This window comes from Ochotona princeps, chromosome 1, assembly GCF_030435755.1.
Source record: "Ochotona princeps isolate mOchPri1 chromosome 1, mOchPri1.hap1, whole genome shotgun sequence".
NCBI lineage: Eukaryota > Metazoa > Chordata > Mammalia > Lagomorpha > Ochotonidae > Ochotona > Ochotona princeps.
The window spans coordinates 117713001-117832391 of record NC_080832.1 but is presented as its reverse complement, the minus strand read 5'-3'; the positions used below and the strand labels follow the sequence as shown (position 1 = coordinate 117832391).

At 40.5% G+C, this 119391-nt stretch overlaps 10 protein-coding genes, 1 non-coding gene and 1 pseudogene across 12 annotated transcripts; 7 read left to right on the top strand and 5 right to left on the bottom strand.

Moving 5' to 3' along the window:
- The first annotated feature begins 5347 nt into the window (after positions 1–5347).
- On the top strand, positions 5348–6414 carry LOC101527606 (olfactory receptor 14J1). Of its 2 annotated transcripts, XM_058666731.1 has the most exons (2): positions 5348–6277; positions 6311–6414. In XM_058666731.1, the coding sequence occupies exons 1-2, from the start codon at positions 5375–5377 to the stop codon at positions 6338–6340; spliced, it is 933 nt and encodes a 310-aa protein (XP_058522714.1). In that variant the 5' UTR covers positions 5348–5374; the 3' UTR covers positions 6341–6414. The 2 variants fall into 2 exon arrangements, with proteins under 2 accessions (XP_058522714.1, XP_004598433.1); XM_004598376.2 differs by having other exon boundaries at positions 5348–6340.
- Positions 6415–15066: 8652 nt separating this feature from the next.
- Positions 15067–16023, top strand: LOC101520955 (olfactory receptor 14J1-like). Its single transcript, XM_004598425.2, has one exon. The coding sequence runs from the start codon at positions 15067–15069 to the stop codon at positions 16021–16023; it is 957 nt and encodes a 318-aa protein (XP_004598482.2).
- A 563-nt stretch (positions 16024–16586) lies between these two features.
- LOC118758370 (U6 spliceosomal RNA) lies at positions 16587–16693 on the bottom strand. Its single transcript, XR_004995667.2, has one exon. It is a non-coding gene; the product is annotated as a U6 spliceosomal RNA (small nuclear RNA).
- A 20936-nt stretch (positions 16694–37629) lies between these two features.
- Positions 37630–38580, bottom strand: LOC101527350 (olfactory receptor 12D3). The gene has a single exon (XM_004598375.2). The coding sequence runs from the start codon at positions 38578–38580 to the stop codon at positions 37630–37632; it is 951 nt and encodes a 316-aa protein (XP_004598432.2).
- Positions 38581–47605: 9025 nt separating this feature from the next.
- Positions 47606–48556, bottom strand: LOC101520709 (olfactory receptor 5V1). Its single transcript, XM_004598424.2, has one exon. It carries the CDS (start codon positions 48554–48556, stop codon positions 47606–47608), a length of 951 nt encoding a protein of 316 aa, XP_004598481.1.
- Positions 48557–59955: 11399 nt separating this feature from the next.
- Positions 59956–60882, top strand: LOC101520472 (olfactory receptor 12D1). The gene has a single exon (XM_004598423.2). The coding sequence runs from the start codon at positions 59956–59958 to the stop codon at positions 60880–60882; it is 927 nt and encodes a 308-aa protein (XP_004598480.2).
- Positions 60883–65829: 4947 nt separating this feature from the next.
- LOC101520223 (olfactory receptor 1361-like) lies at positions 65830–66765 on the top strand. The gene has a single exon (XM_004598422.2). It carries the CDS (start codon positions 65830–65832, stop codon positions 66763–66765), a length of 936 nt encoding a protein of 311 aa, XP_004598479.2.
- Positions 66766–70212: 3447 nt separating this feature from the next.
- On the bottom strand, positions 70213–71232 carry LOC101519971 (olfactory receptor 11A1). Its single transcript, XM_004598421.2, has one exon. The coding sequence runs from the start codon at positions 71230–71232 to the stop codon at positions 70213–70215; it is 1020 nt and encodes a 339-aa protein (XP_004598478.2).
- Positions 71233–86378: 15146 nt separating this feature from the next.
- LOC101519726 (olfactory receptor 10C1) lies at positions 86379–87317 on the top strand. Its single transcript, XM_012930681.2, has one exon. The coding sequence runs from the start codon at positions 86379–86381 to the stop codon at positions 87315–87317; it is 939 nt and encodes a 312-aa protein (XP_012786135.2).
- Positions 87318–92492: 5175 nt separating this feature from the next.
- LOC101519476 (putative olfactory receptor 2I1) lies at positions 92493–97633 on the top strand. Its single transcript, XM_058669986.1, has 2 exons — positions 92493–92498; positions 95721–97633. The coding sequence occupies exons 1-2, from the start codon at positions 92493–92495 to the stop codon at positions 96660–96662; spliced, it is 948 nt and encodes a 315-aa protein (XP_058525969.1). The 3' UTR covers positions 96663–97633.
- A 39-nt stretch (positions 97634–97672) lies between these two features.
- Positions 97673–100080, bottom strand: UBD (ubiquitin D). Its single transcript, XM_058666871.1, has 2 exons — positions 100038–100080; positions 97673–98134 (listed from the first exon to the last, which is right to left on the bottom strand). The coding sequence occupies exons 1-2, from the start codon at positions 100062–100064 to the stop codon at positions 97673–97675; spliced, it is 489 nt and encodes a 162-aa protein (XP_058522854.1). The 5' UTR covers positions 100065–100080.
- A 14289-nt stretch (positions 100081–114369) lies between these two features.
- On the top strand, positions 114370–115292 carry LOC101518982 (olfactory receptor 2H1-like; annotated as a pseudogene).
- The last annotated feature ends 4099 nt before the right edge of the window (positions 115293–119391 follow it).

Here is a 119391-nt window from a genome sequence, read left to right as displayed (position 1 = left end):
CAAATTTTTAAAATACCATCGAGTTTCATTGGTTATGCAGCCGCAGGAACCAGATGAAAATGAATGAAGAGATAGTTAAAGGGGAAGGAGAAATCCAGTAGCAGAGAGCCAATGGAGGAGAGTTGTCTTAGAAGAGAACTAAGTAATATTGTCATATATTTGAGGAAGGAAGTATAAAATAATAGCAATGCAACAATAAATTGAATTAAACATTGGGGTAGTTGTGCATTTACTAGATATGTTTGGAGGACTTGTGTAAACATAATAAACACAGTAGGGAGTTATGGAACTGTATCATAAAATGAATTAAAGTTTAAAAGTTTAAAAGATTTAAAAAGAACAGTGAATTAAGTAAAAATAAGGCACATAGACTAATAGTTTCATTCAGATGTACAACAGATATAACAGAGAAAATGCCATAAGATTAATGGGTTTGGAGTGGAGGATTTTCCTTTTTTTAAGACATATGAGAGAAGAATGTATGAATCTACATATATATGAAAATATATATATAAAAGGGAACCAGCACACTGACAAAGTAGCATTTGAGACAGAGCGAGACTGAACAAAGAGGAGTGGTGTGGTGATGAACATGGGGAATGTCTCTGTCTTAAAGGCAAAGCCTAGAATTGGATGGAATTAGAGAGCTACGGTGGCATTTTCGTGTGCATGTATGTAGAAAATTGAAATGTGTAGCACCTAATTATATATTTCCTCTCTTTGAAGTGATTGGAATGTTACCTGACAGAAAATGACAAGAAAACAAAGAGCGGAATCTTGTCGTGCTAAATTTGAAAAGCTATTTGTCGGTAAATTGTTAGCAGTTTGCGGAGAAATATGAACACCTTTCAATAAAACACAGCTTTTCAGTATATGAGTTTGAAAACTGATGGACAATGTCCAAAAACAGTTCACAGGATAAAATAGACGTAGCATATAAGAAATTAATGAAAAAATAAATTATGTGTTTGAGGAGCAGTTAATACTGAAGAAAACTCATTCTCTGCAGCAACTGAATGTTCAGCTTCATTATAAAAAGAATGATTAAATGGATTAAATGCAACTTGGAAGTTTTCTAACAACACTTCCCTTATTTCATATTTTTCCATTGATAAGCATTTGTCCTCCTTCTTAATTGAGAAGTGATGTACTGATAATAAAATCCTCTATAGTTAATCAAGATACTGTCAAAGAGAAAATTAAAATATATAAGAGGTAATGTTAAGAGCAGAACAGATGGGGTAGCTTGCTAAATTATTTTCCTCCTCATAAAAAAAATTTAATTTGGGGCCCGGCACAATGGGGTAGTGGTCAAAGTCTTCGCTTTGAACGCCCTGGGATCCCATATTGGTGCTGGTTTGTATCCCGGCCACCCAGCTTCCCATCCAGCTCCCTGCTTGTGGCCTGGGAAAGCAGTCGAGGACGGCCCAAAGCTTTAGGACCCTGCACCTGCTTGGAATACCCAGAAGAAGCCCCTGGCTCCTGACTTCAGATTGGCGTAGCACCGGCTGTGGCGGCTGCTTGGGGAGTGAATCATCACACAGAAGATATTCCTCTCTGTCTCTCCTCATCACTGTATATCTGACTTTCCAATAAATATAAATAAATCTTTAAAAAATTAATTTGAAAGCTAAAAGATGGAGACTTTTCTTACATTACATTAGTAATGTATATTAGAAGTGAGAAATAACAAGTGATGTTTTCTATTTTCATGCCACTGACAATAGGGTTTAAAACATTCATCTTTTGTTATAACTTAGGATTTAATACATCCAAATTTTGTTACAAATACCCAAGCTATCATCCAGTAAATGAAATAGGTTAAACCAGGCATTAAGACTGGTTTCAAAGAAGTTATACTTAGAAACAAACAAATAAGAAAATGGTAGAACACATAGAATAAATTTGAAAAAAATAAAAAGATGTTTGCCTTTTCCTTTAATTCTCACAGAGGGGGCAGTGGGATCAGAGGTGATGGATTAGGAATCTTGCAACACTCAGACTATTCCTTGTGGCAAAATGGGTTTCCTAAAAACTAGTTTCCAATAGCTCTCCAAATAAATTGTAGCAGAAACAAAAAGATGTTAAAGTTACTTTTATCTTTTTCCTATTGCTTAGGGATTAGCAAATGAAACAAATCACTATATATGATTAAGCAATTAATGTTACTTGATCACTAAGCTGTTGTTTGCATAAAAATAAAATTTGTATGCCAACTTAAATACTTAGTGCCCATATAAGGCATTGCAAAAGATAGAAAAAATGGCCATAGACAAACCAAAGATAGTGTTTGGTCACAAAACCCAGTAAAAATAAGTCCTTGGCCTTTCAAACCTCAACATCCAAAAATATTTTTTGTATTTCATAGATACAATTCTAAGAAAATAACCAGACGTCCCTCTCTCTCCTCTCAATATCCCCTTTTTGATGTCTTCCTTTTTTTGTCTTTAATTTTTGCAATAACATGTTTCCCATTTACTTTATAATCATAAATCTAATACAGCATTAACCATCATGCTCAACAAGTAAAAAGTAAAATCAGTGTTCCGTAGGAGTACAGACAAGGTTTACTTCACTTTAAAAATTTCTCTTTCCAGTCCAAATCAATTAAATCTAATCTTTGGGAAATTGCAAGAATCTTCCAGAAGCAAGAAATATAATCACTCTTTAAGCTAACAGCTCTCCTAGGTTTGCTTCTGAGCTTTCCCAGATCCATGCGTGAAGTAGGATCAGTAACCTCACTTTAGATGGTTAACAAAGCAAACTTTAGTGTATCATTGTAATACCAAGGTACAATGTATAAATGTAATAATTTAGATAGCTGTATCATTTTCACTGACTTTATAGAGGATTAAGACTTCATCAATTCAATTTCTCCAACATTTTTTGAACATTTATTTATTTGAAAAACAGAGGCAAGAACGAGAACGAGAGCCAGAGTGAGTGAAATAGAGCAAGAGAAAGAAAGAGAGAGAGAGAGAGAGAGAACTTCATTCAATGGTTTACTCCCTAAGTTGTCATAACAACCTGGTCTCCTGCATGGTTGTTGTCCCAGTTCACCTCTAATTCTCCAATTCACACCGTTTAAACTCTGCTCCAGCCTATTTGGCTGAATATCTTTTCAACTGAATGCTACCTAACAATAACAGTGATGAATCTGTCTTGATTTCTGTAGATTCATGCCACATATACTGAGTTACTTAGCATATAGATGTTCACATATTGAATTTGGGCAAAAACTACAAAAGGTCGTATTCTGAACATCATAGTTAGAAATGTTGAAATTCTAAAAGATCAAAAATTCCTAAAATCTATCACTTGCAGTCTTTGAAGATATGCATCAGAAGTTTTGGAATTCTGTCACACAGTAGCGTGACTATAAATGATATTAATGTGCTGTGTATTTCTTTATTTAAACCATTAGAAGATAGGAAAAAACAGGGGCCAGTGCAGTGGTCTAGTGGTTAAAGTACTTATCCTTGAATGCGCCAGGATCCCATATGGGCACTGGTTCTAATCCTGGAAGCCCCCTTCCCATTCAGCTCCCTGGGAAAGCAGTCGAGGACAGCCTAAAGCCTTGGGATTCTACAACTGCAAGGGAGACATGGAAGAGGATCCTGGCTCCTGGTTTTGGATCGGCTCAGCTCCAGCCATTGTGATCACTTGGGGAGTGAACCGTTGGACGGAAGATCTTCCTTTCTGTCTGCCCTCCTCTCTGTTTCTGTATATCTGACCTTGCAAAAAAATAAATAAATCTTTTAAAAAATATATATAGGAAAAAATAAATTTAAAATTCATGAAAAGAAATTAGATTGTTTTTGAAAGCATATGTATTTGAGAAGCATGTTAAAACATGGCAAAACACTATAGACAACTTTGCATAATAAAATTGGCAGCAATAAACATTTTTTGCAAAAATAAACATTCAGACATACTATGAAAGTCATGTGGATATGACAAGAACAGCTAGAACATCCTCAAGAACAATTATAGAAAAAAAAAGAAAATGTTTAAAAGCGTATTACTGTGGTTGATAATTGTGCATCCACTTTTATAACAGCAGTCATATGGAATAATACTCTGCCGGCTCTATCTTCAGACCAGAGAAGGTCTCCCCAAAAGCCATTGAACTTATCTGGACAATAAGATGCTGGACTTTATGCTTGGTAGATGCTTGCAATGAAAGAATCTCAACTGAACTTGAACTGTGGTAATGCAACAAGGTGGAGGAATCCACCATGGGGGGAGGGTTTTGGGAGGGGTGGGGGAATCCCAGTGCCTATAAAACTGTGTCACATAATGCAATGTAATTAATTAAAAAAAAGAAAGAAAATTTCCCTGAGATTTCTAGAATTTAAAAAATGTAAGTAAAAATAATGAACATTGGGAAAAAAAAGACAACTTAAGTCTCAAAAAGATGGACTAAAATCCACAATTCACCACTCCACTTGCAGCAGCCTGAAGAGATTGTGAGTCATTTTATTTTACATTGATATAGATGTACTCAAAAGACATATCCTCATTCACTGATATCTCAATGCTTTTATACACATGCACAATGCTTGCACACGAAGTTAAGGTTGTGATAAGCAACTTTTGATTTCCAAAAAATTAAGATGAAAAAATAGAAATGTAAAGATTTTTATGTAATTTGTAATTTCAGTGTTGGAAATATTATGAAACTGAATTTATATTACAGATAATTCTAAAAACACTAACAATAGGAACTAGTGGGAAAAACTAAAGATAAAAGAGGAATGACTACATGAAAAATCTTTGTTGGGGATAGATGACAGGTAATTGTGCACAGCTCATGTGCAACAACTGGTCAACTTTCATACTCATTACCTACATTGTGAAGACTTCTTTGCAGTGATAGCAGCTGTTTTACTCATAGGCTATAAGCCACCTCAAAAAAATTCATGATCATTTTCTCCTGACGTGGTTCTTTTTGAAATCTTCCACAATTTGATATAAACCAGCATGAATATTTCCTCTCAAATGTTGCCCTTTTTGTGAGCTATGCTTCTGTGTTGTCTTTGGTATTGAGAAATCTGTTTTGTGTAGGCTCCGGACAGATCACAGATGTTGCAGAGAGAAGACCGGGACAAATTGGGAACTGTGACTTTGAGGATTTAACTTCTGCAGGATTTCAAATCTGGGATGTGAATTTCTGGGATTGTGATTTTAAGGATGTTTTACTATAGAAATTTTGACATTGGGAGATTTTAATTTAAAAATCACAGGTTTCAAGATTGTGTTTCAGAGTAACAACATTAAAATACACTAGATAATATACATTCTTTCCTGATGCTGACTTTTTTTTTTTTTTTGCTTCCTAGGTAGAGCTAAATTTTATATCTTCAGAGTGACCATGGTCAACGTAACCTCAGTAAGTGGTTTCTTCCTCATGGGATTTTCTGATGACCGTCAACTTCAGATTTTACATGCACTGCTCTTTTTGGTAACATATCTGCTGGCCTTGACAGGCAACCTCCTCATTATCACTATCACTACCTTAGACCACCGTCTCCATTCCCCCATGTACTACTTCTTGAAGCACCTCTCTCTCCTGGACCTCTGTTTCATATCTGTCACAGTCCCCCAGTCCATTGCTAACTCTCTTACGAATAACGGTTACATTTCTCTTGGCCAGTGCATCCTTCAGGTTTTTTTCTTTATAGCTCTGGCCTCATCCGAAGTGGCCATTCTCACGGTGATGTCTTACGACCGTTATGTAGCTATCTGTCAACCACTGAAGTATGAGATGATCATGGATCCTGCTGCCTGTAGGCGTGCAGTGATGGCTGTGTGGACCGCAGGGGGCCTCTCTGGACTCCTGCACACGGCCGTTAACTTCTCCATACCTCTCTGTGGGGAGAAAGTCATTCACCAATTCTTCTGTGATATTCCTCAGATGTTAAAACTAGCCTGTTCTTATGAATTCCTGAATGAGATTGCAGTGGCCACGTTCACAACCTCAACAGCCATTGCCTGCTTGATCTCCATCGTGCTATCATACATTCACATCTTCTCAACAGTGCTGAGAATCCCATCAGCAGAAGGGCGGACCAAGGTTTTCTCCACCTGCCTACCACATCTGTTTGTAGTCACGTTCTTCCTTTCAGCGGCGGGCTTTGAGTTTCTAAGGCCCCCTTCAGATTCCCCATCAGCCATGGACCTCATGTTCTCCATATTCTACACTGTCATACCTCCAACACTCAACCCCGTCATCTACAGCTTGCGGAATGAAGCCATGAAGGCTGCTCTGAGGAAGGTGCTGTCAAAGGAAGAATTTGTTCAGAGAAAGATGCTTTTAAAGGCCATATTCAAAATCTAAGGAAACAGGCAAATAAGGCATTGATAGCATGCTTCACACAGGAAGAGGGACTCTCTTCACAGGCCTCCACCCTCTGAACTTCATAATTGTTATGCGCTTCTCTAAAGTAATTTTGCAAAATGTAAGAAGTCTTGTTATAAGACTTTTTATGCTCCTTCTTTCAATTCTGTAACTTTGAAACATCTTTTAAGAATTCTTATTTAAAAAAAAGGTAGTTAGCTTGAGCATGGGTGACATAACGTAAGGTAGATTGTTTTAATAAATAATTTCCAGACTTCCATCAGATAAACTAACTTTATTTTTGTAATAGTATATGCGGGTAAGAATTTCGCAGTGAAGTACAAGCTATCTTAACAAATATCTTTATTCGGTTTTTCTTCACATTAAATATTATAATCGTTATTTCCACAATTCATCTGGTTCTTAGTTAAAATATGTATACATAAAAATGTATAAAAATATTTATAACACATGTGTACAAAGCATATTTATACTCACTTTTCCTTGAGGATTCTTTTGCAATTCTTATTGTGACTCAGTGTCCTCACTCTATTGAGGACACTAAATTGAGATATTTTCTTGATATTTATAAAATAAAAATAAATGGAGTTGTGATTCCAACTAATATTTCTCTGATTATTTCTCAAATTCAGCTGATTCTGTATCTATTTGTTCAAATTATTTATAGACATAATCTATAAAAGCAATAATGCATGATGACAATTTACTGAGATACTTCTACCCATCAGGCATCTACTTTTCCAGTAGAGGGAATGTTTGTGTTAATTAATTCCTTCTACTTATCCATGGAAGAGTTCGACTAGATGAAATTACACAGTGAAGATGCCTCCGTCACTCATATAAGAGACAAACTGAGAGGGACGTCTCCTATGGGCACGCGTTTTGAATCTGGAGGTCTGGTTCATTTCTGTTAGGTAATACTGAGACATTTTAGAGGACTCAAATCACAGGAGAATGAAGCTGGACCAGTTTTCATACGTGTGGAATAAAGTAAAATAAATGTTCTGATGGCAAGGAAGATGACCAAGTGCTGAGTAACAGGGCTATGCTATAATTTGTATGCCTTTTTGTGATTAACACAAGTAGATAGAAAATGTGTTAAGGGTGATTAGCCCGATTTCTGTTTGTGGACATTAAATACAAACCCAGACTAGGAGACATAACAATATAAAATTTGTTTCCTGCAGTCAGTCTCCCATCAGGAACTTCCAGACTGTTTGCAATTCCCCATTGTCACAAATGATGCTGAAATGTATGTTTTCATCTAAGTGTCTTCATTGATGTCTAAGATTAATTTGAGAAACATACCTGGATCATAACTGTTCAGTTCCAAAGTATAGGAGACTTAACCACACTGCACTATTTGATCAGAGGGCTTACACCAAGGAGATTATTCATAACGAACATTTATCTTTGTTCAAGTGGGTAAAAATCCAAGTACTTGAGGCCAGTCCCGTGTCTCACAGGTTTACATGTCTAACTCCATATTACAGCACCAGACAGCAAGGCCTGGCACAGCTTCCCTGATTCAAACATTACACATGTCACATATCACTGAGGGAGAGAATGAAGCACACTTGTGTGTTTCTGCTGGGGTAGGACATTTGGAAGCATGCACCCAGTCTCTACTGGACTTTCCACAGGTAAATTTTTCATTTGCGAATTTTGAAACCAGAATTTTCAGTGGATTTGTTGGGGGGAAATGGGTGGACACACAGATACACACATACACAAATATTACATCACATCTAAAATAGTTCCTAAAGTTAACATTCTAAAGCATATATCATCATGTAGAAGCACTTGTTTAAATTCCCTGTATCCAAGGTTCTGAATTCTCTCCATAAAGAATGTAAATAAATACTCGCTAGTAGTGATTATAAAAATCCATTTGGATATATACATGTGTCTAACTATGTAATAACATAAACCAAGGGCAATGTAGAGAGGAAGGAGTCATACCTTTTCTTTCCTTCTTTACCTGCCATGAAAGCACCTTGGACTAGATCTCCAGGTAGTCAGGTTTAGGGATTGCTTCTATTTTTTTTTTTTTATCAGAATAACGCATAGGTAGAATCATAAGAAAAAAATAAAGTGAAAATTTAAAACAGAGGAGGACATGAAACAAATGATCAGGTTAACTAGCTGTCAGAAACAAACCAAAACCACGTTGAAGTTCTAGCCAAGTCCAGTGAGATTGGTCTACATTCAGAACTCTACTAGCAATACCTGCTTGCATTAATGTGGGAAGAAGGGTACTCTCCTTCACTGTTGGTGCGAGTGTAGGCTAGTATATCACTATGGAGTCAGTATGGAGAGTGCTAAGACAACTGAAAACAGACTTGCCATATTACCCAGCTATCCTACTGCCAGGATTAGATACAAAGCAAATGAGACACGTATATCTCATATGTATGTATATGTACATGAGAAGGGGAGCTGCACTCCTATATTTACAGAAGCACAATCTACAATACCAAAGACATGGGATAACCCAGATGTCCATCCAAGGAGGAGTGGACAAGGAAACTGTGGTACATCTATTCTGTGGAATACTACTCAGCCACTCATACCTTTTCCATTGTATAAACACTTCTTTATTGAGTGGTTACTGACCATTGAAGTTTCATTTGGACTTTGCCTATTCTCATATGGATCATTTTTTCTCATTGATTTGTAAGAAGTACTTAAATGTTTACAATGTTAAACCATATCATTTTATAAACCATATCATTTCTAAGCTTTTCATTACAAACATACATTGACATGCATAGGCATTTTGTTGTTTCTATTGAAATGATCACAGAGTTTTTTTTTTTTTTTACATTAATTCACTCCATTTCCACCATTCTTTCATTCTATAGCTTCACATTCTGTTTGTCTTTACAATTTCCTTTAAAGTAGTTATCTTAATTTCAGATTTGGGAATTTAATGAAATGAACATTTTCTCTTCTGATCAAGTCTTTTTCTGCTATTATAAAAGAATTTCCTTTCCATCAATCTTTCTGTATTGAATTACAACAGATCATACTAGCCTTTTGTGTTTTATTGCAATTGCCTGTGGAGCAAGACACACCAAGGTTGAAATGCCCACAAAAAACTATTCTTCAAACACACTCCCCTCCAAACTCCACCTCCCTCAGAACATCCCAAGAACCTCAACTTATAAAAGGCCCAGCCTGCTGAAGAACTGGGCCTCTGCCACACACTCCTCCTCTCAGAGCACTGGCCCTTGGCCTCCCTCTTTGGAATTACTTTAATAAGTTCAGTTTGGCTGGGAATCCCTACCCCGTCTCTCTCTTTCCTCTTCTACATGTTACCTACAGGATAGTTTGCTCCTAACAGGAGAGGACAAGCAGGAGACCTCCTGACTGTTCATCACTGCATCAGGACCTCTCTCAAAGCCTTGAATAGGTGCTATTTTCACGCTGTATCCACAGAGAAGCCCTTATCACCATAAGATGCTTCAATTAAAGCATCAAAATGTTTACAGTTGTGTGATTGAAAATTTTGGGTGGTTCAAAGACTTTCTTGGAAACCATTTCCAGAGATAAAAGGATGTAGGAGAAAAATAAAACCACAAAATTCCGGATACCAGTCACAGAGGCCTCTGACCCTTTTCACTAATGGTGCTTTTCTGAAAAATGCAGTTAATCACCGAGTGTTATCTTCTGTGGTTCAAATGATACACTGGCCACAATCCACCCTTCCTTCCTTCCTTCCTGTGAATCTTACCATAGCACAAGACAAATTTCTTGAGGACTGTGGGGAGGGAGATCGCTTGTGGCCTGGTGAATGGCTCAGGCAAGCTAACTCACATGGCCTGAAGTGACACCTGACACAGCAATGAGAGTCTTGCAGAAAGAAAACTCCTGATTTAGCTGGTCCACCTGTCTGCACATTAGCACTATGGTGTAAGACATGCCAACTGCATCAGTGATATGTGCCAGTTGTGTAAAGAGCCCACCTCCTTGATTTTGGAGCCCAGCTGGAATCACATGCAAATATTACTGTTGGCCATGCATTTATTTGTTGCAACTCTTGTTTCCACACATCCAACAAGCCACAATCATGCAGTTCTCACTGAGAGGAGAACTGGAATGCACAAACCCAGGCAAGATCTTCAACTATGACTCTACCCTTTGGGCTCCAGCTGCATCTGCAAATCACAGTGAAAACTCCCACATGCTCACCAAACTAGCCCGTGATCTTGCAGCATGACTGGCAGTCAAGGCCCTGTTAAGCCCCAGTACTTCTTTCATCATCACCCCTATCAGAGCCCAGGTAAGCTATGCCGAAGAAGACAAATAAGTTTTTTTTTCCTTCACTACTGTTGTTATTTTCTTCCACTAGTGGCACAGGCATTATGTTTGGGTGTTTTTAAAAAGTCCTCTCAAGCACCTGTAAAGTCAAAACCACAAGTCTTGGGAACATAGCATCATTAACCTTGAAGTTACTTGTCAGCATTTGTGCATTTGTGTGTGTGGGGGTGTGTGTGGGTGTGAGAGAGAGAGAGAGAGAGAGAGAGAGAGAGAGAGAGAGAGAGAGAGAGAGATTGGGGTAAAAATACATCTCCGATGAGCTTAAAATATTTGCACAAAACTGGCATCCATGGTTAAACTCCCAGTCTAGTAATGATCTGCTTCATACTTTGCTCTTCTCACACAGTGCTAATTCTGTGGATGCCTCACCAAATTTAGCCAGTCCTCTAATGGAAAACAGTCCTTGGCCAAGTGTTTTACAGCCATCTGAATCTCTGCCATCTCAATGATATGGAATGTGTAAGGCTTTCTGTCATCATCTTGTTAACATGTTTTATCTGTGGGCTCACTCTCCAAATTGCTACATTAGTTGTGATGGTCCAGGCCAAAGTCAGAGGACTCTAAGACTATTCCGGCTTTCTACCTGGGAGGCTGAAGTCCAATGAACTGCACCATCATCTGCTGTTTTCCAAGGGACATCATTAGGGAGCTGGATCAAAAGTGGAACAGCTGGGGCCTGGCACAACAGCATAGTGGTTAAGGTCCTCGCCTTACACACCCGGGATTCCATATGGGCACCAGTTCTAATCCCGGCAGCTCTGTTCCCTGTCCAGCTCCCTGCTTGTGGCCTGAAAAGCACTTGAGAATGGCCCAAAGCCTTGGCACCCTGCACCTGCATGGGAGACCCAGCAGACCTGCTGGCTTTGGATTGGCTCAGCTCCAGCCGTTGCCGTCACTTGGGGAGTGAATCATCTAGTGGAAAAACTTCCTCTCTGTCTCTCCTCCTCTCTGTATATCTGACTTTGCAATAAAAATAAATTGGTTTTTTTAAAGATTTATTTATTTTTATTACAAAGTCAGATATACAGAGAGGAGGGGAAACAGAGAAGAAGATCTTCCGTCTGACGATTCACTCCCCAAGTGAGTGCAACAACTGGTGCTGCGCTGATCCGAAGCCGGGAACCGGGAACTTCTTCCAGGTCTCCCACATAGGTGCAGGGTCCCAAAGCTTTGGGCCGTCCTTGACTGCTTTCCCAGGCCACAAGCAGGGAGTTGGATGGGAAGTGGAGCTGCCGGGATTAGAGCCGGTGCCCATATGGGATCCTGGCGTGTTCAAGATGAGGACTTTATCCTCTAGGCCACTACGCCGGGCCCAAAATAAATAAATTTTAAAAATAAAAAAGAGGTGGAATAGCTGGCAGTGGTGTTCTGGTATGGGATGCCAGCAATGCAACTTAATTTGCTGCATAACATCGGCTTCTAGGGCTTCAATTTCTAACAGAAAAATAAAGGTAAGTATTGATTTCTACTTGCTCTGGAGGCCTGGAATTAGGGATTCGTTTAGATATGCTCAAAATACTTAAACTTTCCTGTTTGCCATTCACAACTACATGATTTCGTTAGTAAAGTGATTCACCAAGAGTTGGCACTCAAGCCAACAATGTCAAAACCTGGGAGCTTGTCACCTGACACATTCTGAGTCAAAATTCTTGAGTGTGAGGTACAGGTACTGGTGTTTCACCTGTCCACTAAAGTTGGACAAAAACAAGAACTGTAGAAAACAAAGAGAAACAAAAACCCCACATCTTGCCAAGTCATTCCACCTTTGTGTATAAATTTTAGTGGCTTCAAATCCCAGGTGATGAAAGATGTAATTAATTAATGTCATCATTTAGTTCAGCTTTCCAATATAAAGATGTTGAAACAAAACCAAAAAAACAACCAATTCTGTTTTCAAGGGAAGCATGCTTTTAAACATCTGTGTGATTATAAGTAAGGAACTTCCAGAAGCCACTTGATAGTTACCTACACGTGAAGTACATCTGTGGTGAGTTTTCCAACCTCAAATAAAGACGGAGATGCTTTATGAAAAGCTGATAGAATCATTCGTTCTTCAGATTAAGATTACAAAAGCAAGTTTACAATTCTAACGAGGAAGGAAGTTCATTTTCCAGAAAAAAGAATGAATGAATAAAGTCTATATTTTGAATTCATATAAAGGTGCTACAATAATGACCCACTTCAAGAAAATGAGGGAATTGGGGACAGTTGATGATCATGAGTTTATATAAATAAAATGTCAATAACACATTTTTTGAATAGTGTATGTAATACAATGGAGAACAATATCTTTCATGATTAGAGATTCTATATAACTGTGGCTATCTCATTTCACGTTTTCCAGTAGCATTTTTAAATGTTAGATGTAAGAAAGTGGTATGTATTACAAAGGCCAATGATTCAGGGCTCAGATCTCGATTCTGCCAGCTAGGTACTCTGAGCTTAGATTTTTTCCCTAAAAACAAACAAACAAACAAACAAAATAACAGAGCTTAATATATTTACCTCCTAAGAGAAACCCTTATCCATATGGTTTAATGAGAGTTTTAATGTCAATTAATAAATTTCAGGATATTCTGATTGTATTAAAAAGGTGATTGAAATTCACATGTGAGGAGTGAAGAGGCCTTCAAATGTGGCAATTAAAGCAAAAGTTTAATCAGTTACTTTGACATTCTTTTTAAAATAACAGTCTAAATTTAATTATCCCTGTAAGATAGTAAATAGAAATGTAATTTAGCAAATAAATAAAGTAGATATGGAGAATTAGGATGCCAGTTTCACTGAATTTTTTTTTAATTTGATAGTCATTTTATAAGAGGGGAGGAGAGACAGAGAGGAAGAGCTTCCATCCATTGATTTACTCCCCAAGTGGCTGCAATGGCCAGAGCTGCTCTGATCCAAAACCAGGAGCCTCTTCCGGGTCTCCTACACTGCCTCACGGTACCAATGCTGTCCTAACTGCTTTCCCAAGCCACAAGCAGGGAACTGGATGGGAAATCTGTCCACAGGGATACATCCCGAAGCTTCTATCACACCGGGACCAACCAGTTTCACTCTTCACAGAAGTGAGAGGCAGAGTCAGCTTAGATAGTGAGAGGAGAGACTGGCCTTGGACACTAGAAAAAAGAAGCACGTGAGAGTGGCTACGCAGTGACTAGCTGAAGCCGCTCTAAAGAACAGGGATGCGTCATTGGTATCAAAGTCAAGATTCTCCCAGATGTCAAATTACTAAGAGAGAAAAAGGCGTGGTGATATTTCACTCAGGCTTATTACCATAAAGTTCAAAGGAACTGTTTGATATGGCAGATTTTACAGTTCTTTGATAGAACTATCAGACTGAATGAAAACATTCAAGAACATGAAGCTACAAGACCTTGAAGCATCCTCTGCATCTTCCCGGGCCATTAGTAAGGTACTGAATCGGGAGTGGAGCTGTCAGGACTCGAATCAGCACCCATTTGAGATGCTAGCTCTACATGCAGGAGACTAATGTGCTAAGCCAACAATCTGGCTCCTAGATTTTCTCCTACGTTATACATTGGATATGAATAGTTTACTTTCAGATTTAAAATATTTCATCTCAATCATTGTCTTTCTTTTCATTATACTGAACCACCAAAATGACTCAGTGTCTTCAACTGAAAACACATGATAAGAAAAGTTAAAAATGAAGATTCAGAGAAAGCTGTTACACCAGAATATGTTTAATACCATCAGACTAAACCCTGCATCTGAAAATTACATGTAAGTAAATAATCCCTTTGCAAAAGGGTTTTCTCATCATTGCAATGAAATATCCATCAAAAAAATGTTAATTAGAAAAATAACGTACTGAGTTTGGCCTTTGGCTCCACAGCTTCGGAGGGTGTGCCTGCAACAGCACAGTACTTTTCTGATAACAGCTTTACTTGTTACCTTGCCCAACAGGCCAACTCTTCATCTCACTTTCCAATAGTATCTTTCCTCCAAAACAAAGCAATGTGCTGCTGAAATGCAGCTCCTCCAATTTCCAACCCTCTAATCCAGAGCCTGTCACTGCCTTTCTCTTCATCACAACAGGTTTTTCCTGTTGAGAACATGGAGTTACATGTTTTCCTAGGCAGTAACTATAACTCCATTTTCCTGACAGAACCAGTAACTTGAAAATAGTCTTACTCCACTGTCACTACTGATGCCCTGTGATAACTGTGAGCTCCTTGAGCATAAGAAATGCATAATTTCCTCTTTGGCCCCTTGCTCCCAGCATTAAGAACACAGCCATTAGATACGATAAGCTTAAAATTAGTTGTTGGTAAGGAATAAAGTTAATATTTCTGCACTACATTTCTCATATGCTTCTGTCTTCCAGTCATCACCTAGATTTCATCTTCAGAGTGATTATGACAAATGTGACCACAATGGGCGGATTCCTCCTCATGGGGTTTTCTGATGATCATGAGCTGCAGATCTTCTATGCTCTGCTTTTCTTGGGGATCTATCTATTGGCCCTGATGGGTAACTTCACTATTATCATCATCACGATCCTGGACCAGAGTCTCCAATCCCCAATGTATTACTTCTTGAGGCAACTGTCCCTTCTAGACCTTTCCTTGATTTCTGTCACAGTTCCCCAGTCCATTGACAACTCACTGACACACAATGGCTACATTTCGTATGGTCAGTGTATGTTTCAGATTTTCTTCTTCACATCTTTTGCCTGGATTGAAATGGCCATTCTCACGCTGATGTCGTATGACCGTTACGCAGCAATTTGCCTGCCGCTGCGTTATGAGCTCATCATGTGTCCTGCAAACTGTAAGTGGATTGTGATAGCTGCATGGCTAAGTGGAGGAATCTCTGGAATTTTGTACACAGCAGCTACATTTTCCATTAAATTCTGTCGAGCCAAAATAATTCACCAGTTCTTCTGTGATGTCCCTCAGTTGGCAAAGCTCTCCTGCTCCCATGATTACTTTGGGGTGATTGGAGTATCTGCTTTCATGGCTGTGATGGCATTCGTCTGCTTCATCTTTATCATATTCTCCTATATCCACATCTTCTCCACTGTTTTAAGAATACGCTCTGCTGAGGGCCAGTCAAAGGTCTTCTCTACCTGCCTGCCCCACCTCTTTGTAGTCTGTTTTTATATTTCCACAGGAACCTTTGCATATCTAAAACCAACTTCAGATTCTCCAACTGCTTCTGACCTTGTGACATCTGTCTTTTACACAGCAATACCCCCAGTGCTCAATCCTATTATCTACAGTTTGAGGAATGAGGCCCTAAAGGGAGCTTTACGAAAGTCACTATTGCAAGGAGTCTTTACAAGGAGAAAGGTATTTTTCTCCTGTTGTTGATGGCTGTCCAATGTTATCCACCCACGATTTTTCAAAATTTTGCAATGCAGTTTCATAGAGCCTAAAATTTCCCTTCTCCTCTTCCTAAGTCTCCTCACCCCCACCTGTTCCCCCATATTATTACAGTAGTATAGTCCTTCATAAGCAGTCGTAAGTCTGTCATTCTGCTCTTTAAATGTATCCTGACATTGTAGGTATGGACAATGGCAGAGAGTCTATTAACCTATAGTCAAGATATATTGAACAGTTTCATTGGGAATCCATCTTTGATTTGGAAGTAGAGATGCACACTGCATTTTATTTTCAAATCTGTATATGACAGTCTCTATTATAGTTATTATACATCCTGTTACATGAAAAGCCATAAAGCAAAATCAGCAATGAGGAAAAAAATAGGAAACATACAACAATCTGAAGTTATATAATGATCGATGTATTGCTGAAGAAATGAAAAAGAAATCAAAAACCTTTTTGAAGCAAACAACGCTACTTACTGTATGACCTATGAGTCAGCAAAGAAATTAATAACAAAAACCTTTTTTGAAGAAATGAAAATAAAAACAAAAAATATAGAACACTTCACAAATTTGTGTGTCATCCTTGCACAGAGCTCATGATAATTTCCTCTGTATCGTTCCAACTTTAGTATATGTGCTGCTGAAGCAAGCACCAAGCATTCTTTTAATCATTGGTTTTCTTCAGAATGTAATGTTCATAAAAATAGTCAACAGCCTTTTTGTTAGATACATCAAATAATCTTTTTTTTCTGTTAGAAACACTCCGTCTTATTTTTTCACTTATTTAGTCTGTGAAACTATGTTCACGTTACTTCAGATTGAAGCAAACAGTTATAATCTTGTAATACAGGTTTACTACTTCCTTTTATTTTTCTAATAAACAGACATGTACCCACATATACATACACAGAGTCATCAACAATCATAGCACATGTTATAAAAATAACTGCACAGGGCCCGGCGGCGTGGCCTAGCGGCTAAAATCCTCGCCTTGAAAGCCCCGGGATCCCATATGGGCGCCGGTTCTAATCCCGGCAGCTCCACTTCCCATCCAGCTCCCTGCTTGTGGCCTGGGAAAGCAGTCAAGGACGGCCCAATGCATTGGGACCCTGCACCCGCGTGGGAGACCCAGAAGAGGTTCCAGGTTCCCGGCTTCGGATCGGCGCGCATCGGCCCATTGCGGCTCACTTGGGGAGTGAATCATCGGACAGAAGATCTTCCTCTCTGTCTCTCCTCCTCTCTGTATATCTGACTTTGTAATAAAATAAATAAATCTTTAAAAAAATTTTAAAAAATAATAACTGCACAGAAAATAATTTAACAATAACAGGAATAAAATTAAATAATTCACCTACAGTTCTATCTACCATCAACTATTTTTCAATTCTTTTAGTTTTTATATTTACATATATCTTTTAAAATATTTCTACAAATTTGTATGCCATTACTTTGTATACTTAAATAGTTTTAGTATTATAATTTTCTTAAAAGTACTCTGTTGAATGGAATTCCTAGAAAATACTTTCAATAGAACCAACCTATGACATAGAGGGATAAGCAATATATAGGTTCATATTCAAATCCCGACTGCTTTACTTCCCATCCAGCTAATGCATATAGAAAATCATCAGAGGGCCCGGTGACATAGCATAATGGTTAAGGTGCTAGCCTTGAATGCGCCAGGATCCCAAATGGGCGCCAGTTCTTATCCCGGCTGTTCTACTTCCTGTCCAGCTCCCTACTTGTACCCTGGGAGGGCAGGCGAAGATGGCCCAAAGCCTTGGGACCCTGCACCCATGTGGGAGACCCAGAAAAAAGTTCCTGGCTCCTGGCTTTGGATTGGCACGGCACCAGCCATTGCGGTCACTTGGGGAGTGATTCATCAAACAGAAGATCTTCCTCTCTGTCTCTCCTCCTTTCTGTACATCCTCCTTTCCAATAAAATAAATAAATCTTTAAAAAAAATCATCAGAAAATGGCTCAAGTACTTGGAACCCTGCACCCATGTGAGAGACAAAAAAAAAAGAAAAAGAAAGAAACTCCTGGATCCCAGCTTAGGCCTGGCCCAATTTAGCCATTATAGCCATTTATGGAGTCTACCAACAGATGGAAGATTTTTCTTTCTCCCTGCCTCTCCCTCTCCTTCCAGGTAACTCTGCCTTTCAAGCAAACAAATAAAATTTGGGGGGTGGGGGTGGAAGAGCCAGCCTAATGGCTCAACAGGCTAATTCTCCGCATCACAAGCACTGGCATTCCATATGAATGCTGCTCCACTTCCATTCCAGCTCCCTGCTTGTGGCCTGGGAAGGCAGCAGAGCATGGTCCAGAGCCTTGAGAACATGCACCCACATGGGAGATGCAGAAGCTCCTAGATCCTGGCTTCAGATTGGCTCAACTCTAGCAGCTATGGTCATTTAGGGAATGAACCAGTGGATGGAATATCTGTCTCTCCTTCTCTATGTAAATACACTTTTGCAATAAAAATAAATACATCTTTAAAGAAATAAGTAAATCTTTTTTTTAAAGATTTATTATTATTGGAAAGCCGGATATACAGAGAGGAGGAGAGACAGAGAGGAAGATCTTCCGTCCGATGTTTCACTCCCCAAGTGAGCCGCAACGGGCCAGTGCTGCGCTGATCCAAAGCCGGGAACCAGGAACCTCTTCCGGGTCTCCCACGCGGGTGCAGGGTCCCAAAGCTTTGGGCCGTCCTCGACTGCTTTCCCAGGCCACAAGCAGGGAGCTGGATGGGAAGTGGAGCTGCCGGGATTAGAACCGGCACCCATATGGGATCCCGGCGCATTCAAGGCGAGGACTTTAGCCACTAGGCCACGCCGCCGGGCCCAGAAATAAATAAATCTTTTTAAAAATATATTTAACGATTCATCTGTTTTATGTGGACTATTTCTAGTCTTCAAATTCTTTTAAAAGGAGTTATTTATTTATTTATTTATTTATATTTGAAAGGCAGAGTTATAGAGAGAAAGAGGGAGACAAAGAGCAATATTTCATCTGCTGATTCATCCCCAAATGGATGCAAAAGCCAGAACTGGGCTGGTCAGAAGCCAGGAGTCAGAGGTTCTTCTCGGTTTCCCACGTGGGTGCAAGATCCTAAGTACTTAGTTATCCCCTGCTGTTTTCCCAGGCGATAAGCAGAGAGCTGAATCACAAGTAGAACACCTGGAACTCTAATGCTGGTGCCAGAGGTGACAGCTTTACCCACCATGCCACAGTGCCAACCTCTAATTTTTCATTCTTGTTTTAAAATATTTATATATTTTTATTGCAAAGTAGATATATAGAGAGGAGGAGAGACACAGAGGAAGATCCTCCACCAGAAAATTCACTCCTCAAGTGGCCACAACAGCCAGAGCAAAGAGCCAGGAGCTTCTTCTGGGTGTTCCACACAGGTGCAGGATCCCAAGGCTTCGGGCGTTCTCAACTGCTTTCCCAGGCCACAGCAGGGAGCTGGATGGGAAGTGGAGCTGCCGGGATTAGAACCAGTGCCCATATGGGATCCCGGGGCATTCAAGGTGAAGACTTTAGCCACTAGGCCACTACACCGGGCCCTAATTTTTTATTCTTATAAGTAAAGCTAAAACACTGAAGTTCTGTTCTTCATAATACAAAAGCTTAAGTTATTAAATCAAGATGTATATAATGTTTATACTGTATTCCAAAAAATTAAAGTATTTTAGATATCCATTAGCAATGAACAATTATATCACATCTTTTTAAATTCATGAAACACATATTAAGAAAAATGATTACCTAACTGAAATTATAGGATATGCCTGGAACACACCAGATACCCAAGATACATGTGGCATTGGAAATAACAGATATTTTTATTTTTTCAGTAGCACTATTCCAAAATTCTAAAATATGTGATAATTCAAGAGATTAGACATTTTAACACTTAATTACTTCTTTTCCATAGCATTCACAAGTATTTTAACAAATATTTGTCTTATATCTAACAAAAAACCTACTAAGTATTACAATTCCATGTATTATAATGGCAAAACCACTTTATCTCTTCAATTTCAATTTTTCAGACCAATTTTTCCCATGCAAACCTTATATTAATCTAGTTGAATGTTAGTTTTTAACTGTTGCATCATCAAATCTTAACTAGTGCAGGTTTTGAAGACATAACCTTCAAAGACAAATAGTTGAATCTCTCCCTCCTTATTAGACTGTTCATTCCTTTTGTAATAACAATTAAATTAATTTCTAAGTTACACTCCAAATATGCTAAAATAGATTCTGAAAGTTTTGCATTGGTCTATTACTTCAATGAACTTACTGAATCACCCAGAGATTCTCTCACTTTCTGTTTTCATTTCTTTGCCTTCAGCTCCTTTTTGTTGTTGTTTTTGTTGTTGTTAATCTGCTTGAGGATCTTTTTGCTACTTTAATGGTATTGTACTGTTTGTTGCATGATTTGGGTAAAAATAATCACGCAACGTATTTTCATTTTCTTTAATTTTTTTCTTTTTAATATTATTTACAAAGTTGAGAAGGATGCATTCTTGTGGGCTTCTGGTTAGGGTGGGAAGGTCAGGTACAGGTGAAGGTGAGGGAACCAAAAATTTGTTTTGCTTTCCTTCTATGTCTGCAAGAGATGAGAAGGAGGTGGCCTCTTTTTGCTGTCAAACTACAGCAGCACCCAGGGATGGAGGCAGTCCTTTCATGTCTTAGCTAACCCAAGGTAGGGAACAGGTTCCAAGGGTGTTGCTTGAGTAGTTTTGATAGCTTTGAGATGTTGGTTTCGTTGCTCCAAGTAAATTTTTCCAAGATCTATTGGCTGACAAAGTCCACAGACCCAGGAACATGTTGCAAAGCTTGGCCTGGAGAATTGTCCAATCTGTTCTGCTTCCCATCCTCTCACAAGGCAGTTGACATCCTCTGAGGGCCTAGAAGAGCTAGCCATTATGTGCCCTATGTGCATCTGGACATGCTATCTACTGCACATACATTAGCACCTGAGGAGGTCCAGTCTCAATACATGCACTCCAAAATCGGACCATACATTCTGTGATTTTTCCTGTGGCCTAGGTTGAATACAGCAATCTAGTCAGGGAGTCCCCCAAGAATCCTTGCATGAAGTGGCCCAGATTCAACTCTTGTGTGCAGCAGCCAGGGTCAGGTTCAATCTGTCACCTGCACCAGCCAATACGCCTGTGGATGCAGCTGCCTAGTCAGTTTCCACCCATCCCAGAATCTCACATGAACCAAATGGTTGTTGCAAACCAGCCTAGCCAGCCTGCCATAGATCCAGTCCTCACACATACCAGCAGCTGGAATTGCCTAGTTAAGACAAACCCCAATAACCCTCACCAGGCTCACCTCCAGCCCTGGTTTTTACACACACCAGCTCTTTTGTGGCCTAGTCTGACCCGACCCATATCCCATCTGACTCTCATGAACATCCATAGGTACTGTGACTTGGCTCAAGCCAACTTGTTACGAGACCCAACCCAATATATACCAACAGGTGATGCCACCTTGTCTATCCTGGCACACCCCCAACCCTGGTTCTCATGTTCACCCTGCAGGCATGCTCCCTGCCACAGACGCTGTACCTGCCAGGGGTTTCTGCGGTCCAGCCTGACATGACTTGCACTGAGCCCTGGCACTTGCTAGCTGGTCCTGCAGACTAACCTAGCTGGCCCACATCCATTCTGGCTCTTATGTGCATTAGCAGTGCAGCAACCCAATACAGCCTGAACTGCCCCAGTCCCAGATCTCATGCTCACCAGTGGAAGCAGCAGCCTAGCAAGGGAGTCTCTGAAGTTCTCCTAGCAGGTCTGCCCCCGGCCCCAGGTCTTGAATGTGCCATCAGGTGCTGGGGCCCAGTTTGAGATGGCCTACTCCAGCCCACTCCCAGTTCCAACTTTCACCAGCAGATGCAGCAGCCTCATTCAACCTGGTGGCATTTTTTTGTTGTTGTTATTTCCATGAATACATTTGGGGGCCCGGTGCAGTAGCCTAGTGGCTAAAATTCTCTCCTTGAACACACCAGAATCCCATAAGGGCGCCGGTTCTAATCCCGGCAGCTTCACTTCCCATCCAGCTCCCTGCTTGTGGCCTGGGAGGGCAGTCAAGGACGGCCCAAGACCTTGGGACCCTGCAGCTGTGTGGGAGACCCGGAAGAGTTCCTGTCTCCCAGCTTTGGATTGGTGCAGCACCAGCCATTGCGGTCACTTGGGGAGTGAGTCATTGGACAGAAGTTCTTCCTCTGTGTCTCTCCTCCTCTCTGTATATCTGACTTTGCAATAAAAAAATAGATATATCTTTAAAAATAAATAAATAAAATACATTTGGGACTTCATTCATTTCATTATTTATTTGTCCTTGACATCAATAATCTTCAAATTATATAGATTAACTTTAGATAAAATTAAATTGCTAATGCTATCAAATTGTTTGTCTATAAAATTAAATTGTTTATGCTTATCAACTGATATTAAAAGTCCTTTTATAGTTTGTTCCAAATAAAAAATTTTGATGATTTTCTTTAGAAATACACTTCTCATAGACTTCTGTGATTCTGTATGTCATTTATACAAATATGACTTCATATTTACATTAAACATGGAACGCAGCTCTCAGAGATCGCTAAACAGTATTATAAACTGTTACGCTACACATGTTATTGTTTTTACCTAATAAGCCAGAAAAAAATAAAGAAGCATGTCATTTTCTGTGTTTTCCTTAACCCTTAGAATGCAGGTAGACAGAGCACTTGTGTTATAAGCTAGACCAAAGCAAAGATAGGCGTTATACAACATTCGTTAAAGGCTTGGAAAGAGAGATGCTCGGCCCAAGGCGGACACCAGCATATTGCTGGAGCGCACTACCCTAAGAGGAAAGATGGACTGCAGGGAGTGGCCCCATGTCCGCAGGAGCAGGCATCCAGTTTCCAAGTCTTGAAAGTAGGACCCACCCTGCTGTGCCAAACCACCTCCCGTGTAGCACTGAACACTGGAAAAAAGTAATGGCATCCTTGTTATTAGTGGGTCTACTTGAGTTATTGAGGCATCAAACCTTCTGTGCTGATGTGATGAAATGTCTCTGAGATCTCATGGATGGGATTACCCCAGCACTGAAGCCTTCAATGGGAGTGAGGATTTTTACAGTGGTCTCTGTCTCAAAGTAACATCACACTCCTGCAGCCTGTGCTCCAGAAGTTGATGGGAGGAGACAATGTGAATTTTTCCTTCGTATCAAATGTCTCTGTATACTCCAGGTAGCTTCCCTTGTTGGGACTCAAATCTAGGATGTCAGTGAATCCTTCTTATAGCTCGACTGCCAATGTCAAATTCACTGGAGATTGAGTCTAATGGGTCTTATCCCCTTGTTCTTCCCTCTGCAATGGGGCTTTGCCCCAGCCGTGGAGCCAGGGTCCTGGTTGCCAATGCACGTGTGGCCTCTGTTTATGTTACACCATATCTGTGTGTCTAATGAGATCCTCATGTCTTCTTTGCTAAGTTCCTATGTTCTTCCTTGGGTACTCACCTCAAAACGCATTTTCTCATTCCAGTTCTCTGTAGAAAGACCATAACAGTGATATGTCTGTTTGGCCATCTTCAGCTCTCACAAGAGCTTTACTTTATCATGAAAGGGTATAGAATTTTATCAAATACCTTTTCTGCATTTATTAAAATGTGTAGTTTGTGATGTGGGAGTATTAGTGTGATAATTCTAGTTTCAAGAAGTATCACAGTATCAGGCCTGTACTGATGAAATTTCCTCATCCATACACTATAGGGTACACACTTGTGAGCAGCTTTTGTAGCCATTTGCTTTCTAGGTGCTTAACGACCAGTACTTGTATGGGCAGTCTGCTTCATCAAAGCCATGTCATGGAGCCCACCCTACTTTTCCTTCCCACTCCTTCCACTGAAGCTCACGGAGCTAGAGTGGTGCTGGTGTTAGAGAGTGGTAGCTGTGAGCAAAAGGGAATATGAATTCTAATAAAATTTTTAAAGAAGAATTAATACCATAATCCACCTCAAAATTTACCAAAAACAAAACTTGAATAGAGGAATACTTAAAAGTCATAACCAATCTTCTTATGAGAACCAACATCTGAGTCATCTCCTTACCACCACCCCCCCGCAATGCTCCAAAGATGTCTCCCCCAGACCCACCTCTCAGACACCAGTATTAGCTCAAGTTTCAATCTTTAATCCAGCAATCATTAACATTAAAGACGTAAGAGTCTGGGCCATCTGTGCGATAGCTCAGTGGCTAAATCCTTGCCTTGCACATGCTGGGACCCCATACGGGTGCCAGTTCATGTCCCAACTACTCCACTTCCCATCCAGCTCCTTGCTTGTGTTCTGTAGAAGTAGTAGAGGAGAGCCTAACAGCTTGGGACCCGGCACCCTTGTGGAGACCCGTAAGAAGCTCCTGGTTCCCGGCTTCGGATCTACTCAGTACCCGCCATTGTGGCCACTTGGGGATTGAACCAGCAGATGGAGGATCTTTATCTCCTCTCTATAAATTTGGCTTTCCAAGAAAAATAAAGTATTTTTTTAAAGACATAAGAGTTTAAACTTCTTGCATCAGTTTTGAGACATCTTCAACTCATAAGACATAAATAATCCTTCCCTCCCGTTGTGTGAAGGAGGAAACTGAAATACTGAGAAATTGAGTTGCATGCCAAAAGTCACACACTTCATAATTAATGGAACTTACCCTTAACTACATGCTTATTTTGAGATCAAAATTTGGGCTTTCTTCTCAGGGGTTTAAATACAAGAAAAATAATTTGTCCTGCACCTCCTCTGATGTAGATAAGTATGTATAGGAAATTTCTGTTTTCTTTAAAATTAGGCAATACAGAATATGTGTGAAGAATTAAGAGACACTCATCACAGGTGCCGCTAGTTCTCCTACACTCATTTCCAGGACACAGCACATAGGAAGTAGTAAGTGTCAAAACTTCTAGTATGTTGATCAAATATTTGAGTGTAAATGTTCCTTTGGAGAGTAGCTGTGAACCCAGAAGTCAGAACAATGAATACATGAATTACAACACTTGGATAGTCTAAAAGTCATACCAGATAGAGCTGTGTTTTCAATCGGAGACAATTTTCTCCACAGGGATGTTTGGCAATGATTGCGTATATAATCAATTATCAACCAGTAAGGTCTGGGGGCATCCTGACATCTAGTGGACAGAAGTTAGCGTGCAGCTAAGTACTACAAAGCTAAGAAGCCCCGCACAAAGAAATACTCAGTTCATAATGATAACAGTATTTGCAGATTCTTCGTCTAACAAAGGATTAATATCCAGAATACATAATCAACTGAGAAACTTCAACAGAATAACCATGCCAATTTGTAAATGGGCAAAGGATCTGAATATATATTTCTCAAAAGAATACAAACTCAACAGCAAACAGAAAACAAATACAAATGGGTAAAAACAGGAGAACATACAAGTTTAATGATCAGTAATTTAAAAGAGAGCAACAAATAATTAAATTGAAGAGGTCTGAGGTGGTTATTCTACCTGATGTGTATGTTAGCATGTCAATCACGGTGAAAGCTGGATTACATACACAGAAGCCTAACACAGTTGCCCAGTTATTAGAAGTATGCCTGAAAAACAAAGTCAGAAAACCAAAAACAAAATGTACATTGTTTTCTTAGAAGAAGGGAAAGAATATTTTTATGGTGAGAAAAAAATGATAGTCCAGAAAAAAAAATAAGAGATGTAGAGAAGCCAGACCTGACCCTCTTCTACAATTCCAACATATGAAAGTGGAGCAGCCTTGAGCTGAAAACTGATAAAAGAAAGTTTCTGAGAGAAAAACTTCCTCTGCCAAAGGAAGGAAAAAATTAGCGTGAATAACTAGAGAATGGCTCACATCACTGGGTTTTAAGGAGTTTCATTAGTGAAGAAATGATTCAAAAAGGTACATACTAAAATAAGTTAGCAGTGACAGTATGGTATATGAAAAATAATATTGCCTGAGAAAGCAAGTAACATGTTATATTGCTTGATTTAATTTTCTGCTTATAAAACTTCCTCCAATGAAAATCTTCCTAACCGACTAGATGCGTACATTCTGATTCCGGAGAAGAAAAAAAATGACATTGCTCACACTGACAGTAAGCATTTGGGTTAAATAATATGCAATAATTGCTATTTACATGTGGAGAAGACTTGTGGAATATGAAATAGTTCAGAATTATTTGTATAAGTTAAAGAAACAGTCAATCTTGCTTTATTTTAAATAAGTCTTTGAAAAATAGTGTCTAAATTACTTAAAATTATAATTCTGACTTCCATGTGCTACCATGATGCCGTTTTTTAAATACAAATCTTACATAAGTCATTTTGTAAAATATTTGTACAATGGACCTTCAAAAATTCATTGAAATACATATTGCAAGAAAGCTCTGCATGGACTTCAAAAATGCTAGAAACAAAATAACTCTATATTTTAATTCTACTTTCCATGAGCTCTTTGAAGTCCCTCTTACTTGATGTTTCCACAGAGAAAAAGAAAAGAGAATCATTTGTCCCCCACTAGATATTTCTGACATTATTGAAAAAGTCATCTTCGCATGAGAAGTACTGTAAGATCTAGCTTTCAAAGCTAGAGGAAAGGAATTTAGAGCCCATCTTGCACACCCCACAGCTAACTGCACTTAGCTTGTACAAGGATAAACCATAATTCACGGATAGCAGTGGATTATAGAAAACCCTCATGTTCTTGACATTCCCCCAAGGATTTATAATCTTAATTCACAGAGACCGTCATGGAAGAAAATGCCTCCTGTATGTTTTTTTTACAGAAATATGTTGTTTATTTATTTTGACTTGAAATCCAACTTAAAGAGTAAGTGTATGTATCTCATGTTACAGTAGGAAATTGTCTCAGTTTATAAATATTACAAAATTAGCTGCACATGTAGTTATTTATTCCATGGGACATATTCTCACACAATATATATTTGAGTACATTTTAAATCAGAAATTGGACAATACTTTTATTTCCTTTCCATATTCATAATTTCTAATTTAGTCTTTTTTTTTTATTCGTTGATTACATTGTATTATGTGATACAGTTTCATAGGTACTGGGATTCTCCCCACCCCTCCCCAAACCCTCCCCCCTAATTGAATCTTTTATTAAAATAAGAATCACACTCATACATTAAAAGGAAGAGTGTTTTTGAAAATACGTATTTATTATTGGAAAGGCAGATTTACAGAAATGAGAGACCAACAGACAAAAATCTCTAGCTACTTGTTCACTTCCCAAATGGCTGCAATGGCTAGAGCTGAGCCAATCCAAAGTCAAGAGCGAGGACTTTTGAGTCTCCCATGGGGGGGTCTTGTTTTATGCAATAGTATCTGACTGCTGTAAATACCTTGTTCTGTGTATAAGTGCAACAAGCCAATTTTTGCTCTTCCAAAAAGAAGAGGGCAGTGATGTTGCATTATAAAAGTTAGAAAATTATTTAAAATATTACAATATAAATATCAAGGGAAATAAAGCTGCCACGGTTACAAGATAAGGTACACTCTTTTTAGTTCTGTGGGACATAAACTACTCAATTTGCAATTGTTTTAAAAGATCCAGTTATTATAACAATAAACAATAACTAATGAATAAAATAAGTGAATAAGTAATTGAATGACTATATTTATATATACACATGCCTGAATGAGAAAGAATTGTAATCAGCTGAAATCTTGATTCTCTGCATATGTATACCCGTGTCTATGTATATGTGTATCATTATGTGTGTGTGTGAAGTATTAATGAGGTTCCAGGGCTCATTCATTTGTGGTCAGTGGTTATTAGAGCAAAATCAAAACGCTGAGGCTTCCTGAGGCGTCCTGCTATTGCTCTTGGGATTGACTCTGCTTGCATAGCTGACTGGAACTTTGCGAGCAGTCACCTCTTTTCTCCCTGAGGATGCCTTAAACTTTGGAGAAAGTTTATGTCAATACTCTGTGTTATGTGGTTTGCCCCAAAAGACCTCTTCCAGGGCATGCTGTTAAAGGCATGAGGCAACATTGAGATAGAGTCACCAGTGACTGCCTAACAAACTGTTGCCTCTGGAGACAGCCTTGACTACACAAGTGCATAGCCGGATGCATGCTCCACCTTGCTCTTCAGAGAAAAGAGTTTCTGTGCACCTGAACAATTACATCCTTAATGACTTTATGGAAACACTTGTAGCACTTTAATAATGCAATTGCCTATGAGCTTTCTAATGAGCCCCTCTGTGACCTACTGGTGGAACCAAAACTTTTTGACAAAAGCAAATTTCATGGAGACACTGGTTAATTACACTAACGACTTCGGAATGATGGCTTTAATCAGCTATTGCTTGTTCTGTGCATGTTGAATATTTGCCGGTACGAGTTTAGAGTTTCGGACAGTACATGTTTTCAATACAGATCAGGTGCTGTGCAATCTGCAGTCACAGAGAAAAATAAATACTACAGGGGCCTCCAAAGTTTCTAGCTATCTATTCCCTAATTTGGGAGAAGTAACTCAAACTCCAAACTCCAAGATGTTAAAGTCTTCTCTGTTTTGCGGTCACATGGGCTAATAAAAGGAAATGCTCCCAAAAAAATTGATTTGATTTCTCATACTTTTAAAATGTTACAAAAATTAATTCTGATAATCTTTAATATTGTTAGAGTCCAGTTAAGGAAACAATTTTTTCTTCCAACAGCAGGAACCAGAATGGGTTGAAGACAAGTTAACAAAGGCCGCTGCTCCTGCTGGGGCAAGAGATGAAATGAGTGGTGCTGGCCCATGGACCTGCTGGTATGCGCGAAACATGACACCAGGAGGGGTCTGATGAAGGAACCTGAACAGTTCCTCTGACAGGACACTGACCCTACAAATAAGCGCTAGAAGCATGGAGGTAAACAACCCAGAAGAGGCTATGGGAAGTGTCCCACTGGCATACATCTGGCTCGGGTTGAGGGCGGACCAGGCTGAGTCAGTTCACGTCATCCACTGGCAAGTCCGAGCGCTGGAGCTGGGTGGGGGTCGGGCCAGGTTCGGTTGTGATAAAAACAGTACACAACACAAAATGCCAAGGCGAGGCTGCCTGTGCCTGTTAGGAAAGCAGCGCCCAACCAGCACACTTCCCACTGGTTTAGGTGAGGGACAAGTGTGTGATGGGCAGAGCCGGGATGGACTGCAATACTCATTGGTTCCGGTGGAGGTCGGGGCTGAGAATAGAACCAACCCAGCGGTTGCAACCACCAGCTGATGGGGTAATGGACTGAGGCGGGCACTGTGCTTGCTAATACATATAGGAACCTGATCTGGGAACCACTCAAAGTTTCTTTGGGGATCCCTTCAATCAAAATGGAGGAATTAGAGCATTAACCAAGAAAAGATAGAAGATGGAGTAGATCAACCAACCACCTCAGCTATATGTTGACAGCGAAATACTGGACAAGGGGAGACTCTATGATGGAGTATGTCAATCAGTGGACTCTGCACCAGCCTCATTGTACCTGGATTGTTGCTGATGGTATGTTGGAGCTTTTAACTGAGCGGGATGATACTCTGCTGGCTCTGCCTTCAGACCAGAGGGGGTCTCCCTAAGAAGGTGTTGAACTTGACTGGACAATAGGACGCTGGACTATATGTTTGTTATATGCTTGCAATGAGGGAATCCCAAATGAACTTGAGCTGTGGTTATGCAACAAGGTGGAGGAATCCACCATGGGGGAGGGTTTGGGGAGGGGTGGGGAGAATCCAAATACCTATGAAACTGTCACGTAATACAATGTAATTAATGAATAAGTTAATTTAAAAAAAACAGTTTTTTGAATTAGATTGTGCAAGTTTGAATCATGTCATCTAAGGGAAACTAGTTAATTTTGTGCGTTGACTACTTACCTATTAAAAAGATATTAGTACCTTTCTCATGTGGCTGTTCTAAATGTCAAATAGATTAATATATTAACTGTGTTAAATATTGCCACACTATTATGTGTCTTCCAGGATAACATTAGCAAAATGAACCCAGCAAGACTTCAAAAAGGTTATTCAGAGGTGGGTATTTGGCGTAACAATAAAAACAACACTTATGCTGTTTACACTCAATACTGGAGTGCCCGCGGTTTGAGTCCCAGCAATGCTCTCAATTCCAGCTTCTTACAAATGCACATGCTGAGAAGCAATCCTGTGGCTCAAGTAACTGAGTTCATATCACCCATGCATGAGATCCAGATTTAATTTCTGATTCTACCCTAAACCTGGTCCATCCCAAACTTCTGTAGGTATTTGGGGAATGAGCCAAGGGAAGGAATTTCAATGTATTTCTCTCTCTCTCTCCCTTTTTCTGCCCTTCCAAAACAATTCAGTAAGTATTTTAAACAAAGTTATGACTAATTCATAAAAGTTGTTTGTCATGATCATAAGGTATTTATTCCAGAAACAGGGAGATGATTCACTATTCATAAATCAATAAGCATAATGCGTAACATCAAAAGAATAAAGACTAAAAATCACACAACCATCACAATAAATACAGAGAAAGCACTTGATAAAATCGCATATCCATTATGATAGAAACCTTCAGTGAAATATATACAGAAGAAGCACATCTCAACAAAACAAAAACTATATATGACAAGTTCACATCAAATATTACATTGGATAGAGAAAACTAAAATTGTTTTAAGATCTGGAACAAAGAGGCTTTAGCCAAGTAATGAGACAAATAACTAAAATGTATATGAAGAAGTCAAATTATCCATATTTTCAGATTATATTATTCCTTAGAGAAAAAGGCCTAAAAACCTGATTAATAGGCTATTAGATATAAGAAATATGGGTGAGTCTTGTAATGGGTTAAATCATCACTTGTGACTTCTGTTTTGGGATTTGAGTTCTTAGAAGAATCTCACTTCCTCTCTGTCCCAGCTCCCTGCTGATGCCCAGTCCAGCAGGCAGCAGATAGCAACTCAAATACTTAAATTCCTGCCAGTCATGTGGCAGACCTGGATGGAGTTTCTGGCTCCTGGCTGTTTTGATTATAACTGCCCCATAGTATGTCTTGAAAATTGCTATTGTGATGCCTCCAACTTTGCTTTTGTAGTTTGAGACTGCGTGTTTCCTGCAGGCAGCAAACAGTGGGGCCCTGTTTTTAAATCTATCCTGCCAGTGTTTGTCTCTTAACTGGGAGAATTTGGGCTATTTACATCCAAGGGTACTATTAATAAGTAAATCTTGGTCCTTTCATTTTTCCATAATTCATTCTAGTGTTTGTTTTGGATTTCCTTTGTACTTTAGTTAGATTTTTGCCAGTACATTCTTTCATGATAATGACTATCTTTTTCTGTTTCTGAGTAAAATACATCCATGTATATACAAGTACCACTTGTAAGGCTTGACAAATGGTGATACATTAAATTTCTATTTTGGAAAGTCTATTTTACTTTCATTTATAAATGGCAGCTTTGCTGAGTAAAGTTTTTCGGGCTGGCCATTTTGTTTGTTTGTTTTTGCTAATTTATTTGTTTATTTGGAAGTAGGACTATATCTTTCCATTGTCTCCTAGCTTATGGGGTTTCTGATAAGAAATCAGATGTCAGTCCAAATGGAAATCACTTGAAAGTAATTGCATGCACATTTAGTTTTCTGTTTTCATTTACTTCGCTATTAACACACACACACACACACACACACACAGTCCCGCACAATGGTGACTCAATGGTTAAATCCTAATCTTGCAAGAACCAGGATCCCATATGGTCACCAATTCGTGTCCTGGCTATTCCACTTTCCATCCAGCTCCCTGCCTGTGGTCTGGGAAAGCAGTAATGATGGCCCAAAACCACATGGGAGACCCAGAAGATTGGCTCACTTCTGGCCTTTGTAGCCATTTGGGGAGTTAATCAGCAAATGAAAGATCTTGTTCTCTGTAAATCTCACCTGCCTTTCCAATAAACGTAAGCAAAGATTTAAAGCACACACACACCCCAATACAGTAGCCAAAATTGTGTGACAGTGTCATTGCCATACAAATTAATGGCTCAGGTTAGAGAACCTTGAAAGCACTTAATAGCATTAGGAAAAATCCAGAAATTGTACTTAGCTAAAGAAAAGTAGGCAAATGGGATATATAAATGAAATAACAGTAACTTCTGATAACTGCTCTCAAGGGGAGAATAAAGAGTGGAGTTATCTGGACTAAGAAGGACAGAATATATACTTTAAATTGAATTTCATGGGAATTTTATCACTTCATGTATATCATGTGATTTAAAGGAAATATTTCTGGGTAGAATGATAAAAAAATAAGGTGTACTTGAAATTAAATTATAAACAAAAGGAAGAAAATTTTAACCAAAAATGTGAAGTCATGAACTCCAAATTAAGAGAATGGTTATAATGGTGGTACAAAGTTGGAAAACTCCATCTTGGGAAATATTGTTTGGGGGTCCCATGGGAGATGAGTTACAAGACTGATAATACTCAGAAATCTGAATACTCAGATTATAAATACAACTAAATGGAGAAGTTTCTTTTTAAGTGGAAACTGGATGGGCATTGTGGCACAGTAGGTTAAGATACGGCTTTCCAGTGGGTGATGATAGCCCAAGTATTTGGGTCATTGCCATTCACACAGGAGAAGTTCCAAGTTCCTGGCTTAGCCTAACCCAGCCATGACAGTTGCATACATTCGAAGTGTGAACCTGTGTATGGGAGAATTCTGTCTCTGTCTCTCCCTCACTTTCTGTCACTCAACCTTTCAACTAAATGAATAAACACATTTTGAAGAAGCCATAAAAATGTTTTAAAGTAGCTGCTAACTTCCTCCATGTCTGGTAATAAATGAACACTCACATACAGAAAGCCAATACAACCCCAAATAGACATGACCATAAAGTTTTCACTGGGTCAGCAAGGTGGCATATCAGGTTAATTCTCCTCCTGCAGCACCAGTATCCCATATGGATGTCAGTTCATGTCCCAGCTGGTCCTTTTCCGGTCCACCTGTGATCTGCTTGGGAGATAAAGAGGAAGCTACTGGTTCCAGGCTTTCAATCAGCTCAGCTCTGGCCATTATGGAGAGAAGGAGATCTTCCTGTCACTGGGTCACTACCCAAATGGCTTCAATAGCTGCTGCCACTGAAACAGTCTTTTGCCGCTCCCAGCTTTGGACCAGTCTAGCTCTGGTCATTTGGGAAGTGAACCAGCAGATGGAAGTTCTCTCTGCCCGCCCTCTCTGTAATTCTGATTTTCAAGTATAACACATATTTTCTTTAAAAAAAGATATGTTAAAGATTTTGAGTTTTTATACATAAGAATCTTATTATACATATTATTATGTACATTATTCTAAGTAGGATTAAATATAACATGTATCTAACTCTAGATTAATAAACATAGGATAGATTCATTTTTAATAATGGTTGGATACTAATATATCACAATATTAATATATCAAAATATATTTAATCACCTCTGTGTTAAAGGACATTCAGGTTGATTCCAAGTTTCTGTTTCTAAAAATAATGAATGATTAGACTTCTTAAATACATACATAATGTACATACAAAAAATGAAGATCCTCAATCAAAAATATCTATTTAACCCACTTCTCTCAAATATTATAGCAAGTTGTAGCCCTACTAGGGAAAAATAAGCACCTTTTCTCTCATTGGCTACTGTTATTTATTTATTTTAACAATAATTATTATTTAAGAATAATTAATGATTATTATTACTTGATAATAATTATTAACAATTATTATTCCTATTTATTGGCTATGTTGCTAAATTTCAATCCATATGTATATAAAATATATATCATCAGTCAGGGTAATTGACATCTCCCTGTCTTCAACAATACTTTGTGATTATAGACTAGGAGCTGCTTTTATTATATCATAAAACATACATTAATCATTGTGAACTATAACCTTCTTACTGTACTGTGCACCACCAGTAACTTATTCTTCCTCTCTCACCCTAATTTAGGGCTCATTTTCTAAAATTCCGTCTATTTCTTCTACCTCTTTGAGTCCCTACTAATCATTATTTTTTTTCTTCCACTTGTAAAGGAAAACTTGCAGTTATATCTTTATGTGTCTGACTTATTTCCTTAACATATCCTCCAGTTCCAGCCATTCTGCTGCAAATGACAGGGAAGTCATTATTTGTATGACTCAGATTTCCTACTTCATATATAAGCTACAGTTTCTTTATTCATTCACCTGATAGTGGACACCTTGGTTGATTCCATATCAAATTGTGAGCGGTGCTGCAAAAAACATGGTGGATCAGGTTTAGGAGCATAGTGAGAAACTCTAGGCTTTATTCAACACAGTTTGTCTTACAAGTATCCAGGGACTGGGTCCAAATATGTCCTACACTGCCTCAAAAGTCCAAAAATGCCTACCAACAGTAGTACATCTTAGTCACAGAAAGTACAATCATCTAACACATTTTTCACTAAATGGAATATACCACCTTCTCCAAGCCATGGAGCATCTTTAAAAAATGTATCAGAAAGTCTATGAATCTATGAATCTTGGGGCGTTTACTTTTCTGTCTTTGAAACACATTTTAGAAAAGATTTATTCATTTATTTCAAAATAAAAATTTTTATCTGTTAGATCACTACTCAGATTGGTTGCAACAGTCAGGGCTATGCCAACCCAAAGTCAGGAGCCAAGAGCTTCATTAAGGTCTCATGAGGATGGCAAGGGCTCAAACACTGAGCCACCTTCACCTGCTTTTTCCAGGCTATGAGCAGGTTGCTAGATCAGAAGTACAACAGCCAGGGCACAGACTGGTGCCCATACGGGATGCTGGTATTGCAGACAGTGACTTTACTTGCTGTGCCACACTGCAGGCCCCTGGAGCACATATTTCGTATCAGAGTATCCACCCTTTCTTACTCAATAGAGACAGTTCTCATAATGTGAATAATAGAGTAAATTAAAATTTTTCCCTGCATAATTTTTACATGATCAGGAAGCCTTCAGATAATTTAGTGGCAGAGAGCTAGAAAATTATAGTCCTGATGCAAGGCTGTGAATATTCATCTCAAATAAATGCAAAGTATTTTGGATCTTAATAATCAGTGCTGAAATTAATGCACTCATCAAATTGCTATCCACAGCTGCTAAACGCAGCCAATTCAGTTATGCAATCAGACTGTGATCATGACTGGTGAGCAGTCCTATGCAAATAGTGAATCTATTGTGATTGAATGTAGGCAAATAATCTTTTCAAGTAACATTCAAACAGCAACACCTGTCCCAAAGTCTAGCGAGGCCACAACATTTTGGATTATCTCTTGCCATATGAGCTTTAAGAATATCTATTTCCTTTTCCAATGTGTACAGCTATTTGATTTGAAGGTCATATATGCCCTTTGGGTACGAACCAGGAAAACATTCTACCATACACACTGTAAAATTGCAGGCGCTTCCTCAAGAGTTCTGTATCCCCTGAATTGATGAGCTATGATAACTGATGCAGGTCCGGAAACTGAATGAAAAAATAATATGTTGAGGTGGCTGATGCCAACCTTTTGCTTATCGATTCTAAAATATAGTGAACAATCAGACTTTGTTGTTTTACATAGAGTGTTCGGGTCATGATCCTTGAATAGCATTCCAAACTTGCTGACTGTTGCACTGATTTAACCAATTTGGTTCTGACCGATACACTGTAAATTACATCTCCAAAAGACTTTCATGTTTCTCTCCATCAGTGATTCATTTATAAAGGAAATTATGAAATTTGGGCATAGTTTTTCATATATGGGTTTTTTTCTAAAACTTTTGAAGAATGCTTATTATATAATTTCAGTGTTGTTTATTAAGAATGAACCTATCTTTTTATTTCATTTGGCATAAACTTTTTTAAATACCTTCATATTATCAGAATCACTTAAGGGCCTCAAGCAATGGCTCAATCCTCCTGTTGCAAGCTCCAGGATCCCATATGGGTTCTGGATCGTATCCCGGATGCTCTACTTCCCGCCCAGTTCTCTACTAGTGGCATGGGAAAACCACAGAGGATGGCCCAAAGCCTTAGGACCCTGCACCCATGTGGAAGGCCTAGAAGCTCCTGGCTGCTTGTTCCTGGCTTGGTGTCTGCTCAGCTCTGGCATTTGGGGAGTGAGCCTGTGGATGAGAGAGCTTTCTCTCCGTCTCCCCTTCTCTCTGAAAAATCTGCCTTTACAATAAAAATAAAATTAATCTTAAGAATCACTTAAGATCATGATTATAAAACAATTTATATAATGTTAGCATTTGTTTTTGTGTGGGGGTAGGAGCATATGAGACAGAGATTAAAGATACAATATTATGGAACTAGACCAAACATCATAAGTTAAGGGCATAGTCCTGCAAAATTGTGCCCTTACTACAGATGGCATGTGTATGTTTGGAAACTGGAAATGGTCAGTTCACTTCTAATCAACTGGCTATCAATTTAGAGGCTCCAACCACAGTCTCATATTTGATTATTTACTAGAATGACTCATAGAACTCAGGAACCACTATACTCATATTAAAGTTTTATTATAGTAAAGTACACACATCAGAGCCAACTAAAGGGTGCAGTCAAGGGGAAAGTTCTGCTAAGGTTGCCAAGCAAAGCTTCCCTGTTCTTAAGATGAGATGTCTTTCCCAATTCATTGATATTCAAAAGAACAGAGAGTATTGATATCCAATGAAGTTCACTTGAATTTTTCATTTGTTAATGCATAATAAGGGTGTGTATTTATGATAACAACTAGGCCTCAGTGATGAGTTGTTATTTAGTCTCATTCCATAGCCACAGATGATTGAATCATTGAGACATGTAACTGAACTCGGTCTCCAGCCACATAATAATTCCAAAATAATTTCAAACACCTAGACCTAAGCTCATGGTTGGTCCTTCTGGTACAACCAGGCTCAATACAGCCATTCTGGGGCCCACCATGATTCATCTCACAAGTATAAACTCAGTTATGATCCAGGCTGATGTATAATAAAGACATGTCTCAATGGGTAGCTGGACTCTATGCTTGGTATAAGTTTGCAAGGGGAGAATCTTGATTGAATTTGAACTGTGGTACTGCATCAAGGTGGAGGAATCCACCAGGGGGGAGGGGCGTGGGGATGGGTGGGGGGATTCCCAGAGCCTATGAAACTGTCACATAATGCAAAATAATTAATAATAAATAAATAAATAAATAAAGACATGTCTCTCATATCACTGGGAAAACTCTTAGGGTTTAGCAGCCCTGGGCCAATAACCCAAAGCAAAAGCCAACAAAGCCTTCAATATACACCAAGTGCCTACCCTGTCTGTTTCTATCCTTCCTACACTCATTCATTCCTCCATAGCCATTAATTACCCCTATAAACTTATTTATTGGGTGCCCCAGTGCACCAAACTTTAACTGGTACAAGATTATAGAGCTTATTTTGGCTTATTCCCAAGTTTCTTGTTCTTCCCATGTTACTTTATTCCCTGATATAAAATATACTCAAAATTTATGAGAAGAAACTAGAAATCAAGTAAGTCGATTATTTGTTACAGTGAGGCAATGAGTCATATTAGTCCTAATGGTATTTCTGGCGGTCTTTAAACCACTTGCTTCCAAAGATTTTCTTCAAAGCCAATAGCACTTCTTTATTCCTCAAGGTGTATATCAGTGGATTCAGGACTGGGGTGACCGCGCTGTAAATGATAGCCACCACCCGATCCTGACTCATGGAGGTGGCTGAGGCAGGACGAATATATGTGAACCCCACGGGTCCGTAGAAGAGACATACAACCATAAAATGTGACACACAGGTGGACAGAGCCTTGTGAAGGATCCTGCAGGACCGATTCTTGAGTAGAAGGAAGCCAATGATGTAGAAGTAGGAGAGGAGAGTAAGGAAAAAAGCTCCCATGGATATGCTGCCTGTGACAACAGAGAGCAGCCACTGGTTAAGGAAGGTGCTACTACAGGCCAGTTCCAGGAGAGGCTTGACATCACAGAAGAAGTGATTGAGTTTCTGAGCATGGCAAAAACTCAGGCGTGCTGTCATGACAGAATGCATCAGAGCATAGAAGAAGCTGGTAACCCAGGCCACCGCTGCCAGCAGAATACACACCTGGGGGTTCATGGCAACAGCATAGCGAAGCGGGTTACAAATGGCCACAAACCGGTCCAAGGCCATCACAGCCAGCAACATGGCCTCTGTACTTCCCAAAAAGTGAAAGAAGTGCAACTGTGTCATACAACCTAGGAAAGAAATGGCCCTGCGAGTGGAGAACAGGTTCATGAGGACCTTGGGAAGTGTCACTGAAGAATAGCAAATATCCAGGCAAGAAAGATTTCCCAGGAAAAAATACATAGGGCAGTGCAATTTGGGTTCCAAGATAACAATCGCTAATATAGCTCCATTTCCGATCAAGTTTATTAGGTAGATGATCAAGAAAATCACAAAGAAGACAGGTTTCAGCTCCTCAGCACTGGTCAGGCCAAGTAGAAGAAACTCATTCACGGTCGTGACATTCTCCATCGCTTTGGGGAGCAAAAATCACAGCAACAATCGTCATGTTTTTCTTAAATTTCACTCTTGTACTTTGGGAGTTAATGGGGGCAAGTTTATCCTTTGTGTACACCCAAGAGTGAGCTATTATGTGACTACTATGTGGGAATACTAAAGATAAACCTACTTAAAACAAAATTAAAGAAGATGATATATCCTAGATAAGTCCTGAATCCATAAAATGGCATTTGATTGATAACACTAGGATATTATTAATCAATTTTATATAGGTAAAAGGTACTTAACAGAGGGAGTAACTATAAGACCTGAACTCACATGTGGCACTGAAATTTGGATTCATAAAAGTTAAAACAGACTGATTGTTTATAATTACCTGAGATGATCAATGTCCCTTTTTATCATTGTTACTGCTATTGCCCATAAATAACAAAGATCTGCTCCTCACTGTACCTTCGTTAGGGCCCTGGGATACAAGAATGAACTCACTATGAAACGACTGACAGTCTCCTACATTGTGGGGAGACACTCCAGTGGCAGTATGATGGACGTGTGAAAATTCACAAAAGACACCCAATGTGAGACTGAGGGGAGCACAAAGGGGAAGGAAGGGAACTTGGGGGAGGGAGAAAGGAGACCCCTGCATCAACTAAACTGTATCAAGAAACAATTTTGAAAATTAAAAAAAAATGAAAACACTTGTGGAAGACTTGTTCCCAACATGTGATTCTAGAACTTGCGGAAATTCCCCACCTCTTCTTCGATGCCTCAGAGTTACAAGAGATTAATATTTGTCTGTGAACAACCTAAACCTTCAGCAAAACTTAGACATTGAAAATCTACGTGCTTCAAATGTTATGGTAAACAGAAGGAGTGAAATCATGTAATTGTATGTATCATAAGCCACAACATTGTAAAATGGCAGCTGCATCATGGGTGCAGCTAAGAACTCTTTGAAATAATGAGAGATTCATATTCAGTGCTCCAGAGGAGTAAATTCAAGCTCTACCTACAGTGCTGACATCCCATAGGGGTGCCAATGTGAGTCCTACTGTTCCATTTCTGATTCAGCTCCCTGCTCATATGCCTGGGAAAGCAGTGGAGGATAGCCAAAGCGCCTGGACCCCTGCACCCACCTAGGAGAGCTGGAGGAAGTGCAAAGCTCCTGGTTTCAGACCAGCCCAGCTCCAGCCATTGCAGCTATTTTGAGAGTTATCCAGAAGTTAGTTTCTCTTTCAGTAATTATTTTTTAAAAGACTGGGAGATATAAAAGTTGGAAATCTCGTAAGAAAAAAACTGTTCAGTGCAGAAGAAATGCCTCACAGCAAATGGTGTATCTATGGTGGGGAGGTGGCTGGAAGAAACAGAGCAAGATGCAGTGCAAGCACAGAGGAAGAGGTAAATGTAACATAAACAAAGGAAGCTTTGCCATATATTAAAGAAAACAGTCACTACAGATCAACAGAAAGCAGAGCCCTGGAACTGAGAATTTTTTAAAGCTACTGCATTAGGAGTCTTTCTTTTATTCAAGAGTATAACGGTTGCAAGGAAAGAATCTTGATTGAATTTGAACTGTGGTACTGCATCAAGGTGGAGGAATCCACCAGGGGGGAGGGGCGTGGGGAGGGGTGGGGGGATTCCCAGAGCCTATGAAACTGTCACATAATGCAAAATAATTAATAAAAAAAGAGTATAGATGCATACTGCAATGTAGCTTCACTTTTCGGCATGCTAGTCTCCATTATACAGTTCCACTGGATGGATATATCTTGTATTTTGCATAAATGTTGCCTTTTACGGCAACATATGATATGTGTCCTTTTGAGATTGGCTTCTTTCACTGAATAGAATGGCATAATGATGAATTTGTGACTGTTACTGAAGAACTATACAAATTGTAATAATATAGGGGAAATAGAAGGGGGGCAGTCAGTGGTCTATGTCCTATATAGACTCCAAAGAAAATAGCTTTAGAAATTGACAGGAATAAAGAAGAGTCACAATGAGAAGTCTAAACACTTTTCTATCTATGTCTGATGGAAAAATCAACTAAAAAGTAAGAATACAAAAACAAGAACAGCATAATTACTAACTTTGATTCATATATACAGAACACTGAATCAGTAAGAACGTAAGTCATATTTTAAGTGCACATTAGACATGTACAAAGCAAGAATAGGCTGTTTTTTAAAAATATTGAAACCAGAGATGTTGTTTTACCATGGTAAAATTAAAATATACTAGTATATCTAGAAACATTATATGCTTCAGAGTAAGGAATACATATCTAAATAACTAATGAATGAAAAGAAAATACAAATCAGAGAATATTTTGAATTGGTTAGGAGAATAAGACATATGCAAGGTTTCGGCATGCAAGCACATAGGTAAATAAAATCTTTATCTTAAATGCCTATGTTTGAAAAACTACAAATAAATGCATATTTTAATAGCTTTTATTATCTCATATGCTAATTTGTACAAGCTAGAATCATCACTCATTTAAAATACAGTGATGATCTTATTTCTACTTTTCTCCATCTAACCATAGACTTTTGTTAAATGTACACATTTATTTGAAAGTCAGTTCCAACGAGAGAGGGAGAAGCAGACAGAGATCTGCTGCTTCATTCCCCAGTTGGCTGCAACAGTTGGGAAAAAAACAGACCAAAACCAGAAGCTACTTCTGGGTCTCCCGCATGGGCTTAGGGGTCCAAGCACTTAGATCCTCTTCCATTGTTTTCCCAGGCACATTAGCAGGGAGCTGGGTAGGAAGTGGAGTAGCCGGATTTCCAACCAGCACACATGGGATACAAGTGTCACAAGTGGTAGCCTTACTGCAATACCACAACACCAGCCCTCCCATATCCTACTTTTTCTGTAAGATTTACTTATTTATTTGTTTATTCATGTATTTTAAAAACATGGTTACAGAGAGAACAGAGAATCTAACAGCATCCTAAAGATAACATTTATGATTTATCTATCAACCATGGATCTAATTATATAATATTTTCAAGGTTTAAATATTATTCAGAATAAAATTTAGTCAGTACAGTGATCTACAATACCCTATATAATCTTACCCTTTCTTTATTTTTGGCTTCTGCTTCTACTATATGACTTGATCACTCAGTCATTTTTACCTCTATCTGTTCCTAGAAATCTCTAGTCAGAATCCCATCTCAAGGTCTGGGCTTGCTCTCGAATCTCCTTCACATCTGTGCCTTAAACGGTGGATTTATCTAAGAGCTTTGTGTTAAGCTACAAACACACAAACATGTCATCCTTTACTATTTTGCTATCAATGACACTTGTCTTGATCTGAATTTTATTATGTATCTTCAATTTAAGTGAAAATTCAAGAAAGGAATATTTCATTCGCTACTGTACCCTCAACATCTTAAAAAATACCACATTTCTGAGTGCTATCTATATATTTACTGAATTAACTAATGATTTTGGGTTTCCTGTTTAGTGTTTTTTCATATTTCAAAACAACCTTCAGCTATATTTTATCTTTTTTTCAACATCCAAATCTACAATGTATTCACAATGTTCCCCTGATTGTGAAAGTAAATATAATAAAGACTTCACTTACTTTTATCATAGCACCTGGCAGCAAAGAAAATAGAGATGGACACTTATAGATCAACTACATTAATTTTAAGCATATAAACACATCTATGTGAAAGACTCACTTTTGGCAGGACCTGCTCACAATGACAATAATTATTCTGAGCAATTAACTTTCATAAAAATTGAATTATGTGGATTGAATAAATTAACAAAGAGCCACATTTTGAGTACTACATACAGAATAAATTTACTAAATGGAATTATATAGGTGAATGACATTGAAATTAATGTATATAACCAAGTATTTGGTATGTGAACACTTCAAGTTATATCAATAATCTGTATCCCATAAATGATTTTCTCTATTTCCTGGATAATATCACTACCACTTTTCTCCTAAAAATAACACTATGGCATGTTATATAACCGCTTAACACTAAATAGAACCTAGCTGCAAGTGGAACCTACCACTCATAGAATTTCTGAATTTTGATACACAGCACAAAATCACAAACCTAATTAGTTTCTTGCTCTCACTTTCCTTGTCCCCTCATCTTCTTTCTCTTTGTAACACACCCAGAGACACACAGACACACATTACTACACACATTACCTCCACTAAACAGTAACACATGCTGAGACATGTAATTATGATGCACACCTATGCACACATGGGCTACCTACATAGAAACCAAGTGGGAGGAGGGCAATAATGTTTAAACATATTGGGAAGTTCATAGTTATCCAGGTGCACCTGTTGTTTCACCGTAACACTCACATCCTACATTCAAAGAGAATCACCAGTTATCTTCACTCATCGCAATGGTCTCAATCTGCTTTCATAATAAAGATGTCCCTCTGTTCTAATATCATTTTTTCTACTTAGTCTAATCCAGTTTGTATTGTGTTTCCCCCTAGACATACCTCAGAATGAATAAAGCATTTTTTGTCTTAATAGATTTATCCCAAAATCAGAGATTGGATGTATTTTTATCTCCTTGAATAAAATTAGCACAGAGTTCTGGCTGCTCAAAACCTCTTAAATATACTTTCATTTCAAACACCTAATATCTGAGTGTAAGTCAGAATCTCAGCAAATCCTCTTTGTTATGATGTCCAAACGGGGAGAAAAAAGATGGGATAATCCCTCTGTAAAATTCCTTAGTGGCATCATAGGCATTAATGTCTTGGGATTTCTCTCTCAGCGGATTTTTCTCTCTCCATATGTCTCTTCTCACAAAGATCTTTTTATTCCCTTCTAGTAAGTCATCATAGTGATTTAAGTATTTAGAGGTCATAATAGAATAACAGAAAGGGATGTTGAGGATAGAAAAAAATAGAAGATATAAGCTGATATTCCAGAGAACTTGACATCTAATAAATATAAGAAATACGATCACCTGGAGCCATATATTGAAAACTAAATTTGGTGAACTTTTAAATTGAGTTCCACGCACATAGAAAAGTAAACTGTTTGGAAAAACTACACTCAAACATAACTTACATCATAGTCATATTGTTATTGGTTCTGCTAAATAAAGAGTTTAATAAATAAAAAGTGGACAGTATAGTCTCACCAGAAAATAGACAAGGTCTATAAAAATAATCAAGCAAAAAATGTTCAATTTCACTCATACAAATAAAATTATTAAAATTATAGTAGTATATAAGTCTTATAAATTTGGTAAATATTTACAACAAAATTAAACAAAACACTGTATTTGCAGCAAAACTGATACACCTAGAAATTCTTTATTTTATTTTAATTTAAGTCCCACAAATAAGGAAGAACATGTGATATTTGTCTTTCTGTTTCTGGCCTATTTCACTTAACATGATTTCCTCTAGTTTCAATCATTATTATTGCAACTTTGTACAGGAACAACTTTATATTCGCGGCCCATTGAAATGACATAAAACTTTAATTAAAGTCATTATTTGTACTATCATGATAAGTATTTATTTTTAATATTTATTTTTATTGGAGAAACAGATTTACAGAGAGAAGGAAATATACATGGAGAAAAAGCTTCCTTCCATTGGTTCACTCCCAAAATGGCATCAATAGCTGGAGCCGATGTATCCAAAATCAGGATCCAGGAGCTTCTTCCACATCTCCCATGAGGATGCAGGGTGCAAGGTTTTCCCATGACATAAGCAGGGAGCTAGATACAGAGGGAAACAGCTGGGACCCAAATCTGCATTCATATGTGATGGAGGATTAGCCAGCTGAGCCATCGTACCAGTCCCAATCAGTAGTATTTCTGAGAGTAAACATAAAATGAACTTCCTGGGTCCTATGTCAATTCATCACTAAAAACATATAATCAAGTTAATGATTTATTAAGTTGTTCGATTTTGTTCTCCCATTATCATTGTTACCTTAGGGTAACAGCCAAAGACAAATTAGAATAACCCAAATTGAGTGCAATATCAGATTTGATTGAATAGCACCTAGGAAACTATTGTTAAGTCATTTAACTCTTTATAATCATAATATTCCTTGCCAAAAAATGAGGAGTTACTATGCCAATACAACTACATAAACTCCTACTCCATTCATCTACTTATAAATGGACAAACTATGAAATCGAATAAAAACGGAACTTTCTAGAAAGTGCTCCAAAGCAAGCCAATTTAGGGATGGAACCAAGATTAGTAAAAGAGAAAATGAACCAGGTGTTTTTCTAACTTTTACTGCTTATAAAAAGAAAAAAGGCCTCAACTGACATCACTGTCTATAAAACCTACAGACTTTCTAGCTTAGAAATGCAAACAGTTTGAGCCAATAACATCCATTGGAAGTAAAAGTTAGATATGGGGACCCGGCACTGTAACCTCATAGCTGAAATCCTCACCTAAAATGCACAGGGATCCCATATGGGCGTAGGTTCTAATCCTGGCAGCCCCACTTCCCATCCAGATCCCTGCTTGTGGCCTGGGAAAGCCTTAAAGACAGCCCAAAGCCTTATGATCCTGCACCCGCATGGGAGACCTGGAAGAAGCTCCTAGGTCCTGGCTTCGGATCAGCTCAGTTCCAACCATTGCGGTCACTTGGGGAGTGAATCATCAGCAAGAAGATCTTCCTGTCTTTCCTCCTCTCTGTATATCTGACTTTGCAATAAAAATAAATAAATCTTTTTTTTTAAGTTAGATATGGGAAATAAGACGGGAAGCCTAAATTCTTTACTTTTATTTATTTGTATTTTATTGGAAAGGAAGCTAGAGAGAGGGACAGCAAGAGAGATAGAGAAATTTTCCATCCACTGTGCACTACCCCAAAAGCCCGCAGCAGCCAAGGCAGGCCGAGGCCAGGATAAACCAAGTCTAGAACTCAATCTGGATGGCAGAGACAAGAATTTTGAGCCACCCTTTGCAGGCCACCAGCAGGAAGCCAGATTAGAAGTGAAATAGCAAAACTGCAACCACACACTCTGATGTGTGATGCAGGAGTCTGTCTTAACTCCTGTACCAAATGCCCAATACCTTTAAAAATGTTTGTATATTGGGGCTGGCACAGTGGCTCAACAGGCTCATCCTCTGTGTAGGCTCCAGTTCTAGTCCTGGCTACCCATTTCCCATCCATTTCCTGGATTATGGCATAGAAAAAAGTAGGGGAGGATGACCCAGGTTCTTGGGACTCTGCATTCATGTGGGAGAACTGAAAAAAGCTCCTGCTTCCTGGCTTCAGATTAGATCAACTCAGCTCCAGCCATTACAGCCATCTGAGGAATAAAACAGATCTTTCCAATGAAAATAAGCAAGTCTTTAAAAAAAATAAAAGGATAAAAGAGTTAAAATGGATCAGGACAAGGTCACTAATCTCAGGCCCTCTAAAAATCTTAAAATGATGCTATAAATCATCTTCAATCCCATTCAGCACTGTCTGATATCAAACCTCCTTCCCTGAAGATCTGCCAGAATAGGTACCCATCTGTAACAAAGCAGCAGATTTGTAGACACTGTGTTGACTATGGAAACCGAAGCAACCCTCTGAATCAGCTGCCGCCACAGTTGGTGGCAATCTGAGGTCAGAACTACCTATCCAGGTACCCATGCACTGTGCCAGCATGAATCCTATAAGAAATACAGGAAAAATCCACTGCCATCCATGAATTCTGGTATAAGCCCATTGTTGATAAAGTGTGAAGCATACCCTTATCCCAGTGTCTGACCTCCTCACAATCTGCTACAGATTGTCCAATGCATCACAAACCACGCAAGACACACACAGCCACCTGATAACCAGACCACCAACCTTGGACCCCATTGCAGCTCCTATAGCAGTCAGGCAATACAGCTCCAAGTTCACTCAACTTCAATCCTAGAGGCATTTTGATCAGGCTGGAGATCCTTTGTCTTCTGTCTTTTTATTCCCTTACTTTTCCCCATTTTGTTCTTTCATTTTTCATCCCTATTATATCTAGATTTGTCTTACTTAGCCTGTTGATTTTTTTTTGTAGGGAAGAGGAGCCTGGAAATGTAAGTTTTGTGTATTTTTATAAATGTGAATCAACTTGTCTGTTCTAAATTTGAACAGCATGTGAATATTTTTTACTTTAGATGCATGTGAATATTTTATCCTTCAAAACAAAAATGTTTTCATTCTTCTGTGTCTCACTGTACATACAAACAGATTTCTGTTATTAAAGTGTAGTGGATTTCTCAAATAAAATGTGGTCTTTGTCACATATTTAAAGACATGAAAATAAAAGAGAGAATTTAAAGATTATGATGTTGTTTTTTCAAGAGAAATTAAATTAACTTTAGTCCATGAATCTGGTAAAATAAATAAATAAAATTTGACATGAAAGAACCCAGGTTATTAGCATCTCCATTGAAATTCATATTTCTCAAAGCATAATGTAAAATTGGCAGAGCTTGTTACAGTTCTTTGAAAAAATTGGTGTACACTGAGTATTCCTTTAAAATCAAATTAAGGCAAATTAAGATAAACATTATTTGAGCATTTACAATTGAAAAATGTGTTGGCAAAATATGGGAACAGGTTCAAGTATTTATGGCTCCCTTAAATAAAAGCTTTTTAAGTTCTTGGAAAGACAATAAATGTAAAAGAAGATGACAAAAGAAAGCAACTCTTAAACAAATGATGTGCAAGTCAGTGGAGAGTCCACTACAGGAGAAAAGTATCATAATGCTCATCATAATATCCATAATTATTGCATTTGTAAGTTTCAAGTTATCTTTTTAAATGTTTTATTTGGATACAATTTCAAACATACAAAAACATATCAACAGTAAGAGTACAAAACAATCCCACATTCATCCTTTTCTGAAATCCATCTATTGTACATATGTCATTTCATGATCTTATAGCTCAAAGTTTCAGTTCTTAGAGCTTTATTACCAATGTTGGCAAGAAGCAATCACATCGTGTCAGTAGGATTAGTGATTTTCTAAGATTAGCTGTCCAAACAAGGGAAAACCATGTTATATTTCACGGGAAAGGAAATTTAAAAGTCATTACTTTTCCTCCTACAGTTCTCAGAGCCTTTCTTATGTCCTTATTCCTCAAAGTATAAATTACGGGGTTTAGCATGGGGGTAACAATGCTATACAGTACTGAGATTAGCCTGTCTTTTGTCAACGAGTAGGATGAAATGGGCCGTACATAGGTGAAAATGGAACTTCCATAGTAGAGAAGCACAATGAGCAGGTGGGAGGCACAGGTCGAAAAAGCCTTTTGCCTCCCTTCTGAAGAGCGAATTTTCAGGATGGCAGAAATAATAAAGAGATAGGAAAGAATGATACCCAGGAAAGGAGCCCAACCGATGAAGACCCCAACGCAAAGCAAAACCAACTCATTGACAGAAGTGTCCCCACAAGACAAGATCAGCAAAGGGGGAATGTCACAAAAGAAATAATTAATCTGGTTGTTGCCACAGAAGGGCAGGCGGAAGGTCAATACTGTGTGCACCACTGAGTTGAGGAAACCACTGACCCAGCATGAGGCTGCTAACTTGCTGCAGAGGGCCTTGTTCATGATGACTGAATACCGTAAGGGCTTACAGATGGCAGTGTAACGATCATATGCCATTGCCGCCAGCAGAAGACACTCCACCCCCACAAAGAAAAGAAAAGCGAAGAGCTGGGTTATGCAGCCCCCATAGGAGATGCTTTTCTTCTCTGACAAGAGATGCACCAACATCTGGGGGACATTGGTGGTGGTGTAACAGATGTCAAGGAAGGCCAGATTTCTCAGAAAAAAATACATAGGGGTACGTAGTCGAGTATCAACCCATGTCACCAGGATAATGAAGAGATTCCCTCCCAGGGTGCAGAGATAGATCATAAGGAAGACCATAAACAGTAACAGTTGCAAATCATTTAGGTTGGAGAACCCTAGGATGATGAACTCCGACAGAGCTGTTTGGTTTTCTCCTTCCATGATGTTCTTTCTTGGGAACGAAAGGAAAAGCAGGATAAATTGCAGTATTCATGGGCTGTTACAGCAATAATCTGCAAGGCAAGAAAATACAGCTGCTATGAATAAAATAATCATTCTCTGTATCATGATAAATACTAGGTCATTTATGATCCGTGACAGATTATGAAGTAAAGATCACATTTTTTAAAAATAATCCATGTCTTTGTGGGACATAACTCTTACAGAATACCAGCTGCTATAAGAATGAAATGAACAGCTTGTGGTATAATTCTCGTAGTTAGCCCTTATTTATGCTTCCCTGGAACTGTGGTCTTCCTGCTTTTTATTTGTTGAATATTCTATCTTGGAGTTAACTAAACCAGTGAATACAGAATGGATTGAAATTACGTCCTGCAGAAATTTAGGGGGGAAAAGAAGGATGGTGATTGAAGGCTGGAGGGATCAAGGGATGAAGGTAGAGCGACCTTTTTTAGGAATATATCTATGAAATACATTATTGTATTTATACTCTTTATATTAATAAAATAAAATAGGAAATGGTGGTTCCTTTATAGGAAAAAGTCAGTATTAAAAGTCCATATGCAGTGTTAGGGCTATTTCTACAGGTGTGGAGTGACAAGCCCCTCGTTCTTTTGTTTGTTTGTTTGTTTGTTTGTTTGATTAAGGATTTATTTAAGAGAGCTTATTTAGAAGGGCTCATTCTTAAGCCCACTGTGTCTTGGAGCTGGCTGTTGGGATCATAATCTGGTGGTTAAGAACCGTGGAGTTACGTGAGTCTCTCCTTGTGCTCCTTTCCTCTCTTGAAGGTGGTTTTCTTTATATCATTTTGCTTTCAAACAGCAAGATGTTTATTTTCTTTGTTAAAGTTCTAAAATATTTTAATACTTACAAATTTTACTTAACACACACATTCAACATCACATTCAACAACTACATAATACAGAATCTTTTTTAGTAAACCACACATGAAAAGCTTATACAAATATAAGAATACATACTCAACTGTCAATCAATCTTCAGTAATCACAAAGAATTGAGGCCATACAAGTTGGTTTCTGATCACAGTGCAAATAAACTAGATATGAGCAACAAATGCAGAAAAAAAATTTACCATACTTAGAAATTAAGCAATGCATTTCTAAATGTTCTATAGGTCCAGGAAAAATCATAATGGAAATTCAGAAAATATTCTAGCTTTTTGGTAGTAAAATACCATATATCAAAATTTGTGACATGCAGCTACAAATATTATCTACACAGAAGCTCAGAAGGAGCCAGTATTTGGTGCAGTGACTAAGCCATTGTTGGGGATTCTCTCATCCCATAGCAGAGTATCTGGATTTGAATTCTGGCTCCACTCTCTTTTCCAACTTCAGTCTAAGTGTACCCTGGCAGGCAGCAGGTGCTGGCTCAGGTATTTAGGTTTCTGCTACCGTATAAGAGACTTGCACCGAGTTCCCACCTCTTGGCTTTGATCTGGTCCAGTCCTATCTATTGCTGTCACTTGAGGAGTTAACCAGGAAATAGGAAATCTCTCTCCCTCCATCCCTCCCTCGCTTTCTTGCTTTCATTCTTATTTCTTTATTCCTTTCCCCTTCTCCATTGAAGAAAGAAAGGGATGGAGGGAAGAAGAAAAGAAAGGAAAGAAAGGATGGAAGGAAGAGAGAGAGAACAAAAGGAAAGAAAGAAAGAAGGAAAGTTTAGAAAGTAACATTAGAGGACCTGGCACAATAGCGTAGCAGCTAAAGTCCTTGCCTTGAGTGAGCCAGGATCCCATATGGGTGCCGGTTCTAAACCTGGCAGCCCTGCTTCCCATCCAGTTGCCTGCTTGTGGCCTGGGAAAATAATCAAGGACGGTCGAAGGCCTTGGGACCTTGCACCTGCGGGGGAGACCTGGAGGAGGCTACTGGTTTCGGATTGGCTCAGCTCCAGCCATTGCCGCCACTTGGGGAGTGAACCATCGCCTGGAAGATCTTCCTCTCTGTCTCTTCTCTCTGTATATCTGCCTTTCCAATAAATATAAATAAATCTTTGAAAAAGAAAGTAATATTAGAAGACAAGGCGAATAAGTAGGACGAATGAACCACTCAAAAAGCAGCTGGGGTGGGTGTTTATCCTATCAGTTAAAATAATTATGTACCATACTGGAGCACCTGGTTTTGATTCCAAGTTCAAGTTCAAGTTTCTGACTCTAGCTTCCTGCCTATGGCAACTCTGGGAAGCAGGATCGTCCATGTGACTAAGATAGACCTCAGCTTTAGCTGGAATCCAGAAATGCAGTCAAATCGTCTATTGCTGGTAGTTTTCTCTGGTTCCTAAATTGTTAGAATTCTTACAATCCTTGCAGACTTGATTTTCAGCTTGTAGAATGCTGAAAAAGGAGGATTTTAAAAAATTAAATCTTTAGATAGAAGGTAATATCATTGCTAAAGAAGTTTTCCACTTTTCTTTTATGAAAACTCACCAAGATTTATAATCATTTCCATTCTTATTTTTGGTTTGTATATTTTTAAAAACAGCACAATTTTACCCAAACATTTGTGTTGATAGCCAGGATGTTGACAAAATAAGTCGAAATTGTATATTATATATATATATTATATTGTTTATATAAAACTATTTTGATCAAAGACTTTGGCTTGAAGAAGTTTGTTACTGTCTGAATAATTTTTAGAAGATTGTGAATATAGAATATATTAGTGCCTTATTCAGTTTTGTTGACTAATGCAACGATAGCTTACATTTAAAGTAAGAATGAAGTAAGAATATAGACTTATGAAACTGAATTATAAAATAATAATTAAGAAAAACAATAAAAATTATTCCACCGTGCAAAACAAAACAAAAAAGAATACAAACTGAAGTAGAACTGCAAATGGTTCAGAATTCATTACTCCAGTAAATAGATCTTACGAGTCATAAAAACTAAACACAATATCATTGAATTATTGAAACTTTAGCACAGCATACTACAGAAAATACTTTACCTATATTTTAAGACTTTGAAGGAATAGTAAAATGATGATATTTTCTGTTTATAAAATAATTATTTTATAGAATAATTGAGATAAATAAAATCATAAAGAAATAGGATGAAAATAACCCTTGAGTACTAATTTTGTATATGTCCTTACATTAAATTTCCAATGTATATATATTCAAACTAGAGATAAACTTGTGCATTTTTATTTTGTTACATATTATATTTCTTTGAATTAGAAATATTTTTGTTTGACATTATTTTAGTGATTATAAGTTCATCATATGAATGCACCAAATTTCATAAAACCCAAACCTTGACAATAAACATTCTGCTGCTATAAATTAACATTTAAGTGCACAAATGTTTCCTGAATATCTTTTATTGTGTGCTAATACTGTTTTCCTAGAAAAGGTCAATGGGTAGAAATATAGTTGAATCTTTAAAACAATCTCCCAAACTGATATTTTAGCAGTATATTCTGAATGAGTAACTATATCATAAAGCAAGCTGCCATCAATGACCAGTGACAATACGACACACAGTGAAAGATACCTCTCATGGCAAGCATTGGAAGACCTTGACCTTGCCTCAGTGTCAGTGCCCACTAGTTGTGTGAATCTAAGAAGGACACTTCAATTGTCTACTTCTTAATTTATTCATATGTGATATTATAAGGTTTCACAAAATTCCAGAAAAATATTTAGAACTAATAACAAATAGCACCAAAGTAACAAACTGAACACATAAAAATAAAAAATAAACATAATCAATATCTCACTAGTGATTTTGACAATAAGATGTTACAGTTAATGACCCTGCTAGATGACATTACATACCCTAAAATGATCACAGCATATGAAGCTTACAGGGTAATGTGGAATAAAATACTAAGTCAATAACTCTTGGGACAACCCTGGCTCAGATGAGGCTTCGGTTTTTCTCCCACGATTTATCTCATTTCTAAACTTCTCCAGGTGAATAGAGATTTCAAAGGTTCTGTAATTAGGATGTTTTTTAAGGTAAGAATTTATAAATATTCACACACAAGCTAAAGAGGAATTTTAAAACCTGTATCTTTGGAATCTGGGATGAAATTTTGTCTATATTCTCTACTTGTAGTTGTTAAGCTTAAAAACTTACCAAAAAAGGTAAAATCTATGTTTGCCTTCAAGAAAAGTAGCATAGAAAATAAGATAAAAATTGTTAATCAAGAGTCAAATATTAAATTACATTTGGCTTTTTAATTTATAATTACATAGCATTGATTTTTCTAAAATGACCAAATTGTTTGCTGGTTTCCATAGCACCCATACAGAGTCAGGGATCTGGAAATGGTTAAAGAAAGAATGAATAGTATGGAAAATAATACTAAAATTTAGATTTATAGTGAAAATCTTATTTTTAAGCATTAAGAAACAGCTAAATATTTAACCAACAAAAATAGATCTTTTTCTACCTAATTTCATGGAAACCAACACAAGCTTTTTAGAATTTTTTTTGCTTTTAGGATGTCATGTTTTCAATTTATATTCTGATCAATGGCCTAATGCTCCACCAAATAAAGATTTCAACAAACAGAATGTAGTTCAACAGAAACATGGGCTAGAGCCATAGTGTTTGATTAAGGAAATCCCTTCCAAGTTAGCTAGTCTATCTGGGGTGGTATTTGACTGAATTCCATCTCAGTACAGAACTGAATGAAAAACAAAGAAAATCTAAACTATCAGATCAGAAGCTAAGAAGATACGTCAACTGGAAACTAATCAGAATGTATTTATATAACAAACCTTCTTGTACATCATATGAATGCTTTGTTCTGTATAAAAATACCAAGGTCTGTTGTGTAATTCTCTAGGTGTTTTCAGAAGTGTTCAAACAGACCCGGAAAAAGTGAGAATTTACAACTCTGCATGCATCAATTAGAAATTCACAAATAAGACAGAAATCCTGAAAGTCTGCCCTCTAACCTTCATCTGCTCCACCATTAGTCTTCATCTGTCCTCTCATATTGAAGTGTATCTCTGGCAGTGACAATAGCTGTTTAAGTAAATAGTGAGCATATATAAAGTTTGGTGTTGAGAACTCAATGGTATACTTTGAACTATCTTTTCCAAGAGTTTATGTAATGGAAAGCCTGTGATTACAATTTAGAAAAAGTCAGTAAAAATCATCTAGTCAACCTCACATAATTCTTTTGGTAACTTATAATCCAGCCTATAAATAAACACTGCATTGAAGAGACATCTGAAACTTGTAAAATCAGTCTATTCCCTCCTTAGAAAAATTCTAGTCCAAATTTGTTTTTCATGATGCTCTAATCTTTACAACTGATGGAAGAGCCAAGGTGGAGGCTCTTCCACCTTGCTAACTATGTGACCATTGACAAACTACGAAACTTTAACTTCAAAACTTGGAAGAGCAACATTTTCGTCTTAGTGAAATATTGAGGATTAAATAAGGCTATGCATTAGGACTTAACGTTTGTTTTGTTTATAATAAGAAGCTTTTGTCATCCTACATTATAGGCAAAGTTTACTCCCACTTCCATATAAGAGAATTCTTAATTGAAATTTTTACTTTTCAGACTAAAGGAATCCATATACATTTCTTATATGATACTCACTTGTTAAGTTATTTAGGCCAAAACATGTCAATATTCCTATCAAATGCTAAGGTTTCTAACTTTCAATTACTATAGGCTGAAAGATTTGTCCTTAGTTAAAAGAACTCAAACCACCAAAAGGACAGTTTAAACAAATATTTTGAGGAGAGAACACTCTTTCTGGAACTAAAAAGTAACACACATATTTCACAAGCCACATATTTTACAATACTTAACTGTCTCACATAATCAGTGCCCAGACAGGCATCTTGAACACATCCTTTATAAAGGGCCCCATACCTAAATACCTTTCTTCCAACCATCCCCTGTTGCTGTCCAAAGAATATAACTGAATAACATTATAAGTCCAAAAGGCAAACTGAAACAATAAAGGAAAGAAGGAGAGCAGGAATGAGAGGAGAGAAAATGACAACTTGCCTGCTGTAGAAAAGAGAGCTTAAAAGTAGATGCTAAATTTCAAATACTCAACAGCTGCTTTTATGGACTTTAAAAATGACAGCATTGCCATCCCTAGAGTTACGACACTTTTGGAAACATTAATGAGAGCCAGGCGTCCCCAGTTCTAGTTTTAATTGTTAGTGCTGTAAGACTTAGAGAGGACATGTTGCTTTGGGGAGCTGACATAGTCTCAAATGACTCCTATAATCTTTCAAAATTAATTAATCAAAATCTTCTTTGAAGCATTTTTAACCCTTTAAGCATTTCTATTCCATTTATATTCATTTGATATGACCATACAAATACCAATAGAAACAAAATGAGGCCTTAATAAATTTGAACATTTTCAGGAACACAATATAGAAGTTTAAGACTCAACACCTTCAATCAGGTATATGGCCTAATATCATTAAAAATCTCTTCCTCGTCAGCAAACCAAATTGGGCAACAGCACAACACACACACACACACACACACACACACACACGTATAATATTTTATAGAATCTTTATTATGTATGTATACATAATATATGTTAAATATACATATAACATTATTTATGTATAATAATTAAGTGGGATTTATCCCAAGATGATAAGGATGATTAAACCTATTCAAACTAATAAATGTGATAAATAATGTCAGCAGAACAAATGACAAAGTAATATGAGCATCTCAACAGATATAGAAAAAGTGTTTAATAGGAGCCAGCAAGGTGACATAGCAAACTAATCCTCCACCTGTGGTGCCAACATCCCATATGTGTATCAGTTCCTGTCTCAGTTGCTCTAATTTTGGTCAAGTGTTCCTGCTAATGGAAATAGTGGAGAACAGCCCAAGTCCGTGGACTCGGAAACTCAGAAGCTCCTGGCTCCCAGCTTCCCACCAAAACAGCTCTAGCTACAGCAGCCATTTGGGTGACTTTCAAATAAAATAAGTAAATAAAACTTGAATTATAAAAAAAGAAAAGGCTGGCCCGGTGCAGGTGCCTAGTGGCTAACCTCCTCGCCTTGAACAACCCAGGATCCCATATGGGTGCCGGTTCTAATCCCGGCAGCTCCACTTCCCATCCAGCTCGCTGCTTGTGGCCTGGGAAAGCAGTTGAGGACAGCCCACAGCCTTGGGACCCTGCACATGCGTGGGAGACCTGGAGGAGGTTCCTGGCTCCTGGTTTCGGATCGACTCAGCACCGGCCATTGTGGTCACTTGCAGAGTGAATCATTGGATGAAAGATCTTCCTGTCTCTCCCCCTCTCTTTACACATCTTATTTTCCAATAAAAATAAATCTTTTTAAAAGGCTTTTGATGAAAGTCAACACTTTTTTATGCTAAAATCTCTTACAAAATGAACTAAGGTGTGTATATTGACAAACCCATAGGTCATTGAGGAAAATGTGAAGATAGCTCTAACCTCTAGAACAAGACATGGACTTCTATTTCCAACACTATGATTCAACATAGCAATATAATCCCTACCCAGAGCAATTGGGCAAGAGAAAGAAATAAAGATAATTGAAAAGGAATAAATCAAATTGTTCTCTTTGCAGATGACATAATATTATACACAGAAAATCCTAAAGTCTCAACCAAAAGCTTGTAAAACTGAAAAACAATCTCAGAAAAGTTACAGTATATCCTATGAACACAGAAAAACCAGTAATGTGTCTATGTATTCAGTGGCTAAATGAACTGAAAAAGTCATGAAGAAAACAACCTAATTCCTAATAGCTATCAAATAGGAAAATAAAAATAATCACGAAGATCAAAACTCTCAACAATGAAACCTATAGGCACTAAGTTACAAAATGAACACAAAATGTAAAGATATCCCATGTTCATGTGTGAAAAATTAATATTGTTAACATTTCCATACTACCTAAGGTGATCTACTAATTCAATATGCAATGACATCCAATCAAACTTCCTGATAAATAGACATTCTGGGAAATTAAATAAAAAGAAGTAGATCTATAATAGTGATTACCAGAAGCTCAGGAAGGCTAAGGAACTGATGACACCATTTCTTTTTCATTTCTAATTTTAACTTCCACATATAAAACATGGTATTTGCCTTTCTGTAACCAGCTTAATTTACTCAACACGAAATCCTCTAGTAGTATCCGTTTTGATACAAATGATAGCATTTCTCTTTGTGTACTAGAATAATATTCTAAAATTAATAAAATTGGAAGTAAAAAAGGAGACGACACAACTAACACTTCTAAAATACAATGGATAAGATGAAACTACGATGAAAAATAAGCTAACAATTAGAAAATCTCAAAGAAATGAACAAATTTCTGGATACATACAAGTTACCAAGATCAAATCAAGAAGATACTACCTAAATAGACCCATAGCAGGCAACAAGAATAAAGCAGTAATTAAAAATTCTCCATCAAGGAAAAGTCCAGGGGTTTATGACTTTACTACCAAACCTACTTCAATGCTTTTCAAAAATGCTCCTAAATATTCAACAGGATGAACCTCAGCCAGCATTACACTTATACCAAAACTGAACAAAGACAGTATGAAAACTGCACACCTATATCCCTCAAAAACACAGACACAAAAGTTCTCAGCAAAATGTTGGCAAGCCAAATCCAAACTCACATCAGGGAGATCATATATCATGCTCAAGCCAAGCATGTGCCACTATTGTCAATAGTGAAGACTCGACTGCAGAACAAAAGCAACGCAACTTCTGTAGGATCATTTTTTCCCCTTCTTCTCCATAAAACCACAATAATTAGAGAGTAGATTAAAGACTGACACTTAGTGACTTGATAGGATGTGACTGATTTCATGTCCTAATTTTCCTTATCAATTATTTTTTATTTTAAAAAATTTTTTATTAACAGGAAATAATTAAAACATCTTTGTGGATTAGAACATGTCAATTGAATCCATGTATACGTATATAGTGTGTAATGATCAAATCAGGCTGGTTAACATCTCTACCTCACTAAGAATCTAACATTTCTTTATATTGAAAACTTTCAAACTTCTCTTTTCTCATGTTTTTTTGGGGATACATAATAAAACATTGTAAACTATAGTCCTCTAATAATTGCCAACTTTCTTTACACTTTCTACTCCAAAATATTTTCTAAGAGAGCTTCTTGAGAAATAAAAAGTGAACCTATGCCCCTGGCTCAAGAAATGAAGGGAATTTTTGCAATCCTGATAATATGTGAGGCTTAACATTAGTGTAAATGTCTGTTTTAACGAACGTATGCTGATTCCGTAACCTGCTAGCCTTAGGGGAACCTGAGCGATGGGTATTTGGCTAAGAATATGTTGTTCTAAAGCTAAAGAAGCTAGTAAGAAAAACAGAAAAAAAGAAAAAACAAGAGTAGCAAAAATATATATATGTGTGTATGTGAAGCTTCATGGAAGAATTTCACAAAACAGCTGCCATATTTTTGCTAATTCAGAGAGTTATGCTGTTTATTCATACAAAAACTGTCCTCTGTACCAGGGGATACGGTCTCTCTCAGGAATTACATGCCTAGAGATTCCTGAATCATTAAAAATCCAAGCAAAGATTCAGGAACGAGAGAGAGAGAGATTTGAAGATGAGTTTATGTTCTAATTCTGACATGAACTATCTCTTCAAATATTTTTATTATTTACAATCACTGAAAACCTGAAAAGTTCTCTTACCTATGACCTTTCCCACAAAATCAGGTAAGATGACAGAACAGGAGATGAAGATATTTTCTGTCAGTTAGCCTGTGTCTTTCTGTTGAAATTAAAGCTGAGTGCCCAGGATTTAAAGCTGATTTGTTTAATGTCTACCTCTTCACTGTCCTTATAGTTTAGGAGAAATTTTTACTTCTTTAATTTTCATTGCCATATCACATTCCAAATTCAAGAAGGGCACTTCTTCAGATGTTCTCTAAAGCAAATGTGTAAGCTCTAGATAGCAGAATTGCTGTGAAAAAACCATGTCCTACAGAGGAGTGTGAGATCTAATTTTCTTGAAAAGCGAAAAAAAAATTTGTGAATTTTATGCAAATCTACTTTGTATATTTGGGGTGGTAACCTTTTCTATAAATACAGACTATACATGACTGCCAAACTGACTTGTAGGCACCACTCTACGGAGGTGTGTTAGACAAACTTTGCAAAATTTCCTCTTTTTTGGAAAGCTTCTCCTTTGTCTTCAGATACTCTTAAAATTCTGATTCTCTCAGTGCCTTGTATTTCTTCATTTCTCACACATCCTTGCTTCTTCCTTCCTAATATAAGTACAAAAGCTAATTCACCACATCCAGGAACAAAGAGGAAGCTATTTCAACAAGTATGTCTACTTTGGTTAGCATCTCAAAAAGAGATCATGTCAGATTCTTTACAAATAATACAGGAAAAAGAAATTGGCCTTTCGGTATACAGTGCAAATTTGGTCCAATATTAAACCTTATTAAAACAAACATTTACAATCCTTCCAGTGTTTATTGATTGTTCATTGACAAACAATGAAAGAGAAATATTAAAAATATTACTAATAAGGGTAATATCTCTGGGTTGGCTCTATGACATAATTAGTAATGCTTCTGCCTACAGCACTGGTATCCAACATGAGCACCTGTTCAAGTCCCAGGTTTTCCCCATCCAATCCAGCTCCCTGCTAATGTGCCTGAAAAAGCAGAGAAGATGGGCCCCTGCACCCATGTGGCAGACCATGCAGTTCCTGGCTCCTGACATCAGACCAGCCCAGCTCCAGCTGCTGTGGCCATTTGAGGAGTGAGCCAGCAGATGGAAGATCTCTATCTGTTTCTCTCCTTCTCTTGCTGTAACTCTGACTTTATTGCAAAGTCAGATATACACAGAGTGGAGGAGAGTCAGAGAGAAAGATCTTCCGTCTGATGATTCACAACAAGAGGCTGCAAAGGCCAGAACTGAGCCGATCCAAAGCCAAAAGCCTGGAGCTTCTTCTGGGTCTCCTACATGGGTGCAGGGTCCCAAGGTATTGAGCTGTCCACGACTGCTTCCCCAGACCACAAGCCGAGAGTTCGATGGGAAGGAAGGCCACCAGGATTAGAACTGGCGCCCATATGGGTTCCTGGGTTGCACAAGGTGAGGACTTTAGCTACTAGGCTACTGTGCTGGGCCCAAAATAAATACATCTTTAAAAATAATAACTTTTTAAAGTTACATTCCATAGCAAACTTGCAGCCTTCTTTAACAATCTGAAGGCCCAAATGTTACACAAGTCTTAAAGTTGGTTTCATGGAAAACAACAGCACATACTCTCAAGACATTTTTGTACTGGTAAATCAGTCCTAAGCTGGAAAGATGTATTGACATGAAGGATACTGTTCAGTGTTATTTTGTCTTTTGTTTTCAGTGATGCTGAATCAAACTTCGGTCAGTGAATTTCTCCTGCTGGGGATAACAGACATCCAGGAACCAGAGCCTTTTCTCTTTGTGGTTTTCCTCATCATCTACCTTGCCAATGTTGCTGGGAATGGAGCCATCCTTACAGTCGTCATCTCTGATCCAAGACTCCACTCGCCCATGTACTTCTTCCTGGGAAACCTGTCATGCCTAGATATCTGTTACTCTACAGTGACGCTACCCAAGCTGCTGGAGAATTTCCTCTCTACATACAGAACCATTTCTTTCTGGGGATGCATAATCCAGCTTCATTTCTTCCACTTCCTGGGCAGCACTGAGTCCCTGTTGTTGGCTGTGATGGCCTTTGACCGCTTCGTGGCTATCTGCAAGCCCCTCCATTACACTGTCATCATGAATCAGCAGTTCTGTACCCAGATGGCTGCCACAGTCTGGAGTATTGCTTTTTTCCATGCCCTACTGCACTCCATTATGACTTCTCGTTTGGACTTCTGCAGATCTAACCAAATCCATCACTTCTTCTGTGATATTAAGCCACTGCTGGACCTGGCCTGTGGGAACACTGAACTCAACCAGTGGCTGCTCAGTATTGTCACAGGAACCATTGCCATGAGCCCTTTCTTTCTGACCCTTCTCTCTTATTTCTACATTATTGTCTATCTCTTCTTCAAGACTCATTCTTGGAGAATGCTTCATAAAACTCTGTCCACATGTGCTTCCCACTTCATGGTAGTTATTCTTTTCTTTGTACCTGTTCTCTTCACCTACACTAGACCTGCCTCGGGGAGCTCCCTGGACCAGGACCGGATCATTGCCATCATGTACAGTGTGGTCACCCCTGTACTCAATCCACTCATCTATACTTTGAGAAACAAGGAAGTGAAGAGTGCCTTGAGCAGGGCGATCAGAAAGAGACTCTGATTTGAAGCGGCATAAGAAAAAAAACTCTGAAACACAACAGGCAATTAGGAAGCTGAATGTGACACTGTAACTGCTTCTCCAGCTGTTAGCATGCTAAAACAGAGACCTGGATGAACTATATATGAGCCTGTTTAATACAGTTTTATTAAAAACATTCCCAAGTAATAAAAAGAAATTCCAGCAGTTGGGACACTTGCAATACTGATTTCTTTGTGCAATACCAATTGATAAAATTCATTTGCTAAATATTTCAATATGTTCTTCTTTACAGTTGGATCTAGAAATATGACTAAATTACCTAAGTGTTACATAAATGGATAGCATATGAGTTGTAGATCTCTAGGACCCCTCTAGGTTTTTACATTTTAGTAGGATCAATGAAAATATTATGCTTTTATATTTTGAGAATTGTAATTTTAAGACTGTTTATTCAAATTGGAAAAGTAAATGACAACTTGAATATGAATTAATGGAATTTTATAAAGCATGTCCTAATTCTTCTTTCTCTGGTTGTTCTATTATTTTTTTTTAAAGATTTATTTATTTTTATTGGAAAGTCAGATATACAGAGAGGAGGAGAGACAGAGAAAAATATCTTCTGTCCAATGATTCACTCCCCAAGTGACCACAATGGCTGGTGCTGAGCCAATCCAAAGCCAGCAGCCAGGAGCCTCTTCCAGTCTCCCACGCATGTGCAGGGTCCCAAGGCTTTGGGCCGTCCTCGACTGCTTTCCCAGGCCACAAGCAGGGAGCTGGATGGGAAGTGGGGCTCAGGGGATTAGAACTGGCGCCTATATGGGATCCTGGGTTGTGCAAAGCTAGGATTTGGCCGCTAGGCCACCGCACTGGAGCCTGTTTTATTATTTTAATGCATAGTGATTCAAAATCCAAAGCTTATTGAATACTGACAAGCTTTTTCCCTACATCTCTGTCCCTGTCACTCTTTTACCCTTCATGGGCAACTACTATTAGCATTTGTTTGTCTTTGCAAAGATTCTTCAGGAATATACATGTTTATTTTTTTAAAAAATGGAGTACAAAATTGTAGTGCTATTTGCAATATCCAAAATATGTAATTAACCTACATATTTATTAATGGATAAATGCACAAAGAAAATTTCATATGTGTGTGTGTGTGTTCAGCTATCAAAAAAATAAAATCCTTATAATTTCAACAGAATGAACAAAACTAGAGGACATATGTTTAGTGAAATAAGCCAAACTCAGAGAAACAAAAAAAATGCTAACTGGACAAATCAAGATGTAGGAATAAAATATAAACCTTCCTTATCCTGTTTTAATCTACATGCTAAATGCCACATTGTATATTTAGAATTATGACAACCATTTCTCCACATCCCTGCCTCCAGCCACCTTTCACCACTCATGGGCAAATAATATCACTGTTTGCTATCTGTCCTTTAATCTTTCATGCACCAGTGGAAAAGATACATATTTTTACAAATATATCTATGTTCAAATTTTTGCTGCAATGCATAATCACACATGCATCACTTCTACAAGTCTGTTTATAAACTCTTACACATGAAAATTAGACCAAAGGACACAAGTATTATAATTATGACAGATAATATTAAATTTTCCAACATAGAGGCCATGTAAAAAAGCACAGAGTTTATACTGTGCTGAATATCAGCAATTTTTTTTCTTTCTAGATGCTTCCCTGAAAATATTTTACTCACTTTGTGACTTAATTTTAATCACTTTGTGACTTAACAAATAATATCTAAAGTCAATTCTATAATATGGAAATATACATCATTTTGCCATTCTGTAATTTTTTTCAGGAGGCCAACACAATGGCCTAGTGGCTAAATCCTAGCCTTGCATCCATCCAGGATCCCTTGCGGGCACCGGTCCATGTCCTGGCTGCTCCAATTCACATCCAGCTCTCTGTTTGTGGCCTGCGAAAGCAGTAGAGGATAGCCCAGGGCCTTGGGACCCTGAACTCACATGGGAAACCAGGAAGAAGCTCCTGGCTCCTGGCTTCGGATCAGCTCAGCTCAAGCCATTTCAGCCACTTGGAAAATGAACCAAGGGACAGAAGATCTTTCTCCCTGTCTCTCCTTCTCTTGGTAAACTGAATTTCCAATAAAAATAAGTAAATCTAAGAAAAAATTCAGAATACTGGAAGTCCCAAAAAGAGTAAAATTGGAAGGAGAAGGTAAGATTTCGGCAATTCTAAGAGACATGCGTGCAAACTGAAATATTCCCTATTGGAGCATAAGATACGCACCATTTTCCAGTTAGTATACCAACTGCTATTTATATGAAAACATAAGCAGTTGGTATTTTTATTATTTAGTCAGCAATATCTCTGTGCATATTACACTTATCAAAGTTACACAGGAAGAATTTTAAATCGACATGATGAACTTACAGAGACCAACTCCATAGTAAAAAAGAATCTCGTAAGAATTCTGAAGAAACAATGACCCTGAAAAGAACAACTGGAATGCTTCATCATTATTAAAGCATACCGAAAATCTAGGATTGAAAATAGATTGATGTATTTTAACTAAACAAGTTGATGTTTATTATTCCCTTTTTATTGCTTATAATTTTATTTGAAGCACTCAAGCATTCAACTAAAGGATTTCACTTACAATCTTTCCTATAAATTGGTTGTGTTTATGTGACTAAGTTCCAGTCTATCAGCTATGGAAAAATTTATGACATTTCTTAAAAAACATCTGAAAATGGGTCAGAGATTTGGGAGAGTCTTACACATACACACTTGCACAATACATTTTATGCCTGAGAAACAGCATAATTACCAAAATGAATACAATTATATAGCACTGACCTGGACAATACAGGCCATCTAGAGAAGAAAACCTTAGACGTCCCCCAATACATGGAACTGATATTTTAGGAAAACAGAAGGAACTCTAGTTTCTTACTACCCCGGAAATCAACCAAATCAAACCAAATCAACGATCACAGGTATCAACCATACCCTCCCAATGCTACCAACATCTGATCCTCTTTTTTATGAGAGAAAAATAAAATAAGCTTTTACATTATTTAAAACTTTGCCTCTTGATAGTCTCAAACACCTGATGTGACTCTTAGCTTACTTCAACAAAGGATGTTCCACAAAGCCATTTATTAATATGTGAGTGTAGAGTGAGACACAAGGAGGAGGAAAGGGTTATAACAAAATTTTATACTTGGATGGAAGTAAGTTTGATAGGCCTATTATGTGGCACATAAGTAGCCTAAATATTTCAATATGTTTAGGAAAGGACAACTCGTGTGTGTGTGTATGCGTGTGTGAGTGTGAGAGTGCATTTGGGGTAACTCAAATATTCATAACTATTATTTTCTTAAAGGCTATGAAATAGTATAGCTGTATGTCCTTCCTTAAAGCTGTTCTATCTTAAGGAAGCATGGTAATGACTACAGAGAAGTTGTGACCTTTCTGATTTTATTTCCAAATTATTTTTAATAGCATACTTCTGCTTAATTAGTGTTTTTTTTCTCCCCAATGCCATCTATAGACAATTTTCTCGCTGAGAAACTCCTTCATAATGCCACTAATGAGTAACTCTGGGAACCAGGCCTCAAAAGGCCAACAAATATTCCTTCTCCAGCCAAATGTCTTCAGCTCTCAAGAGAGGGAAATGTTGAAGATGCTCAGCTACAGAGTTATCTCGGCTCTGCCTGCAGACGTGAGCTCAGTGATGCAAGCAAAAGAAGTGAACTCTGGTATGTCAAGAACATTAGATAGAATGGATGTTACCAAGGTCATCACTCATGAGGTAAAAATTAAGGAAACCAGTGAGTGAGGAAGATGAATGCTTCATAATTTTCACTACAGAAGTCTTTCAGTTTAACACACAGCATTTTAATATTTTGTAGCTATTATGCATGGAAATGCTCCCATACGTTCTTTCTCAGCAAGATTACTGTTGGTGTGTAAAATTTCTCCTAAGGTTTGTGTATTGATTCCTTACTCTGCAACTTCGCTGAATTTTCCTCAGTTTAATAGTCTCTTGGTAAAGTTTTTGTTCCCCATGCCATCAAACAATATCAAACAATAATTTGATATCCTCCTTTATGCTTTGAATGCCTTCTATTTTTCTCTTGGCTAATAGCTGCAGCATTGCTAGAATTGTATTTAATAAGAGTGGACATCATCACCCTCTGGTCCAGATTTTTAATGGAAATGACTTGAGCTTTTCCCCATTTCATATTATGCCAACTGTATGCTTGTCATATATGGCTTTTATTACATTGAAATATGTTGCTTCTATAATATATAATTTAAGACTTGCTGGAATAAAGAATGTTGTATTTTTTCTGCATCTGCTGAAATAATTCTATAATCTTTCATTCCATTGACATGATGAATCACTTTTGTTGATTACATGTATGGAAATATACCTGCATCTTTTGGAAAAACTCAAGTTAGTCTATGTGGGTTTCTTTCTTCCTTTTTTTTTAAAACTAATTTTGCAGCACTCAATTTGCTAGTATTTTATTGAGAATTTTTGCACCTGTTTTCATCAGGAGGCGGTCAGTAGTGCTCTACTCTATCAGAGGCAGCTTAAACTAGGGCAGTTACTAAACAGATGGATAAAAACAGCTCCTGAGCTCCTACTACATGCCAACCACTAAGCTCAGGAGTGAGATGCAGCCTCTGCCTTCAGAGGAATTGTCAGATGCAGCTCGTACCAAGTAATAACAGCATCACGCAAAATAAAGTTGGATTGACCTAGTTCTTTCACAGAGAAAGTCTCACCTCCCCTGCTTTCATATTTGTGCCTCCTCTTTTGAAGATCCCTTATGAATTTAACCCTTGTCTCTGCTACTGCTGTTTTCATTTCTCTTCTCCATTTCCCAGATTGGTAATGGAAGGAGACCACATTCAGGAGATAGGACCCATACACTAGAGACTTCTTGCAGCACAAGAACACCGGAATGAATTGCAGCCAGACTCCCGACCTGGTCCTCTCGGGGATGTCTAGTGGCCCAGAGAAACGGCAGTTCCTCTTTCTTCTGTTTCTGACTCTCTACTTGCTGGGCCTCCTGGGGAATTTGCTGCTTCTGCTGGTTATTACCACTGACATCCACCTCCATACACCTATGTACTTCTTCCTCAGCCAGCTCTCCTTTGTGGATCTCTGCTTCACTACTACCACAACCCCCAAAATGCTGGGGAACTTGTGGACCAGTAACGGCTTCATCTCTTTCTCTGGATGTCTGACCCAGTTATACTTCTTTGCTGTTTTTGCTGACATGGACAACCTGCTTCTGATGATCATGGCCATTGACCGCTATGCTGCTATTTGCCATCCTCTGCGCTATCCAATCCTCATGACTCCTTGTAGATGTGGGGTGCTGGTGGGTGGGTCATGGGGAGTGGCCCACTCGGTATCTCTCATCCATACTCTGTTGTTATCCCAGTTGTCTTTCTATACCAATCAAGAAATTCCTCATTTTTTCTGTGATTTTGGCCCGCTCTTGTGGCTGTCCTGTTCTGATGCCCACCTCAATGAGGATCTGATGATGGCTTTGGCTGGGTTGTTAGGAATTGTTCCTCTGCTCTGCATCGTAGGTTCTTATGCTCGTATTTTCTGTGCTGTGGCTAGGGTTCCATCCGCACAGGGGAAGCAGAAGGCCCTGGCCACGTGTGGCTCCCACATCTCCATGGTCATCCTCTTCTACAGCACAGTGTTCGCCACATACCTGAAGCCCCCATCACCTTCTCACTCCTCTGGGGAGCTGGTTGCTGCTGTCATGTACACCTTGGTAACTCCCACTCTAAACCCTTTCATTTACAGCCTGAGAAATAAGGATGTGAAAAGTTCACTGAAAAAACTTCTGGGCTGGGAGGACTTTCAGGATTGGAATTAACCAAGCACTTGAGGAAACATCACTCAGTTCATACCACTCTAGCAAAGCTAGACACATAATCCCCTGGCTATCATACGGTACTATGTCATCTACTGGAAACAATACTGGGTTGTTTGAATTGCCTTCCAACATTAATATCACAAATACTTGATTACCTCCATCACTACAATCACTTGGTAACTCTCGGCATTTCCATCAGTGGTTTAATGAGGATCCTCAGCCAGCACCTTGACTGCAGTCCATGTCATCTCTGCTGTCATCAACATCACTGTGAAAGTTACCCTCTTCAGTTCTATCTCCCTCAATGCCATTAAGACCATCCTTGTTAATAAGAAGAGGGTTTTTGAGATTCTCCCTGTTTAATTGCTCACTTTTCAGGGCACTTTGGGTATTCCTGTGCTTGTCCTGTGCATGAGTCATTCTGAGAGTTTCTGACTCTGTAAATGGGAATTGAAGGCTTCATTAGGGGCATTGCTTTTACACTCCTTGTTTTGTAGTAGAACAAAAGAATATTCTCTATATGATTTTGTTCTGAAAAATAAAGTGCATCACTAGAAGAAACTTCTTTCAGATACAGATAGGGAAAAGACAATTCAAAGAAAATATTGGATACATATTATAAATAGAATGTGCACTGTTTCAGTCACTGTGATGCATTCAGCCCCTTTATCTATATGTACCATGTATTACATCACAGCAGATGCTATGTGCACATTGTTTTGATTTGCACCACACCATGCAGTTAATGTTATTGTGCATTAAGAGTTACAGGATTTAAACTCAATTGAGAAGGAAAAAAAGATTGTGGAAATAACGGTCTCACCCACCTTCCTGTAGCCCTTGAACCTTTGCAACCTAATTACCTATATAAAAGTCATCAAAAAAATAAATAAATAAACATGACTTGAATTAAACTCTCTCTCTCTCTCTCTCTCTCTCTCTCTCTCTCTCTCTCACACACACACACACACAGACACACACTTGCAAAACTGTGGCCCAGCGCAGTAGCTTAGCAGCAAAGTACTCAGCTTGCATACGCCATATGGGCACCAGTTCATGTCTCACTTCCCCACTTCCCATCAAACTCCCTACTTGTGCCCTGGAAAAGCAGTCAAAGATGGCCCAAGACCTTGGGATCCTGAACCCATGTTGAGACCGGGAAGAGGCTCTTGGCTTCAGATCAGCTCAGCTCTGGCTGTTGCAGCCACTTGGGGAGTGAATCAGTGGAGAAAAGATCTTCCTCTCCGTATATCTAACTTTCCAATAAAAATAAATAATTTTGAATGTTGAATTGATCTGGACAATAAGATGCTGGACTCTATGCATGGTACATGCTTGCAATGAAAGAAACAAGACTGGATTTGAACTGTAATACTGCAATAAGGTGGAGTAATCCACCATGGGGGGAGGGTACATGGAGGGGTTGGGGGAATCTCAGAGCCTATGAAACAATGTCATGAAATGAAATGCAACAAAAAAAAAGAGAAAAAAACACAGGTGATGTTCAGTTTTATTCAGAACAACTCAGTGTGTGAACTACATACAACTGTCTTAGGAGGCATATCCCAGAGATTATCCGACTGAGTTTTCTTTATACTGCCTGTATCTGATCCACATCTAGCCAAGACTTTCTTCCTGTATCACCTATAATTAAATACCTCCTTTCAAATACTACTGTAATAGCTTATCACAGCCTGTATTCAGAAAGTATTTTCAAATGAATGATTACTAAATGGATAACTTAAGTTGGTAATTCATCTGGCCTTACAAAGTCTTTCCTGTTCTCCAGGATCTGGTGAATGAATATAAACATTTTTCTCTCTATCAGAATATCCGTTATTTACTCAGACATCAGATGCCACTGGAAAAAATAGGGGTGTGTGTGTGTGTGTGTGTGTGTGTGTGTGTTTGTACACAAAGAGAATCCAAACTCTGGATAATGCGGACATTAACTAAAGAAGTAACAACCACTGATGATAAACCCAATTTAGAACATGGGACATCTTACCAGACTGATAAGTCAGTTTCTCCGTGGCATGAACCAAAGGAGAAGAAAGATCTACAATGGTGTAAGGGAACTATCAGCAAAACAACTAAATGTTTTATGCAAGCCTCAGATCTCCATTTTAAGAAATCTCTTGGAAATCAATAAAGAAATTGAAATATACTATGTGCTAGATGATATTAAGGAAATGTTTATAATTATGTTAAGTGCTCTAATGGTATACAGTAGGCATGTAAAATGTGTGCCAGTCAGAAATCTATTAAGCATTTACTTGTAGAATACATGCATACAAAATTTGCACAGCACAATTCTACAACATTGAGAATTTGCCACAAAATTTTCCAACAAAGCAAATACATTAAGAAAAAGAACTGAGCCTAATGTGGTAGCTTAGTGACTAAAGTTCTCGCCTTGCAAGCACTGGGATCCCATATGGGTGTCAGTCCCTGCTGCTCCATCTCCCATCCAGCTCTCTGCTTGTGGCCTGGGAAAGCAGTTGAGGATGACCCAAGGCCTTGGGACCTGCATCCCTGTGGGAGACCTGGAAGAAGCTCCTTTGTCCTGGCTCCTGGCTCGTAATTTTGGATCAGCTCAGCTTCAGTCTGCGGCCACTTGGGGAGTGAACTATCAGACAGAAGATCTTTTTCTCTCCTTTTCTCTGTAAAACTTCCTTTCCAATAAAAGTAAATAAATATTTTTTTAAAAAGGAAAAGAACTAAAGTTAATTAAGACATGATTAACAAGATGTTGATGCTGAGCCTAGTTAATGATAGATGAGGATAAAACTATGAGATTTTCTAAAAAAAAAGTTAAATTAATAAATGCAATGAATTCAGATTTACTTTTTAAATATACATGTCATTAGATCTTGAAAGTTGAGCCTTATAATTTGATTATAAATCTTATGTGACAGCTATAGGAATCTACAAGCAAAGATTTCACAACATCTGCTTCCAGATACATTCTAAGCATCTAAGCAAAATGCATCCAAAGAACTAAATCACTATAAACCATAATAATCTGAATGTAATCTAAACATAAGCAATGCATGTTTAGTAAAAAGCTTGAATGCAACTAAAAATTTCTGAACAATAGACTAAATAAATCATGGTTAGCCACATTATGAAGCCCAGAGGAATAAAGAAGCAAATATTTCAGTACAGGTAAGTTATTCATGACATATTGTCAACAGAAAATCAGATAACAAAATATATGACCCAACCCAATAGGAAGAAAATTTCAAATATCATACAGCAATGATATTCATAAACAGTGGCTTGTTTTAGCATTTTTTATTTTTCTATACTAAATATGGCATATTTCATCTAAAAAACACGGAAATTTAAACCAATTTTAATACTACAATGCAAATTGCTTTGCTATCATCCTAATTTTTAGCATAATTGCAAGCGTGTGAAAGGAAGTGTTGAAACAGGGTAAAGTTAGTCTTCAGTTAATTCTGGAAGACTTCCCAATGGAGGCAGAGAAAATCCAAATAAAATCTTCATTCCCCTCCTTCTGGAATCTAGAGTTGCAGTTTGCTTGGCGTGGAGAAGCCTCCATAGCACCTGATGGACCTCTTTGTTCCTCAGGGTGTAGACCACAGGATTGAAGATTGGAGTGACAATAGTGTAGAGCAGGGCAAAGACCTTGGCAAGGAGCTGGGAGTGGATGGCAGAGGGTGCAGCGTACAAGACCATCAAGGTTCCGTAAAATGTGGACACTACAGCGAGGTGGGAGGAGCAGGTGGAAAAAGCCTTTCTCCTGCCAGTCCCAGTAGGAACCCTCAGAACAGCCACCACGATCTGAGCATATGATGTCAGAATCAGTCCAAAGGGCACAGTGAGGCAGACCATGGAGAGAACAAATGTTGTCATCTGGGCCACCATGGGATCTGAGCAAGCTAGGCCCACCAGAGGCGTGAAGTCACAGTAGAAGTGGTCAATGTACTTGGAGCCACAGAATCTCAGCTGGGCCATCAGAGCTACAACCAACCCATCCACCATGAAGCCAGACAGCCAGGCTGTGAGCACCAGCCCCAAACACCACCTGGGTCCCATCAGGAGTGGGTAGCGGAGTGGGTAGCAGATTGCCAGATAGCGATCATACGCCATGACAGCCAGCAAGAAGCATTCGACTGTGGCCAGCGAGCCGAAGGTGAAGAACTGAAGCAAACAACCAGTCACAGAGATGGCTGCCTCCTGCAGGAACCCCTGCAGCATTTTTGGCACCACTGTGGAGGTGTAGAGGATTTCCAAGAAGGACAAATTAGCCAGAAAGAAATACATGGGTGTGTGGAGCCTGTGTGAGCACACAACGGCCACAACAATCAGCATGTTCCCCATGAGGATAGAGGCATAGACGGCAGTGAATACAGTGAAAAAAAGAGGGTGCAGCTCGGGGATGTCATAGAAGCCAAGCAGAACAAACTCAGTAATAGTTTGGTTTGAGAGAACTTCCATGTGGATTATGTAAGTTTCAACATGGCAGTAATTCAGAGAGAAACTTCACATGCTGTATCTTCCACACCAAGGATAAAATTCATAGGGCTGAAACAAAGATAAAAATGAGTTTCCAAGTCAAGACCCACTTACACAGATCCTGCTCTGTCTCCCTTTTTTCACTCTTGGCACTGGCATAGTGGCATAGTAAGCTAATCCTCTACCTGAAGTTCCAATAACCCATATGGACTACTTTACTTCCCATCCATCTTTCTCCTAATGGCCTCGAAAAGCAGCAGTGGATGATTCAAGACCTTGGGACCCTTCACCCACATGGTAGACAAGGGCAAAGCTCCTCATCCCCAGCTTCAGTCCAAGCCAGCTCTGGCTGTTGCAACCATTTGGGAAGTGGAACAGCAGATAGAAGATCTCCATGTAACTCTAACTTTCAAGTAAAACACACAACATGTTATTAAAAAGTTGCTACCACTTCCTCAAATCCTGTTCTTCCCTACATTTTTAATTGTGGGGATTCTATATGACTTAAGGGACCTCATCTAAATTTGTAATTTCAGTCTTCCCAAACCCTCTAACCTATTCATTCGATCTGCTACTGCTATTATATAATGAATCCTAGCATCCTAATCTGTATAAAAGTGTCAAACCTCCTCCATGTGTACCAATGTTAGCCTGCACATACTGCTGGCATCTCCCCTCATCAGCTCAACGTCATCATGTTCAACTACAAAACCTTCTGTCTTTCCCAATCACAATCCGCTTCTCTGCGAGTGGATGAAACATCTTATTTGCTTCTCCAGATCACTATTTCATAGTCATGTCCATCTCAGCCACTTCTTTTGTTCCCGCCTCCCAATCAGTGAAATCTCCTTAACTGCTGTGGCAAAGTCTTACAGATGTCCTCGCTTATCTCATGCCTAAATAAACACAATGCTTCCGAGTGCGTTATTCTTACTCCAAGTTTTTTTTTTTTTTTACTGTAACAAAAGTCTTAAGATATTAACTTTACCAAGCTACTCATGAGCTTATAGGGCAGAGTGGGTGAGAATCAAGGTCAGGAAAGGCTTTCTCAAGGTGATGGCACAAGGGCTAAGTTTGGAAGGACAGGCAAGAGTTGCTCATGTAAATGATGAAACAAGGCAGATTATTCACAGTAAAAAAGATCTCTGTGAAAACAAAGTTGTAGCTGATAATGACCCTTATGAAAATGGGCCTGAATGCTGGAGGAAGGACTTATTTCCTCTCCAGAGGCTGGTTTTTCTTCTCCTCAAAATAATCAGAGAATAATAATACAATGACAAAGAATATTAAGGAGAATACTAAGTAGAGAGAGAGTTAAAAAAAAAAGATAAGATGGGCCCGGCACGGTAGCCTAGTGGCTAAAGCCCTCACCTTGCACATGCCAGGATCCCATGTGGGCGCCAGTCCATGTCCCAGTGGCCCTGCTTCCCATCCAGCTCCCTGCTTGTGGCCTGGGAAGCAGGTGAGGACGGCCCAAAGCCTTGGGACCCTGCACCTGTGTGGGAGACCTGGAAGAAGTTCCTGACTCCTGGCTTAGGACCGGCTCAGCTTCACCCATTGCAGCTGCTTGGGGAGTGAATCAATGGATGGAAGATCTCCCCCTCTGTCTCTCCTCCTCTCTGTATGTATGATTTTCCAATAAAAAGAAACAAATCTCAAAAAAAATTAGCTTATTTTGACACAAACAAAATTGAAATCTGTGCTAGAAGTTTATGGAGAAAATACATCATTAAAAAAAACTATGTATGGATTTCAAAGTTTTTTGAACCACAAGAAAATTAATTCCATTTTCACAACCTCTTTGAAAGCACCCTTATAATTATAGGGCTACATATATACTTTTAACAGCACTGCTTCTAGGCTATGGGATTAATAAGCATATATCACACTCATTAAACATAAAATGCAAATTGTCTGTAGTGCAAACAGTCTAGAACATAAATTGTGCAATGGACAGTCAGAGCAAGTGGTGGAAGGTTTCCTGGCATACTCTTATACTTCTGTCAGAAACCAAATTTCCCTTTCCCATAGAACTTCATTAATGTCAATAGTTAACATTAAATCCTGACAAACCCACCCTAAGTTTCATGTTCCCTGTGAAGCCTCCTTGACTAATGAAGCTCTTCATTTCCTGATCAATCCTATGCTAAGTGCCTGAGGTGTGGAAGATATTATTTGCTTGTGACACTAGGTCAAATCAAATGAATTAATTCCCTTTAAAGTTTACAAAGTTGTGTGGCAGATGGTCATGCAAACATATCATTGTAATGCTGAAAGAGCTAAAGAATTAACCTCAAAGGAAAAGTTCTAGGGAAAGGGATGTTGATTATATAGAAAAAGGAAATAATGGAGGTGAGGGCATTTCAGGTAACAGGCAAACTTAGATACCAAGGTAAAAAAAATAGAATATGAGGAGGAGAAGGCGGTGTCAGGGTGGGTAGCCAGGATAACTCAACGGAAGCCACTTCTGAAAGAGAATCACCCACAGGTGCCAATTGAGGAGATGCGTGCTGCCTTGGTTCATCATTTTATTATAGATGCTTCTCTTTCCCAGAAGATGACAACCTAATTTAGCATGGAGGCCCATTTTTCTGTTATTATATCCATCAAAATGTGATGCCTCAATAAATACCTAATGTTGAAAATTACTTATCCCTAACCAAAACCCATGTGAATCATGAGAAGGTATGTACTCCATAGACCATAAAATTCCACAAATTCTGTTACTATTCTTGAACCCCTCCACTCTGCTCCCCATCTATATCTCCTTGTGAAGTGAATTTGGGACTGTCTCCGTGGACCTCCCTTAAAGCAACTCAGTTTACCTGTGCCAGGTGCAAGCCAAATCCAAAGCTGAGATCCTTTCTTCAACATTTCATGCAAATCAGGCTGGAACACTTCAAGTAATATATAATCCACTACCCACAGATCCCTCAGGAAATCAACAGTGTCAGTGAGTCGTACTGACTTTCCACGATTTGGGCCTACAGTGAACCAAGATATGCCTTCCTACAGCCTTCACTCATTCATTCTCCAGTTCACAAGTAAACAAAACCCTGGTTTTTTTTTTTTTTTTTTGGATGGTCCATGAAATAAAGAAGACATGGAATAGAGGAAAGCATAATACAAACACAATGTATAATTTATGGTCAAAGTGGCACATGCCAATTTCAGTCCATTTCATGACTGTTCAAAGGGAACATTTCTTTATTCCTCTCATTGCAACCACCCTGCAGGGTTTGTTTCAGTAATGCTGAATACGAACAAAAAGAATTTAGAGGAGTCACAGGAGAGGAGCTCCTATAGACTTGTTAATGCAAGTGGCATTGCTCTGAGAAGCAATCTATAGGGATTGAAAATTGAAAATTGAAAATTGAAAATTGCCGCCACCTTCCAATATGAGAAGGGAGCAAAAAATTTACAGTGTCCCACAGAACTGTACATCTTTGTCATGTCATTGAGCAAATGCTAAACAATGCTGATTTGTCCAGGGATGTGGCTGGAGCTAATAGCTTCGACAGGAATGAAAGCCAAGTATGTAATAAAAGTGTTATGAGCATGTTAGGATTTTCAGATATTTCCAAGTGAAGCCAAGGTATGTAATCCACCTGCTCATGATCTAGTTGACTTCATGGGGAAAAAAAAAAATCTTTCACTACCTCTGCAAATTCAACTCCTATTTTAACTCTGTGTGTGTGTGTGTGTGTGTGTGTGTGTGTGTGTTTTCATACATCTGCAGAGTATGCAAACATTCAGGTGTATTCTTCCATAATGAGTATTTATTGAAATGTTTAAGCATTTCCCCATATGAAAGCTTTTCAGATTAAAAAAAAAAAGAAGCATCATCCTTCTCTTTGGAATTTTGGATTGTCAGAACAGCATGTCCCCAGCCCTTGTTCTAGTAAGGAAACAGAGATGGAGGAAATGAAGAGAAAGCAGAGGGAAATGAGGATGAGAGAAATGAAGCACACAGCAACAGCAGGGTGAGGAGAGGCCACAAGTCACTCAGAAACGGGGAGAGGTCACAGAATGGTGACAATGGCTGAATGTGGAGCTGGAAACTGCCAAAGAGTTGAACTGAGCTTGACGTTTAAACATTTAAAAAAATGCAGAAAGATGACTTCCCCACGGTAACTGGTAAAGAAACAGGAAGCGTTCAGGTCGCCTGTCTAGTCTGGTGGTCATTCATCCCGTCAGCCTCGTTCCTAAGCGACAGCTCAAGTAGAAACCAACCCAGACTCCGAAACCACAAAGCCCTTATGTAAAACTATCACCAATTCTGCTGTCTCGCCTTCCCTCCCCATAAAATCTGCCTTTCAAATAAAAATAAATAAATTCTAAAAAATTAGGGGTAATAACGTTGACAGCTAAGCCCCACCTGAGGCACCTGCACCCCATATTAGTGTCACTTTATGTCCCTGTTGCTCCATCTCTGATGCAGTGCCCTGCTCATCACCTGGAAAGCAGTGAAGGATGGCTAACGTTCTTGGGCCCCTGAACCCACCTGCAAGACCAGCAGAGATTCCCAACTCCTGGTTTCAGATCAGCTCAGCTCCAGCAGGTGTAGCAGGTACAGGAATGAGCCAGCAGCTGGCAGATCTTCTCTCTGTCTCTCCTCTGGAATTCTGCCTTTGCAATAAAAATAAATTCTTTTTTAAAAATTAAGAGAGTCATAAAGAAATATACCAAACTAAATCCCATATTCAAGAAATATGAAAATTTATTTTTGTACATGTTACACTGTCTTGTAATTATGCTGTTTTTTAAACAAAAAGTATATATATTTTAATCGATTTTTTAATTTGATAATTATTCAAATACCTTAAGCAATTACTCAACAATAAAGCAAGAAAATATGAAGGATTTTTAAAATTTTTTTGGATGATTTACAAAGTAGAGAAACAGAGAGAAAGATCTTCCATCCTTTGCTTCACTTTCCAAATGACTGCAATAGCCAGAGCTGAGCTGATCGAAAACCAGGAGCCAGGAGCTTCCTCTGGGTCTCCCACATGGGTGGGTGCAGGCTTCCAAGGCTTTGGGCTGTCCTTGACTGCTTTCCCAGGCCACAAGCAGGGAGCTGGATGGGAAGTGGAGCAGCCAAGACACAAACTGGGATCTATATAGAATCCCAGCGCTTGCAAGGGCAGGATCAGCCAATGAGCCATTCTGCCAGACCCAGTTTTCAAATTTTCATGTAAAATGCACATTGGAGAAAACATATGCAGAGATCTCAAAAGGTTTTGAGATCTCTTTAATTTAATATCCTTTAATTCCACTTCCAATAAACTTTTTTAAAATCCCCTCTAATATTAAAGTTTTTTTTTTAATTACTCAGGGTTTTTTTGATGAGAAAATACCAGGACAAAGTTCCAATCTGGAGAAATTGGTCTAAGGGTGTCCTATTCTTCCTTGTCAGTAAAGAACTCCTCACAGCATGGATAATAGCACTGTCAACTGTTCCCCAACTCCCAGGACAGAAGAAATACAACAGAGGCAGAAACACAGCACAGAGTATGAGAAATAAGGTTTTAAAGGGTCCAATCGGTGAGATGACATGCTAGGATTCTAGTGGACAAGTGTGGGGCTTCCCAAAATACCACTTGAAAAGAAAATTTGGGGGCCCAGTGCAGTAGCCCAGCGGCTAAAGCCCTCACCTTGCACACACCAGGATCCCATATGGGCACCAGTTCTAATGCCGGTGGCCCCACTTCCCATATTTGTGGCCTGGAAAAGCAGTCGAAGAAGGCCCAAAACCTTGGGACCTTGCACCCACATGGGAGACCTGAAAAAACCTCCTGGCTCCTGGCTTTGGATCGGCTCAAGTCTAGCTGTTGCGGCTCTGTATATCTGATTTTACAATAAAAATAAATAAATCTTTTAAAAAAAAAGAAAATATTCATCTCTCCAGGTTAATCATGCATCTGCTTAGAAGAGAAACGACTATACAAAGAGAGAAACGCTTTAGACTCTTTTAAAGGATATTTTTAGCTTAAGTGTGAAGAATAATACCAAAATAGGAAATATCTGAAACAGTGATCCTACTCTCCAGAAGTAAGGATACACAAAGGCAAGTATAGGCTGACTTTACTGAAAGTTTCAGGGTGGCTTCAGCTTCCTACCTGCCACTCTGTCTCTCTCTTCGAGCAGGACATGAAGTCACAGAGGCCCTGGATCAGAAGTGTTCCCCTTGTCACCCTGCACTCGTGTACTGTTCTCTGCTCCTCCATTCCCAGGGGTAGCTCCAAGACGATTGGCCCTTCATTGTAGGCCATTCCTTTTATCACAAGGGAAGGAAGACAAGTGCCAAGAAGGAAGAGGCCCCCGAGAACCAATTACGGATACAGCGAGGAGCAGCCACCTCAAAGAAGCAAGCCGTACATCAGGTCCCCAAGGAACTTGTATTTTTTCAGAGAGAGTTCCTAAACTTCCTCTTCAACCAAAAATGAAACTAGCCAGAAGAGGCTAAGGAAATCCACATCTCCATTTCCTTCTGAACAAATACTCTGCCCCGGGCATCTCATCGCCCTGGTGCCTATTGCAACATCCCTCAATACTCCATCACCAGCAACACTGTTCTTCTAACTAAAAGGTCTGATCTCAATTTTCATTCCCTAATCTACAGTCTCCAGGCCCTCTCACTACCCCAGACAGCTGTTTCAATAGAGACCAATATTCTGCATAAATCATCCACGCCTCATCAAATGTTGAGTCTCTTCTAAGGAGAAAGAAGCGGCTACAGTGTTAGGAAGTGGTTTTCAAACGGTTTTGTGATGTTTCAGTATCCTCTAAGCCCTAATGTTAGCCTGATAAAATCAGACTCTTCTCATTCTCATCCTTGGATGAGGGTTACAGACCCTTCTGTGTCATTGATCAGGTACACAGAGTTACAGTAGCTTAGCTTAATGATGCCAATGTTCCATGTCACTCAGAGTGCCTGGGTTCGAGTCCTGACTTCGCTCTTGATTCCTGATTTTGTAAATATGCACCCTGGAGGCAGTAGATGATGGGTCAAATATCTGAGTCCCTGTCATTCACAAACGGGGTTCAGACTGAGTTCAGATTTCTGGCTTCAACCTTATTCAGTCCTGGTTATCGTGGGCATTTGGGACATGAACTTGTGGCTAGGCGGTCCCTGTCCCACTTGTCTCACTTTTGCTCTCTCACTCTCTCCTCTTTCTTTCAAATAATAGATGAAAATAAGTAATAAAATTATTATCTCTCAGTTCTACTTTCTCCCTGACCAGCAAATTAATAGATAAAATTTGCCTAACAAGAAAAGTCACCTCTCTTAATTATAAAAAAAAAATGGAGCCTAATTCACAGTAGCCAAATTTCCGTAATTCTCCTGAATGACATCCTGTAGAGGGCTAAGTTCAGACACCCCTGCTCTTCCTGGGAGGAGCTCACTGCCACCTCCTTCAAGGTGAGCAATCGCTGGATGATAGGAGAACCCAAAACCAGATGAGTTAGAGACACCAAGTCAAGACAAAACATGGAACAAGAGGAAAGGGGGGGTGAGGGAAACACCATCAGACAAAAGAAGAATGAGGAGCCAGCATTGTGCTGCAGTGGGTTCAGCTTCCACTTACGATACCAATGTCTATACTGGGAAGTCAGTTCAAATCTCAGTTATTCCACCTTTTGTCCAGCTTCCTGCTAATGCACAAGAGAAGGCAGCAGAAGATAAACTTAGTACTTAGGTCCTGCCACCTGTGTGCGAGACCTGGACAGAGTTCCAGGGTCCCGGCTTCAGCCTAGACCAGACCAGGCCGTTGCAGTCTTGTGAAAAGTAATCCAGCAGATGCAAGATTCTCTCCCTCTTTCTCTCCATCTCTCTCAGTCTCACTCAACCTTATTCTGTTTGCAAAATAAATCAATAGTCAATTACAATTCTTTTTTGAAAAGAAGTGGGCAAAGGATCTAAACGTAAAAGAAGAACTACAAATGACCCACAACACATGAAAAAAAAATGCTCAGAATCACAAGCCATCAGGGAAATGTACATCCAAACCACAACGGGATATCAACTCACTTAGTAAAATTGTTAGAATAGTTATTATCAAGAAGTCAAAAATAATAAAAACTGATGAGAAGTTGGAGAAAAAAGAACCCAAATATACTCTCCATGTGATTGAAACTTATACAACTGAAAACAGTCTGGAGATTCCTCACAAGACTGCAACTGGGTCCACCGTATGACCCAGCTATCCCACGTCTGAGTCGGGATGTTAAAGAGGTATCTGCACTTCCGTGCTTGTCGCAGCACTGTCCACCAAAGCAAACGCTGAATCTACTCCATGTCTGTGGGTGGGTGAATGGATAAAGGAAATGTGGTCTTTACACACTCAGACGGGAGGTGAGCCTGATACACCACTGATACACCCCCAAATTCTAAAAGATGGTTAAAAGACAAGAGATTTTTACTGCTGCTTTATAATTCTAACCTACATAAAAAGTATTTATTCCAAAGCACTCCAATCATGAAATTCCCATTGATAATATTACACTTGTTCTGAAAGTCAGACAAATCCTATATGATATATAAGCATTTTATATTTTTTTAAAGATTTATTTATTTTATTACAGTCAGATATACAGAGAGGAGGAGAGACAGAGAGGAAGATTTTCCGTCCAATGATTCACTCCCCAAGTGAGCCGCAACGGGCCGATGCGCACCGATCAGAAGCCGGGAACCAGGAACCTCTTCCGGGTCTCCCACACGGGTGCAGGATCCCAATGCATTGGGCTGTCCTCGACTGCTTTCCCAGGCCACAAGCAGGGAGCTGGATGGGAAGTGGAGCTGCCGGGATTAGAACCGGCGCCCATATGGGATCCCGAGGCGTTCAAGGCGAGGACTTTAGCCGCTAGGCCACACCGCCGGGCCCAAGCATTTTATATTTTTAAATCCTTTCCTGGCTTACATTAGAGTTAGAACCAGGTTAGCTCGGATACAGTAACTAAAAAGTGACCCACCTGAAACTCAGTGTTACTGCACATGCTGCGTAATGGGTTTTGTATCTTTCTGTAAATAATGGTTTTCATTTATTACTTTGCTCTCCAATTTTTTATTAATTTACTTTTGAATAGACAAAAATTCTATTAAATAATAATGCAAGAACACACCTTGTGCTGGCGGTGTCTCAGCCTAGCTGTCTGTCAGTAGATGAAGAGAGTAAGGAAATGTGCTATACACACAATGGGACAGCAGGCAGTCATCAGAAAGAATGAAATCCTGACATTTGCTACGAAATGAATGAGATCAGAGATTTTGTTTTGTGAAGTAGGCCAGACATGGAAAGACAAACACCTTATGTTCTCACTCATGTGTGAAAGCTTTGAAATGTTTGATTTAAACTTAGAATGCTGATGGCTAGAGACTGAGAATGTCATGGGAGAGGGAGTGCAGAGGAACGTTGGATAACAGATTTCTAAACACAGACAGAAGCAGCAAGTTGGCAGCTCCACAGCCAAGTGGGTGACCATCAATGTAATATACAACACTGTACAAAGAACTGAGGGGGACTGGTACTGCAGCCTATCAGGCAAAGCTGCCACCTGCAATATCAGCATCCCACGCTGGAATTCCTGTCTGAGTCCTGGCTGCTCCACTTCCTACCCAGCTCCCTGCTAATGTCATGGGAAAGCAGTACAGCATCACCCAAGTGCCTGGGCCATGCTCCCGATGTGGGAGACCTGGGAGAAGCGCCTGGCTCCTGGCTTTGGACCAGCCCAGCTCCAGCCATTGCGGCCATTTGGGGAATGAACCAGTGGATGGAAAACCTCTACATTTGTTTCTCCTCTTCTAACCCTTCCTCCGAATAAATAAATAAATCTTTTTTTTAAAAAGCAAGCAAATAAACAACAAAAATGAAGGAAAGACTGGTAGGTTCCTATAACAGCCCAAACAATAGCAACAGTAAGTCCAGGTCTTCTGAAACATTTTTGGAACATATCCATAACCTGACCTTTGCCATGACATTGGGCTCTTGGAAAGTCCCAGAGGGGAGTGAGAGTGCTTATCACACGAAAGCATCACATTCTGGGATGGGATCCTGCTTTTCTTTGTCCAACAGCTCACACGGTAAGCTGATTGTTTCCAACTGGCTTGTGCATGCAGACGGATGTAGTGCTTACTGACTGATAGTTTAAAGTGCACAATGCTTAAACTGATTTGGGTGTCTGTGTTTCACGCCACTTCAGCTGATCGGGTACTTTGTATTACGCACTAGTGTAAGCTTGGTTGATTGAATGATCTGTATCATGTGCCAGTACTCCCTTAGTTGGTTGGATAATCATTGCTTAAAAACTTCTTCAAAACCTCTGAACATGGCTAGTTGGGGCTATTCCCATCTTCCAAGTGCGATGAAACTGAACAGTCCTCTAGCCTCATTTCTGGAATGGATTTGGTCAATTTGCAATACCTGCAAACACAGGAAAAGGATAAGGAGTTCAAAAGACCGGCTGCCTGACTTGGTTGTTTTGTATTGTGCATATGTTAACGTATCACACTATACTCCCTAACATTGTACAAGATTTGCATGTTAATCAAAACTTAAATTAAAAAGCAACAATAATGATATAGTGATAGGAAGACAAAATCAAAAATAAATAAATAAATAGCTTGATTTATTTCAATTCCACCTTCTGATGTCCTTTGGAGTTTTCATTTGTGATTAAACTTGAATTTGTGAAACAGTGTGAATTGTGAGGTATGATGTATTATGTTTCATAAGTTTAAATTAGAGCTCATATGTAGATATTTTAATTGAGTAATACTGAATCATAGACTATATGCTACCTCCGATGTAGAGGTTAAGTTGAAATTTATTCAATAATTTTTTGCGGTCGCTATTAAATTGAAATAGTAAAAACAAACCAAAATGTAGATCCAAGTCTTCCCCGTCAAAAAAAAAAAAAATACTAGTATGATTTTCTTATTAAAAATAAAGGTTTATTTATCTGAAAGGCAGAGAAACAAAGGACGGAATAAATAAAGAAAAAGATCATTCACTCACTGATTCACTTCCCAAACGGCCACAAAGGCAAGGGCTGGGACAGGCCAGAGAACCAGAATTTCATCTGTGTCAGATGAACGGCAGAAACTCAGATACCGGGGCCATCAACGTGCCTTCCCAGTTGCTTTAGCAGGAAGCTGGATTGGAAGTGAAGCAGTTGAACTCAGACAGGTATTCCAGCATGAGACGCTGATGCTGTCACAAACAGCGGCTTAACTTGTTGTGCCACAGCACAGGCATAATAAAATATTAAACATCATCTTTTCACTTTTTATTGTTATTGTTTGCTATGAATACGTATTCAGAGCTTAAAGACTATCTCAATGCCTTCACTTCCTTTCATTTTTATTCATTTGAACTCATGATTGTGACCGAAAGACACAAAAAGGAGCTGTAAAACTGATCCATTCTGGTCAAATAGGGCAACCACATCATCAGTTAGCTCAACCAACTGTCCACCATAAGTACACATACCTTAACTTCCTCATTTGAAAATGGAGCTCCAGGGTCAGTGCTGGTGCAGCAGTCAACCTGGACATCTGCATTCCATCTCAGAGGGCCAGAGTTTAAACCCCACCTAAGCTTTAGATCCAGCTTCCAGCCTCTGCACACCCTGGGAGGCAGCAGGCGCTGGCTCAAATGCCTGGGGTCCCTGCCACTCCTGTGAGAGAGCCAAGTGGAGTGCTACACTCCTGCCGTTGTCCTGGCCTGGCAAAGAGTAAATCAGCAAAATAAGAAGATCTCTCTCTCTCTGCCTTTCAAATAAATATAAAATCAATGGTAATTACCTATAATCCTGAAAAATGGTAACAAAACTTATAAAGTCCATAATTCTGTCACATAGAATCATTCAAATGGTCACTACAATAAGAGCTTTAGTTTGAAATTAACCAGTGAAAAGTCATCGAAAAAGTTTTGAAAGAAGCCCATGTAAGTTCAGTCGAAAGCAAAACATAACAAAAAATGACAACGCGCTGCAGGTGCTGAGCCTAAGGCTTGAGAGGCAGATGCAGCTCGTTGCTGCCATCATGTGGTAGAAAGGCCGCAGTATTTCAGTTTCTTCGTGAAGGAATGTGCTTTGTTATGTTTTATTTTTAACTTGTTGCACTTTTGCGTAGCGAAAAGAAAAATTGAGTAATCAAGATAGAACTTGCTTTAATTCATCCCGATAGAAATTCTAAAGCTAATATGCATATAATAACAACTAACCCTGGGAAGGCAAAACAAACAAAACAAAAACATTAGAGTTCACCATATATACTCATATAGCTCTTTTTAATTCCACAAACAGTATTACAAATGAAAATTGATTTTCCGGAATTAAGAATACTAAGTAGCTAATGTTAACTGAGCATGTACTTTGGGTTCTTTTTTAAAGATCATTTGCTTATAGGGTAGGCTCAGTGGAATAGCAAGCTAGTCCTCCACCTGCAGAATCACCATCCCATATAAATCCTGGTTCAAGTCACAGCTGATCCAGCTCTCCGTCTGTGGACTGGGAAAGCAGCAAAGGGTAACTCAACCCTTGGAAACCACCTCCAAGTGGGAAACCCAGAATAAGCCCCTGGCTCCTGCTCCTGGCTCCTGCCTTCAGTCCAGCCCAGCTCTGGCCATTGTGACCATTTAGGGAGTGAACCAGCAGATGAAAGATGTCTTTCTCTCCTTCTCTCTCTCTTTCAAGTGAAAAAAAAAATCTTTTGTTTAAAAGGATTAGTTATTTATTTGAAAGAGTAGCAGAGAGAGAAGGAGTGACAGAGAAAAACCATTCTTCCACTGGCTTACTCCGTAAATAACTACAATGGCCCAGATGAAGCCAGGAGCCAGGCACTCTATCAGGGTCTCCTATGTGAGTGCTGGTGGCCAAGCACTGATGCCACCTTCCCAGCAGCATTGGCGGGGAACTCAATGGGAAGTGGAGCAGCCAGGATTCCCCCAGGTCTTAACGCCACAGGCAGTGAGTTTCAGTAACTGATTTTGGATTCCTGAGGATTTTTGGATCTGAGGAAAGCTACTGTAGATGATTACAAAAGCTTTAAAATGTACATGACAGCTAAAGTTCCATCTTTTTTTTTTTTGAGCTGCTGATATTTCCATACAATTTAATATGCTTTAAATTGAATCTAATAAAAGAGGTAAATATGAGGGAATTAGAAGTGACTTCATAGAAGATTTGGTATAAATAAACCTACAACCTCTTGATTTATGAACCAGTAAGTGGGTTTATTGTTTAAACAGGTTGGGTTGAAAGTTTTCTGTTGTAATGGTTACTTATTATAGCCAATAAAATGTGTTAGAACACAGAAGAAGCAAATCAAATAATATATTCAAACGATGATTATTTTAAAAAGGGTCTTTATAATAAATTAAAATTCAAAGTAAGAAAAGCTAAAGGCTTTTTTTTTTAAGAAAAATTGTTATGTTGGGGCTTTTAAGTGGTTGGGATGATATTCTGCCAGCTCTGCCTTCAGACCAGAGATGGTCTCCCCAAGAAACTGTTGAATGTATCTGGACAATTAGATGCTGGACTCTATGCATGGCACATGCTTGTAATAAAAGAATCTTGACTGGATTTGAACTGAAATACTGCAACAAGGTGGAGGAATCCACCATGGGGGGAGGGTACGGGAAAGGGTTGGGGGAATCCCAGAGCCTATGAAACTGTGTAACAAAATGAAATGTAATCAATAAAAAAATAAAAAGTAAAAGAAAACAATATTTTAATTCACTGAGTTCCAAAATACATTTATTTTTCATTTGTAAACTTTGTTCTATTGAGAATAATTAAAATGTAATTACTTATGAATGGTTACCAAGGAAATTAATTACTTATGTAAATATCCATAAGATAGGCAAAATTACATTATTATCTTCAACAGATGTACTGGGATAACTACGACAATGGAAACAAGAGCGTTAGAAGAAAGGACAAATCAAAGGATTGCATTGTGAGCTAAAGGAAACCATTGAGCCCAGACATTTTCTCCAGACTGCTCCTGAAGGTCCTCTGATGCTTTTTGTGATCGAGTAAACAGTCTCCAAATAGCAGGTTAATTGTTGAGGTGAAGGGTTCTCCCCATTGGAGAGACAAAGACGCTGGGAGACTGTGGTCTTCAGAGACCTGGAAGAGACATCAGACATAGCATGCCTTCCTCCCTTCCTCCCCGGCGGGAGCCACCGGGAGAGGAAGGCGCCAACAGGCAGGTGCTCCAAGGCCATCTGCCCGAGCCGCTGCTGACTTCTCTAACGAAGGAAGCTTTTCAGACACAAGCTGCTGGAAAAGGCACCCGAGGTGGACTGGACCACAGTTCCGGCAGCTGTACAAGGAGGCTCGCGTTTCTGTTACACAGTTTCCTATGCTTCTGTTTTGGTACAGAATTTATCTATCCATTGAAATGCGTCTTCAGGCGTGTGTGTTTCAAAGTACTTTGACTTTCCCGATTATTGCTAGATGCTTGTATGGATTTAGTCAATGATATCTTTGTAAACTTAGATAAACCGGGCACTTCAGAATACTGTTTTCTGTGCTTGATTTCGAAATTCAGTGCATTAGCCAGTGTGTAGATGTAGATGTGGGGGGGGGGGGGGGGGGGTTGGGATTTGACTCTGTTGTGAGGTAAGAAGATGTGGTCTGAGAGGCCGCTCTTGTCACCTGCCTTCCAAGTGTTTCCTAAAACTAGAGCGCTCCTCATTGTTATAACGTAACCGAGTTGTTTAAAGGAGAGCATCACTCGGACATCTTTCCTCTCCCTTATCCGGTGGTAAGATGGTGGTGAGGGCTGGGTAGATCTGAAGCAAGAGCCCAACAAGGACCACCAAAAACAAAGAGGGGAAAACTGAGCCGCAGAGGGGACGGGAGCTAGGGGGTGTACCTGTGGACAGGCAGGCTCGATCCGGGCGCCTGCCCAGGGCTGGGGGACAAGCCCTCCCTCGGGGCACCTTGGCACCAGCGATCCGGTGAGGTTGGAGGACAAGCCCTCCCTCAGGGCACCTTGGCACCAGAGATCCGGTGAGGTTGGAGGACAAGCCCTCCCTCGGGGCACCTTGGCACAGGCGTCCGGGTTCCCCCCGGTGGCTTGGACCTCGCTGGTCTCAGGTTCCCATCTCAGGTCGAGGATGGGGACCAACGCATCTACAGTGACCGAGTTCGTCCTCGTGGGCTTCTCGCGCCTGCCCGGCCTGCAGGGCGCACTCTTCTCGCTCTTTCTGGCCGTCTACCTGCTCACGGTGACCGGCAACCTGCTCATCGTGGCGCTGGTGTCAGCCGACGCCGCCCTGCAGTCGCCCATGTACTTCTTCCTGCGGGTCCTGTCGGCGCTGGAGATCTGCTACACGTCGGTCACGGTGCCCCTGCTGCTCCACCATCTCCTCACGGGCCGGCGCCGCATCCCTCGCTCCGGCTGCGCCCTGCAGATGTTCTTCTTCCTCTTCTTCGGGGCCACCGAGTGCTGCCTGCTGGCGGCCATGGCCTACGATCGCTACGCCGCCATCTGCCACCCGCTCCGCTACCCGGTGCTGCTGAGCCGCCGCGTGTGTCTGCGGCTGGCAGGCTCCGCTTGGGGCTGCGGGGCGATGGTGGGGCTGGGCCACACCTCCTTCATCTTCTCCTTGCCCTTCTGCGGTCCCAATGCCATCCCTCACTTCTTCTGCGAGATCCAGCCGGTCCTGCAGTTGGTGTGCGGGGACACGTCGCTCAATGAGTTGCAGATCATCCTGGCGGCCGCCCTCATCATCCTCTGCCCCTTTGGACTCATCCTGAGCTCCTACGGGCGTATCCTGGCCACCATCTTCCGGATCCCATCCTCCGCAGGCCGTCGCAAGGCCTTCTCCACCTGCTCCTCCCACCTGCTCGTCGTTTCCCTCTTCTATGGCACAGCCATCTTTATCTACATCCGCCCAAAGGCCAGCTATGACCCCACCACTGACCCTCTGCTGTCCCTCTTCTATGCCGTGGTCACTCCCATCCTCAATCCTATCATCTACAGCTTACGGAACGCTGATGTCAAGGCTGCCCTGAAGAGAACTCTCCAGAAAATGAAGCCTTCAGATTTCTGACAAGGGAGCAATTAGGGTGGCTGTTGGCTGGCTGTTGGGAAAGTTTCCTGGTTGGACCCAAGTGACCAAGGGTCAGAGGGAGAGGAAGCCCAGGCTGACCAGGGGGAGGGATGACCCTGAAGGCCTCCAGGAGTCAAACGCCCTACTCAGGATTCTGCAGCACACACATGCACTGTTCTGCTGTCTGTTGCAAGAAACCAGAAACTCAGGCTGGAGAATTAATTTTGGCAAGCAGGGCAAGTGGTCAATTAAGGGGAAAGTTATAAACTATCATTCCCCACCAGACTGCCACAGTCATAAAATGTTCACCCACAGTAATGGACTTGAAGTCATCTGATAGCTGTGCTATCTAGATGAGGCATGCTTCCTAGGCAGTGCTACTGTTCAGCACAGGTAATTGTACCCTAACTGACCTTACTGCCAGGGGAAAGATACCTGCAGAAGTCAGGAGCGGCCAAAGATGCACCCAGGAAGGTGAGTTGTTATGGAAAACAGTGGGACATGGTAAGTGAGATTCCTGATATCAGAGAGACTTCAAGTACTAATTCCTCCAGCTAATTAACTATGTGACCACAAGAGAATGGTGTAGGCTCTGAGCTTTCGTGTCCTTATCCATGCTATTGGAGTAACAAGTACAGTATATTTCTTTTGAGTTTTTCACAGGATTCAGATTTGCATATCACCAAATTTGGTGTCTGGCACAAAATAATACATCAAGAAATGTTTTTATTAGTGGGTAAGGCCAGCAGAGAAAATAACGCCCAGCTCACATTGAATACTTTTTCTGAAGGAAATGTCAGTAGTGTTAGGGGAGAAAAAAAGAGGGGGAAGGGAGGTAGAAGATGAGATTCCACAGGACGCTGTTAGAGGAAACTATCTCCCAGCACGGGCAACATCCAAGGAATCAGGATGCTAAAGAACAAGGAGCAATGGCATGCAGGAGAGTCAGTGAGCGACCTGAACAACAAATACATGAGAGAAGCTTGGAGGGCTCATCCAAGACCTATAATCCACAGTTTTTATTGCTTCCAATATTGTATTTTTAATTACACTAGCATCCATTGAGGCTACTCTATGCCCAGTTCTCCATTTGCTGTTATTGTAGACACCATGCAAAATACAGGGTGGTGATTTTGTGAAGAGTGCTTGCTTCTGGTCAGAGAGAGAGAAAAAACATTCATCCCCACAGAACCTTCAGAGAATGATGTAAAGAAAGAAAACATTCAAAACACTACAGTGAAGAGATGTAAGTGGCTACTCCCCCATCCCACCTCCCAAAGGGGCATTACAGCTTCCCTGTGTTAATTTTATTAATAAACAAAAACTCAAAGCCATTGCTCTTCAATTCTCAAAACTTCAGTATAGAAGAACACCATTCAGGAAGGGCTAAAGGGTTTTTCCTGTAAGAATCTAAACTACTGGGGAGCCCACGGTGTGGGTTAAGCTGCCTGCTGCGGTGCCAGCATCCATTATCGGCACTGGTTTGGGTCCCAGCTGCTCTGCTTCTGATACAGTTCCCTTTTCATGCACCTGTAAAAGCAGCAGAAGATGGCACAGCTGTTTGGGCCTCAACATCGAAGTGGCAGACCTGGCTCTTGGCTTTGGCCTGGTTTGGGCCTGGCCATTGTGGTCATTTGAGGATGAATGACCTTTCTCTCTTCTTCTTTCTCTCTCTTTCTCCTTTCCTCCCTCCCTTCCTCCTTCAATTCAGTAAATTAAATCTTTTTTTAAAAGATGTGTTTATTTTTATTGGAAATTCAGATATACAGAGAGAAGGAGAGACAAAGAGGAAGATATTCCATCCTCTGATTCAATCCCCAAGTGGCCGCAATGGCCGGAGCTAAGCTGATCCAAAGCCAGCAGCCTGGAGCTTCTTCTGAGTCTCCCACATGGGTGCAGGGTCCGAAGGCTTTGTGCCATCTTCTATAGCTTTGCCAGGCCACAAGCAGGGAGCTGGATGGGAAGTGGAGCTGCCGGGATTAGAACCTGTGCCTATATGGGATCCTGGCACGTTTAAGGCAAGGACTTTAGCTGCTAGGCCACCGCACCGGGCCATCGTCCACTCTCTTGGACAGTCTTATGTATCTAGACAAACTTTCTGGTCTTTTCTCAAATCTATAGCTAATAAATTTACTCATCTTTTAAAAAAGACTTATTTATTTTTATTTGAAAGGCAGATTTTATAGAGAAAGGAGAGACAGAGAGAGAAGTCTTCCATCTTTCGGTTTACTCCCTCATGGCTGCAATGGCCGAAGCTGAGCCATGAGCTTTATTTGTTCTCCCATGTAGTTTCAAGGGTTCAAAAAAATTGGGCCACCCTACACTAATTTTCCGGGCTAAAAGTAGGGAGCTGGACAGGAATCAGTAGCCAACACATGAATCAGCACCCATATGGGAGGCTGGCACCACAGGTGGCAGATTTTAGTGTGCTGGTCCCATGATTTTATTCCTTATTTCACTGAAAAAAAAGGCTTAAAGAAATTGTAGGAGAATTTCTATAAGCTCTCATCAACCCGTCTGCCCTCCTACTTGTATCTGTGTTCATACACTAACTTTTCTTGCAATACTGCTAGCAGTGTGCTATTTGTGTGTGAGGACAAGCCGTTGGTCTGCTGCGTTCCACCATTTCCACTTAGCCAAGGCATGACCCCAGCAGTTCCCTCTCTCTGCAGCACTTGTGTTCTGCTGTAGCATCCTCACCAATGTGTGCACGTATGTTTATTATTTTCATGAAAAAAATCTTTTCCTCCCATTTCCCTGAGTTACCACTCCCAGTTTTATCTTTTATGACATTTTTCTGATTTCAATCTCTTTTGAATTGACTCCATAAGGCTTTACCACTAAAATTATTTTTAACAAATATTACAAATGATCTCTGCTTTGCCACAGCCAGTACTCAGCTTTCAATTCACGTATTAGCCAGGCCAACTGGATTCTCTTTATCCTACCTGTTATGTAGTAGTGAAACCTACTGTATACTATTCTATTGCTGTATTCTATCCATACCTGTGCTGTGTTACAGGCAATGCAAAGCCTTGGGACACTGTACCCATGTGGGAGACCCGGAGGAGATTCCTGGCTCCTGGCTTAGGATCGGCACAGCACCAGCCATTGCAACCACTTGGAGAGTGAATCATCAGATGGAAGATCTTCCTCTCTGTCTCTCCTCCTCTCGGTATTTCTGACTTTGTAATAAAAATAAAGAAATCTTTTTAAAAAAGAGATAGAGAGTGGATGTGGACGAGGGCAGCCTAAGACAGTTATCAAGTGTTTGCAGACCCTGCCTGTGGGGCTTAGTAGTCGTGAATGTAAAATGAAGCCTCTCGGGCCCGGCGGTGTGGCCTAGCGGCTAAAGTCCTCACCTTGAACGCCCCGGGATCCCATATGGACGCCGGTTCTAATCCCGGCAGCTCCACTTCCCATCCAGCTCCCTGCTTGTGGCCTGGGAAAGCAGTCGAGGATGGCCCAAAGATTTGGGACACTGCACCCGCGTGGGAGACCCAAAAGAGGTTCCATGTTCCCGGCTTCGGATCGGCGCGCACCGGCCCGTTGCGGCTCACTTGGGGAGTGAATCATCGGACGGAAGATCTTCCTCTCTGTCTCTCCTCTCTGTGTATCTGGCTGCAATAAAATAAATAAATCTTTAAAAAAAAAATGAAGCCTCTCAGCATGGTGCTGGATCTTTCTGCAGTCTATTAGTTCAACAAATAAAGAAAACAAACGGGATTATAGTTGAGTTTAAATAAGAGCAATTTAGTCAAGTGAGTATAATAAAATGAAGCAGAGAGTGTGCAGAGGACTGACTGTAATGGTTGTGCCAAGCTAGATAAGAGACGTGAAAGCACAAAGGAAATGAAGAGCAGTAACACATCTCCAGACCCCTAACTGGAAGGAACTGACTGGAGATAGTGTGGATACAGTCTACAGGATGCCAAATTCACCAAGGTTTATGACAGGACTTGGTAATGACTCCAGCACAAGAGCCTTTAAATAATGCCTGCAGCATCAGAATCTCTATGGGAACCGCTGTATGTCTCAGCTGTTTATGTCTCAGTTCTTGTCTCCACTTCCTGTCCAGCTTCCTGCTAATGCACTGGGGAAAGCAAGAAGATGGCCCAAGCATGTGGCCTCTACCCCCACTTAGGAGACCAAGAAGGAGTTTCAGGCTCCTGGCTTCTGCCTGGCTCACCTCTGGCTGCTACAGCCATTTGGGAAGAGAATCAGCAGATAGAAGATCTCTCTCTTCTCTTCTCTGGGTCTTTCCCCTCTCTGTAGTTCACCCTTTCAAATAAATTTTAAAATATATTTATTAAAGCATCTTCAAAGAATTAGAAGAAATAAAGGGGATGAAGAGAGAGATGATATCAAAAAGGGATGGTCAGCAAAAGCGAATGACGTCAGTCGGAACTGCATTCAAGAATGACAACAGCAAATCTGCATCTCAGCCAAAGCAAGTATTTTCTTGCAAATTTGCAGGTAATAATCCTGAGAATCACTGAGGCTAAATGACCAATTGAAAGTTGTTCAACTAAAGAATGAAATTCCAGTGGAAACGCAGATGAGCGGGTCTATCCTGTGGCCAACCTCCACACACTACAGGGACACACACTACGCTCCACACACCACACTCCCTCCCCTTGAGGGACTCCTCTCTGGACACATCCATACAAGGTTCTAATTATGGGAGTGGGACGTGGATTCCCCAGAGCTCCAGTCTGTCCTCTAATAGCAGAGGAAGACAATTCCCCAGTCTCCACTCCAGCGAGAGGACTCATCAATGTAGCCCTTCCTTCTCTCCAAGTGCGAGGAAGGTATTGTTTTGTTACCTCCAAGGCTCAAGTCCTTGCCTTGCCTGTGAACATCACAGAACTCTCCAGCCACAGATGTCTCTGCTTAGGCCTAGATCCCAGTGTTTCTGAGACTTAAAACACCTCCTTGTGCAAGCATTCTGCTCATTCCTCTGCTGAGAGTAAGATGGTACCTACCACCTCACTTCTTCTGGGACCCCTGACTCTGACCTAAGGCACCCATTTCACCGATTTCAGGAATCAGTAGAATCATGCAACTGAGTCTTCTAATAATCTCTCCCTTCTGCCATCTCAAACCTAGAAAATCCAGAGCAGGAGCAAGGGGCCAACTGATCACCTGAATATCCAAGGTCTATTAATGTCAGACATGAAGGTGAGTTTGTTGCTAGTGTTGCCAAGGAAAAACTGGTTTTATCACTGAGGAGCACATTCTAGAACATCAAGTAAGGTTTGCAAATATAGAAGACAAAATATTTACAAAGGATATACACTGTGGGTACATGATAGTGTGATGGGATGATTGTGCAGGTGCACACATGTGTCTAAGCTATATGTTGGGGACTTGTTCATATGTTCAGTGTATTTTATATGTGCAGTTTATCAGTGCATGCGTATGGTCATGGTTTAGAGGGATGGTTTAGGGCTTGTCTAGCTGACCTGCTGTTCATTGTCACTGAAGAATCTGATATTTTATAACTCAACTTCTCAAGCAATCACTGGATCATAAGCATAAAGGTCACCTCTTGTACTTAATTCATGTCCAATGTAATTTCAAATTATCTAGAAATTCACTTCCTTTCACTTTCTTCGCCCATGATATCTTTCAAATAGATCAGTTGTTTTCTAACTACAAGTCAGACTTTAGACATCTCTGGTGCAACACAGCCTTGTTTATAAAACGGGAGGGTGGGGCAAAGACCTTGAGCTTGATCAGATTAGAGTAAAATTCCCGTTAAGCATTTACAATGTGACCCAAGACAAATTATTGAATTCAAATTAAACTCCTGTCCTGTATCATGAAATAAGATTATTGTCTAATTTTGAGGTGAGTAAAGATCAGAGCTGATATATGAAAAGGAATATGAATGTTTACACCAGTTCTGACACCAAACAGAGGAGAAATTCTTTTACATAGAAGTGTTTTCTGTTTTGGGAAAACTCATTCAGCACCTACTGTGTGCCAGGAAGTGCTGTGTATTTAGCCCTCTTCACCTACTTCCGTCTTCTTGTGAGAAAACTGGTGCACACACAGGCTCAGCAGTATGTCCAAACTGGCCTAGCCAGCAAGCCCCAGAGCGAAGACACAACCCAGGAGGTCTCACTCCCCCGCACTGATTCAGAATCACATGGTAAGATTTGTTCTTCCCAATGAGAACAAAATTAGAGAAGCATATAGACAAAATATTTATTGCACAAAAGGGCTTTTCTCTCCCTAAGGACTAAAAACGTAGGGATTCTAATTTACAAATCCAGAACAATGAGCAATATTTCAGATAAGGTATCCACGTAAGAGTACCAGTCAGAAAACATGCAGTAGAAATGTTTCTATGAAACTTACGTATCACACCCATCAGTATGGCTTCTGAAGCATCAGAATATTTGTTCAACACTATTCAAGGATCAAAAGACCATGAAACATGATTTCCCCTTTGTTCCCTTTCATTTCCTTGCGAACTATTTGCTATTGAAGCCAGAGGAAACGTAGATCATCTAGTCCCAAGCTTTTGACTTAGACACGAAAAACAGAGCGAGGCAAAGGGAAGTGAATTGATTTATCCATATCAATTGACAGCTGTGCTAGGTAGAACTATTTCTGATTTCTGGTTTACCAGAGAGTGTTTACTACTTTACACAGCTAACTCTTGAAGTGTGCATTTGCATGCTTTTGCTGACCACAATCATTGCATTAGACCCTACATCAACAAGAGCACGCACATTAGGATCAGCCTCTGATCACATCAGAGCAGCAGTCAATAGGCAGCAGTATGATGAAAGTGTTTAAAAGGGGCAGGCGCTGGTGAATGACAGTGCCTGGGATACCAGCACCCCATATGACAGCCGGGATTTGAGTCGCAGCTCTGTTCCTGACTCCAGCTTCCTGCTAGAGTACACCCTGGAAGAAAGCAATAATGGCTCCAGTACTTGAGTCTCTGACATTTATGTGGAAGACCCAAACTGAGATCCAGGTGCCTGGCTTCAGCTGTTGCAGGTATTTGGGGAATAAACCAACAGACGGAGTATCTATGTCTCTGTCTCTCTAGCTCCGCCTTTCTGCCTTTCAAGTAAGAATTTTTTTTTTAATTTCTGAGTAAACTGAGGCACAAGAACTACTTAAAGTTTTTGCAAGATTTAGTTATTTTTATTTGAAGGTCAGAGTTACGCAGAGAGAGGTTTTCTGTCCTGTAGTTTGCTCTCCAAATGGCTACAATGGCAGGGGCTGAGCTGGTCCAGAGCTGGGAGTTTCTTCCAGGTCTCCTGCATGGGTCCAGGATCCCAAACACCTAGGCCATCCTCCGCGGCTTTCCAAGGCCATAGGCAGAGAGCCGGGGAATTGGAGCAGTCAGGACATGAACTGGTGCCCATATAGGGTCACTGGCATCACAAGTGGAAGCCTCATGCTATGCTATGAGCACCAGTTCAAAGTTTAAAGTTTATTTGAGGAAACAGCAATTCATGTTGCAGGCAGGAGTTCAAAATGTTTGGCCGGTTAGATAGTAGCCGGGTCTGGCTAGTTATGTAACTTTGTTCATTGGCTGCTTCTGACTGAGCTGAAGTCCTAGCTTCCTGTATACAGGCATTTGCTGGGCATAGGTCAAGCTTTGCTTTTGTTTACAAGGTTGAGATCACTCAGGAGACTTAATTGGCTTTGTCTGTCCCGGGACTTTTCTGATTCAGTCTCTACTTCAATTAAGCAGCTGGGTTGATCCAAAGCAGAGCATCTGAAAGAAAGAAGGCTGTAAGCGGATCTACCCAGGCGGGTTAGCCAGCCTTTGGAGATTGCCCTGATGTTTAGGCACTGTAGATTTTCAAAGAGCAGCAGAAGCTTAGAGTGAAGTTAGTCTTCAAAGATAGCTCAAGTGCTGTCCTGGAGAGAGCTATTAGAGTTTTTCTTTGGCTCCTAAGAAGTACAAACAGAACCAGGGAGCCGGATGAAAGAGCATGGATTGGGAAATCAGGCCAGAGTTCTCCTATAGGGTCACTGACAGCTCAAGTAACTTTTCCCTGTGCCTCGGGTCGATCCTACACGAAAACAAAAGTTTTTTCTCCCTCATAGGAGCTTATACATCTGAAGGTATCTTCCAAAAGCCCGTGGTAAATGCATAGAGCGAAAAAATTATGCAGATTTCAAGCATTTTTGCACCAACAGAAATCCCATTTATAAATTCCATTTTCCAGAAACTTTTTAAAGTGTTCCAGTACCAAAGAATGCCAGCAGATGATTTATTAAATTAAGTGTTCAAATCTGTCAGTGAGACCACGGTGGATAAATAAACAATGCACTTGTTTCTTGCCACGCCCCTCCACCGCCCCCCAGTGTCTTCCCACATTCTGGTGTTCCCACTTTGCAAACATTCTGGCAGTTTCCCTCCTTTAGGGCAACCATAGCACAGAGCAGCGCTTCCTCCTGCTGGGTTTCTCCGACTGGCCCTCGCTGCAGCAGATCCTCTTCGTCCTCATCCTCCTCTGCTACCTCCTGACTCTGGCGGGCAATTCGGCGCTGGTGCTGCTGGCCGTGCGCGACCCGCGCCTGCATACGCCCATGTACTACTTCCTCTGTCACCTGGCCCTAGTGGACGCAGGCTTCACGACAAGCGTGGTGCCGCCGCTGCTGGTCAACTTGCAAGGTCCACCACTCTGGCTGCCGCGCGGCGGCTGCATCGCCCAGCTGTACGCCTCGCTGGCTCTGGGTTCAACAGAATGCGTGCTCCTGGCCGTGATGGCGCTGGACCGCGCGGCCGCCGTGTGCCACCCGTTACGATACCCCGCACTCGCTTCCCCGCGCCTCTGCAGTGCGCTGGCAGGCGCCTCGTGGCTGGGAGGCCTCACCAACTCTGCCGCGCAGACGGCTCTCCTGGCTGCTCGGCCGCTATGCGCGCCCCACCGGCTGGATCACTTCATCTGCGAGCTGCCTGCGCTGCTCCAGTTGGCATGCGGAGGCGCCAGAGAAAACGTGGAGCGCCAGATGTTTGCCGCCCGCGTGGTCATCCTGCTGGTGCCGTCCAGCGTCATCCTGGCCTCATATGGAGCGGTGGGCCGCGCCGTATGGGGTATGCGCTCCGGAGGAGGCTGGCGAAAGGCCGCGGGCACCTGCGGCTCCCACCTGACCGCCGTCTGCCTATTTTATGGTTCCGCCATCTACACCTACCTGCAGCCCACGCACAGCTACAACCAGGGGCGGGGCAAGTTCGTTTCTCTCTTCTACACGGTGGTCACGCCCGCCCTTAATCCACTTATCTACACACTCAGAAATAAGGAGGTGAAGGGGGCCGCGAGGAGGCTCCTGGGGAGCCTGGGGAGAGAGCGCACCCGACAGTGAGAGGGTTGGGAGCCTGGAAGAATTCTGCAGGGCACAAGGAAAGAAACGCCCATTGGCTAGTCTGTCCACTCGGCCCCCTGTGCGCTTTGATTATTTACTCAATAGGAATATAAAATTTGTCTTCAGGGAGTCCAAGATTGTTGGAGGAGATGATTTCCCCGCAGCAGATAATGTTTGGATTCTTGAGAGACAATCCCATGTTTACTGGTTTAAGCAGGGAGAAACAGCCCCCGAACTTTTCTCTAAGCTCATCAGGAAAGGCAATATGACTTGAGGAACAGGTTCCTTGTCCTCAGACTGGTCAACAGCGACCACCTTTCAGGAAGTCCATTCCTTTGGGAGGAACATCCACCCACAAGGGGCTCATTAGAGACATCAGATCTCTAGGTCCCTATGAAAGATACCTTTCCATGGCCACCACCATTCAGCGAAAGAACAGTTGGAGCTAAATGTGTGACACAGAGGGTAAGAGTGGACATGATCCCAGATTTCATTTTATACCAACAGCTGGTAACAGGGGGAAAAAGGCAAAAGGCAGTCATTTAATTGAATTTCTGAATACTTTATTAATCAGATTAGTATCAGTAATTAATTCGTTTCATAATGTTATTCTCTATAAAGACAAATTCAATTTGGGTGACATTATGAATGAAGCAATGGGTTTAATATAGAAACACAGAAATGAATAGAACATGAAACCCAACTTAAAATTTGCGATCTGGTTACAAAGGGAAAGAAATAGGCATTTTTCTATAAATCAGAATGGATCAAATTTTCAAGCTAACTGTTGAATGCTATTTCTAGGTTGCGTTAAAAATGTATTTCCTATCCTCAGTAATATGTTAGAAATGATTCGGGCACTTTGTCAGCTATGTCAGACCGAAGAGTTACAGGGTTGGAAATGACACTTTATCCTACCCACTTAACCCCAAATCTTACTCTATTTCATTATCATTCATTTTGGGAAGTCGTCAGAATACATGGTTAAAGAAAAAACATCCCCTGAGTGGTCACCCTCCAATGCAAGGAGTTGTCATAAAGAATTCAGTGCCCTTTTTGATTTGATAATCTGCCATGGTCTTCCCAGCTTCCAGCTTCTTTCCATTGCAAGTCACATTCTCAGGAGTCATCCCAGTCAGGGTCTTGATCATTTCCTTCACCTGGGCCACAGAGTTGGACCTTCGCACGAGCAGTTGGTACCTCTGCCCCTGGTCTCCTAAATCCACCAGAGCCACGGGTAGCTCTTCATCACTGGGCTTCACCACCTTCAGGGTCAGGTGGATGGTGGTCTCCATGTCGATGCCGTAAGATGACAGTCTCCTCTGGGGCTTTAGAGTCTTGGAGCCCAGCAGAAGGACTTGATCCGGCACATGAACTTTGGTCTTAGCACGGACATGCTCGTTGATCTTCCTCACTCTGTCATATTTCTTGGCCTCAAAAGTCATTAATTCCTGGTTATAACTGACGTTCACCTGGGCAATGAAAGCCACAGAGAGAGAAGGAGTCAGTTGTCTGAAAGGCCTGTCACTCATGATTCTCCTATGCATGGATTTCAAGCATTTCTGCACCAAAATACTTTTATCTTTTCATTTTTTTTTCTGATGACCTTTCTGATGTACTGTTGTACCCCTGGCTTTCCCAGATCAATTGTTCTTACCCTTCCACAGTCTTTCTCATCTTTTAGCTTATCTCGAGCAGTTCACATCCTTCCCTTTTTTGTAATTTTTCTTCCAAAATTCCACAGTTGTAGCACGATGAAGAATATTAGTCTCATTACCTTGTTACCACATATTTTATCTATCTCAAGACATATTCATGATTTAACACTTTACTTACCTCTCCTGTCCAGATAAAACTTGTCAAATTTCAAAAAGTAAACTCAACCACAAGGTTTCAAAAGTTTTATATAATATTTTAAAAACAACCTACCAAGAATTTTCAAGACTGGGTAACTTCATAGGATAGTTAAGATTTCTGGCCATACAATACCCTCCATGACTACCTTACAAGAAAATCCAGATAACAACATATCATTTCTGTACTGTTACTTTCTTTTTTAATGCTCCGTTGTTTATAACAGCTTACATATTGTAGTGCCACTATGTTCAGTGTTATTGCTAATCCATAGTTCCTATACTTCCTTTTTATATCCACCTGTTGTAGAATATGATCCTTTCCCTAAATTACATCTGATTTAGGAAAAGATAAAAGATATAGACTGTATCTCCATCTTACTTCAACAACTTTACTTCAATAATCCTGAAAGTGAATTTCATCTATGTGTTAACTCTTTTTTTAAGGTTTATTTAATATTTATTGGAAAGTCAGATGTACAGAGAGGAGGAGATACAGAGAGGAAGAGTTTCCATCCGTTGATAAACTCCCCAAGCAGCCACAATGACTGGAGCTGAGCTGATCTGAAGCCAGCAGCCAGGAGCCTCTTCTGGGTTTCCTAAGCAGGTGCAGGGTCCCAAGGCTTTGGGCCATCCTTGACTGCTTTCCCAGGCCACAAGCAGGGAGCTGGATGGGAAGCGGGGCCACCAGGATTAGAACCAGCACCCAAATGGGATCCTAGTATGTACAAGGAAAGGATTTAGCCACGAGGCCACCACACAAGGCCCTCTGTGTTAACCCTTAAAAGCTTAGGAGATTGGGTCCGGCAGTGTGGCCTACCGAGCGGCTAAAGTCCTCGTCTTGAAAGCCCTGGGATCCCATATGGGCACCGGTTCTAATCCCGGCAGCTCCACTTCCCATCCAGCTCCCTGCCTGTGGCCTGGGAAAGCAGTGGAGGACGGCCCAATGCATTGGGACCCTGCACCCGCGTGGGAGACCTGGAAGAGGTTCCAGGTTCCCGGCTTCGGATCGGCACGCACCGGCCGTTGCGGCTCACTTGGGGAGTGAATCATCGGACGGAAGATCTTCTCTGTCTCTCCTCCTCTGTGTATATCTGGCTGTAATAAAATGAATAAATCTTTAAAAAAAAAAAAAGCTTAGGAGATTGTCTTAGAACATAAATCATTTAAACAAACCTTGCGTACCTGTTCGTTTGGAAGAACCAAGAAGCTTAGCTTTAAAACACTGGAAATACTTCCATAATTCTAACTCTCAACAACATTGAGCAGTAAGTTCAGCCTGACTTCCTGCCATTTACCCTGAACAGTAGTCGATTCACAAGAGAACTCAAGCTTGTCTTCAGAGAGCCCTCCTTCCCATTCTGCAGCGACTTATGCCTGCTTCGTCTTCTTCCCATCAGCTTCCCAGCCAACCAACTTTCGGAGCCCCTTTTTCTGCCAGAACACTATCCATTCCGGAGATATCTCCCCAACTCTAGGAAAAGCTTTCCTTCCCCTTATCCATTATTAAATTAGAACTTACTAAGATGCTGGAAGCATTGGGAGCCATCCTTTCGATAGCAGGGACAGACCCCAGGGACAGACTTCAGGGACAGACGAGACCGAGTGAAAGGACCTTGCATCCAGCTTATATACTGATGGCTGAGTTGGAAATCCCCTGCCTGCACAGCTATGTTGTCCAGCTTGACTCTGCCCTTTGTTCTTGCATGTCCTCATCCACTTTCTTTCACTTTTGCCATCAGGCAGTTAATAAACATTGCTTTATGCTCAAGTACTTTGCCACTGAAAAGGGCTGCCCTGCATTCACTGTCCAATAGGATGTAGTGACTCTGAAACAATCACCAGGTAAGGGCAGAAGATGCTAGATCAGGTTGAGTGAGGGTGACAAACAAAAATACCTGCAGCATGTTAGGAATGGGGGAAGGGACTAGGCAAAGAGAAAGGAAAAGCTGTTTGAACGCAGACCTATATTTAAATTGCTTTCATTTTTCAAGCCTTGTTTGTATTGCTTTCTGAGATCTTCATGTCATTTCTCAGAAGGCAAGAAGGAGAGTGGGTGGTTAAATGCTGCTTAAAAACAGACTCCCTTTTCCTCAGATCATTCGCTTTTCCTCTCCTTTCCCTCTCTGTCCATCTCAGCCCAGGGCCATGCACTAGCTTAGAGCCAATGACTACATTACCAGGGTATGCAAGGATAGCCTGGCCAGAGAAATGACAGTTCTGAGGAAATACTTTATCTGCTCATGCCCCTTGAGTCTATACCCACAGCCCTAAACTGAGTTGCATTCGTAATAGGTTTGGCTTATTCACGCAGCTTCCTGAAGTCCACGTATATCCTTGACCATGCTAAGTTCTCGATTGCCTCCATGTCAGTGAATGTACCTTTCCCTCCACCTGTATCCCCAACACCATGAGTTCTAAGAATACACAGCATAAACAGCATATGTCATTCAAGAAATTTCTCCTACCTCTCTTCTTCCCTACCAGGGCCAATCTGACCTCCCATCCTTCCTCTCAAAATCTCTCAAAGAATGTTTCCCCATCAATAGGACCATTGACCTTTCAGTTTCAGTAAACAGAAGGATCTTGAGGGTCATGATTGTGTCCTACTTAACAACCAGAGAGCCTTGGTCCAGCATGCCTTCTGACACAGAAACACTTCAAATACATTAAGTGTTTAAATTAATTAGTAAAAGAATAAATAAGTAAGTAAATAGCAACAAAAGGAAAATAATGTTTAGTGAGTCCTGGCCACCTGCACTGGCATCCCGTGTTGGCACATAGCTCCCTGCTGATGTGCCCTGGAATGTAGTAGAAGACAGTCCAAGTGCTTGGGCCCCTACACCTACATGGGAGACCCAGGGAGATCCAGAGGAAGCTCATAGCTCCCAGCTCCTGATCGCTCGCTCTCTCTCTCTCTCTCACTCTCTCTCTTGCTTTCAAACAAATATTTTAAAACATATTCAGTGAGTCCTTGAAACTGCACCAGAAATTATTAAATGATAACTCATTTGCATTTGGCATTCTAATTAACTAGTATTCTTTGGCATTTTAAGGACTGTGACACATTGTCATGTAAGCAGAAGAAGAAAAGGTCCAAATTAAAGTGTCTATTATTTGTTTTCTTATTATGCTGCTTCAATGAAAAAAAAAAAAAAGGAGGCAGAAAAGCCTCTACTGGAATAGGGGATTTCCAACACGGGTTTATAATGAGAACAAGCCTGGGATGATGCCAAGAAAAACGAATTCAGAAGTGGACTGTGCTTCTGAGAAACGGTACCCTTTAAAGGAAAGCGAACAAACTTGGACTCTGATCTCTTTCCCTTGCTTTCCCTTCCCTTCCATTTCCTCCCCCCATGAAAGTCCTCCCCCGCCCAAGTCCAGACGATCTGTGCCAGATGCCTTGGTGCCAGTGTGCAGACCTCATCAGAATTTCTCCTTGGAACGTGATTGCCTTCATACCGCATTACTTCAGCCTCTTACTCAGTCCTTCTTACTTCATTCTTACTTCAGCTTTTTGCCTCAGTGTCAATCTGATATTTTTTCATTAACACAACATAGTTTCTTTTTTAAGATTTATTTAATTCTATTGGAAAGGCCAACTTGCAGAGAGAAGGAGAGACAGAGAAAAAGATCCCCCATCCATGCTTCACTCCCCAAGTGACCCCAACAGCCAGGGATGAGACAATCCAAAGCCAGGAGCTTCTTCCAGGTCTCCCATGTGAGTGCTGGGTCCCAAGGCTTTGTGCCGTCCTCTACTGCTTTCTCAGGCCGCAAGCAGGGAGCTGGATGGGAATTGGAGCAGCAGGGACACAAACCCGAACTAGCACCCACATAAGATCCCAGAACATATATCCTGCTGGTGCAAGCATAAATTAGAGTGGGTGAGGGAGCCGCAGAAGCTGGCACTGGGAACTAATTCTGTCAAGTCAAATCACAGAACCACATAAAGAGTGCATAAACCGGGACAGAGAGACCTGGGAGGGAAAAAGTGGGTTCCCCCTTCTTGGGTCACTATTCCCGTGGGAGGGCATGAAAACTAGGACGGGAGCTGGGATGGCTAGATAGAGAGGCACTCAACAACACCCGTGAGGGCTGGATGGTTGAGTTGGTTAGATAGAACCAAGCTTTAATACCCATTGACAAGTACAAGAGCCAAATGGGAGGGGGGACAGACTGGTCTTCTGCTACACATACTGGCAAACCAGGGTAGGGGGCGGGCCTGGTGGGGGTTATTGTGGGTCGCCCCGACTAGGCTGCAGCTCCCACTGGTTGATGTAAGGGCCGAACCAGACTGGACTGCAACACCCATTGGTTCCAGTGTAACTCAGGACCGAAAACAGAACCAACCTAGCAATTGCAACCACCAGCTGATCGGGGTGATGGACTGTGCCAGGTCCTGTGCTTGCTAGAACATAGAAGAAACTAGTCTGGGAATACCTCAAAGTTTCTTTGGAGATCTCCCCAATCGAACTGCGGGACTCAGAACTCTAATCAAGAAAAGACAGAAGACAGAGCAGATCAATCATTCATCTCAGCTATATGTTGGCAGCGAAATATGAGGCAAATGGAGACTTTATAATGGACCATATCAATCAGTGGATGACCTCATCGAGCGAAACTGGCAGCGATTCATAACTGGAGAACTATTAACACCACTTGAACACATATCTCAGAGCATGCCCCACATCCGGGACTCGGGGTGGGTGGGAAACCGGGTGGGGCTTCTCCCTCAATATCCCCCTTTACCTCAGATACATGATGGAAACAATATGGACATAATAGTATTACCCACTTCCCTATCCCCCTGAACCTTTTTTTTTTCTTTTTCTTTCTTTAACTGTAATTAACTATGTAAATATTATCAGCAACAATACAATAAAATAGATTAAAAAAAAATCCCAGAACATATAAGACAAGGATTTAGCCAATCGGCTATCATGCCAGGCCCGCCGCAATATTTTCTTTCAGCAGCAAAAATCTCTTTTCATTTGTCCCTCTAACATATTCAGAAACCCAGCCAAGGTGAAAGACCATGTTGGGAGATCCTTGCAGATTTTAAAATATCTCAAACATCTCCAAATTTCCCAGTTTGGTCCAGTCTTATGAGATGGTCTTAGGCTTATCACTGAATTCCCCATTGAGGTCCCCTTGAAATACAGGTCTCTTACCAGTCTGTTTAAAAGGCCCATGAATTTATAAAACTTGTAATCTGAAATACTGGTTCAGAAATGCCAAGATCAGGTTTAAAAAGTTAGGAATTACTGTGTATTATAATAAATTTGTTTTATTTTTTATGGCATTTAGATAATTGAAAAGGACCATGTGGACCACTGATTAGAGTGGGAGAATTCGAGGTATCGGGGAAAGTAGATGAACAATTGTTTTCAATCTTTTTTTTTTCTTTCTGAATCAAGGAGTATGGGGGAAGGGGAGGACTGCTCTCAGCAGTCTAACTGCATCATACCTGAGGATGAGGGATGTCCACTCAATATCATCCTGGGGTCCCTAATATGGAACCTGTTCAGAGGGTACTGCCTAAGTGGTTTCAATAGTTCTGAGATGCTGTTGATTTCATTGCTGCAAGGTTGAGGAAATCCTTCCAAGGTCCATTGGCTGACATAGTCCACCCTAGAGTCTCCACTCTCCCAAATACTTACTGTCAGAGGAATTATTTATCAGCAGTTAGACAAAAAGAAAAAGTCCATCTTCAAAGATGAATAATTTGGACATGCTAATCAAATTAAAAAATGAACATGCCAGGGGCCAGCACAGCTAAACTTCAACCTGTGGTACTGGCACCCCATAAGGGCACTGTCAAGTCCCAGCTGCTCTACTTCCTAATCAGCTTCCTGCTTGTACTGGAAGGCAGTGGAGGATGGCTCAAGTCCTTGGGCCCTGTTGCAGCTATTTGGGGAGTGGACCATCAGATGAAAGAATTCGCTCTCTCTGCCTCAACTTCTCTGTAACTCTTTAAAAGAAAAATTTTAAAAAATCTTTCCTAAAAATGGATATGCCAGACCAAAACAATCCAAATGCCTTTTAGTAACTGAAAATACATACATTAATTGTGAAATATCAACAGCAGCATCAATGGATGGATTATTTCTGCAATCAACCACATAAGCGAATTGCTACAAACTTATTACATAAAAAAGCAAGGGCAGGAAGATTTTAAAATATGCTACTCTTTACAAACAAGTAAAATACAGAGCTGGAGAAACTACTTTGAAATTCTGAAACTACTTTGAAATTTGCTTCTTAACAGGCATGGATCCCAATTTAATTGCTGATATGAGTTATTTGAAGAGATGCTCAATGGGTAATAAAGATCCCTCTGACACTATCTCATTGTCAAAGTCAGAGCCCAAGGAATTGACGCCATGGCACAGCGGGCTCAAGTCAAAGCTGCCTTTAAGCTATGTACCAAGGGGAGCCAGTTTACTTCCTCTCCACCATTTGCCAAACAAACGGTCTATTGTGATTCCCTAATCCCTTTCACCAATATTTTGATAACATATCCCATAATATTATCTGAAAGCAAAGCAATCTAAAATTAGCTACAGAGGTCACATTTAACAACAAAGACATCAAAAATGATTCAGGGATCCTCACTGAGCCTGGTCCTCATTATTGTCAACATACTGAAATCATGTAAGACACAGTAACTGGAATAGTTGATGTAGTCCTCAGTGTAAGATGGTTTGTAGGCAAGTGCCTGGCCTTCCTGGAGGAAATCTAAGTTCCGCCTGCTATCTATCTCCCAAGCCAGTTACGTAATGACTCTGAAAGCTTAGTCTTTTCTATGATAAGCTAGAGCTTTCATGTAAGCTTGAGCCCTATAGCCAATGATAGGGACCTGAAAATAATGTGGTCTTTCAATAATCAAAAGTATGAAATATGTCAAAACCTGAATGTAAGAGTGAGTGTTTGATTTGGTGGTCAAGATGCCCACATTCCATGTCAAGTGCCTATGTTGATACCCAGGTCTCCTCCTGACTCAAACTTTTTGTCAGTGAGGACCCTTGGAGGAAGCAGTTATGGTTCGAGTTGCTGAGTTCCTGTCGCACAAGTATCAGACATGGGTGGAGTGCCTACCTCCAGTTAGAGAACACTGGTTAGTGCCCTCGTCCCTGCTGCAACAGTCCCAGAAAAAACATGGCAGAAGCCATAGAGGAAAGGGACCAGAGAAGCTTTACTTGTACTCAGAGATTTTGGGGGAGACAGAGCAAAATGGCAGCTGGCTAAGGTACTCAAAAAATCATCTCCACACAACCAGTACTATTTAAACTATTAACCATAGAGCAAATTACCTTTACAAACTATAGGAATCAGATGAAAGACCACAGTACCTGCTTTTAATAATTTTTAAAATACTTATTTATTTGTATTGGAAAGGCACATCAAGTTTTTTAAATAATGAATTCAATTTTATTTTTTATTATGTTTACTTGGTTGAGAGGGATGCATGTCCCTGTAGACCACTAATTAGAGTGAGGAAGGTCAAGGATTGGAGGAAAGTGGATGAGACAAACACCTGCGATCTTTTTTCTTCTGGTATCTGGGGAAAGTGGAGAGAGAAGGGGAGAGGGCTGCTCCTAGCACTCAATTGCATCATTGCCAGGAATGGGGGAAGGCTGCCCGATGTCATCCCAGGGTCCTCAATGTGGAGCATGTTCTGAAGATGCTGTTTAAGTGGTTTTTATAGTTCTAAGATGCTCTTGATTCCATTGCTCCAAGGTTGAGGAAATCTTTCCAAGGTCTATTGGCTGGCATAGTCCACCTTACAGTCATACTTTGTCCAGATACTCACTATCAAAGCTTGACCAGGGAGCAGTCCAACTTGTGCTGCTCTCCATAGTACTAGATGTTCTCTGCAGGCCTCATTGAACTCCTAATCATGTCTCCCATGAGCACCTGAGTATACCACCCACCACACAGGCCTCAGCAACCATGGAAACCCATTCTAACACATGCAAATCACGGTCAGACCATATATCCTGTGATTTTCACAGTGGTTGAAATTCTGAGTCCAATGGTCCAGTTGAAGGGTCCCCAAAGAGACCTCCCCAGAGGTAACTTCAGACCTGAACCCTTTGTGTGCTGGCCAGGACAGGATCTGGCTCAGTCCATCACTCACATCAGCCTACACACACACTGGTGGTTGCAGTCACCTGGTCAATTCTGTTTCCAGCCCCATCTCATATGCAAACCAGTGGATGCTGTGACCCAGCCTAACCCTGCCCACCACTCACTCTGTCCTCATGCATACCAGCAGGAACTGTAACATAGGTAGAGTGACCCACAATAACCTTCCACTAGGCCCACCTTCAACCTTAGTTCCTGTGCTTGCCAGTATGTATAACAGACTGATCCAGCCTGTCCAAAAATTCATTCAGCTCTCATACACATCAATGGGTGTTAGAGCCTAGTTTGGCCCAACAAACCCAGGTATCCAGCCCACACTCATGCCAGCAGGTTCTCATGCTCATTGGTGGCAGCTGCAGTCCATCAGAGAGATGTCCACAGTTTCCCTACTGGACCCACTCCCAGCACTGCAGTCTAGTCTGACAAGACTTAGCACTACTCCCAGCACTTGGCAGCTGACACTGTGGCAATATCCAACCTGCCTGCACCTACTTTGGTTCATGCATGCAACTATGGACACTTAGCCCAGCCTGGCTCTCCCCCAATCCAGCTCACATGCAGGTCAATGTTTGTTGTAGCCCTGCCCAGCCTGGTCTGCCCCCCAGTTCCAGCTCTCACACTCACCAGCAGAACAATGACACAGCAGGGGAGCTCCTGCTGCTGAGCTTACCCCCATACTGAGTCTTACATGTGTTGGTGGGTGCTGCAACCCAGAATGGCATGATTTGCCTTACCTCAATGTCTACCAGCAGCTGCTGCAGCCTGACTTGGGTCTGTGTATCCCCAGTTCCAGCCCATGTTGGTGGGTGGTATAACCTAACCCAGCCCAGCCAACCACCAATCCTGGCCCTAATGTGAACTGGCTACTATTGTGGCCCAACCTAGCCTGCCTTATAGTTTATTCTGACTCTCAGATCTTTCAGTGAGTGCTATGAATTGGCCCAGCTGTGGGCATGGACACCTGACTTAGTCTGGGCTGCTCCAAGCCTTGGTTCTTGCACTCACCTGTAGGCACTGTGTCCTGGCAGAAGAACTCCCCAAGCTCCTCTATCAGGTCACCTTCCTGCCGTAGATCTTGTGCATACTGGCGGATCTTTGGTCCAGTTTGACTTGGCCCACCTCCTGTCCTGGCAGGAATAACAGCTTTGCTTGACCAGCCCACACCCATTCTGGCTGTTACTATTGGGTACTACAGACCAATCACGCCTTGTCCACCCCTAGATAAATTTCTTGCATGGTTCTAGTACAGAGACCTAGCCCAGACTGTCCTATACGTACCCTAGCATTTGTGAGCATCAGCAGGTGCTAGAGCCTAGTCCAGTCTGGCACACCCCAGACTTAGCCTACATCCATTGAGTGAGATACTGCAGCCATGTCCTACCCAGTTGGTCACCCCCATTCCAGCTCTTACACTTACTATTGGGAACCACAGCTCAGCAGGGGCCTCCCATTAGCATGTCAGTCAAGCTCACTCCAGCCATGGATCTTGCACATGCCAGTGGTTGCTCTGAACAAGCCCGACATAGCCCTTTACTTTTGGCATAACCCATTTGCCATCAGATGCTACAGCCTGGCCTGGCCTGGCCCAACCCCAGTTCCAACTCTCAGTGGTGGGTGCTGTAGTTTATCCCTGCCTAACCTGCCCTCATTCCTGACTTTCATGCTAACCAGTAGGTGTGATAGTTCAGCCTGGCTCAGAGTGGCTCACAACACATCCTGGCTCTTGTGCATGCCTGTGTGCTGTGGTTTGGCCTGATCCCACCCAGTATGCCCCCCAGTACCAACACATACATCTGCTGACAAATGAAGCAGCCCTTCCAAGCCTGACTAACACCCAACACTGATGCACATGCTCACCATCAGGAGCTACATCCCACCAGGGAAGTTCCCCAGCCAGGCCCACTCACAGAACCAGATTTCACGCATGCCAGCAGGTGCTAGGCGTTTAGCTGGCACAATGTGCCCTCAAGTGTTGGCCTTTGTGTGTGTGCTGGTAGATGCTGCAGCTCAGCCCATCCCACACCCAATTCTTGGGTGTGCCTGCAGGTGCTACAACCTTGACCAACCTGGCCTGTTCTCAACTCCAGTACCCATGAGTATTGTTGAGTTCCATGGTCATGCCTAGTTCAGCCTGTCACCACCCCACCCCTCAAACAAAGCCACTAGTATCGCAGTCCCATTGAGATAAACCTACAATCCCCCACAGAATCTACCCCCAGACCCAGTTCTCACATGTTGGTTAGTGTCATGGCCCATCCTAACATGATTCACACTCTCTCTCTCTCAGACTCACTGCTGGGTACTTTGGTCGGGTTCTGTCATGCAAGCCACACAGCCATGGTTTTATGTGTGCCAATAGATGGTTGTTGATACCAATAATCCAAGCTCAGGTCTCCCATGTGGGCAAATGTATTGGTTCGGCCTTAAAAGATCCTCCAATTTCTCTTGTCTAAACCACCTGGTCTCAGCTGCCTCATTGAACTTTAAGTACAGTAACCAGGTTGCTGGAAGTCCCCAAGAAATCACTCCTCACCTGTCATGTTCTCCCTCAGCAGTCCTCCCTCCCACAAATCTCCAGATCTGCTTCCCTGAGCAATCCACAGTCCCCCATGCCTGGTCTTTGGTGGTTTGCCATGGCACCTTAGGGCCCAGCCTACCCAGGGTCAAAACACACTGGCTCGTGGGTCAGTAGACCCTGCCTGTATTTATACATCAAAATATCTATTTTAAGGAAACTGAGTGGATTTTAAGAGAGGAAAAAGTTAACACTTAAGGGCCCGGCGGCATGGCCTAGCGGCTAAAGTCCTCACCTTGAACGCCCTGGGATCCCACATGAGCACCGGTTCTAATCCCAGCAGCTCCACTTCCCATCCAGCTCTCTGCTTGTGGCCTGGGAAAGCAGTCGAGGATGGCCCAATGCTTTGGGACCCTTCACCCGCGTGGGAGACCCAAAAGAGGTTGCAGGTTCCCAGCTTCGGATCGGCACAGCACCGGCCTGTTGCGGCCACTTGGGGAGTGAATCAGTGGACGGAAGATCTTCCTCCCTGTCTCTCCTCTCTGTATATCTGACTTTGTAATAAAAAAAAAAAAGTTAACACTTAAAAAAAACTATAAATGTGATACAAGGTAACAATAATAGACTAGATCATATAGAAGAGTGAGTTCAAGGACAAGCTCTTTGAAAATACACACAATAGGAGAAGACAGAAAGGGGAAATTCAAGAAGAATGAAGAATGCTAGTGGGAACTTTGAAGCATCACTAAAAGAACAAATATCCAACTTATTTGGATCCCAGGTGGTTTTGAAAATGTCACAGGGTAGAAGTGGCTGTAGGGTAACCTAGTGGCTGATGTCCTCATCTTGCATGCATTGGGACCCCATATGGACACAGGTTCATGCCCCGAGTGCTCTGCTTCCCGCTCAACTCCATGCTTGTGGCCTGGGAAAATAGTTTAGAAGGGCCCAAAGCCTTGGTACCCTGTGTCCATGTGGGAGACCCTGAGAAAGCTTCTGGCTCCTGGCTTTGGATTAGCTCAGCTTCAACCATTGTGGCCAAGTGGGAGTAAACCAACAGATGGACGATTTTTCTCTCTGTCTCTCCTCCTCTCTGTAAACCTGAACTTCCAAGAAAAATAAATAAATCTTTTTTTTTAAAAAGTCACATGGAAGAAGGCATATAAGAGAGGTAATAATAGAGGCAAGTAGTTTGGCACTCTGGCTAAGCCACCACTTGGGATAACCTGTGATTGATTACTACCGCCACTTCTGATCTAGTTCCTTGTTAATACACTTGGGAAAGCAGTAGAGGCGACCCACGTGCTTGGACCCCTGAACCCATCTGGAGATCCAGAAGCAGCTCCTGGCCTCTGGCTTTAGACTGGCCCAATCAAGGGCCATTGCAGTCATTTGAGGAGCAAACCAGAGGATGGAAGAGTCTCTCTCTCTCTCTTTCTCTCTCTCTCTCTCTCTCAAATAAATAAATCATTTTGAAACAAGAGAGGGAAAGAGACAGATATTTCCAGAAAAACAAAAGCTGAAAGAATTCATCTCCATCAGACCTGTTTTACAGGAAATCTTAAAGGGATTTCATCAAGCTGAAAGAAGGTTGCTAATGAATAAGAAGAAAGTAACAGAAGGCAGAAAACTCACTGGTAAGAGTAACTGTGCAAACTCATAATATGCTCTGATGCTAGAAACTGACTTAGTATTTCATTTGTGTCTATAATATTAAGACTAAAATGAAGATTCAAAGATAAAACATTTCAAAAATAGCAATAATTAAAATGTATAAATATTTTAAAGAGAACATCAAAATTTAAAATGTGGAGACAAATGAAGTGCAAATGTAGAGTACTTAATATGGATTTTTTAGCTTTCTCTTTTTCACTTTCTTTCCCTGTGTAATCAGTGTTAAATTGCTTTCAGTCCGAAATAGCAAAAGGTGATTTGGTAAGCCTCATGGTAACTGTAAAGCAAAATGTGTAATAGAACTACCAAAGACAAAAAGAAAAAAAAAAAAAAACATACTAGAAAATATCACCAGAGCACAAATGAAGAGTGCAAGAAAGAAACTATGATTTCTGGGGTAGGAGGGATGGTAATAATGTGTATCAACAATAACCTTAAATGTAAATGGACTAAATTTTCCAATTAAATGATATAAATCGATTGAATGAATTAAAAAAAAACAAGACTAACTATGTTTGACCTATAGGAAACTCACATTAAAATAAGATATTCTTTGCAGGGTTGGCACTTGTTTGCAGCAGTTAAAAAGCTGCTTGGGGTGTCTACCTCACATACCAGAGTGCCTGAGTTGAATCCTGGGCCACTTCCAATACCAATCTTTTGCAAATATACTTGCTGAGAGACAGCAAGCTTAGTGGTTGGATCCCTGCAACCTATATGAGAGACCCAAACTGAGTTCTGGGATCCCAGACCCAGCTGGTGCCCTGTCCTGGCTGATGTGTCCCAGTAGCTGGAAGATATCCCTCTCCCGGACTGTGTGTGTATGTCATTCAAATAAATAAAAATTAATACATTAGAAATGTTGTAAAGATTAACATCATTTGAAAACATAGTTTATGCAAAGCAACACAAAATAAAGCAAAAGGAGCTATACTTCTACCAAATCAAAACATTTTAAATCAAAAAATAGTACAAAGCAACAAGAAAACCATTCATTTCTACCCAGTAGGAGGAAATTAAAATTATATATATATATATATCCAATATCAAAGCATCCCAAATACATAAATAGTAACACACATAAATGAAGAGGCAAATTCAAAAAAATAATTTTTTATTTACTTATTTGCTTGAAGGGCAGAGTTACAGAGAAAAGAGAGGGATTGTCAGGGAGAAAGAAGACGTCCATGCATGCGTTCAGTCCCCAAAAGGCCACAACCACCAGTCCAATGCTGAGAATCAGGAGCTTTATCCAGATCTCACCCATGGGTGCAGAGGCCCACGGGGTTGGGCCATCCTCCATTGCTTTCCCAGGTCATAAGCAAGGAGATGGATGAGAAGTGGAGCAGCTAAAACATATGGGATACCGGTAACCAACACCAAAGGCTTTACTATGCCACAACACCAGCACCAATAGTTGGGAAATTTAATGCTGTATCTTCATAAATTACAGATCATCCAGACAGAAGATCTGCAAAGTAGCAGACTTACATGCACTGTAAACATTAGACTTAGCAGACACCTACAGAACTATCCACCCAACAACTACAGAATACAAGTTCCTCTAAATAACAAACATAACATTCTTGATCAAGATCATGATGATGTTTCATAAAATCACTCTCAACAAATTTTTAAAAATAGATACCATACCAAGTATCTTTTTTGACCACAATGCAGTAAGAAGTAGAAGTTAATAAGAAGAAAACTTAAGAAATTGCATAAACAGATGCAAATTAAACACTTTATTTCTGTTTGAACAGACAATGGATCATGGGAGAAGGAAATTTTAAGATTTCTTGAAATAGAATCCAGCATTGTAGTGTGCAGATTTAAACCACCACCTGCAATGCAGGCATCCCATCAGAGTGCCAATTCAAGCTTCCTGAAACTCCCCAAAGACACACAGGAGCAGAGGGAGACTTGGTTTTAAAGCCAAAGGGAGCCCTGTTGCTGGCAAATTTCCTCTGAATACGCCCATCCTTTCTTAACATCATTAGAGGCAGTGGGTAATTGTCTGTGGGCTATGGGGCACCTTGCGTTCACAGAGATGATGAGCTGTTTCTCCCCTGGGGTGGGAGTCTTGGGATCCCTCCCTCCATATCTCTTCCCTCTACACCTCTGGTACTTCTAAAGTAAGGTTAATTCACTATACTGAAGAAAGGAGGTTGTAAGTAAAGAGCTCCTGGAAAAGGCTTCTTCTGGTTCACACACCTGGTGAGTAATTTTAGGACGTAGCTAGAACATAGGCTCGTCAGCCATCCCACCTGAGCTCAAGTCTCAGCTCTGGCACATACTGCCCACACTTTGCCAAACAAGTCGCTCCTCCTCTGTGTGCCTCCATTTCTTGATATGCAATTGAAGTTAATAGAACCCATCCTTTAAGTCACTTGTGAGGAGCAGTATATGCTTTTAAAACTACTCAGAGGGCCCAGTGCAACAGCCTAGTGGCTAAAGTGCACCTGGATCCCATATGGGCGTTGGTTAAAATCCCAGCATCCCCACTTCCCTTGTGGCCTGGGAAAGCAGTGGAGGATGGCCCAAAAAGAAACATAAAGAGAACATAAAGAGAAACATATATTAGCAATTCATCAATATAAATAAATTACAGTCCTTTACTATTGAAAGTGGTGTTTGGATTGTTATATAAAAATGTTCTAAATACCAAATAATTTAAAGAATTAATAACATATTCAACAAAACCCACTTAAATGTTTCAGTATCGGCTCAGTGTATTTTGCTATTGATGTAATCTTTGTGAAAAGGGGGAGATGTTTTAATTATATCACCATTTTAAAAATGTTTAAGCCTTAAAATAGGACAATTGGCAAGATGTTTTTGGTCTTATTTTGCCACAATTAACATAATGTTAAGTTTAGGCTAGAGCTTTCCATATATAGACAAATCTTGTATTTAAGTACTTAATAAATAATAATCATTTGTTTAAAGAAATGAGAAAGTTATCCAGTTGATCTTCGTGGATAAAGTCACTTCACTCAAGGTGAACTGTCTTCAGCCTTTGTCTTCCTGCAAAAAAGCACTAAGGAAGATCAAGTATGAATGACTTGAGAAAATTCATGCTCAGCATAAAAATAGTCCCACACAGATAAGCATCATAAAAGCATTCTGTGATAACTCTGTTTTCTAGTGCTTTTTGAATGCATATAAGCACTTTCACAGTATTCAGAACAAAAGAGCTGCTTGATAATTCATTTGGTGAATTAATGAAGAGTGATTAATTAATCCATATTTTACCTTGTCCTCAGTCAGCAAATCACAGGTGCTATGTAAGGATGCCTCTACTGTCGGCACACTTGTGCTGACTGTCCTCTAACCAGACATTGGACCAGAAGAATCAGAGGAAGAGAAGGAGAAGCCAGATACCGATGTCTAGGAGAGGGAGGCGGAGTGGGCAGAGGCAGAAGAACACCACCTAATGTGACCTCACAAGTACCCAGGGTGTGTTCTCATAAAACAAGTTGGGAGTATTCCCAGAGTGTCTGCATAGGACCAGGCCATGGACAACCAGAGCTCCCCAGCAGGCTTCATCCTTCTGGGCTTCTCTGAACACCCAGAACTGGAAAAGATCCTCTTCGTGGTTGTCTTGCTTTCCTACCTTCCAGCCCTGGTGGCAACACACTCATCATCCTGCTGTCTGTGCTGGACCCCAGGCTCAGCTCTCCCATGTACTTCTTCCTCTGTAACCTCGCCTTCCTGGACCTCTGCTTCACCACAAGCTGTGTCCCCCAGATGCTGCTCAACCTCTGGGGCCCAGACAAAACCATCAGCTTCCTGGGATGCTCGGTCCAGCTCTTCATCTTCATGTCCTTGGGGACTACCGAGTGCATCCTGCTGGCCGTGATGGCCTTTGACCGCTATGTGGCTGTCTGCCAGCCCCTCCACTATGCCACCATCATCCATCCTCAGCTGTGCTGACAGCTGGCCTCCGTGGCCTGGGTCACTGGACTGCTGGACTCATTGGTTCAAACCCCACCTACCCTCCGCCTGCCCTTCTGCCCCCACTTTGTGTGTGAGGTCCCAGCTCTAATTCGACTCTCCTGTGGGAACACCACTTACAATGAGATCCAGATGGCAGTGGCTGGTATCTTCATCTTAAATGTGCCTCTCAGCCTCATCCTTGTCTCTTATGGCACCATTGCTCAAGCAGTGCTGAGAATTAACTCTGTTGTAGCATGGAGAAATGCTTTTGGAATGTGTTCCTCCCACCTTACTGTGGTCACTATATTCTATAGCTTAGCCATTACTGTTTCCTTCCAGCCCAGAAATCGTGATGCCCAACAGAAGGGCAAGTTCTTTGGCCTCTTTTATGCTGTGGACACTCCTTCCCTCAACTGTCTCATATACATCCTGAAGAACAAGGGGGTGAAGAGAGCACTTGGGAGATGGCGAGGAGAGTTGCTTAGTGTACTCTCTAAGTGAAGAGTGTCTTCACTCTAAAAAAAAAAAAAATATATATATATATATATATATATAGAGAGAGAGAGAGAGAGAGATGTACGTATATACACACATAGATAGATAGATAGATAGATAGATAGATAGATAGATAGATAGAGAGAGAGTTGCATGTGTCACTACCTTTCCTTAAACGCACACTTGAGCCACTGCAATGTTTCAGGGTGTGACTACATGGAATGAGAGAGAAACAGAGTGGGATTGGGTTAAGGCGAAGTAGCTGCCTCCATAAAAGACTTGAAATTCAAACATTGGCCTACCTGTAAACTCAATGTTTCCTTTCTAGCCTAAATTCATGGACCTCAACCAGCTGCCTAACCCCTGTTGAACATGGGGTGCGGTGGGGTACTTCTCAGTTGAGGTAGGGTGGGGAGGGTGCTAGCCTGAGAGTTAAGATGTCCACATTCCACACCACAGTGTCCAAGTTTGACTCTCAGCTCTGGCTCTTATTGCCTGCTGATCCTATTCCACTATCCCTAGTTTCCCAGTGCCCATCTAAGAATTTGTAATCTTTCCTCTAGTGTATTGAACACACAGAAGCACTGTTCACAATGGCATGCTGGAGATCTTGCACAGGAAATCAGATACTTGGAAGGACGCTTTTCACAGACTTTCACTCTGTTTGCTTAAATGTCAACCTTGGGTGTATATGGCATATTTGGTTTTCTCTGCTTTTCAACCATATAGAAGTGATAAACTCGCTAAATCCAAAAGTAACACATTTACCAACCAGGTAATCAGGACTTGGTGTTGCCTGTTTTGTTTAGAAACTTTTTTATTATTAGAGCACCACACCCTAGGAAGAACAAGTGTAACTGGCAGAAATTTACAAGGCAACCTTTGATTAAGCATCAATAATTTGTTTTCTTTAGCTGAGATTTTATTTCAGTTGTAGAAATCCTCATTGGTAACAAAAAACATCAGAACCATCAGAATTGTTTTTATAGATATCCTAAGTCTCAAACTGGAATTTAAAGAAGAAAAGCATTTGTTTTTAAGTATATTGATACATTATTTGTGTAGTTCATGTACATATACTAACGGTCTCTTTTAAGGGAAATCTGACTAGAAATTTTTCACACTAAGCATTGTAAAATAAAGGCAACGAAAGTTAACAAAACTGTTAACAAAAGTAAAATTTCACAACAGAGTATGGAAGACAGAACAAATCAATCATCTACCCCAGCCATGTGTTGGCAGGAGAACCTGGGCAAACTGAGACTCTAAAGTGGACTGTGTCAACCAGTGGATTCTGGAGAGATTTCATCATGCTTGGAATGGCGAGATTGGCAGCAATTCAGAACAGCTGAACTCTCAAAACCACTTGAGCAGTACCCTTGCAGCATGCCCCACATCGGGGACCCTATGATGGTTGAAAGGCTGGGTGGGACTTCTCCCTTTATCTCTCCCCTTACCCCAGATACAGAAAAAATAATAATAATGTTAATGTGGAAACGATGGTCTTACCCACTTTCTTGTAACCCTTGACCCTTTGCATCCTAATCAACTATGTAAAGATTACCAAAATAAAATAAAATCATAATAATGAAGTAAAGTCTCAAGGGAACGATTTAGTGTCAATTAATTACTGGTTACAAAATACAAAACAATGTATTTATTGGATGGCTTTTTATTTCGCATCTACCTTACACCCAAAGTACAGATCTGTTTTATATAAAGACTACATTGAAATTCACTTAGTAGTTGACTTAGGCCAATCTTTCTCCTCTCCATCAATCTTTCTCTTCCCCATGACTCCACCTTCCCCTACAGTGGAGCTATATTATTAAAACATTAACAATTTACACATTAGAGCAAGACATCATTTGAGTAATTTTTAAAAGATTTTTGTTGGAAAGTCAGATCTACAGAGAGAAAGAGAAACAGAGAAAAAGATCTTCCATCCACTGGTTTACTCCGCAAGTGGCTACAATGGCTGGAATCAAACTGATTCAAAGCCAGCAGCCAGGAACTTCTGGGTCTCCCACGTGGATACAGGGTCCAAAGGCTTTGAGTCATCCTCGATTGCCTTCCCAGGCCACAAGCAGGGAGCTGGATGGGAAGTGAAGCAGCCGAGATACGAACCAGCGTCCATATAGGATTCCGGCACATGTAAGGCAAGAACTTCAACCACTAGACTACCAGACAAGGCCCATTTGAGTAATTTAAAATGATAAGTGATTTTTATGTAAAAAGATGTTTTTCCGGTAACGATTACTTTAAAAAGTAAGTGTATCCAAATAACTTGACATATCATACCTTAGCAACTACAGAACTCTAATTTTGACATGTGACAATTTATAATTAGGCAAATGTGAAATGCTAAAAGACATGAACAGATGTTCTTTTTAGGTTTAAAGAACTTCAAAACTCAGGAAATGACTTTAGTTTTTAAGTTAACATTAGCAGTCTGTGACACAGAATGCCAAGTCAGAAAGTACAAACCTGAAGGTGATCATTTTGCTAAGCTGCAAGGCTTGGCCAAATAATACAGTGCTCTTTAATACAATAAAATTGTTGCTTTTATTGGAATCGTGTATTTCAATTGTATGTCCACTCCAAAAATATCATTTAAGTACTAAAGTAAGACATATGCTTTTTTGCAAAAAAAAAAAAAAAAACAATGCATGAGTCAGAGTAAGTGCAGGCTGGTTAGGCTTTGCCACTGTGTCAGCTGACAAATGCCAGGACTGGGGACAACTCTTGTCAGGTTGGACCACAGTACCACTGGGAAAGTGCAAGATCCAGGGCTGGAAATGGGCCTATCAAGGAAATTGTGGGCATCCCTCTGATAGCCTGCAGCTCCCATCAGTGAGCATGAGAATCAGGGCTGAGGATGGGCCTGGCTGGACAGGTAGTATCATCCAGTAGCATAAGTGTAGGCTGGACATTTTAGGCTGGGAGTCAGTTGTGCTGAGCTATGCATCAGCACCAATTGATGTGTATAAGAGCCAAATGGGATGTGTACAAGAACCAAAATAGATGTGAGATGGACTAGACTGGTCTGCTACACAAACTGACATACACAGGAACTGGAGGTGGGGATGGCCTGGTAGGGGCTATTGGGACTGGCCTGCAATTACTGCTGGTGTTCATGAGGGCCAAGTGTGTGGTGGGCAGGGCTAAGCTGGGCCAGAGCATCCATTGGTTTGCATATGAGACAGAGCTTGTTATAGAGCTGACCAAGTAACTGCAAATACCATTGTGTGTTGGCTGATGTAGGTGATAGACTGAGGCAGACCCCACACAGGCTGGCACACACAACAGTCAGGTCTGGGGTTACCTCAGATGAGGTTTCTTTGGGGACCCTTTGAACTGGACAGCTGGACTCAAAATTTCTACCATAGGGAAACATAGTATATGTGATCTGACCATAGAGTACCAGTGCCAGAATTGTGTCTCCTCAGTTACTGAAGGCTTTGCAGTGGGCAACATGCCAAGATGCACCTGGCAGGCATAACAGACAGATGATTGAGGCCTGAGAAGGACAACACTCCACTCCTGACCAATATACACAGCACATATCTGGGCGTGTCGAGACTCCAAGGTGGACTTTGTCAGTCAATGGACTTTGGAAGGACTCCCTCAATCTTGGAGCAATGAAATCAACAGCATCTTAGAACTATTGAAACCTTTTAAACAATATCCTTGGAACAGACTCCACATCAGGAACCCTGGGATGACACTGCTAATTCATTTAAGAAAGCAGCATAGGATGACCTATGTCCTTGAGTCTCTGTACCCACATGGGAGACCCAGAAGAGCTCCTGGCTCCTGGCTTCAGATAGGTTCAGCTCCTGGCTTCTATCAAGCCCAGCTCTGGCTATTGCAGCCATCTGGAGAGTGAACCAGCAATTGGAAGATCTCAACTGGCTCTCCTCTTCGTAAATCTGCATTTCAAATAAAAATAAACCTTTTTTAAAATGTTATTTTTTTATTTTTTTGAGTTAATATTAGAAACCTTTAAATGATTCATCCAACTCAGAACTCATTTTAGATAATCATTTTGATTCAGAAGTCCTGCATTTTCTTCATTATGACCATAAGTAACAGTCTTACTCCA

What these genes read in the sequence shown, in the direction of transcription:
- LOC101527350 (XM_004598375.2), bottom strand. Translation starts at nt 38,580, where the DNA reads ATGGAGAATGTCACGACCGTGAATGAGTTTCTTCTACTTGGCCTGACC.
- LOC101520223 (XM_004598422.2), top strand. Translation starts at nt 65,830, where the DNA reads ATGAATTGCAGCCAGACTCCCGACCTGGTCCTCTCGGGGATGTCTAGT.
- LOC101520472 (XM_004598423.2), top strand. Translation starts at nt 59,956, where the DNA reads ATGCTGAATCAAACTTCGGTCAGTGAATTTCTCCTGCTGGGGATAACA.
- UBD (XM_058666871.1), bottom strand. Translation starts at nt 100,064, where the DNA reads ATGGCTCCCAATGCTTCCAGCATCTTA. An exon ending in CCAATGCTTCCAGCATCTTA is followed by an intron (nt 98,135 to 100,037) that starts GTAAGTTCTAAT and finishes TTCATTGCCCAG; the next exon opens with GTGAACGTCAGTTATAACCA.
- LOC101520709 (XM_004598424.2), bottom strand. Translation starts at nt 48,556, where the DNA reads ATGGAAGGAGAAAACCAAACAGCTCTGTCGGAGTTCATCATCCTAGGG.
- LOC101520955 (XM_004598425.2), top strand. Translation starts at nt 15,067, where the DNA reads ATGACAAATGTGACCACAATGGGCGGATTCCTCCTCATGGGGTTTTCT.
- LOC101527606 (XM_004598376.2), top strand. Translation starts at nt 5,375, where the DNA reads ATGGTCAACGTAACCTCAGTAAGTGGTTTCTTCCTCATGGGATTTTCT.
- LOC101519971 (XM_004598421.2), bottom strand. Translation starts at nt 71,232, where the DNA reads ATGGAAGTTCTCTCAAACCAAACTATTACTGAGTTTGTTCTGCTTGGC.
- LOC101519726 (XM_012930681.2), top strand. Translation starts at nt 86,379, where the DNA reads ATGGGGACCAACGCATCTACAGTGACCGAGTTCGTCCTCGTGGGCTTC.